The sequence below is a fragment of the Pygocentrus nattereri genome, chromosome 19, assembly GCF_015220715.1.
Source record: "Pygocentrus nattereri isolate fPygNat1 chromosome 19, fPygNat1.pri, whole genome shotgun sequence".
Taxonomy (NCBI): domain Eukaryota; kingdom Metazoa; phylum Chordata; class Actinopteri; order Characiformes; family Serrasalmidae; genus Pygocentrus; species Pygocentrus nattereri.
The window spans coordinates 12,001,609-12,145,787 of NC_051229.1; the positions used below are offsets into that span (position 1 = coordinate 12,001,609).

At 38.6% G+C, this 144,179-nt stretch overlaps 3 protein-coding genes across 4 annotated transcripts in view; all 3 read right to left on the minus strand.

Moving 5' to 3' along the window:
* mcm6l (MCM6 minichromosome maintenance deficient 6, like) overlaps positions 1-2,858 on the minus strand; it is a 13,152-nt gene extending 10,294 nt beyond the window's left edge. The window contains exons 1-2 of the mRNA XM_017707401.2: positions 2,590-2,858; positions 999-1,145 (exon numbers count right to left, since the gene is read on the minus strand). Of these exons, the coding sequence (XP_017562890.2) occupies positions 999-1,145; positions 2,590-2,684 (242 nt within the window). The 5' untranslated portion in view covers positions 2,685-2,858. The remainder of the gene's footprint in view (positions 1-998; positions 1,146-2,589) is intronic.
* Positions 2,859-6,436: 3,578 nt separating this feature from the next.
* Positions 6,437-26,414, minus strand: cul1a (cullin 1a). Of its 2 annotated transcripts, none has more exons than XM_017707398.2 (22): positions 26,176-26,414; positions 21,785-22,141; positions 20,276-20,453; positions 19,336-19,503; positions 19,203-19,253; positions 18,948-19,038; positions 18,222-18,385; positions 17,833-17,995; positions 16,640-16,770; positions 16,379-16,486; positions 15,725-15,831; positions 15,517-15,565; positions 15,254-15,385; positions 14,067-14,184; positions 12,141-12,217; positions 11,618-11,749; positions 10,584-10,676; positions 10,386-10,433; positions 9,880-9,962; positions 9,471-9,576; positions 8,630-8,743; positions 6,437-7,249 (listed from the first exon to the last, which is right to left on the minus strand). In XM_017707398.2, the coding sequence occupies exons 2-22, from the start codon at positions 21,922-21,924 to the stop codon at positions 7,169-7,171; spliced, it is 2,334 nt and encodes a 777-aa protein (XP_017562887.1). In that variant the 5' UTR covers positions 21,925-22,141; positions 26,176-26,414; the 3' UTR covers positions 6,437-7,168. The 2 variants fall into 2 exon arrangements, with proteins under 2 accessions (XP_017562887.1, XP_017562888.1); XM_017707399.2 differs by lacking the exon at positions 26,176-26,414 and adding an exon at positions 22,525-23,804.
* Positions 26,415-29,072: 2,658 nt separating this feature from the next.
* On the minus strand, positions 29,073-118,978 carry cntnap2b (contactin associated protein 2b). The gene is made up of 25 exons (XM_017707397.2): positions 118,571-118,978; positions 70,131-70,241; positions 68,483-68,676; positions 67,722-67,869; positions 65,862-66,065; positions 64,277-64,461; positions 62,010-62,153; positions 59,592-59,850; positions 58,846-58,995; positions 57,924-58,086; positions 55,021-55,127; positions 54,571-54,690; positions 52,199-52,317; positions 51,629-51,713; positions 49,625-49,781; positions 48,588-48,715; positions 47,535-47,705; positions 46,646-46,864; positions 45,552-45,788; positions 44,530-44,754; positions 42,818-42,951; positions 42,257-42,350; positions 37,773-38,003; positions 33,104-33,178; positions 29,073-32,582 (listed from the first exon to the last, which is right to left on the minus strand). Exons 1-25 carry the CDS (start codon positions 118,662-118,664, stop codon positions 32,383-32,385), a joined length of 3,954 nt encoding a protein of 1,317 aa, XP_017562886.1. The 5' UTR covers positions 118,665-118,978; the 3' UTR covers positions 29,073-32,382.
* Between the last annotated feature and the right edge of the window lie 25,201 nt (positions 118,979-144,179).

Genomic DNA, 144,179 nt, shown 5'->3' on the forward strand with positions numbered 1-144,179 from the left:
GAGACCCATTACTTCCAAGCAAACAACCATACTAATGACACCCTAATCACTCAAAGGGCCCATATCCTACATTTTTTGTAGTAGTGGGAGATTTCAGTTCATTCTGTACACTGATTGAAATTCTTTGTAAGGTATGAGTATTGTCATTACCGTCAGTATGCAGATAATGCGATGTGCAAACAGTGAAAAACACTGTTGCTGTCACCTCTCATGTAGCGAGGCTGAAATCAGCTTCTTGTTTGAATATTTCTGCTACATCTTAAATGATACAGCAGTTATATTACATTTTATTATTGCACCATTTAAGGTAGAACGGGAAATTCAGACAAGAAGCCAGTGAATGTCCTTCAGTAAATGTTACCAGCATTAAAAGCATTATTAGGATATTCTGATAGCTTCAATCACCTTATCAGGGGTAAGTAGTAATATTAAGCTTGAGTCTGTGCTAATTTAAAACGCACACGAGATAAAATTACTTTGGGACATAAGACAACATTCGGCACCGTTTTTGTCAGGCTCAAAGAAGCTGCAGTGGGCTTTACACACTCGCCTTTATCGAGTCAAGGTTAAAAAGCAATACTCACACCTGTCTATGTATTGGTCATCTCTGTTTTCACTATTTCACCAATTAACAATATTTTAGATTTACTTCAAGTATTAAATATGGTTCTTATTAAAGGTGAAGCGACATCCAGAATTATATACCCCTGTTAATCTACTTACTTACACACCCAAATGGTTTTATTTGAAAAAGGGATCCATGAATACACCATCTATAGACTATATGGACTAAGAAATAACTGAATTTGACATGTCAAAACGGAGTTTTGAGAAAATAAAAGTCACCATTTAGAGATAAGTCAGCCCAAACATCATGAAACATACACACAACTCAGAAAAACAGCCTATTTTTCTTTCTCTGACTGTGTTTCTTTAGGTCACCAAGTGAGCCTAATGAGATGCTTCACATCTGAAAAAGAGTCTCTCAGCTGGCCTACCTATAATATTCCTCCTGAATAGTGGTGGCGAGTTGCTGGTTGTACTGCTCAATGTTGGTGAAGCTCACAGTCAGCGTGTTTCTCTCGGGTCTGATGAGCTCCTGAGCTTCAGGTAAATACAGCGGATCTCCAACTTTATCCTGAAACCTAATGAAGCCAACAAATGTCACGAATCTGAAATCAGTTTCATGTTCCACCTGGTTGAGGGAGATTTGTTGATAATGTGAAAGATTTTTCAAGAAACAATGCTAATTGCAATCATCTTATACTTTGTTTCACTCTGGGCAGCTCTGACCATGACTATGTGGTGTGTGCCAAGCAGGCCCAATTGTGTCAAAAGCTGGGGCCTGGAGAAGCGCACACGTGCACGCACACCCTGTTTTTACATTATATCAATAAGAAAGTCTTTGAGAGGAGAAACATGTACGCTGAGCGACTCAGCTGTAAACACGTTAATGGTCTCTCTCTCTCTGTATGTGCTTGGGCTGTTCTGGAGTGTTCATACAGTACGTTTCAACCAGGCCTGAGAAACACTGCTCAGTCCCATCTTAAACATAAGTTGTAACTATGATGGGGACACTTAACCAATGTTAAGGAGCCTGAGCCTGCCCACACCTGCACATAGACAGAGACATAGTTTGGGCCATAACTTTATTTTTACTAAAACATTTTAACGCTCTCGACTAGTCACAACTGGGAATAACCTGTTTATTCACAATTACGGGATAATCGATTATAGCTTCTTTTGCACTCTTGATCAATGAAAAAAGGGATGTCATACCATATGGTGTAAGAGCTTAACCAAGTATGTGTAACTAATAGCTTATGTATGATCAAATGTAATAGCTTAAAGGCAGTGATTATGTATATTTATTAAGAGAAATGAACTGAAATGAGTGATGAAGGATGACACGGCACCTTCAGAAGAAGAAAAAAGGCGTTAGTGACAGAAGGCCGAGGCTAACTGAAGAAACAAAGTCAATAAAAAGGTACAACACTGTCACTATTGTAATTAAACTCCGTGAAGTCATGTGTGTGCGACGGTGGTCGTGGTGGGGTGTCACTCCAGACAAGCATAACAAATGTTTTTCCCTTGCAGCCCCGGGCAACTCAGGTTAACGCTTTCATTTTTAAAGCCTTAATCTTTATCATAAGCAGTACGTCTCTCTTGCCATTCTTGGTGTTAACACCTGTTTTGTATTAGGTAACATTGTATTTTTTAATTAGAAGCATGCCATTTCCCCCCCAAGTTTGTTATTTTCCCGTTCCACCTTAAATGGTGCAGCAGTTATTACTATAACACCCCAGGCACCTAAATGTAACTGCCGCTCCATTTAAGGTGGAACCAGAAAATTCGAACAAGAAACTGGCGAACCAGAAGTTCAACTTGAGCCTCGTACAAAACATCTGAGGATCGTTTAGCAATGGCTGAAGCGTTTTCACCAGTGATAAAACAACTAGCTGGACTTACTCCTCCAGAAACTCCAGTGGAGGCATTTTCACCAGAGATAAGACAACTAGCTGGACTTACTCCTCCAGAAACTCCAGTGGAGGCATTTTCACCAGAGATAAGACAACTAGCTGGACTTACTCCTCCAGAAACTCAAGAAAGAGTTTTTGACACTTCTCGGCCAGGTCATCTCGCACCTGCACGCCCGCGTTGTTGGTTTCTGCTACAGGTTCCATGGTTGAAAGGAAAACCAGAAGCTGAGGAGAGAGAAGAGCTGCGGAGGGGAGACGCTTCAGCACATACACCACCACAGCCCAGGCGCGTGCTAATGACGGCTGGCCGGGAGCAGGTGAGCCGTCACGTGCACTGATTAGCCTGGGACTCTTGACCGGCTCTCTTCGGTCAGGAAGGACCACATAGGACAACTTAGAACTTAAGAGCCTAGACCAGTCACGTCACACCACACACACACACACACACACATACATTTTCTAAGCCGCTTCTCCCTCAGGGTCGCGGGGTGGTGGTGCTGGAGCTGGTGCTGGAGCCTATCCCAGCGGTCATTGGGCAGAAGGTAGGATACACCCTGGACTGGTCGCCAGTCCATCGCAGGGCAGACAGATATGGAGTCAAATTAGGGTCTTTAATGGTGACGAGAAAAAAAATATATCGCAAATATAAGATTAGCATTTTGTATTTTACGTTCCTATTTCGTTTCTGCAATACTTTCCCTCTTTTGCGTTTCTTTCTTTTGTTTGCGCGTCACACTGCTTTTCTTTGCGTCTCGCATTTTACGTTCATCATTTTTTTTCGCGCTTCTCTCTTTTCTTTGCTCCGGTTTTACCCTCTGTGTGGGGGCGGGGAACGAGGCGTGGCCAAGAGCGAAAGGCGTGTCGTGAACGTTCCGCGTCAGCAGTTGGAGCCACCGTCACACAGCGCGGCAATTCGGTTTACTGGTATCATGGCAGACGGCCGCCCAGCTGGACCACAGCTATATACACTTTATAGATGGATGAAATAATAAACCTGTGCTAGGCATGGTGGAGGAGGAGGAGGAACAGGAGAAGGAGGAGGGGTTGTCTCGGTTGCTGGACCTGACCTCCCTGTTCACTTAAGCTTTGGGTCAGCAAATGTCAGAGTCTGAGTGGCCGGAGTGACATCAGGATACTCTTTCTGCTAAATATAAAGTGACCGTTAACAGTGTATTATACAGAGTAAGGTTAGCCCAGCTCGCTCCATGACTAACAACCAACTACCTCCACATGCACAGCCTAAATTATGGGTCCTGAATTAAAAGTCTTCATTTAACATTTCTTGAAGACGTAAAAGCAGCTACAACCATCCCAGTCCACTGCTCAAACTAACTGAAGTTAGCTCGTAATTAACTTACTGGAGTTCATTAGCTCACTTTACCGTTTACCAAGATAATACGTTTAAAGAAACACGGGTTGGGATCCAGTGGTGGACGCCGTGGGAACCATTTGGCTATATAGTGGAACTGGTATCCATGTTTTCCATGTTAGCTAGCTGGCCTACTCTTCTCACAGCCCTGATCACACTGCACAATTTAGTCAGTGAAAACAAATCTAGCCACCCAATTAGATAATATGTCTATAAAAGTCGATTATTACCATCAATCTATAAAGTGTATATACCTGCGGTCCAGCTGGGCGACCGTCTGCCATGATACCAGTAAACCGAACGCCTTTCGCTCTTGGCCACGCCTCTTTCCCCGCCCCCACACAGAGGGTAAAACCGGAGCAAAGAAAAGAGAGAAGCGCGAAAAAAATTATGAACGTAAAATGCGAGACGCAAAGAAAAGCAGCGTGACGCGCAAACAAAAGAAAGAAACGCAAAAGAGGGAAAGTATTGCAGAAACAAAATAGGAACGTAAAATGCTAATCTTATATTTGCGATATATTTTTTTTCTCGTCACCATTAAAGACCCTAATTTGACTCCATAGACAGACAGACACCTAGGCGCAATGTAGCATGTCTGTGAGAGAACAGCGAGACCAGTTCTAAAAGTGAATGAATGAGATTGAAACCCAAAGGGGAATTCCACCGATTTTTCAAAATTTCCGCATGATTCAGTGGTTGGGACAAAACCAGTCATTCACAGTGGTTTGTTATGAAACGATTCATTTCCAGAGCTACTTACAAAGATTTCTTTCCAGTGATGGTGATGGCAACCTGGAGTCACAGTGTTTACAGCACAAATATAGCCATTTTATTTACTCCCTGACACCACCAACGAACCTGCAAATTTTCTGAGCTTTTTATTTTAATGTAGGCCATAGGCAGTGTGTTCATAAGCATTTCATGTTATAACTTTCTGTGAGAAGCCTTTAGAGGCATTAAACGCCTCAGACGTCTGGTTCCTATCGCCACCACTGTGAGCAATTCTAAGTTTCTCTAGACTGGAGCATTTCACACCAAACCACTGGCGATGATTTTGTTGACATTTAAAAATGTAATTATGTATAAATTTGGAAAAATTGGTGGAGTTGCCCTTTAAATTAAAAACACATTAAAACATGTCAGATTCCCTGCTCCTGTGCAGAGACCGGTTGTAATTAGTTTCAGTAACATTTACTTCAGGTACAATTTTGATGGCTTTGTACTTTTCTGATCATTTTCAAATGTCACTACTTTTCCTTCTGCACCCAATATTTATAAGAAAAGTGATTTACTTTCACTTTGATCCTCTTTAGCCACTCACATTCAGTTCCTAAGTCTGTTTTTTTAGTTCAGCTTCAGGGATATTGTAGACCACAAGGATACAAAAAGAGAATAATGTAGTCTGGTATGGTGTTGTATGGTGGGGGACCTGTGATGGTACACTCTTGAAAAAGGGTTCTTTTACATGATGAAAGAGTTGGTGACATGATTCCTTAGATGGATAATGTCTTGTGTATGGTTCTATATAGAACTGTTTCACCATGCAAGGAACCCTTTAATTATGCAAGGGGTTCTTTGAGTGTTCATGGTTCTATATAGAACCATTTTCTTTACTGAAGGACCATCTTTTTAAAGAGCGTAGGATGTATGGCAGCAGTGCCTAATCCTATTACAGAAGTGGTCCCACCTCGGAGAGTTTAGCTCTAAACATAATCCAGGCCTTCGAAATAGCAATCATCTGAATATTGGAGCCAGGTATGTTGAATGTGAACTCTCTAGGGTTGGTAGATCTCCAGGACCAGGAATAGGCACCCCTGATGTGTGGCTTTACAAATTCAATTTCATGTTATCACAAAATCCCTGGTACTATGAACATAACATTACACTTTTTTGTTAATAATCGGTAACAACAATAATGAAACCCTATTTGATGCTATACAGATGTTTTTTAAATCAGGTATAAACATGTAGCTTATACAGAATAATAACAGCCGAATAATAATACAAGCTTCAATTCCGAAGGAAGTTGGGAGAGTAAGTATAACCTTGCAATCTCCATAGACAGACACTGACAGTGGAACAGGTTGCACTGATGAGCTCAGTGACTTTAAACATGCCACCTCTGCCACAAGTCAGTGTGTGATATTTCTGTTCTGCTAGATCTGCCCCAGTAAGTGCTATTATGTGAAATGGAAGCATCTAGGAACAACAGCTCAACCACAAAGCACTAGATCACACAAATGTCAGAGTGGGGCCACTGAGTGCTGAATCCTCTGTTGAATCACTAACAAGTTCCAAATGGCCTCTGGAAGCACCATCAGCAATCATCGTCCAGCATCAGTGTATCTTCTGGATGAAATCCCAGACACACTCCAAAAATCTTGTAGAAAGCTTCCCAGAAGAGTGGAAGCTGTTATAGTTGCAAAGTCATTGCATTGCATTTTCTGTTCATAATAACTGGGTACCAATAATTATGAAGGGCACATTTCAGTGCACAAAAGAATCTTCGGATTTGTGTTCGCAGTGAACATCCGTATGTCCTTATGAACACCCAACAATTCCAGTGACTCCACAGCATCAGACGGCATACAGAAACCTTTAATTTTTATTTACCACACATTTAAAAAAGTGAACCACACTATACAAATGGTTTTTCTGATAGCAGGAAACGATGCCGAGTACACATCCGAGGACCTGGTCAAACAACACGTTCTTTTTTCCCGGGATGTGCAGCTAAAAATCACTTCTTTTTTTCCTTTTTCCTCTTTTAAAACACTTCACTGCTACACTATGTGGCAGTATTCTTAATTCCTCTAATAATGCCATACTTTTTCTGTTTGTCGTGATATTCTGGATGATTTTCTTTCATTTAAATAGATGCAGCAGTTTGCATGCAACCCCTAGCATGAAGGGTTTCTGAATGGGTGTTTCAATAATAGTTTGCTTTTCACAAGATTTAAGGTAGTAGGTCTCCGTTCAGGTTTATTTACAATGATGAAGTCTGTCAGTCCTGAGCCAGGTCAGGTAAAGCGAGCCGCTCCGAGACACTCATGGTGCTTTAAAGGGAAGTCCAGCTCATGCCTGCTACAATGTTTTACACACACACACACACACACACACACACACACACACACACACACACGCGCATTCTCGTGCTCTGTCTTCCTTCTTTGACTTTCAAAATCCCTTCTGCGCTCATACATTCCCAACGACATAGGCCGAACGTCAAAAGGAATGATGTTTATTACATAAGAGACAACTTAAAAGAGAGCAAGAGAGACACAGGGAAGATGCGGAGGGGTGAACGAAAAGAAAACGTTTAAGCCAAGTAGCTGTAGGTGTCCTTTTCGCCGTCCACTCTCTCCAGGTATTCCTTCTCTATGAGGATGTCAATGCATTTCTGAAAGTGGAAAGGCAAATCAGTGATTAGAACCATACTAAACCATTTACTCTATATTTAGTCAAGCCATTTCTGTAGGTTATTACTTTATGTTCCACATTCATAGCTAATGATAAACATATGGCAGGTTGTGCTGCCCTAAAAAAGTTTCTTCTTTGAATCTGAAGAGGCCAAGTATGTTGAATAAAAATATCAGCTGCGGTAAATCTTTCTTTTATGACAATAAAGAGCACTAATTTGTACAGACATAACAGTCTATGCCAAAACAGATAAAAGGAGATGGGCCAGTAATGAGTTGGGCCGGTTACTGTGAGCCAACATACAAACACATTAAAAAATAAATAAATAAAAATACACAAGAACCTACAGGGTGCCTTACGACTTGGGCCTGACTATTATATTGGTTGGGCGATAACATTAGTCAGTATGAATGACATGCTTTTTTTGGCATCAGTGAAAAATACCGCAGATAAAACTCAAATTCGTGTTTTTTGGGTACAGCAGTGTTGGGTTTGAATCCCAGCAGGGGAATGCCATTGAGATACTCCTCCAAACAGATCTCCAGCTTAACTTTGCAGCAGCAACACAAGCTGAACTGGGGAATTTGAACACAAAACACCTTATTTTAAATGACATATGATCTAAAAATGCAACTAACCTTAACTCTAAACTAACCTTTAGCTTGACAGTAGCAAGGCACTCACAAAAAAAAAAAAAACTTTCCTATGAAGAAAACTGATGAAAAACAATGGGTAATTATCAGACGCCAGTGTTACTGTACATATTTTATTTAAAGTAATGAGTTTCTGCTGTTAATATAGTTTAATAAAAACGGACTATTGAGAAAAAAGTCATTTCACAATTCACAATAGACAATCACAATCAGTTTAAATAATAATTTCAGGACATATTTAACAAACTATTAGAGTATAAATAAAATCTAAATAGAAAATTATATCAGCCAATATTAATAGCAACAGCAGTGTTTGCTCCTTTTTTCGTATTGGTGAGACCCTATTTATTACCACCACTGCTAGACTAGGCTACTGCATGCTGAGTATCACTGAATAGAAAATATTGCAAGCACTAGGCTAATGAGCGAGTGACCTCATGGGACTGTATTTTGTCCATGTCCGTAGTAGTATGTATGTTTTACAACTGTTTGCAAAGCACAACCACCATCAAAAATCCTCTTGATTATCAGAGGAGCACACTGTAAGCACCACAGCAGTGGTCCAATGAAATGTAGAAATGTTGTGGTTCCTGCTTCTGGTTCAAGTCTTGCTGTGAACATTGCATCCAAATGCACGCTGATATTTGGAGAAAAGATCATAGTAATACAAATTTTAGAGCTGCTAAGAATATTCATTCACTTTTTACCTTGATGACAGGAACTCTGGGCTTGAATCTAGAAGAGAGCTGGTTAAGGACCTCGGCCAATAGCTGCTGGTGCTTCAGCATCTTCCTCATCTTCATGATTCGCACTATGGCTGCCTGCATGATTTGTTTTATTAACAAATATATATTTGATTAACTTACACCAGGTGGCATATGTATGAAGGGCATCTTTATAATCTACATAAATATCATTTTTTGTGAAACTGGATGTGAGATATACTCCTCTGGATTCTCAGAAGGTGAATAACTGACATCTAGTGGAAAAATATGGAATTAACTGGAAATGTGACTTGACTGAATCCAAAAAAGTGCAGAGCATTATACAGTTTAAATGATTTAAATAGTTGTCAATGTTAAATGTACTTTTCCACTGCTGGTGCAAATCATGTGTGTATGAGTTTACTGGGTATTGATAGATTTTTAAAAAATAATAAAATAAATAAAAAAGGACATTCTCAGATATATGAATGTGACTGTTTCTACAAATGATCAATCTGTGTGGTCATTAATGTTTATTGTATCCTACAGAAGATACTGCTTGGCACTATTGGAAGATTTGGACAATCAGTTGTGAAACTGTCTTCATGTATGGTTTTGGTTATTAATGAGATGATTTTTTTTTTACTTTTATGGGTAAATATGTCCATGTACACTCATCCATATGGCCCCAGGAGTGACGGTAAACTACATCAGAGACTGATAGCGAGAAATTTTAATGAGTATATGGGAAACTATGTAGCAACAGCAGCTTGTTTTTGGCAGACAGAATAGGAAGTGTGGAACAAATGGAGAAAGTGTCCCAGATTGCAGAGTGAGTGCTTACCTGTATCAACAGTTTCCTGTCTTCCTCAATGTTTTTGTGAGTGGTTTCCTGTTCTTGCTTCTGCTCGGTCTTCATTGGCACATTGATGTTCACTCGCAGCTTTTTACTGCATACATGAGATGAAGAGGAATTCATAATTGTATATATTACAATTATAATATAATTATTCATATTGTAACACGAAAGACTGGAATAGTGTTGAAAAACATTTACCATTTGCATGTCTTTTGTTTATATGGTATTTTCAGGGACAACACAAATTAAATCAGCATTAGCAAAATAATACCATCCGTGACGATGTGGCCAAGTGCACTTTTCACATGTAGTCCCTTTTATCATATTATTTAGTCTGTAAAGTAGTGTCAAACTGGAGAAGCACAGCATATGTTCAAAATATTCAGTGACCTACTTTTTATAACCCAGGTAGAGCTTTATGAGGGTGTCTGGTTTAAACTCAACCTCGTCCACATTAGCATTCTCATCCTCCAGCACCTGCACATGACATACAACAATCAGTCAGCATGTTGGTATCACAAGGCTGCCATTCAGTGGTCTTGCTTGAAAGAATGTTTGACTGAAAAATATTATTGCTAACTGAGCCCCACCAATGAAAAACCATATATTAACCATTCAAACCTTTTCTAGATTGTAAGTTTTTCTGTTTATTTTTCAACCTTTTACACGAAAAAGCCAAACTATGCCCCATTTGTGTTTTAGTGGCCACTTTATTTTAAAAACAGTCCATCAAACAATGCCATACCATGATTTTTCAAAAATAAATAGTTTTTTTTGTTGTAAGGGCTCAACTCTGAATGAAAGATAATAGGGGCCAGTAAGCATTAAACCAATGAAACTGGTAAAATTTGGTATATTAACTGCTAAATCCTACATTCAGAATTCAAAAATGATACTTACCAGCAATTTAGACTTCAGTAAAATCTGCAGGACCTGCACCAAAATATCCTAAATAAAGAACAATGTAAGTGTTTTAGATAATGACATTTTATGATAAAACCAGACACATTGTTTATGCTATTCGTGAAAGCGCGTGTTTTCACTGAGATTTGGCTAGCTGTACTAACTGCTTTGTACAACGTGATCAAAGTTACTCACTATTTTGATCTGAGTGCTGTCAGTCAGCTGTTGGACCGTGTACACGTCCTCTGTGTTGTACTGTAGCAGGATAGCCATCTGAAAAGTGGAGGCCTGCAGATAAAAGAGAAGCATTTACCAAACTTGATTTCATGACAACTGGAGGCTATCAATGTGCATTACCTAGTGACAGCATGATAGCATTGGCTAACATTCAGAACAGGGCTACACAGTACAGACAAATACATCAACCAGAGCTGTAAATACACTGAAATTATTGCAACACGCCCTGCAAAATATTAAAATATCAATGAATAAACTCACAAGTATTACTTTGAGCATGATTACAAAAAAACACAATGGGCATGGGTTAGAGCCTTGTTAGCATTTCCCAACCTTTTGTGCCTTTAGTATTGCAGACACTGATATTGTAATAATAATTAACAAATGATATGCGGTGCAGCTGTATTTGAGAGCCAAAACAAAGTCAGAACTGTCTTCATTCGCCAAATGTAGTTTAGTATATGAGAAAATTTGTTTCTGTTTAAACTATCCTTGAACGGTAGAAGTGAAAGAATACACAATTTGATCTGATACGATGCAGTAGTGTCTGCTATGTGCCTTGTGTTCTTATGTGAATGTCTGCACCCTGTACCATGTCAGTGATCAAAACTAGGCATCTGGTGCCTAGTCATTTAATTACAGGTGTGTCCATAGAATAATCACAATTTACTTTATTCTGATAGGAGGCACTCTGATGCTTAGTTTGGTCATAGACAGTGGTTTCCAAGAAAAATACACAGAAGAGGCTGAGGGACACAGTGACAGTTTTACATTTTGATACTGTCTCAAATAAAATTTTGATACTGTACTGAAATAATTTCACCCTTCCTAAACAGAATAGCAATTTTAGACTTTTGATTCCACGCCAGTAGACAGAATTCATGGTTCAATCCAACTGCAAACAAGCAGAACTGAAAGTCTAAACCTAGACTTTCTATTTATATAATAGTGACTGTAAGCAGTATTTCTTTTTCTTTTTGCAAGTGTCCTACCTGCAGTGTGTATCTGTTCTTGAAGCAGTTGGTGACCAGCTCCCCTTTGGACAGGTGGTAGAGCCAGGTGAGCTTGCGGCCGCTGTGTCTGCTGGCATAGAAGGCTGTGAACCTTTGGTAGCTTCTCTCCAACTGTGTGTGATTGCGAGTGTGGAGAGAGCAACAGTGCATTCAGTAAACAGCTACAAAACCCTGTCACAAAGTAATGCAATGAAGAAGCTCCTTAGTTAAAGGCATGATTAAAAACAATAAGACCTTATTAGTAAGCAAAACAATTATTACTGAAACATTACTTAACATGTTCATATGTGATTTGGGGTCCTGAGGACAATCAGTGAAGCAGCTAACATCCTTGGCTGAGGTGATAAAGCACACTTGGTTGTGGAAATGGATTTATGAGCAAGATGTTAACCACCATATCTTATGCCAATTATATCAGTCTGCCCGCTCCTCTTTCTTTCGGTTACTACAGGCCTATCAGTATGACTGCAGTATAAATAATATGATGTGCTGTGTGTAGTACCTCAGAAGGCAAAGCAAAAGTGCAGGACTGCTGGAAAGGCCAGGAACCGGAGCTTAGCACCTGGATACTGAAGTCCACTGAAGAAAAGAAACAGTTTATGAGCAATTCGGGAAACTACACAGGAGCAAATTTCAGTTCATTTTAGTGATAGGATAAGGATAAATCTTTTGCAATAGGGGTGTAACAATTCACTGACATAGAATTATGCCAATGTGCATCAGGGAGAAGATTTCAACTGTATTCTATTAATCATTCCATCTAACACAACAAACCAGGGGGAACACACTGATATGCACAAATATGAGTCCAGAATACTAATTCCATGAAATTTTCACATTTTTTTTACCAATCCAGAGACTTCACACACTGAGCACTTTATTAGGAACATCTATACACCTAACCATTCATGCAATTATCTAATCAGCCAATCATGTGGCAACAGTGCAGTGCATACAATCTTGCAGATACAGGTCAGCAGGTTAAGGTTTTAGCTTCACAGCAACCAACAGAATGGGGGGAAGAAAGCTCACGTCGAGTTACACTTATGTCAGCCAAGAACAGAAAACTGAGGCTGCAGTGGACACAGGCTCACCAAAACTGGGCAGGTTAAGACTGACCAAACATAGCCTCGTCTCTCAATTTCAGCTGAGGCACACAAATGGCAGGGTCAGAACTGAGCGCCAACAGCACAAATCCACTGACCCAACCTGTCTTGCATCAACAGTCCAGGCCGGTGGAGGTGGTGTAATGGTATGGGGAATGTTTTCGTGGCACACTTTGGGCCTGTTAATACCAATCAATCATTGCTTCAATGCTACAGCCTATTTGAGTATGAGTTGGTCATCATGTGCTTCATGGCCACAGTTTACCATCTTCAGAGGTCACTAATAGGTGGTCCGAGTCCAGAGCCAGCCACTGTCCTATGTGGACCTGGACCTATAACCAATAAACTATTACTTTATATAAGAATTTATTTATTTCGTTACTTTTCTAGCCTTAACGGCTAGGGCAGCTTTAGCGGCACAGGAAACTCACAGGCCAATCACGTGTTGTAAATATCAAACGTGACACTACTCAGCCAGTCAGATCTGTGCATTACGATGAGCACCAAGACTCGAGTGAGTGATGCACATACGGGAGGGACGAGGCCTGACCAAGCAGTTGGAGAAGAAAGTGAGCCAGATTATCTTACATAATGTGCTCTAAAAATTGAAAACTCACAATAAATGTTGTTAAAATATTACTGAGTTGTACTTTTTGATTTGACATTCAGTTGCTGACTACAGTATACGGCACGGAGTCATAATGCAAGTTAGACATGATGATGATGTTCCGGACCTTTGTTTGAGAAAATTTTCTTTAACGGACCTAATTGAATTTTTATTAAAGACCTCTGTTCTAAAGGCTACCAGCATGATAATGCACCATGTCACAAAGCAAAAGTAGCCTTCATGAATGGTTTCATGAATGTGACAATAACTTCAGTGCTCTTCAGTAGCTTTCCCAGTCACCAGATCTGAATCCAATAGAATACCTTTGGGATGTGACAGAACGACAGTTTCTCATGTAACGACAGTGCACCTGAAAAATCAGCAAGAACTGCGTGATGCAATCACGTCAACATGGGTCAGAATCTCAAAGAAATGTTTCCAACATCTTATATAATCCATGATGGGGTTCTGAGAAAAGCCATGCACAGTATTAGTATGGTGTTCATAATAAAGTGCTCAGTGAGTGTATATCTTGCTCCCAAAGGCTTTGCGAGCGGGTTACTGCTCATAAAAGTGTGTTTCTCATTGGAGTGATAAAATCTGCTGCATTTGTTAAAATTATCCTGAGAATACGGACTCGTGCACTGAATCCAATCATGAGCTGAATGCAGTTACACCCCTATTTAGCAATGCTTCTCAGATCATGCATACATACAATCTAAAGGCTCAGAGTTGGTGAGGTGCTTCTTGAATTGCTCGTTTAGATCTTTACTGACGCCAATGTCCTGGAACATGCGCTGGAGCTTGGACGTGTACTCAAAACCGCACGCTTGCTGCAAGAAGGCAGAGTGTCACATTTGGTTATTTAAAAGAAGCTGATGACTCACTGTCAAATTCCAGTAGGACTGTGCCAAGACTGACCGTAAAAAGCCTTCTGCTTTTGTTAGAACACTTCCTAAATCATTTTCAAGTGAGACATCTGACACCATTTTCTATTTTTATCAACTTACTGGAAAAATTCTGGTGTTAAAGTGAGCCATTCTATATAAAAAGGTACTACATGTTGAAAATGTATCGCAATGTATCCTGTTAATATCTGGGAATTTGCATTTTATTAATGACTTATACATGTGGACAGTATGTATTCTGTATACAGTGGCTCCAAAAATATTTGGACACTTTTAATGGAGTTCTTTGCTACTTCATAAAATGTTCAACAAAATGGTATTTGTTTCAGAGAAAAACACTTTTAGCCAGGGCTATGCAATACAGCAGTACAGTCACAAACTTAGGGAAAGGCCAACGAAACTACACTAAGGATTTCTGTGAAGCACAGAGGTGAAAACATCCAAGTCTGGGGCTGTTTTTCCTACAACAGTGTTGGTGAGTGTTCACCGATAGGATCAAGAACAAAGAAATGTACAAAAGGTGGAAAATAGGACAATACAATAAAACACAACATGAGCAAATGGTACAATGCCCAGTGTACAAGGTAGATTATCTTTTTATCTATTTCATTGTGGCTCACTTATGTCTTATTTAATTTATTGTAAACAATAACTCATTGGACCTCTGGGATGGAAAGGGATTCTTTGTGTGTATGTTTTGTAATGCTACAATAAAATGCTGTTTCAAAATAAATAAATAAATAAAATAGGCATTTTTGGACGCATGCAGATGTCTGCAAAGAAACTCTAAACGATAACGACTTGAAATAGATCAGCTGGCTTTTCTGTTTACAACAGCCTAAATGCCACTTGGTTTTGTTTCCCCAACACAATGAACTTAACAGATATATAATTGTGGTACAAATGCCCAAATGCTTTTTGGGGCCACTGTATATTTTATATTGACAACATATATCGCTGTATTTCATTTTTTTTTTTTTTTAGAGGACCGCACCTTCAGTTTTGAGATCATGCTGGCTTCGGCATCATCACTGGCACTGTTCTGGTGGACCAGTCGCTTGGCCAGCATCTTCGCATAAAACTTCTGAAACACGTCTTTATCTTCGATGTATTTAAAAACCACCATCTATGGTGGGAGGAAAAATGAGAATTCAAATGCGGAGCTGTTACCAAAATAGACAGCTGTAGGCATCTATGCAAAGTAGTAAATTTGACTTTGGTCAGTAAGCTCATATTTCGGTTAGTGCAAAAACTCACCACTTGATTCAGAGTGTCTTCAAGCTCTGCTTCCTCTGGGTTCTTGGAGCTGGGTTCATACAGAAGAAAAAAGTGTAATAGATCCTCTCCAAACTGAGCACAGTAAAACCACCCATACCCAGATCCTCACTTCAAATACCTTAACATGCATTTACATGAGTATCTGAGGGATTAGTAAACATATATGTGGTTCTTGAAATGCACACACCTTTTCTTAAGCAGAGAGTCACAGTATCGGGCCAGGAGTTCGGGAGATTTGCTAGAGGACTGGACCATCTTGGTGACTGCATTATTGTTGATGAAGCGCCCACAGGCCTGGAAAAGCAACATGGTAACTTCCTCAACAGCAGATAAATTATTTTAGAGAGGTTAAACATTACTGCTATCACTAGTTACATTAGTTTTGTTACCAATTATTTTGATGATAAAAATCTGTTTTTAAAAGAGGACAAACAATAAAAAGAAACTTAAACAATTAGAGACTTGACAAAACCACTACCATTAAATCCCACGATTATACAGTCCCAGGTGATTGCTAAGGTGATTGCCTTTCATTTCCTAATGAGATTTTTTTTTTAATGAACGCTGTACCAAATCAATGTATGTGCGATTGGTTCCAAAATCACTGTGCACTATTCTCATATAAGCTCAGAAACTCCAACCCATTAAAATAAATAAATGACAAAAAAATATATATCAGCCCTAAAAGGATGCATTTTACAGAGAGACATAAACATAACCCCAATAGAGTACCCTATCAGGCCTGACAACAATCATTAACACAAATCCTGGTACAAGTGCATCATGATTGAACACAGATTAACTATGGAGTGGGAGTAGATACCCTTCATGATGAGCATACCTTATCCAGTGCAGCAACAAAGCCAGCATCATTGTTAAATGCAGACATCACCAAAGCATTATATTTCTTATGGACATCCAAAATAGTCTGGACGTACATTTTAGGGTCCTGTTTGAAAGATATATAATAAAAAAAATAATAATAATACTTGCAAGTCAACAAACTGAAAAAAATTTGAATTAGCTGAGTCATATGGTCAAAGATTATATGATTTAATTCATTAGACAGATCTTTGAATATGTCTTAACAAACTGTGCTTACATTGAGAGCAGCCTCCCCACACTTCTCGACAGCAGCCAGGCCCTGGTTGTAGATATGTGTTTCCAGAAGCTTTTTGAGCTCTCCCAAACCGTCTGTGATCCTTGATACTAAGTTGTACATGCGACCAAGATCTGAAGTCGAAGAGAAAAGAGTCTGCTGAGCAAGCAAAACTGATTTTTTTAATTAATTTTTTTACCTTGTTAGTTCATGTCTCTGGTCATACTTTTAAGCAAAATTATTTTTTCCCCCCTGTAATCAAATGTCCTCTTCAGCCTCTAAAGCGTCTTCAGATTTTTGATTACATTTTACCTACCCCTCACACCACCCCCACCTAGCTCAAAGACCCATCATATCACTGTGTTTCACTCAGAAATACATCACATTAGGAAAATAGATTTGTTTAAAATGAACATGAATGGGAAACCATAATGTGATAGCAGTGCTGGGCAATATGACAATATATATTGTTGTCTTGATAATGTCACAATACAATATGCTTTTCTGAACATATTGTGGGTATCGCCAGTACTTGTAGATCACTGACCAACTGCCTGTTTCATGATAAGGACAGCAAAAATGGATTTAGTGCAATACAGTAAATAAAATATTGAATAGATGTCACTGTGATCACCGTTTTGATAGTGTTTATGTGGCACTACTGGTTCTTTTTCCTGTTCCAAATGATCATATGTCAGAAAAAGTAAATACTGCGTCACAACTCGTATCGTAAAAATTTCTTGAAGTATCGTGATTAGATTCTTGCCATATCGCCCACCTCTTTATCATTTGTAATGCATACAACAGATTCATCAAATGCAAGGCTTTTCAGTGAACAATAATAATACTGTAACAATACTGTACAAAATATATTGTGCAATACAGCACAATAATAATAATAATAATAATAATAATAATAATAATAATAATATGTAATAATAATAATATTATTACTACTACATACATAGAGTTAACTTTAAGATCATAAACACTGGAAAGCTAAGCATAAAGACATAATTCATAATAAGCATAATTCTTATTTACAGAATGTAAAGCAAATACTATTTTTAGCACATATCAAATACCAGAAGAGAAACACATATTTACCCAAATGCTTATGCATGTAATGGTTTTGTTTAGTATATTATAAAACCGCTTTCAGGGCTTGAGTGTCAGAATCGTTGTAGATCCCATACCTTCATTCTTATCTGCGTCCAGAAGGTTTTGGAACTCGGTGTGGAAGATCTCTAGGTGCTTCTCGATAAGAACCTGCTCACATTTCCTTGCCAGCTCATCCTGTGTGCTCTCGTGGAGGTAGACCTGCACCCTCCTCTGCTCTTCCAGGAGACGAGCTTCAGCCTGCACCATGACCACACAAAGGTTTAGATGCACGGTTTGGCAAACAAGCAAAACAGAGTAGGCAGAACAATATGTAGATGACAAGTTATAATAAATATTTAAAACATTTTAACAAGAACAGATAACGATTAATGCGTTTCCATATTTCTGTTACACAAAGAAAATAATATATTAACAAAACTTGTCCTATGAAAATATTAAAGCACTCCTGTCTTGGCAGCCTCACCTTTTTCATGTACTCAGTGACTGGGTTCTGTTGTAGGAACTCTGTACTTTCTCTTGTGTAGAACCGCTCGGTGTCTGCCAGGAACTGAGTCTCAAAGTACTCCTTATAGACGGACAGAGTCGGCCCTTTAGCAAAGGCGTCATCTTCATTCAGGCCCAGCTCCACTACATAAAGAAATAAAGGCTGAAATCCTCATATTATAGTATTAATCAAAGACAATTATTAATACATTATATTATTAATCAAAGTGCCTCATACACTGTTTATGTAACTAACAGTGTAATAAGCAAACCTGATGGCATACGAAATGAAATAAGCAAACCTGATGACATTTCTGTTCAAAGGTTTGGAGTCAATCCTTTTTTTTGTTATTTTAAATGGAATAATAAATCACAATATGGATTCAAATATTATTTAGATATTAGTAAACAGCCAAAGGCCATTTCTTCCCCATTATTTGTTTACAATACTTCTGTAACATTATCTGCAAGACGTGGAGAAAAAGTGTATTATAACTTCCCGATGACGTACAACTTTCTGTTGTGCTGTGCATCATTCTGAACAAATTTTAAATTATTTATTATTATTATTTTAATTATTTATTTTTATAGCTTACAGTACAGCACTAAGATATTAAAATGTATACATTTATTTGCAACCAATCCCATTTTATATTACTGAAAACACTGATCCCAAACTTTTGAAGGAAAGGTTATGAGGACACACCATAAGACTGAACCACTCCGCTGATGAGTCTAGTGTTGATGGTCTCTCCGTTACGCTCCTTCTCGATAAGCTTCAATACTGCATTTGTAACCTGGGATAATCAACAGAACAACTGTTTGTGGAGGTGAGTGAAAAATAACAAATAACATTCAAAAAAGCAACTGTCTTCAATGTTTTTTGATGCATTTATGATAATTAATCCCAGTCCCCTCTAAATAAATAAAACCTTCCTCAAGCATCATATGAAGCCCTGACCTGCTTATTCAGAGGCCGAAACAGGCATTCCCTCCACGTTACCAAGGCGAGCTGAACAGAGAAAAAGACCAAATATTACATTCTGGAGAGCATGTGACACTTTGGAACCAATCAGGCCTGGGATAAACTTTACCGAGTAAATTTCATATATGCCTTTGCGACCCTCATCACATTCGCGCCGAACCCAGTGACGGTTGAGGTAGGCACAGATACCATTGAGCACTTTACTGGAGAACCGGTAATCTTCCCACTGCTGTGTGTAAAACTTCAGAACACTCTCATCCATCAGGTCTTCTCCATCCTAACAGGACATAGAAATGAATGAATGAATGAACGAGTGAAAGAAAGAAAGAAAAAAATGTTTATTATGAGGGTCGAGCTTATATGAAAACCAATCTGTATCTGCCATTGAATTGTGTGCACATTTAAGTGCAACTATTTAAGCTCTAATAAGAACTTCAAGATGTTGGTAATAGGTAATGACTAGTGTCTATAAACAATTCATCAGTTTTAAATAAAATTACCACGTAAAGCCTGAGTCAGGAATTTTAAAACGGGAACTGATTTAAGTTTAGTAAACCACTTAACAAACCAGCAAAGCACTAAACTTTTCCAGTACAAGTCCTTGCATCTGCTCCAAAGGATGTAACACTGGAGTACAGCACTGAAAAATCTTTTTAATGTAATTTTAAATTCAAAACTAGGAATGAACCAACATGGAAATTGTGTGCTGATGCCAATATGCAATGTTTGCCAATGCATATGTAACATTTATAGAAGGTAGAAATTGGTACCTGAATTAGTATTACAGAGAAATATAACATTTATACTACAGTAAAATGCAGAGTAGTGTAGTAGCCCAGCATCACCTAAAGTTTTTTTTTGCTTAATTGAGTGCCAGCGAAGTTTAGCACCAATCAATGACTAGCCATGTCAACTGTTTGACATTTTAGTTATAAAGAGGCTAAAACAGATAAAGCTTCCCATAAGTAGTGAGCAAAAAGGTGCTTTCAACTGCCAGTTGTGTCTTTTGGTTATCTCTGAAGCAGCTTAACAGGGATCTACTATTATACCTTTAGCAAGTTTGTAAGGTAATTCTTCAGAAACTCCTTCAGTCTCTTGTAGAGCTCAAGGCCCACAAACTGGGCTCCTCCTGGAGTGGGTGCCTTCTTGGAAGGCTTGGACGGTGGGACGCCCGGCCCGCGGGCCTGGTTAGACTGGTGCACACTGGTGCAGTAATTGTACACATGACTGGGAGCAGAAAGTTATGGTTTTAACAACAGATTAAACTACAGATAAGGTACAGGTTATTTACACAAATCAACTAAACTGACAAAGATAAACTGTTAGATCTTGACTCAATAGCAAAGAAAACTGACATACAACCTAAGGTTATTTACTCAGATCAAAAAGGTTCAAAAGGCATACTTCTTCTTTTTCTTCTTCTTTCGGCTGCTCCCTTTAGGGGTCACCACAGTGGATCATCTTGCCCTATCCATAACCTCCTCTACTTTCACACCAACCATCTCCATGTCCACCTTCACTACATCCATAAACCTTCAAAAGGCATATACTGCAATAAGTAATTCATGGATTTGAACTTTTGCTTATCAACTTATAGGTCAAAGACCTGTAATTTTTTCTAACCCCTAAGCTACCAGACACAAAGCCAGACTGATCAAGATGTCTGGATTACTGATATTTGAGTAGAGAACGCTATTGACTTGGCAAAACTGATCATTTCAGTAATTTCACTGTTACTGACAACTACTAAGAAACTGCTTATAAGACATGCCTCAATTTACATACAAACACTGCATATTTTAATAGGTTATGTGCTCTATTAAACAGTTTGTGTCCAAATAGTTGTCAACTGAGTTTCTAGTCAATGAAGATTAAGTTCTGTCATCATTAAGCTGTTGCGCTGACTGATTTTGAAAACTTCAGCTGCCTCCCTCCCACAAGAGTATAACCCGTACATCATAGTGATGCACCAGTGGTGCTGGTGCAAGTCAGACAAACAAATTTACTTGCATGCACAGTTCCGAGCTCGGCAGTGATCAGTTTGCTCTAGGCAGTTGACCTCCCGATGACTGCAACCGGTCCTGATCACCTTATTTGTTCCTGGACCTTGCCCTGACTGCGATTGGTCCTAATCGCTGTGTTTGTTCTGAGACTTTCTCCTGACTGTGGTAGCAATTACCACCCATGCCTTTTTTTCTTCCTTAGACCTCCTGAAGACTGCAACTAGTCCACCTGACACATGGGTGCGTGCACAGAGCAGGCCTCTAGCAGCCTTGAGTGAAAAGGTGGACAATTAAATTACACAGCACGTTCAGCAGTAGTTCAAGTCTGTTTTGTTCTGTTATCATTTGCAGCAAGTTGCCGCCCTTTTTACAGCCAATTTGTTTTTAAGTAAACCACACACAGACGCTCTCTCGCTAATCAATGACCAATCATTGCAGCACTTATCAGTTTTCCAGATTCAAGCCTCACTCTCTTACGTAATTTCCAAAATACATGTGTCTGTCTCTAGCTATCAAACTGACATACACACACAAGTCCGCTACACATAAGGATACGTGTAGAGCTCCATGTAGCGTGACTTGGCCATGCTCTGGCGAGTGTAGACCTGCTGAATGCCCGCACGCAGGTCATCCCAGATCTGGTCCAGCCCAATCTGTTTGAGTCCATGAGGGTTCTGGCTTCTGTTTGACGACATCCTCTCCCCTCCAACTCGCTCCCTCCCTGCCCTGCTGATCTGCGTCAGATGCTCCTCCTGGCGTTCTGCTCTTCGCTTCCCTTTTCAATGAGACGGTGGACAGCTAGTCCTCCATAGGGCACGGCGGACAGAGGAGACGATGTAGAGGAAAGACAAGGGCTCTGACCCCCTGGCAACCGTCACCAAGTCACTTTCAAGTAACAGTCAGGAAAGAGAACTGTGGAAAAACACCAGAGACGGTCTAAGGTTATATAGGGACACAGCCTGTAGCTATTTTTAGAATTATGTCCATGTATGATCTACAGTATAATTACATCGTGTTAGATGTTGCCAAAAACAGAACCTTTTTGACGTAGATGAGATTACCTAACCCAACTATAATGATTGTTATTTTTAAGAAAAACTAATAATTACTGCATCTAAAATCAACACCAAATTGTGGGGTGTGGTGGATGAAATGGTCACACCACCTGCCACTTTGGAGGATCTGTTTTTCATATCAGTTTAGAAAACAGTGATATCAAACCTCTGTACTATATGGCTAAAACGGTGCAACCTAAAATCAAATCTGTGGGCTCCAAGTGTTAAGCTGCCACTTACCAATTAATACCAGTTGAAATAGATTTAAAAATAAAAACAATTGTTGTCTCAACAGCCATATCTGATGTGGACGTAATCAGAACTTGTGCGCCTAATCAATCATTTCACATGTTATATGATGGCATAATGTTCTCCCCATTTCAGATTTCAGAAGCAGCAGGTATCCATAAAAGTTATAGCTGACGGCACTACATGACATCTCAGTACAGTAAAATGTATAAGTAAGAAAGAGTCCTTTTTGACTTTCTCTCACTCCACTGCACAGACAGGGGGGGATTAAAAAAACTCAGCATTAAAGAAAAAGGTGATGTAGTGTGTTACACGTGATGGGCAACAGTATCTTGTCATATTAAGCAGAAAAAAGGTGGATGGGTGTATATGTAAGCCCAGAAGCCCTGTCCTTGGAAGTCCTGGGCTGCTTTCTGACTGCAGTGTCACAATCATGGCCACCTTGACTTGTCTTCCCTGTGGCATGAAACCCAAATCTCTCATGCAACACAGCAAGGCATGTGCGAAGAGGCGGGAAAAGTGACGTCAGTGGATTGCAGATGAAATAAGTCAAGATTAGAAAAAAATAAACATACGAGAAAGAAAGAAAAGAAGCTGCAGCGTCACCCCCTCTTACCCCCCTCCAGGATAATCGCTGTTTGTAAGGAAGCTACACTATTCATTATATTCTGGGGTTCCCTCCTTGTAACCATAGCAACAGCTTCAAGAGCGCGAGCACGGAACTGAAAATAGGCGGTGGAGCGCTTTGAGCCAGAGATGCTGCTGTAAACCAAGCAAGCTTGCAACATCCAAACATCAGACCATGAATTCTCAAACTTGAAGAGACTGCATGGGCAATTAGTCCAATGATGCACTTTAGTCAACAAAGCGTAGCCTAATAGGGAGTCACTTAGAGAAGCAAAGATCAACACTACACAAATAACTTCACTGTTTTCCTTTAGAAAATGAGGCCTATGGTTTGGTTACACAAGCTTTATGCAGCAAGCATCCTAATTTGATGCCTCAGCCTGAGGCAGTTTCATCAATATAACGAGAGATCAGTAGTGCAAGATTCAAAAGCCAGGCGAAAAAAATAAATTCATTTGAAACATAAGCCTCTCTCAACCCTAACCCAATAATTTCTGAAAATCATTTTTTGATTTAAATTAGTTTTTTAATAGCAACCACAAATCAAGGACCTTTGTTTAGGTAACAGGGTGCAACTCAGGAGCAAAGGTCAAAGAAGTTCAATCTCAGGGAAACTAGATGAACCTATCAGTGTTTGTGTTTACTACTACTTCTTCTTCTTCTTCTTCTTCTTCTTCTTATTATTATTATTATTATTATTATTATTATAATACCACATTACTACAAATAAGTAAACCCAAACAGATTCATGTAGCCCTTCTAATCAATTAACTCCATAGTGATCTCCATAGAAACGCACCATCATTAGAATGGGACTCTGGAACGGCCACACATGAGCCTGTCACCATGCCCAATGCTAAGCATGAGCTCCAGGGCAAAAACCCCCCAGCACTGGGCTGTGGAGCAAAGGAACTGCATTCTATGAAGTGATGAAGCACCATCCAACACCTGTCGGGATGAACTGAACTGACCCAACTGACCACTGGGGTTTTTTACTCTTCTTGTTAAAACTCTGTCTTTTCTGGAATTCTGTGAAGCTGCTTTGCGACAACATCCGTTGTAAAAAGCACTATACAAATAAATTTGATTTGATTTTATATTCAACCAACATTAGGACCTGACTTCACTAAAAGTCCAGTGGCTGAATACAATCAAATCAACCTCACAGCAATGTTCAAACATCTGGTGTAATGCCTTCCCAGAAGAGTAGAGGGCTGTTACTGTGGGAAATGGGTGGGGGACAAACTCTCAATTAACACCCTAGATTTCACACTGGACAAGCAGGTGTCTACAGACTTCTGGACATATAGTGTAAACACAACTGCAAAGGGACAACAGTGGCTAACATAAGCTAATGTAACAGAACAGCACTGGCCATAAACTACTTTGCTGTCTCAAGTGTGGCCTGTATGTGAAATTCCAATGGTAGGCTATTCCCTAATAAGGCAAAAGAAGGCTGCCAAAACAGCCCAGTTAGGGTTTATCAATGACCAAACATTCACTGCCCGTCAACTGCCATCAACATGACCATAGAGAAATTGAATACTAACCTTTCGAGCCTAGATGACCTCTGTCAATGGACAGACAAGCTGTCGTAGCACGGCAGCCAGCTATTTCATTAAAAACAGTGGCTGCATTCGCACCATTCACTTAAACTACATTACAACGCCATAGCTGGCTAATGACATTGCTAACCTAGCAGTCGCTTGCGGGCCCTTTTTGGCGCAAGCTAGCAACATTCAGCCGGTTAATAAATACAATTCGGACTAGGCTGGAAGCCGCGGGGTTTGTTCACGGAGTAAAACACAACTGCTGGGTCTTTTTATGAAGCTAGCTACATGTTTAGACACTATTTTAACTCTGCCTAACGTTAGCCAGCTAGCTCGCTGGCTTTATATCTGCGTTAGCCGCTAATGCTAACGAGTTTAACGTGAAACAGTAAGGCCTCGTATGGGGAGCTAAAAGCTAGCTAGCTGATGTGTTTATTCCTTTTGAGATTTTCCTGTATACATTTTCAACGGATAAAAAAAAGTATACAACTCATAACTTCAGCTTTAGGCACATATTATTCCCACTTTCTCCTTAATATCCACTAGATTCTGAAGTAACCACACCATTAAATCTTAATAAGACGTGAAGTATGAGTTGATACTACCACTACTGAATATCAGATCGTCTTAGGTTAAGTTAAGTTTCTCTCCGTAGTTTAATAGTTTCGAACCTGTTTTGTGCTCATATATTGTGGAGCCACACTCTCCCTAAACATGATCCCATCAGAGAGCTGTTTGGGTTGTATTCTGGAGGACAGACGGTTTATTCATTCCATGAAAGAGAGAGAAGGAAAAACTCAAGTGGTTTGGCGGACGAATTCAGTTCATTTCAGTTCAATACTTCATAAGAGCAAATGCTTTAGCTACCTGTAAAAGCTCAAGATTGTTCTTCTAAGTCTTTAATACAAATAGCAGGCAATATTTTGTGTTTGAGTGCTCTCTAAAAAGACCTGTAAGTTAGTAATACTGAATTTCTACAATGCTCTACACAACTTCTAGAATAATAACCTTTTCGCCTCCTATGCTATACAGTACCCGTGGTGTGTTCTGTCATAGTAAGCTATAATACTGTGTCTCTATTTACAGTAAGATTCTAACAGAAATCCTATATAACCTAAATGCCTTTAGCATCACGACTACAGTTCTCTCATAACATGTGTAATCCATGGCACTCTTATGCACACAGATATCAATGTATATAAAAACTAAAAACAGGTAAACAAATAAAGGCTCAGATTAGGATAAAGTAAAAATAGAACAACCAGTCTAGTTCAACTAAATGGCCCTGAGCAGGTATTTAAACTGAATTACTCAGGTTCTTTCATTAATGCCTCCACACGTTTATGTAGCATCTATAACTGCACCTGTATGTGTGAAGGAGGCATTAATTATGATTAACACGGTTAACTGTAATGAATATTACTGTAGCTGAGCAGAGCTAAAGCTGCTAAGTTGGCGCTCTTACCACCACCATCCTCTAACAGCGAGCCGAATCTGCAGCTCCCAAATAAACAAAAACAAACAAAACACGAGCTTAAATCCACAGCTTTCTGATAATACTCCGAAACTGTGGTTCACAATGACGCCCCCGTCTTGAAAACAGACTCAAAGTATTCCCAGTTTTCACGAACAAAGCAGCAGCACTTCACACCGAGAGCAGAAAATAAAAAATAAAACACTTCGTCAGATTTGTGCTCGCAGAAACGCGTCCCTAAGAAACATGGCGCTCAGCGTACGACGTTCCGCTTCTGTGGTCGCTTTCCAGGGAAGCAATGAAAGTGAAGAAAATAAGTGACAGAATAATGTAGAAAATATATGATTTTACCGTAATAAAATTTATCCGAAGATGAAACATTCTAATAAAGCAGAAACAAAAAGACTGCACTTTTAGAGAAGAAAAATAAGTGATGAATAAAGGACAATATTTCACAAGAAAATAAGACCACAATAATCCAAATGAAGGACAAATGAACAATGCACAACAGAAAACACTTAACTCGGGATGCAGAGGTAGGCTTGATGATACTACTACTACTACTACTACTACTACTACTATTACTAATAATAATAATAATAATAATAACAAACTTCCCCAATTACCATTTCACTCAGTCACTTTATCAGCATTATTATTACATCATATCTTTGCTATGGACAATAACACTTTAACACTAAGTCACTTAAAAGAACACTAAGTCACTCTAAAATGTATATTGTCTCTATATTTTGTGTGTATTTAATATATTTTAGTTTATTTTTCTTATATATATTTTTTAACTTATTTACTTTCTGTAAATCATGGGGCAGTTGTGGGCTGGAGGTTAGGGAACTGGTCCTGTGACCGGAAGTTTCGATCCCCAGCACCCACAGTCCATGACTGAGGTGTCCTTGAGCAAGACACCTAACCCCCAATTGCTCCCCGGGCGCCGTGGATAGGGCTGCCCACTGCTCCGGGCAAGTGTGCTCACTGCCCCCTTGTGTGTATGTATTCACTAGTGTGTATGTGGTCTTTCACTTCACGGATGAGTTAAATGCGGAGGTGGAATTTCCCCGTTTGTGGGATTAAAAAAGTATCACTTAACTTAGAGTGATTACCTGAGCCTCACCACAAGCATTTCAATGCATAAATGTCTTGACATGTTGTGCAAATGACAAATAAACTTGAACAACAATAATATTATATGGCACATTATAATATTGCATTAAAATGATGATAAAAAGAAGTACTGCCCTCCTCCTGCCCACTTTAGTCTGAGGGCGATATGATGCACTCAGATGCCTAGTTTCCATCCCAGACCGCTGATGTCCTGATTCATTTTGTTGTCTGCGTGCTGTCCATATTAGGAAATCTGTGCCTAAGCATGTTCCAAACCCATTAAGTCTTATTTACAATATCACTGGATTATATGAATGAGCTGAGGCCAGTTTATTACCTGAAAACAACAGCAGCTTCTTTATTTAGTTTGTTTCTCCTTTTTATCTATTTACTTTTCTCAGTAAAGGCTTCTTGACGGATACCTATCCTTTCACACCCAAAGCGTCAAGTTGTCTTCTAAAGGTGGGAGGATGAACAGAAACACTTGAGGATTTTTCCAGATCTGAAGTAAGAGTGGAGCGTGATTTTCTCCTCCCTCTGACAGATGAAAGCTTTAAGTACTGATTATCTGATGGGGACACATTCTTAAAAAAGATGGTTCTTCATTGGTTCTTTAATAAAGAAAAGGGTTCTGCATAAAAGCATAAACAATAAATGTGCTATAGATGCTTCTATACAGAACCTTTTTGAAAAGGGTTCTATATAGCACCCCAAAGGGTTCTTCTACTATTACAAGGTAAAAATGTAACAATAGAAGAACCATTTTGGTGCTATGTAGAACCATTTCTAAAAAGGTTGTATATAGAACCATCTATAACATCAATCTGAAGAACCCTTCATGAGCCCTGTGGTTCTACAAAGGGTTCTTTGAGTGTATATGATTCTATATAGAACCACTTTTTACTAAAGAGCCCCTGAAGACCCGTCTTTTTAAGAGTGCAGTATTGATGGTCTACCAGGTCTTGCATGGTTGTTAGGAGCTCCATTTCTCTTATTCTTTTAACAGTTTTAAGAATTAGTTTTTTTCCCTCTCATATTTTTCTTTGATTTTCTCTTTCTTTATGCAAAAACAGTTTGATATTACTGATATAAGAGTGAGCCGTTTGACTGGAAACTGAAATTAAAGTGGTGTGAAGTGGTGAGTACTGTATGTGAAGCTGCTAGACTGCTTTACTGTTGTTCACACCTTTGAATTTGGAGCCTAGCTTTTTATTTTACACTGAAAGGATCCCAAAAAGAAAAGAATAGAGTCCAACAATCCTCATTTCCAATGCTGATAGATGCAGAACGTGCTGTTCCACTGCAGTTCTGTAAGGAACCGAGTATTGGAGGGGTGTTTCATTAACATGAATTAACAACACCCGTGGGTTTAGGCTATATTTAGCTATATTCTAAAATAAATTGCAATATATTTAAAATATCCTGGTCACATTTTCTCCACTGAATTCTAAACAATATTTTATAGACAGCAATATATATCTGATAACTATAAAACTATGTACAGTAGAAATTGCTATGCATATTGTGTACATGGCAGCTGCTGAGATGTAATTTATGCCTTAAATGATGGATGTTGGTGAGGTCATATCAGCTTTCAATGTCCTTGTCCACTGTGTTATCAAAGCAGAAACAATCCTATATTTTATTGGTATTTGCAATGCTTTCATTACCGAACTCTCAATATTCTTGCAGTTGTTAACAAGTGACTTTTGTATAATACAGTAAGACATTATTGAATATGAAACAAAAAAGAAACAAACTTTGCATGGAATCAAGACAGTAATTCATTGTCAAAACGACAAAATCTGATTAAGACTTGGAATTAGCCAAGTTTGTTTCCAGAAGACCATGTTCCCTAAAATGAAAAACGTACATTAACAGTAATGCTGCATGGAAGTACCTGAAAGGAGCAAGAATAAAGAATTTTCCATGAAAATATGCTCATTATGCTTTTCAAAAATTAAAATTAGCAAACATAACAGGTGTGAAATGCTATATGGTGACAAGAAATGTCTCAATGAATCCAGAATCTTTGTGAGAAACAGAATGATCTGACAGGAATCTTGTGAAAGGAAGCCTATTGGCCAGTTGACTTATCCATGCCCCGTCCACAAATGTGTTGCTTTTTTTAAGAACGGTTGCTAGGTTGGACAAGCTTTACAGAATGCTAACAGAGATCCTATTCAACTTAATGCTTAATTGTAGCACACAACTCAGCTTTTGTCAGAAGACATCAGTTTGCAGTGTTATTTGTGTGAAATGATATTTATTTTGTATTTATGTGAAACATCACACTGTCAGGATAGATCTGGTGTAGTTTTTGTTGTGTAATCAAGCTAATCTTAGCATGGTGGGAACCGTGTTGAAGCTTCCATGACTTTCTGATTTAGTAGCGCAACATTTTGAAATGGAAACTCACATGCACTCACTAACCCCATCATAATCAGATTTCTGCAGTTATCTAATTATTCAAACGGTCATGTAAACAGCACACTCCGACCTAGAAATCTGATAAAGAGCGCTGGATTTTAGCTCAGTTGAATAGATTTCTAAGTACATGTGAACTGTTACTCTGATTTCTTTCCGATTTCACAAAATAAAAGATTTATCTTATAATATTAACTTATAATGATGTATTTTCACATTTTGAGGTAAAGTGGTGCAATGTTTTTTTAAAAAAAGCTGTGCTATGAAGTTTAAGTTTTACATTATGTTTACATCACATCATCTTCTGTGAGTTTATTGGCTGGTTGAAAAGCAGAAATCTCATATAGACCCAGAGTTATTGAGTGCACGTAAACACATTCATTGTTACTCAGCAAATTAAATGAATTATGTTGAATTTGATTCAATGCTCTGTAAGCTTGTCCCACTTAGCAACAGTTGCTATGAAAGAATGCATTTGTGAGCAATGAAGCAGAAATAAGAAACTGGCAGTGAAAAGACCAAAATGCCTGTCATTGCTCCTCTAATATATACGGATGTTTGAACTGCATGAAAATCCCACATGTGGTCATATACTTCATAATGCACAAGTATTTGTAATGTTTTATCTTGAGTGTTTCCATCTGTTTGACACCTGAGATTACAGTCAGTCAGATGAAGAAACTTCTGTGTTTGTTTAACAGAGACAAGAAAATGTAAACACATGGGAATGAGAACGCATAAAAATGCAACAAAGTTCAGAATTCCAACGTAACAGACATACTTCGGCTTTGAAAAAGGACTTTGCCATGGCAAAAACACACATGGCGAAGGTGATACTTTAATGGGTGGTAAGTACTTTTGTTAAGTAGTTAATGAGCAAATCCCAAACTAGAAGTACATTCAACTGCAAAAGCAAATAAGAAATAAAGCTGTGCTCCTGTCTGTTTGCATTCCAGATTAAAATATCATAAGTGTGACTGTTATATTAAGGGCTGACCAAGAGACATATAACTAAATCATTCAGAATCGGTCAAAGAACCAAATTGCCCTCTTACTTTATGATAACACTTTATAATAACAGTACTCTATAAACAGCAACTAAATAATGATCTAATAGTTTGTTTATGCTAGGTAATAATAATAATAATAATAATAGTAGGTGCTACCAAAAATTACAATTAATTACTAACCATTTACTTAGTGATATACAAACAGTTAAAGCACTCTAAATGCTTTTTATGAATTTATATTTGAGTGTAATCAGTAATATTATTATTTTTTTAAAAATACATTACAAAATCCTTTAGAAATACATTACAAAGTCACAACCTTATAACAGGGGTCCAATTCATATTTATTATTGTTAAAATTTATATAATCACTATCCAAAAAGTATCTCCAAAATGGTTACTTTACAGGAGAGGGTAAAAATATTATTAACTTTTAATAGAAGTTAATGTTGAGAGATTTTATTCCCAGTCATTTTGGAGCATTCTGATTGGTCCATTCATCATGACATGTTCACACAGTGTTCACACAGAGCTGTGCTCAAATGATGTAGAAAAGTTCAAATGGTAAAAATGGAGATGTTCTTTGGACAGCGATAATATATTAACCACGTAATGATCATCGCATTAATGAATAACTACTTAATCACTTGAAACACGATGCAGAAAACTACTGCGTAGTTATTCATGATTATTAAAAGTATATGCTCTAATGAGATATGAGTATCAAATCTCTGTTAAACTACAATAAAAGGAGTAGGTTTCGATCATTGTAAATAATGACTGATTATTTGTATGTCACTAAATAAAGGGTTAATCATTTAAATAGTATTTTGTATTGCATATGTAACTAATATGCAACTAACAGTCATTAACAAGCTATGAGATTTTGAAGTTGCTGTTTATTAGGGTTTGTTATTATAAAATCGAACCTCTTTATTTGCGCTTATTGATTTTAAAATTGTGTTTGAAATGCCACAATGATAATGATCAATTAAGCTTCAAAAAGGGCCACGTTCCATAAAGGAGACAAAATGTGAGCATATGCAAGTATAGTTGGTGATGTATACAGCTACAGATTCCAGATAACTATAAGAACATAAACTACCACGTAAGACAAAAAGTGCTGCTTTAACACTGACGCAACATTGAGGAATGTCATTCTTTTTCCATGCTTCTATATTTGTGTGACTGGTTTTAAGACGTTGGCAATAAAAATGCATTTAAATACAATCAAATGTCATCGTCTGTAACTTAAATAAATATACATTGCGCTATTGGGGTTGCTGATCATTTGTCTGGCAGTCCAACACTGATAATTGACATTTGTAGTACAATCAAACATGATAAAAATGCACCGACTGCTTTAGTATTTTAGTCCATGGAATGCAGAAAATATGCCTCCCTATATGTGCATGGGATGGATTCAGATTTGATAGACGTCCTTGCGTTACACTCACTCGTTCACATACAACGTAATTACATGACAGACTTGCCAGCCACTGTATGTCCCGACAGGCGTTTGAGTCCGTATTTCACACTCGAGTCCATTTTATTCAAAATTCTTTGTGTCAATCTTAAACCTTATGGTTCCACTGGATGGCGCTCTCTGCACATCCCCTGTATTTCCTGGAAGATGCGACTAAATAAACCACTCCTTCTTGCTTTCGTCGATAGTCTCTGTGAAGGCAGGGTCGTTTACAATGATGGCGGCGTCGGCACAGTCTGCCGACTCTGCCCCCTTCGCCTCATTGGTGTGGTAGGAACCCTTGTGACGGAACATGTGGCGCACCAGGAACACCAGTGTGCAGAGGATGGTGAAGATCACCACGGCGATGATGCCTGAATAACCAAAAGAAACCAATCAACAGTGCATTAGCAACAAATGAAAGAATAATTATAATAATTATTAATAATAATACAGGCAACACAAATGAATAGTTTTATTTCACTAATGTTTTCGGATGTAAATCTCTGACCTCAATTGGATTCAATCTCCAAATTCACCATTTCATAGGATATTTTGGCACAATTCAAAAACATTTTTAAAAATATACCAAATACATAAACGTGACTAGAGGAGATATTTACACAGCAAAAATATGGGCAAAAAAAAAAACAAGCAAACACACCAAGTTTGAAAATAATGAAAACATTTTTATAATAATTATAACATTTTAGCATTCTGAAACTGATGCAGTTGAATTGTCATCTATCAGAATGACGTATTAACACTCTTTTACACCTCTATGAATATCCTATTAGTAGGACAAGAATCTTTAAAATGTCATTCTTGATATTTTGTAGAGCTCAGTTTATTTTAGAAATGAACTGCCAATGTGTGAATACTGATCTTTCCTTACCTCCAATTATCGCAGAGTCCCGGTTAACTCCATCCCGATTTACCCGCTCTTCATTAAACGGGAACTGGATTCCGGCTGAATGGAAAATAATGACAAAAGTAAATCAGTTTCAAGTGGCCAGGTTTCCTTTTACCCATATGAAATCAGAGAGGCAATACTGAAAGATTGAAAAACAGTGATTTCTATTCTTATGTTGTTATTTCATTATTAAGATTGTTATTTGTTTAGGTTTAATACAGTTTTACTCTGATAAAGATGAACCCAGATGCCTAGTGTTGATCACTGACAGTGGTTTCCACAAGAGAAATTGTGTTATCTTTATGTTTTAGAGAATGACAATGAATAACATTTATTTATTTGAGGTTAATAACAGCTGTAGAGAATAACAATGAATAACATTTGTTTATTTGAGGTTAATAACAGCTGTAGAGAATGACAATGAGTAACGTTTGTTTATTTGAGGTTAATAACAGCTGTAGAGAATGACAATGAGTAACGTTTGTTTATTTGAGGTTAATAACAGCTTTAGAGAATGACAATGAGTAACGTTTGTTTATTTGAGGTTAATAACAGCTTTAGAGAATGACAATGAGTAACGTTTGTTTATTTGAGGTTAATAACAGCTGTAGAGAATGACAATGAGTAACGTTTGTTTATTTGAGGTTAATAACAGCTTTAGAGAATGACAATGAGTACCGTTTGTTTATTTGAGGTTAATAACAGCTTTAGAGAATGACAATGGGTAATGTTTGTTTATTTGATGTTAATAACAGCTGTAGAGAATAACAATGAGTAATGTTTGTTTATTTGAAGTTAATAACAGCTGTAGAGAATAACAATGAGTAATGTTTGTTTATTTGATGTTAATAACAGCTGTAGAGAATAACAATGAGTAATGTTTGTTTATTTGATGTTAATAACAGCTGTAGAGAATAACAATGAGTAATGTTTGTTTATTTGAAGTTAATAACAGCTGTAGAGAATAACAATGGGTAATGTTTATTTATTTGAGGTGAATAACAGCTTTAGAGAATAACAATGAATAACGTTTGTTTATTTGAAGTTAATAACAGCTGTAGAGAATAACAATGAGTAATGTTTGTTTATTTGAAGTTAATAACAGCTGTAGAGAATAACAATGAATAACGTTTGTTTATTTGATGTTAATAACAGCTGTAGAGAATAACAATGGGTAATGTTTGTTTATTTGAAGTTAATAACAGCTGTAGAGAATAACAATGAATAATGTTTGTTTATTTGAGGTTAATAACAGCTGTAGAGAATAACAATGAATAATGTTTGTTTATTTGAGGTTAATAACAGCTGTAGAGAATAACAATGGGTAATGTTTGTTTATTTGATGTTAATAACAGCTGTAGAGAATAACAATGAACAATGTTTGTTTATTTGAGGTTAATAATGCCTTAAGAGGGCAGCAGTGAGGAATGATTATTTATTTGATATCTTAGAGGGCAACAGTCAGTAATGTTTGTTTATGTGGTCGATCACCCGAGACATGTTTATTGTCCAAATTTTGCTTCTTTAGTTTAGCACTAGAGCTATGAGGCTAACACTAGAAGTCAATAGCCACTGAAATCCTTTCTGTGAGTACAAAAAAACTAACTTAAAATCACTTAATTCACTTAAATTTGCTCTTCATTATGTTTGCACAGAGATATCAGTGTGGCTTGGACTTCTGTATGATGTACTGTAAGCTGTAAAAATGAACTTTCACAGTTTCACAGTGGAACTAAACACTGCAAGCAGCCACTTATTGTGACTTAAACTCACTTAAACTCGCTCTTTATTAAGGTTGCTGAAAAGTCTTTGAGACCTTAGGTCTCTTGACCAAGGAGGCTTGAGTGAGCTGAGAAAAGTTTTGGGGATGCATTCACAGAACAAATTTGGGTGACTATTGACTTCTAGTGTTTGTTAGCTACACTAGCCTCATGGCTCAAGTGCTAAACTAAAGAAGCAAAATTTGGAAACCAAACATGTCTCAGCTAAAAGACTACAACTGTAGCAAGTGGACGACTGCAAGAAATAGATATTTTGCCAAACCATTGCTTTAATAATTGCATACAGTGAACAAAAAGTTTCAGTTAAATTGTTACTCAATTATTTAGATGTCAGTTAATCAGCTAACATTTCTATATAGATGTTAGTGACAGGCCTAGAAATGGTTACATCCTTCTTAATAATGTAGGAATTATATTTTCAATTGTGGCACAGTAGGTAGGTGGAGGTTGAGGTTATATTTATGACTATAGAAAGTGTTTTCTGTCAGCAGGAGTGAAGAGGCCGAGGCTGGCATGACTGCAGATCAGTGATAAAGCGTCTGCTCCTTTCAGCTGCCATCTCAGCACGGCTCACGCCCTGCGTGACTGAAACTCAGGAACACTGAATACACCCACTCACACCCATACACAGTATCACACTCACACAGGATTTTGTCTTTTCGCCAGTGCTACACTAATCCTCTCTACGGGACACTGATCACAGATGCCTTTCACTGAGGGCATCGTAAGAATATCTCTTGGTTTCAAAGGAGCAGGAAGATCTTCAGCAATCTTCTACATCCCATATCTTAGATTGTGAATAAAAATACATGATTCAGGCTATAATATAACAACAAAAACAGAGAAAACAGAGTCAGCATGCCCCAGGACCTCTAGCAGTAAATTTGGCAGTCATGCAACCTGCTGGTTGGGATGAGGAAGTGAATGTTGCCAAAAAAAAAAAAAAAACTCCAAATCAGCACATGAACTGATCATTTTCAGAACTTTGTCTCCTGGATATATTAAAATTGCATTTATGATAGGAAATTACATGTTAATGAATGAATGAATGCCCAGGCTCGTTCTTATTTTTGCCCCTATTCCTTGTTTCTCAGCATCATCTTCTCTTTTGGAACTGAGTTACATGGAGTAGTGGTTGATTATTGCCAACCCCTAATTTGTCTGTGATAACAAGCTGAAGTCAGCTATTCGCCAGCTTCTTGTTTGAATTTCCCATTCCACCTTAAATAGGTTAAACCATTAAACCATTTAAGACACGGGTACAGCAACAGGAGATTTACCTAGCTACCCTGATTTTTATTTGTTATAAAGAAAAGGATGATAGTAAATTGAAATGACATTAAACTAAGCTAATACAACGGTTATCATCATTTTTAACAGAGAAAAATCTTACATTTATGGGTTTCTTCTAAAATGTTTAATGCCACTTTAAGCCACAGAAAGCTTACACAAAAAGGTTATGAATACTCTGACTGATGCTCGAAACACTGTTTTATGACTTACATCCAGGGCGTTCAAGTCAAAAACGTCAGATTTTTCAAGATTTTCCACCATTTTATCATTCAATCAACCATATAAATAAAAACTAAAAAATATATAAAGGTGGTTTCGGACAGTAAATGGAATGGCTATATCTGTGCTGTAGACGTCATGATCTCTGGTTCCTATCACCACAGAAACATCTGTAAAATGGAATATTTTACCTCAAACCATTCTGACTGACTTTGTTTACACCTTAACCACTGAATTGTAAAGAAGTTAAGACAAATTTATGGAATCCCCCTTCATACCCTTATACCCTCTAACAATAGCTAGCATGCTGGTTGTCTTTCTATAACATTGTATTTGGAGGCTGCTCTGCTTTACTGCAGTTCACATACACAGAGACCTAAAGGCACATCATACATTACACAGCAGATCATTCAGGACGTGCTGGAGATTTACACAGTGATTGATTTCCTCACTGTCCCTGCCCTGCTGTCCCAAAAGGCTACATGGACTGTGTTGTGTAGACCAGAGCAATGACAGAAAAAAGCACAGCCTACAGAGCTGTTCTATCAAAACAGAGCAGAAACGGTGAGAATGGAAGGAGGTAGAGGAAGAAGAGGTGAAGCTACAGATCTTTTGTCTCAGAGGAGGACATGGAAGCGCATGGTCAAAGAGCTGGATCAATAAAGCAGCCTTTCTAATGCCCATGCAGCAATATTACCCTCCAGGGGAAACTAATGTAATAAGCCATTGATGGCTCACTGCTGGTAGAGCAAAGAACATTTATGTACCTAATTGCAGGAACGAATTGTCGCTGACATAACAAAACCTTTTATCTCAGAATTTTTAACCTTATAAGAAGAAGACAAAATGTTCACTTGAGAACATGGTACCTTGTATATATGTTAATGTGGTAAGAACTTATTCCATTCATTTTTGAATTATTTCTATCAATATAATCATGATAATTTTTTCAATGTAATAAGCAGATAGTGTTTATAAATATCTCATTAAACATGCAGAAACCTCTGCTTAAATGGCAACATGATGGTTCTAAAGCATCTTATTTTGGCCAAATTTTAGGTCTAAATGTTATTCATCTTTCATTTATAATTCAATTACTCCAATACAAGGTGACAACAAGCTTTCTTAAGACCATATATTTTTTATGACCAATTCCAATATTTTTACAGCTGCTGTCTCTTCTTTTTGGTGAATTTTATTGGTCGTTTCTTTTGAAGCATCAGATATCAAAGAGAGTGACATCGCTTATTTGCCATACATCTGAAGCTAGAACAGTCTGGTTTGGTGGGCACTGGGTAATCACAGACAGATAAGACACAAGCAGACACAGCATTCAAATGCAGCTCAAAGTGCCTCACCTGAGTCCGGCTGCCAGGGGTCAAAGGCTGCGGACATGGGTGGGATGGTGAGTGGTAAGGCGCCGCAGTTGGACTCTACAAGGACCCCCTGAATAGAGGCAGTAGATGGTATAGCCGGTCTTAGTGCAGCTTTCAGTGGGGCAATGCGGTTGAACTGCACCCTGGAGAGGCAGCCCACGAAGCCTGGGGAGTTATACCGCTCTATCAGCACCGGATCTATCTGACCCGTTTCTGAAAGACAAGAGATGATCACTTTATGAGCTAACTTAACAGCAGTTATTGTTGCTAGAGCATAAAAACTCCAAGCCAACACTTTCAAACTACTCTGTAATGAAACTAGCAGTGAGTCAGTGATCAAAAATAAAAATAAGCAGTTCAAGAAAATTGGAAACACTGATAAATGTCCTGTACATTAATTTCAAGCTAAAAACCGTAGTGGAGCATAATTGAGTGTTCTTGCTTAAAAATAAACAATGTACCCCTGCTTTGTTTACTTATAAACAAGGGTTGGTTATTGCACTTGGGTAAAGCTTTAAATATGTGTAAATATATACCTTAAACATTGCAGGTGTTACAGTGATCCTTCTATTAGTGCTTGATTGCATAATTACAAGAGCAGCATTCATTACAGGTGCATTAAATGACCCTTCTGTCTTATATATAACATATAGTGATGTTTATATGGCCACTTATTTCTTTTCATTTTACGTCTTTTCTAAGACTGTAAATACTTTTATATTATACACACTGCAGGTGAGGAACAAGTGATTTGGGCTTAGGTTTATCTTATCTTTAAAGTTGTGTGCAAAAAAATTGACAAAAAAGTTAACATATTCTCAAGAGAACACACTCCTGCACATTTAAAGGCACATTTTTTGCTAATATGCTAAACTCAGCAAATAAATTGAAGTAATACACTAACATTTGCTGAAAATGCCATACATAAGTGTGGTCTCTATAGAGAATGTGTTATTTTCACTTAGAAAATCAACAAAACATTTTTCAAGTCACTTAATGCTTTTTGTATAATCATATCCAAAAGTCCAGATGTGCCTATGTAATATGTATATCTATGCCCTACACATAACCCTAACTTTAAACAACTATGGTACTACGGAGTATTAGATCACTGTCCAACTTGGGCAGTATAATAAATTAAAGCTTAAAAATTATAGCTTAAACACTGAACATCTGATATGACAAGTCATAATGTGAAAACCTTGTTCATCAAAAATAATGGTGGATTCAGGCCTTTGGTAAATGTGCAGGAATCAAAGTGATTTTGAAACATTCAAAGCTAAAGATGCTGCAATATCACAACTCTTTTTCTTTTCTGATAGCAATATTGAAACCTTGAGCACTGGCAGATTCTGATCCCAGTCTCACACAAACGTTTTTCTTCAAAACTAATAAAAAGGCCGTTTTTAACTGATGCACTTCAGTTAAGTTGCGTGTCTAAAAGCAGACTATCATACTAAAACTACTGAATCACTCTATACAGCTAAAATCATACACACCATACGTGTGAGGGAGCACTAAGCACTATTTCAGGGCAGGTTTGTTCCAGCATTGGAGTTTCAGAAGCTAAAGCATAATAGCTTATGTCAGATGTTTTATGACATTCTCATGTCCTTTAACATTATTCATGAAAACTGAAATATCTGGCACTGTGACACAAGCCTAGAACTAGGAGAGAGAAATAGGGCGAGGGAAACGAAAGAGACAGCGAGAGAGGAAAAAGCAATTATTTTCTTCAAAGCACAAGGACAAACAGGTGATGATAAAGAGTGATAGAGAGGAGTGGGGGGCCTTTCAGACAGGAAAGGAGAGATCTTTGCAATCTCTGAAACCAAACGAATAAAGACCCTGTGACATTGACCATACATCTGTATCTTTGTCCTCTGACCATGTCCATTCTTATTTTACTGCAAGCCCAGCTCCTAGCCACTGCAAACAAAGACAAAGTGCCGAGCTACAGACAGCAAGCTGTCTAGAATGCAAATGACATACACAGGATCCGACAGGTGTAACAATACATACATGTCATGATACAGAATGTATTGTTGTTTTGGCACCATACATTTTAATATATCAAAAAACGTCAATAAAACAGGACCTGGCAGTGAAAGCATAGTTATAACAAACAAGTAATATTATCAAACATATCTGAATATACGCAAAATGTAAATGGTGTCAGTTGGAGCACATTATAACAGTGGAAACCATTCAAATTTATGTAAATATTTTTTGCAGCATAAAATCGAACTGTATATGATTGGAATTCTCTCTGTATCCACAGACTTTCAAAAAAGTTTCATCATCAGTCACAGATTTAGATTTGACCTATACTGTATTTCATACTGGTATTTAATGGGATATAGATGTATACAAATGTATACAAAAAACACCTGGTCAAATTACAGGTGACACATCCTTTACAGAGAACACACTATATATATATATATATACATACATACAAAAACATACATACAAAAATGTGCTAGAACTTTTGCACATATGCTTTTGCACCATATTATTTTATAATTTTTTTGTTCAATTCAGCAAATAAACAGTAATTGTCTATTTAAATGTGTGGAGGTGTGTCCTCTGTAGAGGATGTGTGAACTTATTTTCACTTGTAAAATCAACAAAACACACAATTAGACCAGAGGTGCACAAACTTTTGCATAAGCCTCTATTTCCATTACTCCTGAAGAGCAGCACGCTTGAGTAACACTAGGTTACAGTGCTAAATGTTAGCTTTTTTTGAATGCACTGTATCTTATTTCTCTGTAATGCTTATTCAGGATTTTGTCTCAGTTTCTACATTTTCTAAATATTTATGTATCAACATCAGCAGATTTGCACATGTAAAATAACAGATACTAAATGTTAGCATAGGCCCACAATTCCCACATCAGTGCACCCCTAATTTGATCCAGTGCATGTACTGCATCGCAACCCCTATATTAATCAAAATACCTATAAATAAATGCATCTCCACTGCAACTGTGGTCAAGGACCCAATCATAGGTAGAACAATCATAATTAAAACTCCAATTTCTAAACAGACAAGACAGCCCACTTCCTTTCAGTGCTAACAGGTTTATATTCTAGACAATAACAGTAGACTCTGTTACCTGTGTGATGCAGATGTAGTCTCTGAATGCAGTGGTGTTGTCTCCCAGTAACAGAGCCACTCTGAACCTAGCTCCGGTCTTCTGATCTAGCTTTTTCTATCCTTCCACTTTTTTCTGCTTTTCTGTCATTCTGTGATTGCTTGATCCTCCACCTGGCTATTTTAGCTAACATAACAATAGCTAGCACTTCTTTAAAGTTCGCTATCTGACTTCTGATATCTCGGCTGCTGCCTGACGCCTGTACTGTACAGCTCTGAGAGCAGGTCAGGGCGTTTCACACTGTTTCTGCTTTGCCAGCAGCTGTAAAACCTGGAAACCGGAGTCAGATCAGGAGCTCTGCTCTCAGCCTCTGAGGATGATGTCAGTGCTCAGGGAGCTAGTTCATTTACTGAGAGCAGCAGGTGGAAAACTAGGAGAGTGGATTAGAGCTGGGAGTTCTCCAATACTGTAATCATTCATGAACACAGAACCTTCCAGAAAACTTATTTGGGATGTACTTGGCTCTAAAGTAGATATTTTGGAAAACATTATGGCCGCAAAACATGGGTATTTTGACATTTATTCATGTGAATTAACTGACTAATAATCAATTCATTGGTTTTAATGTACCCTGTAAAAGTGAAGAGCTGTAACAATAATGTTTCAACAAGTTCTAACAACCGTAAATAACTGTAAGAGCTAAAAGAGCTTAAATAACCACCATTGGGAAAAAAGTGGTGCTTCGTTTAAGCCTGCACTTAATTTTGAGCAACAGAGAGTAATAAGCAAAATAAGTGACATCATTTTAAAATAATCAAATACAGTGAGGCAATTTACTAACCGTTCTGCTACTTCAGAATAGATAGCAGCACATTTTCATTTCCAGTTGTCAAAGGTAACGTGCTTCTGTGGAAAGCTAGGCCAGAATTGTATATGTTTACTTTATGTACACTACTTTCTCCTTCATTTAAGGTAAAAGCTCACAGATTTTATTTCTTTTTTAACTTTCAGACATAACTGTTCTTTTTCTTTAGCTATCTGCTCAAATAGACACACTACAAGAGAACTGCTGCCCTGGAAAATGTATCTATGTAGGTATATAGATATTATTCTCATACTTAATATGAAGACATACTGTTTATAAATATCTAAAATATATAAAATCTACATATTGCTGGTTTCATAAAAGTACTGATTTGGTACTCAATTGATTTTAATGTTATGTCCATTAAAGACTGCATATTGGAATCATTTGGTGTTGGAATCAGAAGATGCTGGATCAGGTATCAGAAGGGAAAAAAAGGAATGAATTTGATCCAATTCAACTGTTTAAACAACGATTGTCTTCTACTCAAATCTACTCACCAAAGACTTTTCCAAGGAAAATGGTCTTGACCAGATTGAACACAGTGTCAGAGGCATCAGGGAGAGAGTAGCTCACAGTGGGGTAATGATCTAACTGTAGAAACACATGGAGGCATAGAAACAAATGAAGTGAAACACAATTACATACACCGTAACAGTGTCCTCTGCTTTTCTAATCAACACTGATCCTTGCTGATCTCGCAATGATTCAATCCAATCGTGATTCTTTAGGAAGCAAGGAAACACCACTGTATGGTACTGTACGCAAGGTTACATGACACCTACATAAGCATGCGATGACATCCAAGATACGCCTACATCAATGTTTATAAATGCTTATTCCAACATGCGTCATCTGATAAAAGTCTACTTTAGCTAACTTTAATCAAAATTGGCAAATATAACCTTTACAGAAAATGAGTAGGAATAAGCACTGATAAACATTAATGTAGGGTATGTCAGCTGTCATGACAAGCATACATAGGTGTCATGTAGCCTCATGAACAGCACCCTGCAGTAAAGTGTTACTGGAAACAATTCAATGCATCAATGAAGCCCCACCTGCAACTGAATGAGTCTCTCCTGTCTGCTGATGTTAACGCTGTGTGGCTGCCCGTTGGCCATGTTGCGATGGTCCAGGCTGATGGTGAAGGGCTCCTTCAAGCCCCCCAAGCTGTAACGTATCTGCAGTGTACCTGGGAGAGACCACATCACATCTCAGTGACTCATCTTAAGAAGTGTCTACTGGAACAAATTAGCATTTTTGAGACTAAATGTATCTAAAATGCAATATTACAAGCCCACAGGCCTGTATAAAAGTATTGGATGGTCAGATATGAACAAAATCAAAGCATAGTTTAAAAAAAGGTCAAAATCACATCAGGATGACGGGTGCTCGAGCTAACAATCAAGAGATTTATGTATAGCACCTTGTGAAAGAATTCAAAACCCTTGAACCTGTGAACAACATGCTAATTAGAACACAGTCAAGGGGAATGGGAAATCATAATGCATTTTCCTCTTGTACTGTGACATATTCCTGAGTGAAAAACAGTATTGAAGGGTCTCTGAGCTAGCTGAACATTTCCACTCGATGACAAGTAGTTGGAGGTGAAACAAGATATTATTGGTTCATAATACCTTTTATGTCTGCTGGTGCATGATGACGTACTAAAACATTAGAAGATGTTTTAGAGGTGGAGCAAGAGTTATTTTTAATAGAGTATTACAAGAAAAGAATTATATAGTCTTTTTAATGATGACAAAACCAGACGCATGAAGTAAAAAGGTAAAAAAAATGGCCAGTTTTCATTATAGACCTCAGGCCCATATCCTGAAGTGTACTGTTAAGGTGCTCAGGACTAGCATATCATAATCCTCTAAAATAGGATGTATGCCCTGCTTTTTTAGCTTTAGTTCAATGTTCACATTCTCAAAAAAAGAGCTATATGCTTTAGTGTTAACAGTTAGCAAATCAAATTTTTATATTTGTCTATATTTTCTAAATGACGATAGAAAATTACCATAAACACCTGCAAGTTTGTCCAAGCCAGCAATGCAAATGCTAGTTCTGAACTCACCTGCAACACTGAGCAGTAGCCAATGCCAGACTATTCTTAGTTTGAGACAATGTCAGTCAAGAGCATTAAAGTGTCTGTAAAAGGCAGGTTTGTTACGTGGTCCCGTTTCTTTGAGAGCTCTATCAATCCTCATATATGAACTCCAAGCTTCCAGGTAGACATAAATGACATCTGTAAAAGCCTACAGTCCAATAAACATTGAAATAATTTTCAAATGCAAAAAGCACATGATTACTTAACAGACTGTGAAGCCTGGCTTCCTCTAATCAACATTTATCTTTGCTCCACTGAAACAGTCTGTATTTGAATCTGCCATTAACTCTCATTAAAGTCTGGTTTCAACAGGGTTCTATGGGCTGAGCTTCTATTGTCTTCCACACATTCATGCAGAATAAACTGTCTATCAGACACAGCTTGTGACACTGTACTGACATACAGTAGATATTTCACATTTCATTCTAGCTAAAAATACTGAAGTATGAGTTACAAGTAATACAGAGCCGGTGTTTACCATTTCAGCACCACGTTATGGTGTAATTTTAGCAGAAGCTGTGCTTCTTCTAAAGTCTTAAAGCAACGGTCACTGCTGTAAACACAGGACATGTGCGTATGGAGGAATTGTTTTGTTCCACGTATACTTGTATTTGGTTGGGATGACAATAAACTTCTTCCGATCAACATCATTGTGCTCACCATTATGGCGCAGCACCACTGCCAGGTAGTCCTGTGTCTTGGAGCTGATGTATACCAGCACAGAGGGGGCATGAGATGTGCTGAAGCTGAAGCTCAGCTCCTCCTGAGTCAGGTTCCCCTCCACACCCAGAGCTCCAGACACACCCTTTCCCACAGGGGCAGAGGTACTGTCTGACATGAAGTCATACCGGACCATCGTGCCACTCTCAAAATAGCCTCCGACATCTGCAGCACATAGAAATAAAACACAAATAAAACAAAAATGTGACTAATTAGACAGAAGTAAGTGAAATTCTTGACAAAATGCCTACACAGCAAAAATGAATGTACTCTAAATATCTAATATTTTTCATTTTGATATATATATATATATATATATATATATATACACACTCACCAGCCACTTTATCAGGTACACCTTGCTAGTAAAAGGTTGGACCCCCTTTTGCCTTCAGAACTGCCTTAATTCTTCATGGCATGCTTTCAACAAGGTGTTGGAAACATTCCTCAGAGATTTTGGTTGGTTATTTGAGTTACTGTTGCCTTTCTATCATCTGGAACCAGTCTGCCCATTCTCCTCTGACCTCTCACATCAACAAGGCATTTTCGTCCACACAACTGTCGCTAACTGCATATTTTCTCTTTTTTGGACCATTCTCTGTAAACCCTAGAGATGGTTGTGCGTGAAAATCCCAGTAGATAAGCAGTTTCTGAAATACTCAGACCAGCCCGTCTGGCACCAACAACCAAATCACCTTAAATCACCTTTCCTCTCCATTTTGATGCTCGGTTTGCACTTCAGCAAGTTGTCTTGACCACCTCTACGTGCCTAAATGCATTGAGTTGCGGCCATGTGATTGGCTGATTAGCTATTTGTGTTAACATGCAACTGCACAATAACTACCTAATAAAGTGGCCGGTGAATATATATATATATATATATATATATATATATATATATATATATATATATATATATATGTATAGTAACTATATGAAACAGAAATAGCCTAAAAGAGTACCATCTGTGCAGAAAGGCCCATCGAATGCTGTGAGGCTGCAGTCGCAGGAATAGCCATTATATTTCTCCACACATTTGCCACCATTCTGACAGTGCATGCCGTAGCTGGAACAGTGACCTGAGCAACCTGGCTTCACCCCCGGGGTCACCTTCGCCCGTTCCTCCAGGTCAAGGGTCACGCCATTCATCTTCAGGGAGCGGATACATCCCAGAAATCCTCTCTGCCCTCCTGAGGCACCTGCGATGTGAAATCAATATCACTGCTTTAGATTCACAGGCACAAGATCCACTACCACCCCAGCACTACATAAATTTACACAAATATGAAGTCCTTATGCATTGAGAACATTGCAGAGAGTCTTTTATCTTGCAGAAAATCAATACAAAGAAAAAACGGTCTAAAGAGTCCAAGGCTATGTCTGAAACTATGCCCTATTTTCAACACTATTTTGAGAGCACCATTTTGGCTTACAGTCATACAATGTACCACAAAAGTTAGAACAAACTAAAATCTATTCTTTCTTATTAAATATTTTATTTATTTCTTTGTTGTTTTTTTTTGTAAAGCATGCTACCTTTCTGAGATGCTGGATTTCAGGATGTCATAAGCTGTATTGTTTATTATTATTTAATGCTTTTATTTTTATGAGTATTATTATAATTATCATTATTATTATTATTATTATTATTAATACATTACTAATAATATTCATCAGAATATATTTGTTACTTTCAATATTTCTATAACATTATTTGCATTGTGTAAACACAAGTGAGAGCAACAGTGATTATATGTTCCATCCAACTAGTTTATGTATAATATATATCATGTATACAGTCAGTCTCACTCTCGTTCATAGTGCTTGTGGATTCTTGTTGCAGTGAAGGCTTTGGAGTCTTATACTGTAGCCTATCACAGCAACATACAGTACATAAACAGCTGGGCTTCATCCTGGACTATTACAGACAGGCTGAATGGTCAAACTAAGGTAAAGCTTTAACTGAGTCAAAACAAAAAGTAATACATTTTTGATTTAAATTTGACAGCCCTCATTGTTATTGGACCAATTGTGTATTGAGATGTATTTGTCTTACCCACAAACAGCTGACTGTAGAGCTGTAGCTGGGTGTGGCCCTGAGGCGGGGCTGCCCGCACCTCCCTATGCTGCTTATCCAAACGCAGCACTGCCTCTTTCACATTGCGCTCCGCCTCCACCCGGTGCCACTGGTCGTCATTGAGGGGCGTTAGTGAGCGCACAGTCAGCTCCACTGGCCCGTTACCCACATCAAATGAGAAGGACACCATGTAGGCAGCTGCAAGGAGAGCGTCAGTTACTCCTCTGAGTGTCAGGATTTGAAAACACAACATGCACCAGTAAATTTTCTAATAAGAATAACACTTGCATGCATGCACTGGCAACTATTTGGGTCATTAGCAACCCAGACACTTATGCTCCCCATACACTTTATTAGCCTTGCACTTCCAAATTCACCATTTTACAAGCCAAACCCACCTTATAGGTCCATTTTTAAGATGAATGTTTACAGATTGTCGCCCATTTGTTGCCCATCTATTATTCTCCCTCTGACCTTTAATGAAGGGCTAATTAATAAAGTCGACTCACAAACTGATGTACAAGCTGTTACGTAGTTTAGTAAAACAGTCAACACAGTTTACTGACAGCAACAAAGTAATAAAATGATATATGTTTTGCTACACTTTGATATTTTGTTTGTCACTTATCTCAAAATAAGGCTATGGGTTGTTAGCTACCTAAAGTATCCATGTAAGGGTTAAAACAGCCTGGCAAAGTCAAGGTGCAGAAAGCACTTAAGTACTGATGGTCTATATGGTATATTCTTGGTAAGATGACACAGCTCATTACAGGCCATTAGTGTTTTCAAGATACTTATAAGATACATTTCTTGCCCAGTTGAAATCACGTCAAAAGGTGAATAAAGTCTTACTGCATGAATCACTCACATTTCAGCTCCAGGCGAATAAAGTCATTGTTGCCCATGTTCTCCAGAAAGACACCATACGAGGACGAGGTCTTGAAATAGAAGGAAATATCTGCACTGGTCTCCCCTCGAAATGTGGGAAAGTGTAGATATGATGCCGGTGTGTTGAAGGATGCAGCATTCCAGTAATTGCCTAAGCGATAAACAGAAGCACAGATTAGACAGTTCACATAGCTACATAGTACTGTACAAAAGTCAGAGACCAACCACCATTTAGTTAGTACTTTTTCAGGAGATATTTCTGAGGAGATTAGATATTCGATGATCCATTAGTATAAGCAAGGGGAAGGTCAATGCAAAAATAAGGGAAAAACAGAACTTTCTAGATAAAATGGTACTCTCAACAACTGTGCCAGGCCTGGTAGACCACCAAAACTGTCACCATCAGATAAACAGTACTTAAAGCTTTCCTCTTTGAGAGAGAGGAGAAAATCAAGCTACACTCTTGCTTTAGATCTGAAAAAACACAGGTGTTCCTGTCCATCCTTCCACTGTGAGAAGACGATTCAACACTACAAGTCTGAAAAGAAGTGTAACTCTCAAGATGCTTTAACTGAGAAAAAAATAGAGAAAGAAGAAAATTAGCCAATTTTCTTGTTTGCCAATCAAAAAATGCTGTTGGTGTTCTGTGTTTGGGTTTAATTGGATTGTGAGAAGCTGAAAATGCAACCAACTTCGATGACTGAACTATGGAAGTGTAGAAAAATATTTCTTCAGATTTCTTTGACAAAAAAACCCCAAAATAAAACAAACAAACCAATAAAAGATTTTCTATTAAGCTGGGTCTAACACAAAAGTAAATAAGGAAAAAAAAACATCTTGGCTGATTATCTGTATTTGGGGTAAAAGGAAAAACTGTAAAATGAACTTTTTGTTTAACAGATAAACGTTTGGAAGATATCTATCACCAAATGGTCACACTGTAGCATCAGCAAGCAAAATGCACATTTACTTGAGTGAGTAGGTACCCAATGCATTCTAAAAAGCAAATCAAAGATAAGATCGTTCTACGTACGGTCTCCTTGGCAGCGGAGAGGCCCTACAGTAAGCTTGGCCTCAGATCCAGAACGCTGTGTGTCCCCAACAATCACTTGAGTGACGGGTAGATGGTCCTTATACATCAACACACCTGCGTCCTCCCTCCTGTGGAAAAAAACAGACAAACTAGATTCAGATAAAAGCTTCTGACCACCAGAGGGCAACATATCATCATGAAATATGTAGGCCTGCAAGTATCCAGTGTCTCAAAGTAAAACTGCTATACTAGAACACTGTTTTTTGGGGGACACAAAGCACCTAAACAAACACTGAATCAGGATCTACATGCGCAAAAAAATTATAAATAGTCACCAATCGGCAGGATGTTGTGCCTTATTGATCATTTTGCTTTCTAAGCATGTCTAGTCTGGGAGCACCATAGCAGAGCAGGTTTGGGTGCCATCCCCAAAGGCACAACCAGAAGGAACTTGAACCCTCAACATTCTGGATACTGGTTACCCATCACCTCTGGTTTTATGCTTGATTTTAGTTATCCGTAGTACATGTGTACTATTCCACATAGTGAGATAGTGAACACTTTTGAGCATCATACTTTCTTAATGTATGCGTTTAGGGCAATGATTTGGCCCCAAACTACAAAATTTTCCCTTTAGCCCAAATTTAAACGTCTTTAGTCTAGCATAGTAGCTACAAACGAAAGCATATCACCATCCGTTTAGCACTGTGTAAATTGCATGCCTAAATCATTGCACAATCAAATGACCTGGGTTGCTGTATAGGCAGGATTTAAGACGACTGCTACTTCTGTTTAACTATGCAACATACTTTTGTCCATTTTTAGACAATAAGCAAGTATATGGTAAACAGGTGGCTAGAAGGTTCCATCATGTGTTAGCTACATTAGCCTTGTGGCTCCAGTGCAAAACTAAAAAGATAACTTCACACACTACATGTGTCTTGGCTCATTGAGTACACTTGGGCCAAGGTGAAAATTGTGTAAATCTGATTTTTTTGACACTTTTAGGCACTTTTTTGAATGAACATAGGTCTCACCACTGTCTCTGGTCAGCATCGCAGTTACAGTAGTAGTTGGGGTCAGTGCAGTTGCGCTCAATTCCACAAGCACATTTCTGAATTCCTGGTCCCGAGCCGCCCCAGTAGAAGTGCTTCTCATTCCCCCGGCCAACCCACCAGGTGTATGGTGAGCCATCTAACACAAACAAACACAAATGAATTAAATTAATTTAAAAAGAATTATTATTAACAATATCTAATACTGCAACTATTCATAGTTGTGCAAAAATAAATACCTGATATAACGAGGGCTTTGCCTTTCATATGACACAGACAGCTTGTTTTATACTTTTTTAAATGAACAGAATAGGAATCTCAGATGTATTTATTAAGAGAATCCAAATCCAAACTGGATTACTGAGTATCGTGAGATAATTACTGATTCACCTTGAACGTTAAGTTTTTTCTAATGTAGTTAAGCTCAGCCAAAAGAACAAATGTTACAGCTCAGCTAGTAAAATCCACATAATTCCCTAATTCTCAGAGTATTACAGCTTCATCTAGAGTGGGAATAACAAGGTTGAGATAATTAGTAAGCCTCTATAGAGATAGATGGGCTTGCTGACTTTGATAGATGAGCTATTTAAGTAAGGAAATGCAATTACAATCGATGTCCGCCCTGCTGAAAAGACCAGCACAGACAAGCATGAATTCCATGCTAGTGCATGGTGGTTTTTACAGGTCTAGTGCTGGTCTGATGCTGCTGGGTGACCAGCTAAACCATCACTGGTAATGGTGCTGAGCATAACATTTTTCAGTAAGAGCCTAGCCTTGCTTTAGCAAATCCCGTAGAGAGCTGACTCAGTAGGCTAGTGGTGTACTAATCTGTGTTGAGAGTATCTGTGAAGACTCAGACTAAAGGACTCTTCAAACATTAGCTCCTGCTGGGAAGAGCAGATAAACATTCACACGCTGTCTTGTGGACAGAGCAGGCAGAGAAAGCAGTGAGGGTGAAATGAGAATCCCTAAGGATGGGTGGATCTTCTGATCCTTATATTATCTTTTGAGAATCAATCCTTACATAAAAATATTGATGCAATCTCCCTATAGCGGTCATTCTGCTAGCAGAATGGAACTTGACTCATATTTTTAATGAATATAATCAGATGCAATATTTTCCCCTGTAACTCTGTTATCAGATTAACCAGGACACTGTTGGCTCTCCGTGTGTGAAATGTTGAGCTGCTAGTGAGCAATGAGGGGTAAAAGGAGAGGGGTGAGATGTCCCTGCTGTGAAAACAATCCACACTGTTCCAAAAAGATACTTGTGCCAAGATAAAATGAAAAACACTATCTTAATTTTTAAAGATTGAGTACAACTGCCACAATAAAGCATTTAACCCTTTGTTAAGCAAAATAAAATCACAGATTTTCTTGCTCACCTATAAAGGCAAAAATCAAGTTTTTCAAGTAATTTAAGCCATACACATTTCCATCATTCAAAAATATTCCTTCAACATTGTTGAAGAAAAAAATTCTTAGTTTAGTCAAGGGATCAGGGAAAACAGCAGACATTGCATTTTATGGCTACTGTGAAAAACGGTTACACACACACACACATTTTATAAGCCACTTATCCCTCAGGGTCGCGGGGGTGCTGGAGCCTACCAGCCATTTCTAAAAGATTTGTTTTGATAACACTGAACATCTATATGATGCTGAAAAAGTGAAAAAGGTTGAAACCAATAAAACACATGTCTTACCTAAGTATGTGGTGATAGGACTAATATTATTAAAGAGCACAATTTTGCAATAAATCGTAGGTTGATGAATAGATACATCCAGACTCTGGACTGTTTAGTTAAGATTAATGCAAAGAGTCTCAAATATACGTTTACTCAAGGCTGTATGCTTGAGTGCTACTATCCATCTCTAACAGAGATAAACTGAGGGATGCAGTGAGGAATAAGGGAGGGGGAATAGAGATTTTCTGCTTTACACACACACACACACACACACACACACACACGCATGCTTCTTTACCTGGTGAGTTGAGTAGGCGTGACATACGGCAAGCATAGGCCACATACTGCTCACAGTGCTCTGCGCTGCTGGTGATAGCGTTTACCTAAACAACACAATAACACAAACACTGCTGAAAAGGTGAAAAGGTCAGATAATATAATAATCTGAATAAAAGCATGCTGTGATTTTGTATGAATTACTTAATTGCAGCTCATTGAAACAAGCTAAGACATTCTAATAGTTCTACTGACTCCCTATTTGTGAACATAATAGAGCAGGTATTTTATTACAGTTTAAATTTCGAGTACAATTAGATTTTGTCATGTTTGTTATGACATCTAAACAAATAGGACTTTAGATGTAGATTCAAGCCTGCTGATACAGAATGCTGGATGTAAATATTATTATTTGCATAGTTGTGCCATTCATTATGTAATTATGCAATTACATATAAATATTCATGGAACATATATCAAATATGTAGCAAAATGACAATACTACATCGAGGCCTTTAAGGGGTAACAATGTGCTTTGTCCTTCACAGTACAGCAGCAGTATTTCAGCATAGACCTAGATTGAGAAAAGCACCTGGTCAGTAGTCATGCTGTAGTTGAGCCTCAGTACAGTTCCCTGTGCCGGATCAGAGCCTGAGCTTACTGCGCTCTGAGGAGGCAGATCATTTACCAGCGTCGTCCACACTTTGTCTTCTGAAACACAACCACACATGTATACAACATCAAAAAGCAACCTATTTGTAGTACTGAGTATTATTAGAATGGAATTAGTCTGACATGGGGAGATAACACTAACTAAGAAAGTAATTTGCCACAAGACATTTGTAATGTTTATGGCATATTTGCATGGGATAAAAAACCTAAAGCCCTGTTGTGATTAGAATAACTCATCAGTGGGATGTCTGTAAAAAAACTCATACATCAGGATAAGTAACAATAATCCTACAGGAGACATGAGTTAAGGGCTGTAATTTCTATGAACCTGGATGTTTGCGTCACATGTGGTCATATGATCATGCTCAATGTACATGAAAAGCTGATACACCACGAATAGAAAGTTATGCTTTCATGATGTAGCTGTGTGTGAATATAAACTGCTTTATTTATGTAGCTGCCATTATAATCACCCCTTTAATCAGCCTGTGGGATCTTATCTCTCTGATAAGATTTTATTTTCTTTCTCCTCCTGCTAATGCTCTCCCAGTGTAGAGTGGATGGAAACATCTTCCAGACAACCTTCCAGACCAAGTAAGTGGTCGAAAGACTTCCGAAGCATACGATGTGTGACTTTGAAAACGTTTAATATGGATATGCTTGCTAAAAGACTAAACATGGTGAGTAGCAGGGATCAAAAAACTCCTTTCCAGTGCAAAAAAAGGCTTTCCCAACATGGCTGACTTGGACAACAATAAAATCAGAGAGGAGCACCTGTAAAAGAGGAAATTACCTTCGGACCCCCAGTTCAATCCCATAAGAATAGGGCTTTAGCATAAATTATGGAAATGGGAATGGCTACTCAATTTACACACTGCTGTCCATACGCAATATGTTCAGCTGCTCACAATTAGAAAACACGTTCAAACTAGGGCTGTCACTACTGATTACATGAGCAGTCAGGTAAACTAGTAATTATTTTGACAATTAATTGAATGATAGATTTTTATTAAGGCCTAGCAATAAAAATTGGACAGTAATTAGCAACGGTGTCCAGTTCTCTTACAGCAGGAGTCATGCTCCAGGCTTTGTGAGCCAAAACACTGCAGACTTCAGCACATTGCCTCATTAAACACACCTGATTCAGCTCATCAGCTGACTAGCGAGGCCTTCATCAACTGAATTCAGAGAGATAGATTTTTTAACTTTGGCCTGAAAGGTCCTCATTGACATTCAGCATTTGAAACTAGTGCTAGACATTCATGTGTCAAATTCTTTACTTTGTTTATTATCTCTAGATATTACTGGAATAATGTCTCAGCCTGTTAGCTGTCTGCTGAGCTGTTTAGTCTAGATATGTTAAAACAAACCCTTCATTCTAAATACGTTCAATTAATAACTACAAACTAAAAATCTATTGAAATTTTAATCGAGTAATAGGTTTTAATTAAGTAATTGTGACAGCACTAGTCCAAACATTACATTTACTAGTAGTATTGTTTACCCTAACATTGCACCTAGCTGTCTAAGGTGAATGTAATGTGTCATTAACAGTGCCACTAAGGTGGGAATTTAAAACCCTAAAGTCAACATCGCTGTAAAACATCAACTGTCATTTTATATTGTTTAATGTTCGGAGTCACACATTTGAGGTTGAACAATACACATGAGCCACAGAGAAGAAAAATGCTTCTTTGGGAGCCTCCATACTTAAGAAAAAATGTAAAAAAGAGAGAGAATATAATGAAATGTTTAAGAAATGGCAATTCACATGTTTTTTTCTGCAGTTTTCAGTAATGAAAAATACTGAGAAATATTGTATAATACTGAGAGGTATTAATCTCTGTTTTCAGTGATTCAATTTGCTAACAAATCTTCGTGATATGATTCAATGAATCAATGAAATCTTCAGTTTTTGCCAGGATTAATTTAGTATGAAGCATTTTTAAAAGATGTACTGAATAAATGAATGTGACTGGAGCAGTATATATTCACAGTAGTGAAATAACAATACGCTAATCTTTTAGGGATGTTTGAAATGTTTGAAAATGGTCCCGGATTTTTATTTTAGACGAAAAGAGTGCAAACTTTGTTTAATATTATTAGAATTGATTATAATGTTATAATGCATCACATCATTGCAAATGCAGCTGACGCTTTCATCTAAAGGTGGTGATTCAGCTGTGCTGATTTTGGAATGTTGTAATCAATAAAACTATTTTTACGTGCATTCATACACATCTAGCTCTGAGAACACAACAGTCTTGTGCAAACAGGGATTTTGTCTCTCACCCATCATGTTGCAGCTGACTTTAAATGGCTCCAGGGGTCCACTCCCATCCGGATCAATCCAGTATGAGTCGGAGGTTCGGCCCAGGTGCTTATACTCCTCGCAGGACTGCTCATAGACAGCTGCAGGAGAACAGCCGTAAGCATATTAGCAAATGCTAACACACACACTCTCCTGTAATAACTGCTACAGCACTTTTTTTTTGTACACACTCAGCTAAATTCAGAGCAAAGAGAGAGAAAGAGAGAACACACATCTATACCTAAAGAACATTTCACACATGGACTGTGATACTTTTTTCTAGATATGTTTCCTATGTGTTACTAAGAGCATTAGCAAAGGCAACTTGCTAATCCCACCTGGATGAATGGAAAACATTAGAATTAAACAAGGAAATAAACAGGACACATCCCATGCACACAGTATACTGATGATCTAATTAAGATGCATACATGTGTGGCAAGTAGCTCCAGTGTATCCAGTGCCATCACAGGAGCATTTAAACGTGTCACCAGTCTGAGAACACCTGCCTCCATGCTCACAGTGGTTAGGGACACACCTGCAAGGGTACAGGACCAATTATTAGAATGTTCATACATGTTCACACATATGAAAGCTTCATATTTAACCGAAACTGACACAGAAGACTCAGCAACTAAATATAATACACAGTTTTCAGTATTAACAGTATCCATACTTTGCCTTTAGAACAGCTGCCATTCTTTTTGGGAAGGTTGTGTTTAGCTTTTCAAAGAAGGGATTTTTTCCCACATCTTCAGTTCAGTCTTAGAAATTGGTTGAATTTTCTGCTTCACACAGTCCAAATAATTCCAAAAGCAGGGGTGTTGCAGTCTGGACTCTGGGGTGGTCAGTCCAGTTTTTTTTCTGAGAACGACAGCTGCTTCTTTGTTTGATTTGCAAATGTTCTTTTTAGTATGTTTCCTTTTCTCTGCAAGGGCTCCTTAACTCCTTACACATCCTTTCAGACTCATAGCGCGGAGCTGTCTTCTCACAGCGCAAGGATGGACAGAAACATCAGATCTGAAGCAAGAGTGGAGCTTGATTTTCTCCTCTCTCTCAAAGATGAAAGATTCAAGAGCTGTTAATCTGATAGGAACACTGCTGGTGATATACCAGGCTTTCCAGATATTAGGAGTCCCATTTTCTCTGTATTTTAAGAATTTCTTTGAAAATTTCAGTTTTGAAAACTTTTCTTTGTCATTTCTTTTCCTTATGCAAGTGGATTATTTTATGTCTAACCTCATCTGAAAAGTGAATAATTTACACTTAAAGGATGTTTTTGCTGAAAATTAAATAAATGAAGGGTGGTCTCTGACATCTGCACAGTGCTGTAATAGTGTGATTCACAGCTATCTAAAGCACTCACACTGTCCTGCACTTAAAAAGCTCTTAGTTAAGCAACGTACTGACAAAAATAGAGCATTAAATCCATGTGAATAAAAACAAACAATTTTGTCCTTTACTTTACATAATTTTGACAGTAATTGTCTTGATGCAGTATATTTTCTTCATGTGGGAATTACGCATTATTTTTCTCAGTGCATTATGATAAATGAGTATGTGCATGTGTTTGTGTGAGAGTTACGTATGGCCCATATTTTGTTCATTATGGCTGGTGTCTTGCTGTGATGGTTCTATGGGAATTGTAACATCTGCAATACTGTAGGTGTGGTACTCAGTAGAGACAGTTCTGTGTAGTGTTAGATCAGTGGGTTGTTCTCTCTTGTTCCTGAGTATAGAAGCTGTCAGCGTGATCAAACAGCACCGGGCATGTGAAGGTGGGCTTTGAAGATGAAATCCTGCTGTGTTAAATCAATGACATCAGAACCAGAGATAGTTCTGCTCCACTGCTATAAAACTGCTTATGTAAATGAAGTATTAACAAGCTGTCACTGAGCTCCTATCCTCACCACTTATGGCTGCACTGTCACCTAACAATAGATAAAGGTAAACAAAAGACAAGGATGCAGTGCTTCTGACTGAAACCAGTTGTCTGTGTATAGTGTAGGCATATCATTTGAGATCTGATTAAAGATACAATGGGCCTCATTCACCAATATCTTCCTAGGTTTTTGCTTAAATGTGTTCTTGAGAACAGTCATAAGAAAAAATCTACATCAGATTTATAATGTGTTCTTAAAACGGAAGAATTGTTTGCAGGTTTGTGTTCTTGAGTGTGTGTAGATTCTGTTCTTAACTAAGAACAAGTCCCACATAAGAAACCACTGGTGAATGTAGGAATCTTCGTGAAAACTGCATAAGTGGGTTTTCGGAAGGAATTTCTTCTTATGAATGGTTGGTGAATGAGGCCCAACGAATGGAGTCTTATATCAAAAATGGACTGGTTTAGATTTTGTCGTGATCGTTCTCATGATATTATCATATCCCTTAAGACAGAAGGTCCTAGCTTATGTTCTTTTATTCAATATGGCAGTAAATGCTATAAAGACACATGCATGTTCATGTGTTTGCAGGTTATCTGCTTTGCACTGTAAAAAACAACTACACATTTACATTTCAATATCTATTAACCTCAATATTTTCAAAGTTTAAAAAGGCTTAAAAAGGCAACATATTGTTCGTCATTTTTTTGTACTCATTATTCTATGGTCAAAATTTGCAGCGCTGCTCCTTCTACAGCTTTTGTGATGGAAATGTGAAATTTTGTAGGATACCTGAACATGTCGCTTGTGCCTTTTTAACCAATGTATTTGATTTATGGTGTTCATACATCATTTGTTCAAATACAGTTTTCTCTCATTGGAATTGAGACCAATGGCCAAGCAACACCATAGCAAGCACCTGGAATACCATAGCAGTGGCCTGACAACACCTTAGCAACCCCTTGGGATGCCGCAGAAATGGCCCAGCAACATCTTAGTAACCACCTGGAATTCTGCAGCAGTGGCCTAACAACACATCAGCAACCACCGAACAACAACCAAATAAAGCCCTAAGAAGAAGCTCTTTAGAGCAACCTCTTTAGAAAAACAGCTAAAACAGTTAGCATTCCCTAATCATCACACAAAGTATTTTAGCTAGGTGAGCTGTGCGGGTGCTTTGTAAGTGGCAGATCAGCAGACTCACTAGCTTGGGGATTTGTGTTGGAGATCGGAGGTTTGTACCCAGCTCAAGGGGCACACCACTACACTAATATTAAACATGGATACAGCCCCACCTGTGTGCATGTAATATAGCTTGTTTCTACTTATTTGATTACTATTTGTATCTTTCGGTCATGTAATCATCAGTTTGACCTAGCAAAGTTCTTTGTCTAGTGCGCTTGGCTAATGATGTGATTTTGATCTGAATTTGCATGCATATGTATACACACCTGTCTATAATGGCACACATGTCTAAGCTGACATTCTCAAAACTTCCCAGCATGCCCTTCTCCACAGCGTGCAAGTCCACCAGTTCTCCGTCCACATGGATAAGCTGCATGCAGCCCTGGAAGGAGCGCTGAGATGGAGAGAGGTCCGTCCGTGGGAAGTAGCCTGCAAGTCAGAAACAAAACTGAATGAAAACTGGACTCTCCACTACTGAAAGATTTCATTCTGATTTAATAAGTTTGCAAATAGGCAACTTGATCAGTACAATCAAAATGACATGTCAACAGTCATATTCAACATGTTCTTATCTTCTTCTTCTTCTTTCGGCTGCTCCCTTTAGGGGTCGCCACAGCGGATCATCTGCCTCCATCTTGCTCTATCCATAGCCTCCTCTACTTTCACACCAGCCATTACATTACATTACATTACATTAGCATTTGGCTGACGCTCTTATCCAGAGCGACTTACAATTTGATCATTTTACACAATTGACCTGACTGCATGTCTTTTGGACTCCATCTCCATGTCCACCTTCACTACATCCATAAACCTTCTCTGAGGTCTACCTCTTCTCCTTCTACCTGGCAGCTCCATCTCCAACATTCTTTGCCCAATATATCCACTATTCCTCCTCAACACATGTCCAAACCATCTCAACCTGGCCTCTCTGGCTTTATCTCCAAACTGCTCCACCTTCACTGTCCCTCTGATCTGCTCATTTCTAATCCTGTCCATCCTTGTCACTCCCAACGAAAATCTCAGCATCTTCATCTCAGCCATCTCCAGCTCAGCCTCCTGTCTTTTAGACAGAGCCACAGTCTCCAAACTATACATCATAGCAGGATGCACTACTGTCTTGTAAACCTTCCCTTTCACTCTTGCTGCTATCATTCAACATGTTCTTATGAGTATGAAAAAAATCACCTCCAAAGTAGTAATCTCCTATTGTCCGGATCTGAATGGGCAGAGAGGCTCTTACAGAAGATGTCTCATCACCGTTGATGGTCAGCATTGCGAAGCTCTCCAGAGCCAGGAAATGAACACTGTGCCACTGTCCATCATTAAGGCCAGAACCTGGGCAGAAAAACATTTCAGTCAAGTTAATCCTGAATGAACATTCATTAACCATTTACAAATGTTCAACTCTGTAACCCTTATAAGCTTAGCATTAAAGCAGTAACTTGTAAAATTTTCTCTCACATAATTGTATAATTGGAACTTTATTTCAAGTCTACAAGCAACACACACAAAAATGTACTTGTCAATAAATGGTCAATTGTAAAATTTCAATTGCTAATGGACAGTCAATACATGGCCATGCCAATCAGGTTTCATGATGATCTGCCAGTGCCAAACCTGTCAAATGCCTACTGAAATCTGATTGGCTGATGGCAGCTATTTTTTCTGATTACTTTCAGTCATAAATAAAATATCTCTTACTTGTGAGCATATTATTGTGGTAGTGATTAAAACTTTAGAATCTACACCTCCAACTGGATTTCTCTGGTTGTTTTAACGAAGGAAGAGTGATAAATAATATCTAATTGCAAATTCCTTTTCTTTATTGCTGGTGATAACAGCAACAGGGTTTTAAGTAGAGACCCTCAATGAATATTGTAATTCAGCATGCAAAATGTGCCTTGTAAAGTGTCATGTGACTGTGCTGTTACCTGAGGAGATGTCCACACGTGCATTCTTGCCCTGTGATATGTAGATGTGCACCACCACTTTACCCTCCACTAGACTGAGCTCCACACCTCCAGGCATGAGCGGGGTGAAGAGCAGCAGACCGCTGGGGCTCCATGTGCGGAACTGCAGGCTGACCGACACTGTGTCTGCTTCACTCTGGCCTGGAAGCTGCAGTGTGCTAGTGGAGTTAAAGAAGGCTGGAAACGTCTGTGAGACTGGGCAGGTGTAGGTCAGGTTACGCTGGGACATGAGAAACACGACACAGTGAACTGAATGTAGGATTGTAATAATTACTCAACTCAATCCAATTACAATTTTAAAAAACCATACATTAAAATTCACTTTCTTAATGAAGTGAAAATGACTAGTTGGCAATTTGCATGATGGTAATGCATTTTTTAAATTGTCAGCTGGCCTCTCACAGTAAGAAACAGAGCTTGATGGACATTCCTACTTATATACATTTTTGGCCATTGTTTGGCTCATAACCTGCTTTCTTATTGTATTTTATTTGTATCCCACTTATGCTACTTCTGCCAGTTTTTATACCGAAAAATTATGTCAATTTTCTATCCTTTTGCTTCTGGGCCTTTAAGACTTATATATGTAAATAAGCTCTGTTTTTATTGGCTGCCCTTTATTATGGCTTTTTGGAAAAGCAGTCCAGACTGAAACACTACTTATAATTTCAATGTGAATAGGCATAGCTGCTGAATAGACAGATATAGACAGATATATGTAATAATAGACTGAATAGACAGATATCCGTCAATGTGTTGGTTTTCCTGACATCACAAATTCCAAATGCGCTGCTTTGAGGCTTAGGTTCTGTGTGTGGACTGTAGAATCAGGAGAATAATAATGTGTAGTTTAAACAACTGAGGACATTCATCCTGACACAAAACACTGGGGTTATACTGGGTACATTGTGCTATTTGGGGTATCAAATAACTCATTGGGTTACAACACCATGGGATATGTATGAATTTAGGAGAAGGGATTTACTTGTATACTAATTACGTTACAGTTAAAGGGGGGGTCACTGATTACATTAATGGGTTATTTACATGAAATAGGTTTGTGATTGCACAGGAGTGGATTCACTCACACTACACAACATTTCTCAGCTGGGCCTCTATCTGAGAACATAACACAACACACGCACACACAGACAAACACTGCAAAAAAGAACATCTTATGAAGTGAAATGATCTTAAATCTAGTTGATCTAATATTTCCCACTTTGAGATGGCTGTGCACTTATTATAAAATTATCTAGCTTATTTCTAGACACTTTTCACTTGTTTTATGCAATTTTATTATGTTTTGCTTTTATCAAGCAAAATGATGTGCCAATATAGTACAAAAATGTCTAGAAATAAAGTAAAGAATCTTAAATTAAGCTTACAAGAATCTCAACAGGAGAAGTATTAGATTTATTGACTATTTATAAGATCATTCCACTTGACAAGATACCATATTTTGCAGTGTAGACACACATACAGTACCGTTCAAAAAGTCAGAAACCACCTTTTATTATTATTTTTTGTTTCTAATCAAAAAGACCATTAAGCACAAGCTATTCATTTATAGGAGATATTTCTGAGGAAGTTAAATATAAGATCATCCACATTTGCAAAAAGGTGAGGAAAATCGAAGGAAAATAAATGAAAAAATAGGAATTTCCAAAAAGTTAAAAAAGGAGTAAAAGCTACAGAGAAAATAGGACTCCTAACAACTGTGCAAGACCTGGTAGACCACCATAACTGACACCATCAGATACACAGAACTGAAAGCTCCAGACTTGAACATCAATGAATGTGTTTGGGTTTACTTGGGTTGTGAGAAGCAGAAGAGAATTGTTGAGAATTCCATGTAACTTTCTGTTAAATACATGTCTTCTCCTTACTATTACTTACTACTCCTGAGAAAAATGAATAACTAGTACTTAATGGCTGTTTTGACTGGAAATTAAATGAAGGGTGGTCTCTGACATTTGCACAGTACTGAAGTACATTTTAGGGGAAGCTCAATCACAGGGCAGAAGAAACCAGGTAGAAAAGTGAATAGAACTGAAAAAAAAAAAGACTTACACTGTCAAAAACAAACGTTCCAAAGCTTAGTGCACTGCAAATATCATACACAGTATATTAAAACAGTTTAAAAGCTTTGTAAAGACTCTGAACATGTCCTGAAGGATCAATAAATAAACAACAAACTAAAAGGAACAATGAACATACACTGTGCTGTAAATCAGAAATAAGCTCGGTCTATAAATGTCCAGAGCTTGGACAATCTGCCAGTGCCAACGCTGAAGCATATATGCAGTATAAACCCCTTAGCAACCTATACGCTCTGCAGCACTCAGTTAAAAATAGAGATGCAAATTAGACCCTTACAAAACTGGATGTGTCCACTCTCTTCCTGCGGGCCAGGTTGGTGATGTTGTCTCCGTTGTAGTGGATGCCCTCCATGCAGCCGACGAAATTCTGTGGGCCGCCAGAGCTAGGCTTAGCTGACACAGGCATTCCTCCAAAACTGATCTGTGATCGGATGTACAGACAGAAATATGAGCAAATGCAGAACATTTACAGTAGTGTTCAGGAATTGGCTAGTAATGTAGCAGGGAGCTGTCACAATGCTAACTGGTCTTTAGTGTCACTAGCTGTTATTGTATTATTATTATTATATTATGCTGTTACTAGTGTTAATTGACAATTAGCCAGAGAGCCTTTCAGACCATTGGCCAATCTCTCTGTTTTATTTCTCAACTTGAATTGTTGAACAAATGTTAATATCTGTGATTTTAATACAGTGGTATGCAGGAAAGGGCTAGTAATCTGGAAAGTTAGCCAATGATATCATGATGCTATCTGGTCCTCCGAGCTTCAGCAACAGCATTTATGGGCATCATTCTGTCTTAGGTTGCTAATTTCTCTCTCAGAAGCTGAATTATTGAACTAATGCTGATATCTGATATTTTTCATATACATATCTGTCAGTGTCAATACAAATGCGGATGCATAAACATTTATAAAATTCAGAAATTGGGACTAGCATTACAAGACAATGTAACATTTATTTTTCTGTAGGGTTACAAATACAGTAAAATGAATAAAATCTGACACTGTAGCCCAGCTCAGCAGCCCAGTGCCACCCAACCTCTGTAATACAGTGAACATGTCATCAAATATTGGTTTGAAATTTTGATCAAACCTAAACATGATGCCAATAACATTACCTAAAGCAATTTTCTGCCAATTTAATCATCCATCCCTAACCTACAGTATTGCAGCATTTGGCTAACAATCTGTTGTGCAGCATGGTGTCATGACACTAACTTGTCCCTGCTAGCTTTTCCTTATCTTTAGCAACACCAGCTTTTTTGGGCATTACTTTACCCTTTAGTTTAAATCTGATTCTCTCTTATTTCTCAAAGTGTATAACTAATCAAACTGACGCTGTCTATAGAAAAACATATATTTCCGAAATAGTTACTTAGGAGGGAAAAACATTGTGAACTTTTAACGTAAGTTAATGTAAAGAGGGTTCATTCCAATCGATTTTGGAGTATTTCTATTTGTCCATTCGTCATGACATTTTCACAGATGTAAGGGAAATCACAAATAAATCCACAAAAAAGGAGATACATGTTGTTGGAGTCCTATGTTCCCAGGGCTCCTTATTTGCTTATTGAAATATCTAGGAAACAGTCCAATTGTGTAGCTAGCAAATTGGCTCAATGAGTGAATCCACTTTTTAAAAAATGCTTGTCCCTTGTATGACCTATGGTCACCTCAACCATGGGTCTCCTTAATGTGTCATGTTGAGGTTTTTTGTTTTATTTAAGGACCAAAGTGAACATAAAGTAGCCTTCGGAACATCAGTACACTCCCATTCTTACTAGCTTTTGTGCATCATTAGCAACACCTGCTTTTTTTGGGCATTACATTAATCTTTAGCTTAGCTGATTCTTTCCTATTTCTCAAACTGCACCACTAAAGAAATGCAGAACATGCTAACAATCTACTGAGCAACTACATAGTGCAAAGATGCTAATTGGTGCTGGCTAGATTTTATTCATCATTAGCAGGATCAGCCTTTTTGGGCATTGCTTCAGTCTTCAGCTACTGGCTCTCAATCATTTCTTTAGCTTCACTTAAGCTTGTAAACCCCCCTCCACACAGTGAACACTCCAAATAACAGATATGTTTACTTATTTCAACTGTCTTACATTTTTTGATGATATGGAAGGGGGATATGATTAAACAGAAAGCATCAGCAACAAGCCATAGGAAGTGAAATGAGAGAGAAATGTGCCACAACAGAGAAAGCAAGAGAGAGAGTATAGGCTGCATTATTATATTTCAGCAATAACTCATACTTGTATTCATGTATTCGTGCCCTGGCCCGTGCAGGAGCTGACTCATGGGACAGGCAGTGGGGCTGCAGAGAGAAAGCTGGAGGCTAATTTAAAAATCTCCCCATAGATTCCTTTCCACTCTTATAAATGAATAATAATCCCAGATGCACCCTCAAAAGTTACCAATAACGATGAAAAATCACCTCAGAAATGCAAAACATAGTGCCACTGGAAAGCCGGTAATAGCTTGCATATTGAACTTCACTAGCATGCACCAAAGCTGGAAGTGTGAAATGTCCAGACCTCATAGTCCAGGTCGAGATGGTCAAACTCGCCATTGGTGCGGAAGCTCTGCGTGTGTTGGTCCAGGGTGAAGTTTACACTGCGTCTGTATCTCTCGATCAGCACAGAGTGCCAGTGGTCATCGTCCAGAAGGCTGCCACTGGAGACCGAGGTGTGACCCTGGATGGAGCCATACTGGTTGCTACCTGGAGTGGAAAGATGTCAGCGAACGAGGCATCAGAGAGAACATTAAGCATCTCATCTTTAAATCTAATGAGACTGTGTTCTTTGTAATTAGAGAGATTAAGACCTTCCATGGAAAAAGAAGACAAGCAAAGACTCTGAAGCTATATGACAAAGTGCATTTTGAAGCCAGCAGAGGTTCCAATGAGTATAAGAGGCTACCCCCTAACAGTGTCACTTAACTGAGCTGTAATATTATCTGGATGTAAATATTTCCACATATATAGCAAATTTATGAATTACTCATCAAATTGGCTTCACAACTACAAAAAAGTTTTTTTGACCGTAGATTTTTTAAAATAAAGGAATAAAGGCAGTTATGTCCGATTAAAATCTAAAATATATACCCATGCGCTGTAACTATTTTGTGGCTTAATAATTTTTGAATAAGATGTATTTATTAAAGCCCTGCAATGGACTGACGACCTATCCAGGGTGTATCCTGCCTTTTGCCCATAGACGGCTGGGATAGGCTCCAGCACCCCTCGCGACCCAGAAGGAGAAGTGGCTTAGAAGATGTGTGTGTGGTAAAACTATAGAGAAATGATTTTCAAATTAACCTTTAATTATCCTATTTTGAGAGGTCATGTGTCCTTGTGTTTCTTCTTGTAAGGCGATCCTTTATACAAAATGTGACTGCCTTTTTTTTTTTTTAGCATGAAAGACGTTGATTAAAAGTAAACTATTATAATTATTGTTATGTATGCACCTACTGCCCAGTTAATATTTCAACAGTTGAAATTAGTTATTTTGCAAGCAGTTAATCTTCAAATTTAAGATTTAATTTTGATAATAATAGGGCAAACTTTCAAAATTCATGACTTACAACCGAAGCAAAAAAACATCGGAGTTTCTTTAAATTAAATTGAAGGTTTTTGCTTGACTCATTTCATAGAAATCCATAATGTGACTGAACAGGCTCTAGGAAAATTGGCATAGCATGACCCTAATGCATTTTAAATATATTCCAAGATGTATCGTAAACACAATATAAGCTATACAATCACGCTGGTATATGATGCATGTCATATAACCCTAATCCTATTGGTTAATGTTTATATTATTAGTTAATTTACTGGGATATTGATTTAAAGTTTGGTCTGGCTCATTATGGACATCTGAGGGATTCTCAAGAATTACAAAGAACGTTCACTGGTAATAAATGACAGCAGTAGCAAAAAAGACATGACTGCTGAAAGTGCTGTATAGTGAATTATGTATTATTAAGTTTTTTATAGAAATTTCAAAGACATGTTGACCTTTCTGGTAATGAATGAAAGTAAAAACTACCCGTTAATCCATTATGTTGAATTCGTAGTCAGCTTAGCATTTCATGCTGCCCTTAAGAGCTAAATATTGTTACCTAGGTTGATTTGTAGCACAAGCTTGGCTCTGCGTAGCTCCAGAGTGAGGTAATCTCCCTGCTGTCCTTCCCCATGAAGCAGAACCCCGTCTCCTTTACTGGTCTTAAATCTCAGGGAGATAACATCCTTCAGGATCTTCATCTTCTTTTGTCGAAAGCGGTAGGAGATCACTCCCTGGCCATCAAAATTGATCACGTCCGCCCCTTAAACCAAATTGAGATGAAAGAAACATAGACCAGCGGGTTCCTAATAGCTTTTATTCAGTGCTAGCCATAATTAGTCTATTTAACAAGAGAATGCTGCTCAGAAAACTGAAGAAGACCACTGGGAGTACTGAGGCAAGTCAAATGTCTCTAGATCCCCACTCATGCAAATCAACAATGATCTGACTAAAGTCATCAAGCAAGACAATGAGTTCATTCTAAGAAGAAGATGAATCCAAATATACCTGACAAAATAAAGGCATTAAAATGATTAATCTTCACAAACTCATTGACAGCTCCATTGCTCAACCTTATAGCTTAATAATAACTCACCATGCAAAAGCCAAAGACCATCCTTTCATTTACTTCATTTCCAATGTACCATAAAGTAGAAGTTATTACTTGTAAAACATCAGAAAAAGTAAAGTAGAAACTGTATCACCGCTGTCCAAAGAAAAACATGTATCTCCATTTTTTTGTGATTTTTACACTTCTACAGCATTTAAGCATGGCCTTTACATTGTGTGAAAATTTCATGAAGATTTGACCAATAGAAATGTTCCAAAGGTGCTTAGAAGAAACTAACATTTTTATGCTCTCCTGTAAAGTTACTATTTTGAAGATACTTGTTTTCCTTTGGACAGACAATACATTTAACAATATATTTAATAGAAAAATAACACAGAAACCATAATAACTGAATAAAATATCAGAATTTGTCAGTATTTAATGTGTCCAGTGCGTTCAGTCTTAGAAGCTGCATTTTCTGATTCTCACGTTCCCAGTAATCCGAAACGCATTCACTGATGTTGAGGTTATGAACTCTGAGGTGGTCTCATTGTTCTGAGAACATTAGCAGCTTCTTTGTTTAATTTTCTCTATAACTTTTAATATATCATATATTATATTATTATATAATATATAATAACACATATATATACATACATACATATACATACATATATATATATATATATATATATATATATATATATATATATATATATATATATATATATAATATTATATTATACTTAATCTTCTCACAAACATCTTATGCATAACTTGCATTAAATGAAGTATGGTTTCTGACTTCGGCCCAGCACCATATATGAATTTTCCCTTGTACAATAAACTAAAAACTCTTTCACTTAAAACCCTCTTGAGCACCCACACTAGCTTCTGTTATAAGCATGTTTTGCAGCAATGGCTTTCCGCTTTGCTTTTTTATTAAGTATAGAGAAACTTAGCTTTCTTATACTTAGACATATATATTGCTGCTGTCACAAGAAAACCTCAGGTCTCTATTTTTGTAGTTTTTCAGTTTTCTGACAATTTGAAAATGCCTGTTGCCCTTTACACTGTGTATAAATTGCATGAAGAATGGGCCAAAAGAAACAACACAAAACAACTTGGAAAAAAGTCTGGTTCCATTGACATACATTAAAAGTGAAGTGTTTTTTTTTTTTCCTTTTTGGTTCCCATTTTGGAGATACAAAGTTTTCTTCTGACAACAACGATATGTATATAGGACAAATACGATATGATATATATCATATAGATGTGGCAAGCAAAGATTAACTTGAAAAATAGGAGACTACTTCTGTAAAAGCCAACAATGTGTGATTCCACCTGGTGATTTCAGCAGACACTCACAGTAAGCGCAGCCATAGGCCTCCACTCTCAAACCAATCCTGCCTTCCTCACTCCACTCAAGGGGAATAAAGCGCAGATACCGGCCCACTATGGTGTACTGCAATTCATGGCGCACGGCTCTCTCTGAGTTCCAGTTACCTGAAAATGTCTGAAGAGAGGAGAGAGCAGACCCATAAAAGTAATAATGGAAGCCCCTTGCAGAACTAAACTGTCAATTATTGCCTCCAAAGTCTGCACACATCTATCACAGAATGCCTCAGTGCAGCCTGCTTCAGGGAGGCTAAATCTCCATTCTAATTTACTCTGGTTCATTAGCTTTGTGTGAATTTTTGTCTTTTTTTCAGAAAATATTCATTATCTCGTAATTGTACAACAAGTGAATGATGAGTGCAATAATATTCTACTCCACTCCAAGACCCTCAAGTGCTGAGGGGAATCAATTCAGTTCCTTGCTGTCATTAGCAATACAAAAAAGAAATGCAAAAAGGGAGAATGATTGGCATTCAGTGATTAGAATAACATTGATTTATATTTCAAAAGGCATGAATTTTTTCTGTGACAAGAATGCTGAAAATGTATGTTTGTAATTGGATAGATAATTCCAAAAACATAAAAAAAAATACTGCAGAGAACAACCCAAATATGACACATTTTGGCAAATTCTAATGTACAGCTATTGATTTGTTAAATGACACACGTTGGGAAAAAAAGACTATGGCATGAAGTAAACTGATTAAAAAATCATTCAAAACTCTATTTACCCATATGTTGCCATCCTGCCGATAAGGCCTCCAGTTACTTCCTGTGTCACTGTACAGGAGCCTGTACTGTTTGGTCCAGTCAGAACTGCTGTATCTGCCCTGGGTGGCTATGGCTGTGATCTGTTTCCTGCCTCTGAGGTCCACCTGTAGCCACCGATACCTGTCTGAGTCCAGTGGCGACCAGCCTCCATTACCTTAGAGGAGAGGAGAACAAAGAATCACCATGTGCTAACATTTCCCCATTGTAAGGAAAGTACTGTCTATTTTATCATGCCATCATTTTATAATGATATTATGAGAATTAGAATTCCCCTCCACGATATGCTAGCTTTTTCACACATTGCTAGGATTTTTGCAGGCATTCCTTACACTATAATTCACTAGGCTGAGGTGCATGTAATGTAAAAATGAACTGAGTTCAATGGCAAAAACCGACATCTCCATTATAATGCATTATCATAAATAATGTTTTTATCATGCATTTCAGGTAATATCAATCAAACTGCAGTTGTGTTGTTGTGATTAAGAAAAATAACTGCAAAATACAGGTAATTTATTATTTTTTTTATTTAAATTTAGTTTTTTGGCTAAAGCAGAGAACTCCAATGCTCATTTCATATTTCATGTTAAAGTCATTTAATGGATACAGTTTTGTTTTAAGTCTAATATTTAACATTGTTTAACATAAAACAAGCAGGTAAAGTACTGAAAATTGCAGCAAAAACAGCCCATTAATCAACAGTATTAACCATCTATGAGATCATCATCTCAAATGGCTCATGCTCCCTTTACAGCGCACTTTGTGAGTTATGAAATTTTGGCATTTACACTGAAATACTGCACAGTTTGTCCGGTGCTAGATTGTGCACACATAGCTGAATCTAAAGTGGTTCTTTGTTAGATGTACTGTCCACTGTTTAGATGCATTAGCCATTATTTAAAAACCTATGTTCTACACTACGTGGGGTGAAGGGAACCATATGAGATTCTGCCAGTTAAGAGCAGTGTTGCTCCACCTGACCTGAATACTGTGCGCTGATTTGCTGAATGAATTTATTGCGTTCTGGTCAAGAACAGCGCTGGCATTTGACTGCTTTTGCTGGTAAATGTGAACATTAAAAACCTTGACAGTGGACAATAACAGTTTAAGGCTCAGAATGTGCTAGGTCTTAAGGATAACTCATGACAGCCAGCTCATTTTTAAAGGATGGCATTTAGCGTTTTTTGTAAACAAACTCTTCAAATAGTTGCGTTATCATGCTATCACTTCATAATATTTGCCAGAGACTCCATAGACCATCTGCCACTGTGTTTCTGCCCCTGTCTAGTTTGTTTCCAAAACAGTGTAAGCTTATACAGCACCCAGGCTATCCAATGTCATGAGTGGAAAAAGGATGAAAAGCTGAACCTGTGAAAGAGAAACTACGGATAAACAGAAAAAATGGGTTTTGTGAAAACTATTTATACTCTTTTTCTAAATGTCATCCAGTGAAGATGCCAGCACAGTGGCTATCCTTTCATTCTCATCTAAGCTCTTCTTTTTAGCATCTTAACCTTCAAAGATCAGGAATACTGGTCTCATATCAATGTGAACAGGTGTTTTCTACTAAAGCCTATGTGAAAGTCACAGGGAGAAGGGCTTCCTTACCCACTCTGCGGTTCAGTTTGGCATAGCCAGCACCAAAATCAGCACCTAGAATGGAGGAGCTGCTGAAAGCACTGTAGGGCAGAGGAGTGGCCAGCACCTCGTCGCACCGCTCTGTAGAGAAAAGCAAAAACAGCTAATGTTAGCCTGTATCATCATTAGCTATGTAACAACTAAAGACTAATCAGTACCTAATCTCTGGTGAGAGTTAATTTATAAATAGTAATTATTTACCAAATTTATATGAATAATTATACACTGTAAAAGTTAGTAGTTTAAATTACTACAGTTTTCAGAAAAATACAATACAACCAAATTGCAAAACCAAATATTATCAAATGTCTTTTACATACTACTTAGACATATTATCTTTCAATTCTGTTATGTACTATTTTACTTTAGAATGAACTGTTTTATCAGTTTGTAAGTTTAACTTAAATTGCTCATGAATTTCATGTTAAATCAGGCAATTAGTTTCTCAATGTTTTTAAGCAAACTGATCATTTACAGTGTACTTATTAAAATAGTTATATAATTATAGTTATTATTCATTGTATTTACAGCTTGAATTCCAGTATCCAACTAGGACTACAAATCCTAACAGATAAAATTCCCAAACTACTGTTTCAGAGTCTCCATAGTCCTTTATTGTCTTAAGTGTATACTAACACTACTGAAGTGCATTTACAGTATATGCAATATAATAATTGCCCTCATAATGCATTGCTTTCCCAGTATATTTGCATCATGTTCTCATACACTGCCTGTGCAACCAAGGGCAGCTGATGTAAATTCTCTACCTCCGCATTTTATTACTGTGACATTTCAAGGTGTGAAATTCATTAGAATGATTCATGCTTCCAGCCAAACACAGATGAACATTCAAATCACTACTGGTCAAAGTACACAAACAAACAATGATAATCTGTGTGAATCATGATTTCAGGCACCAAGAGTTTCAATATGAAGAAGGAGAGTTTAGATGTAGAGGGTGGCTTCTGTCTTCAGTCATATCAAAAACTTGGACTAGTCAGCTCACTATAGTGTATCTCAGTCCAGCACAGTCTAGAACTCTGGAAATCTAACTCCAAAAACTGGCTCTCAAGCACAGTGAAGCACCATACAGCCACAGAATCTTCACATCACTGTAGTTGTGTAGTTGAACCAACCAGTCACAGGCTTTGCCACCTGGCATGTTCATCATTAGGTATTCTTTAACTTTACATTTGTGATATGAGGTGTTGGTTAGACTGCTCCATAGTATGAATGGTTTTATTTGAGGCAAGTTTCTGTATTGTTAGTAGCCCATTTGCACTGCTTTGGACAAGGACAAGCTATTTTTCTGACCCAAAACTGAACATTGACCTTAACATGTGTATCGTTACGTCCATAGTACGTATTCCTCAGCATGTGTTTACCACACCTATTACTCATAAAAATGGTTCTTTAAGGGTTCAATAGTACATAAAAAGGTTCTATATATCACCAAAAAGTATTCTTTTTGTAAGCCTGAAATCATAACAGTAGCTTAACCCTTTTTGGTGCTATATAGACTCCTATAAAGATCCACAACACATTCTCCATCAATCTAAAGAACGCTTTCAAGATGCCAAGAACCCTTCAATTATGCAAAGGGTTCTTGAAGTGTTCATGGTTCTATATAGAACCATTTTCTTTACTAAAGAACCCTTTGAAGAACCATCTTTTTAAAGAGCATACAGAAAACATGCCTCTGCTTAAAGTAAACATGCTTTGGCAGGATGCAATAAAAAGGTACAGCGCACTTACATTTTGACTTCAGATCCTTTCTGCTTTAAAACCGGGCCCTGATCTTTACTGCATTAACCTGGAAACCTAACAGAATCTAATTTGAAAATGAGGTGCTGTGCTGGTGTAGCCTAAGTGAATGATAATCCATTCAGACTTGCTGGCATTACAGCCTATTTCTAAGAAAAACCTCCTCAAAGTACACGTCTGAATCCCATACCAATTAACGGTGCAATTATCTGAGTAATTCAAGTAATTCTTCTTGAACTGCAGTGCTTTTACAGATGAATCATTTCTGTCAGACTTATTATGCATGTGAAAAGATCTGACATGTTCCTGGAAGCTAGCTCTAACACTTCCTGAGACAGGCCAGGCCATAAATAATTGTTCATTTCCTTGTGATTCCACAGTTGGTTGAAAGGTTCATCTAGGCAATTCAGGAACTGCAATAAGAACAAACGGTGATTGGTTTCTTTTCAGGCCATCTCGATCACCCAAATGGAAAATGTTTCAATAATTGACACTGAACGAAGGCCTGATAATGACTGCAATGCTCCATTAGCATTTTAATTATAGCAGAATTAGTCTGCATTTCCAAAAGTTCACAAATAGTCTGCACTGTAATGAGCCTGTTTGATGGAATGCAAAAGCATTGTCCTTCACTTCTAAAGAGCCTGAACAAATAATGTGGCCATGACAGCAGATATAGAGCATGAGGACGAAATAAATAAATATAAAGATGTCATTTTCTTATACAGATTACATGTTTAACTATATATATATATATATATATATATATATATATACAATCTATAACTGAATCCAAAGGATTACTATGTTAGCAATATAAGTATAAAAATGAAACAGGACACAAATGTGCAAAAATGGTTTGAATGTAATCCTCAAAATAATCACTCTATTTTTCTAATATTTTTCTAGTATCTGTAATTCGATTCCTGCCTTTTTTCTATAACTGTAATGGACTATTGAGCCCTCAATTAGACATTTTGGTTTTGAGTATTTCAATATACTTACAGTCCATATATCTACCTCAACTTTACATACATAACATTGTTTGCCTTTGTATATATAATTATGACCAAAACATATGTTTGCCTAAGCATAAACAAAGATACATTTGAATAACAAAATTGATAGGGAAAAAATATGACACTATATTAAAATATACATGTATGTACCTGGTGTCATTATAAAAGATGTTGCCATCGGTTAGGAATTTTTCCTGTAACAAGTAGCAATCATGGTCAATGTATTAAACAACATTAGAAATGAAGTATCTACAGACGTAAAGGCCTTGGCCATCCCAGCCAGTTCAAACAGTTCAATGATATGCCACTGGAAAGTTCATGGACCTGGACAGAGCATCATGATATGCTTATCTGAAGCTGCTTATCTGCAAACAGCATTTAGAAATGATGCGGTCTCAGAGGAAGCCTGTGCTAACCTTTGCTATCCTTGCGCTGGTGGTATCATGTGACTGGGGGAGTTCTAACTAGTGGGTGGAATTGTATGTTACTGAATTGCGGAGAAAACTGGGGAAACAGACAAAGACCCCAAACTTACAGCCAAAATAACTCAAGACTGGTTTCTAAAATGGTAATGATGTTTCTTGACCTAGCCAGTCTCCTAATATGAATCCAATATTAGAAACTTTATGGAGAATTTTGGACCTGTGAGTCCAACAGAAGGGTTCATAACTTTGGGGAATTGAAGACAGTTTGCACCACAATTGAACCACAATGCTGCAAAAAGCCAATTACTTTACTGAAGATGTTTTGAAGCTGAAATTGCTAATGACGGTTTTGCAACAGGGCTAATGTTATTATTTCTGATGTCTGAATACTTTTTCTTACGATTTTTTGTGCTCTTAAATATATTTTTATTCATACATGCAAGTACAAAAACATTGTGTGTGAATTTGAAGGTCGAATAACAAAAAAGTCTGCCTTTTTGAAAGCAGTGAAAGCGCCCAGATTGCATTGGAAAGGCTCGAGAAGGCAGTCCGTTCTTTTGGAATGCGCTTTGCTCCCGCTAAGTGTAAGGTTCTCCTTCAAGATTGGTCAGCAAACCCACTGTCCTTATTTTTAGCTGGACATCAGTTAGCCATCGTAGATAGCTTCACATACCTAGGAAGTAATATATCTCACATCGGGTCGATCGAAGATGAAATTAGCTCACGGATTATTAAGGCTAGAGTGGCATATGCGGGTCTAAGGCACTTGTGGAATCTGAAGGACGTGTTGCTCCAAGTTAAGGGGCGTGTCTACAATGCCGCCGTACGTCTAGTCCTTCTTTATGGGCGTGAGACATGGCTGATGCGTGTCGAAGAATCGTGACGCCTAGCAGTATTTGATCACAATAGTCTTCGTCAGTTAGCTGAAGTAAGACTAAGTGATAAGGTGAGTAATGCAGAAGTGAGGCTCTGCGTCCTGGGGAAAGATCTAGGACAATATTCGATAGTTGAAAGAATCCAACTAGCTATACTGCGTTGGCTCGGGCACACCCTGCGAATGGAAGAAACTCGACTACCAAAGCGGGTATTGTTCTCTACTGCAGGAAAGGACTGGAAAAAGCCTTGTGGTGGTCAAACCATGACCTGGTCCAGAGGCATGAAGAATAGCACTAAAAATCTAGGTAAAGTGGGAGCTTCCCGTCTCCCTGGATGGGCCCCGAAAGACCATATTCATGCATGGCTTCATACACTTGAAGATTTGGCTAAGAATAGGAATCAGTGGTGGTCGTGTTGTCAATTTTTATCAAGCCAGACTGTTTGACAAGAACGATGCGTTGATGATTCTTATGATGGCCAAGACGGCATTTCTTCCCATTTTCCTTTTGCTTTACCCATCCCTCCCTATTTTACTTATACAAACCGTGTTTCTTTCCAGCCGTTGATGCGTGGCAGTCAGCAGTGGTATTCTATACCTCTGTTACACTGTATTTGATGATGATGATGATAAAAAAGTGTCTGAATACTCATTTCCCTCACCGAACGTAAGAAAATTATATGCACACACTGACACATTTCATGTTTACGGTTTAGTCTGCTGCTCTTTACATTTTGTGTACATTTTGTGTACATTTAAACCAAAAGAAAGTTAAAAATTTTAACTTAAATATGTTGTTTAAACTGAAAAGTACTAACATTACCATTTTGGCAGTACAAGGTTTTGCTCCAACAGAGATTATATATTCTTATATGCAAAATATTTCAACGTACACTATGCCTTCATCATCAAAATTCCAAATAGGAACCAAGTTTCACAAAATTCCATCGTAGTGTATTATAATAGTTGGACTGAGGAGTTACCATTGGATTTTTAAGCATGTCCCAGCATGTATCAGTTAATCTTATCGTACAGTCAAGGAGAACTGCTCAGCTTTGTTTAAATAGGTACTCCAGTTTGTCAGAGAACGATGGCATTAAATGTACAGAAACACCCACACCGTTCTGAGATAAACTGATTAAACAACAGGTGCCGGTCGAAGTGCACTAGGCTGGGTTTGGAGGAATTAGAGACAGTAACGTTGAGAAATGTAATTGTGGAAGCTGATATGTATCTCCTGTAGTCTCTCAGGCTCTCAGGTACAAGCTCAAAGTGCAGTGATATCGATTGGACTGCATTAGTCCTCAGGCTCAGGATAAACCAAACACGTCAAACAGCACAGGTGCCCTCACCGTGATTTAATTTTTGAGTTCTGCACAGTTTAGCACATCTTTCCAGAGGACATTATACTTTACATTACATTAGCTCCTAAAAAAAAGAGTTTACAATAGTGACAAAAAGGGGTTCTTTGAATTGTACCAACAGCAGAATCCTTTAAGATGTGGTATAGGACCATCTGTAGACAGTTAAATAATATATACACAGTATATTCTCCACCATCGTAATTATATGTGGTATAGTTGTATATATAATTATTGTCTTTATTAAGGAACACCTAAAGAACCCCTTTTAAAGTAGCATATATCAGGCAGTATATAAGAGAATGTATAACATTTGCATCCTGTTTGTCTATTTTTAATTCATCCAATTTACTTACCTTTAGCTTTTTGGATATATCTCTCCATCTATCCATCCATCTTAACCCCTTAAATCTAAAGCTTTGTGTGTGGGCCTACACCTCTTGAATAACTGCATTTGTGGCATATGGTAGACACTCTAATTGCAATTTACAGATTTATGATGTTACTGAAGTAGGCGAATGAAGCATTAGGAGTCTAGTTCAAGGACTCTGAATGATATAACATGATGTTTTTGCTAGAGCAGGGTATCACACCCTGGAATAGTAATTACTGAATAATTTGTAGCAGTTAGTAAGGCTGTCAAAAATATCTGTCATTGAAATATTGGTTGAATCAAAGGGGAAAAAATTCACATTCAAATGTAGAAAACATTTATTCAGTATAAAGCCTCTACTGCAGCTCTTTGCATGATCCAGGACAGTTACTATTAACTGTATTCCCAACTATGACTATCAGATAGAGGGGAGAACATGAGTTTTCTGTATAATCAAACAAAACCACTATTTATTGTGGATTTAATTACAATTGTAGGCCTTTTTACATTGTATGAGGATATCTGCAGATGTCAGACAGGTTTTTAGCAGCTCAATCATTCTGAAGAAAGTGACACGTTCACTTTATAAACCGAATAACAGCTTGGAGATTACATGTATTAGTCATTCTCCAAGGTATGTCAGTATAGGCCAGGGGTCAGCAACCCAAATGTTAAGAAGGGTCATTTTATCCTTTCAATGAAAATCAAATCACCTTGAGAGCCACAACATTTTTTGTCCCTTTTATCATCTTGGCTGTAAATATGTCTCAGTATGTGCTAATGTACTGAACAGAAAAATATATGCACATATTGGCACTATAAAATCTATTTTCTTTCAGGTTTATGGTTTAATCTGCTAATCTTTACATTTAGTGAACATTTAATAAAGAATGAACCAAAAGAAAGTCCAAAAAGTAAAGGCTAAAAAATACGAACAAAAACACAGACTGACTTTGCTCTGCATTAAGTTTTAGGTCGGCTATAGCTGCTTTTCTCACATCTCCAGCAGAAAACATTACCTCAAAAGTAAAATATTTTTTTACAAAACGTCTCTCGATGTTCGACTTTTTATGAGGTTGCAGTCAGCTTCTCATTCGCCAGCTTCTTGTTAGAATTTTTCTGTTCCAAATGATGCCTGAAGCACCAGCACCATTTAAGGTGGAACGGAAAAATTCAAACAAAAAGCTGACTTCAGCTTTGTGACTTTTTTGCATTTGACAGTTTCGCATTGCACATTAAATGTATCAGGAAACCAGCTTGAGTGAATATAAATAAGTCCATTCCTCATCAAATTATCAATGTTACTCTTAATCTTTCTCTTCGCCTTTTCATTAGCTAGTAGCTAGGCGAGATTGTTATCTGTGTTGCTATAGTGACCACCAATCGTCTGCACACCAACCTTCAATGTAAGAATGCATGTTGAGTTTGCAATGCAATTTGCCACTTGTATTTGTGTACTTGAGTTGAGTATGTGTCTGACCTAAGAATCACTTGTTAAATGCTGTTATATGATCATTTGTGCTCAGCGCCCCCTTATGGATTGAGGAGGAATAACATTTACCTAAAAATCTAGTGTTTACAGTTATATAACTTTTTACTAATTTTCTTTGTAACGTAATATCTTTTTTTGGATGATGCATTGCGAATTCAGATGGACTCAAATATTTGAAACAAACAAGGGGTAAATTTGAATTTGATTTCTGTTAACATTTGACAGTCCTACTAGTTACAGAATAAGAAACCCTAGCATTCAATAGGGTTATACTTGCAGTGTTGTATTATTCACTGCTATGTTCACTATGATCCCAAAATATCTATAAAAAAATGTACGTGTGCAGGATTTCATTGCCTGATTTAAGCGAACAGATATGATAAGTGGTTTCTCAGTGATAAAAAGGTTTCCAGAGATTACAGAACATCACTGAGTGCAATACAGTAAGAGGAAGAGAGGTTACATAGGGTTAAAAAGGACTGGCCTTCATGAATCCACAGAAGAGCAGCACCAGCATAAAAATCAATAGAGGGGCACTAACAAGAAAACTGTCTTTTTCCACTCTTCACTCTGAAAGCCAAAGGTCTTCATACCAAAGGGTGACGGCTGATCATTTTCTATAATCATTTATCAAGTGATTCTACCACAGCTCAGAGAAACGTGCAGGTAAACGCTGTTGTCTCACCTGCTGAAGTCAAGCTCAGGCTGTTGAGGGTTTCTTTTGCCATTCGCTTTGAACAGAGACTGCTGGAAAGCTATTCTCCCTAGCTCCCTGTTTCAAGCTGCGCTAATGTTTCATTCATCATGAAGTTTCTCTGCTGAGGCAGAGTTCACTCTCACAGAATAACAGCATCTCTTTGGTAGAAAGGACAGCAGAGTAATGCTGTAATGCAGAGTAATCTCTATATAATTTTGAAGTAGGACTTTTATGAAAAATGTTTTCTCTGTAACTCATTTAAATTATGCACAGGGGTTGCTTAACCATTTTAGGTCTTATCTCCTACATTTTCCCTTTCCTTTATTTTTTATTTTTTATAAGAAATTGTTAGTTTATGTACTAAAACAGTCATAATTCATTTTCACTCAACCAGCCCAACATAACTGAGTGGAGAAAAGCTGTAGGTTGTAGAGGTATGTATGGACCACTTGATTGAATTAGCTTAAACTGCAGTCCCACTGTAAAAAACAAAAACAAAAACAATGAAGTATTTTAAACCTAATATTTAATTCTATTTAACAAAACTAATATTTACATTCTAAATTTCAAATTGTGAAAATAATGCTTACATGTTCATTGTGGGGGTAGGCAGTCTTGATTTCTTTAGAAGTGAAAAACATTTTACGTATATCATCAATTTAATTTGTAAATAAAAAAAATATTCCAAAAATGCTCATGTCACTACTGAAACACAAAGAGTTTTAGCCTGTAGACGGAGCCATATTTCAACCACACCCCTGCATTTACAGCAGGAAGTGAGACTGCATCCCTGTTATGAAGTAAATGAGTCCCAGTGTCTGAAAGTATGTGTGTTACACAACACTATCACTCATGGAAAGACAGCACTGGTAAGGTAACTGGATGACCCAGTGTATCAGAGGCTCCATGCACAGGTAAAGATGACTAGAGGCCGGGGTAACCACAAGTGAACCTCTTTTATTAATGATCGCACACACTATTTACATTGCATGCAAAAAAAAACGAAAACAAAAGGATTAAAAGAACTCGACAGGTTAGAACAAGTTCATCGATACATATACAGTATCTAGCCACCACGAACACTAGGTATCCAAGGGCAACAGTTCTGCCTCCTCTCTCTCTGTGTATGACTCTGCCAGTACTATGAATCACCTGGTCAGGAAGACACCACATAAGCAAAAAAGAGGTAACACAGATTTATAATACAGAGCATTGATTCCAACATATGTGTGTGTGTGTGTGTGTGTATATATATATATATATATATATATATATATATATATATATATATACGGGTTCCTTTATAATCAAATGTAACCAAAGTTCTCCCCTTCCCATGGACCATGGTGGATCCTCCCAGGACATTAGGAAACTATGTTCACCTGGACTCCTCACTACAGATAAGTATACATGGCCACCTCCTTGTTTCTACTCTCATTGTCCAATTTATCAGTTCTACGTACTATATAGGTGCACTTTGTAGTCCATCTGTTTCTCTGCATACTTTGTACTGCACAGCAGCACTGCTGTGTCTGATCCACTTGTACCAGCACAACACACACTAGTATACCACCACGTGGTGTCAGTGTTACTGCAGTGCTGAGAATGATCCACCACCCAAATAGTACCTGCTCTGTGAGGGTCCATGGGGGTCATGACCACTGAAGAATAGGGTAAAAGGGGGCTAACAAAGTATGCAGAGAAACAGATGGAACAGAGTCTGTAACTGTAGAACTACAAAGTGCACCTATATAGTAAATGAAATGATAAAATGGACAATGAGCGTAGAAACAAGAAGGTGGTCATAATGTTACGCCTGATTGGTGTATACATATTCTTACAGGTTTTTGACTATTTACATAGTCAGGTGTATTAAAAGCACTTAGTGATGTGTCAGCTCCAGCTGACATCCTCACAGTAACATTAAGAATGGTCACTAACAAAATACATACATACAATTAAGTAAACCTTTAATGGTTATAATGGTATAGGGTCCCTCAAAGCAAAATAATTTTGTAATGTATTGTACAGCACTATTGTATTTTATGGTATTGCAATGTTCTGTGTTCAACCTTTTTCTCTGGGTATCAAGAGTGACTCTTTGTTTCTAGCAGTATCTGAGCTCAGGACTGGCTTTCTCTCTACCCTATTGGTAATTAGCAAAGATACTTTCTCTAGATAGACAAAGCACTTTCTGTAAGCCGCTCTGGATAAGAGCGTTTACTAAATGCTGTAAATGTAAATGTAAATAGTTTAAAGTCCAAAATAGGTTTGGAGTTCTGACATTGAACCAACTCAGTAGAATGATACATGTATGTAAATGGTGTTTGTTTACCCATATCTGATCTCAAACGAATGATTAACTCATTCTGGACACTTGGACAGTCACAATTACAGTCATATAAGTGAGTCATATAAACAAAGCAAAAGTGGAATCAGAGTCATAGCAGCTATCCCGGTGTGATTAGCTAGCTCCTCTGAGCGCTAACTACATTTCTGTCTGATTTGTGACCCATTTCTCTGTCATTAGCTGACTGTGGTTGGGAAAAGCGAGACAACAGCAGGGAGGCTGAGCTGGAGTCTGATTAGTCACAGTAGAGAGGTCAGTCCATCTGTCCAAATCTACATTAACGCATACATATATATGCACACAGTGATCTTTATTTCCAGTGATGTTCAAATAAAAGACTCATAGTTGCCGGTTATGGCGACTTAGTGAGAGGCTGCACTACGTGAGGCACGCTGCTAAATCTCTTTAAAAAATCCTTAAATTTGACCAACAAACGCGTTTTTTTTTACTTGTTTTGAACTTACGAGTGTTTACCGAACATAATGCCACCAAAAAGTGCCAAATCTGACAACCGGGCAAAATAACAACCAGGCAAAATAACTCAGCAAGACGGTGGGGCTAACATGTCTGTGGCTAATGTTAGCAAGATAGCACTGGATACTCCGACCAATGCACAAGAAGCGGAGAATACACCGACAAATAGTGACATTCTCAGGGAAATTCGCTCGCTTAAGGATTCAATGAACAAACAATCGACTGACATGCTGAAAGCAATTAATGACATAAAAGGGGAAATTCAGTCACACTCGCAAAGAATCGGCGAGACAGAGGATAGAATTTCACAAACTGAAGACGACGTGAGGTCTCTTCAAAGCAAAGTGAACCTACTGGAGAAAACTGTGGAAACGCTCAGTGACAAAATTACTGAACAAGAGGACAGGAGCAGACGTTCTAATTTAAGACTGGTTGGGCTGCCTGAAAAAACCGATGGTTCCGATTTTTGTATGTTTCTGGAGAAATGGCTGAAAGCGACACTCTGAAAGTTTCACCTCATCCCCCGTTATAGAGCGAGCACACAGGATCGGGCCGGTTAACCCGAAATACACAACGCCACGGGTGGTAACAATAAAGTTTGTGAATTGGCGAGACCGGGAGACCGTACTGAAAGCCGCCAGGGAAACTACAGATCTACGCTACGAGAACCACAGAGTTTCGTTCTTTCCTGACCTGTCAGCGGAGACCCGCAAACTCCAGCGCAACTTCGATGACGTGAAGGCCCGGTTCCGCGCGCTGGGTGTGCGGTATGGCATGCTATATCCAGCCCATCTGATCATCACACACAACGACAAACGCCGGATCTTCAAATCGGTCACAGAGGCCGAAAAATACATCCAAGGAATATGTTCGCATGCTGGTGGCCACACCGGGAACTAACGTTTCACATTTACTGTCTCAGTGTCTCTTTCAACATGGAACTAATACGGAGCAAAATCAGGAAAAAAAGACTGAATCCAGCAGTGTAGTAAGTTACATCTGCACAGGCAGAATATCTACTGTTGTATTTTAAACATAACAGAGCAATTAGAAAAAAAATGGCTGATGGCTCAGTTATAAATGTGTCTAGCTGGAATGTAAGGGGTCTGAACAAAATTGTCAAGCTTAAACAAGTACTGAGCAGAATCAAGCAGATGAAAACAACAGTGTGTTTCCTACAAGAGACACACTTGCTAGATAAGGATGTGAATAGAATAAGATCTAGAGGGCATGGTCAGGTATTTTCCTCCAGCTTTACTTCTCATGCCAGGGGGGGTCATAATATTGATACATAAATCAATTCCCTTTGAATTGAAAAATAAATATTCGGATCCATCTGGAAGATTTATTATACTTAATGGTACCATAATCTCTACATTGGTCAATCGGGTATGTATATATGCTCCCAACGGGGATGACCCTGCCTTTTACAAACATCTCTTTTTAACAATGTCAGTGTATAGTGGCCAGTTTATAATTGGTGGAGATTTTAATTGTGTAATTAATCCTACAATAGATCGTTCAAATAGCTCTGATAATTCCCACCAACAAGCCAGGAAAGCCATTGTAAAGTTGATGAAAGATCTAAATTTAGTAGAGATTTGGAGACAACTTTATCCTAGTAAGACTGAGTTTTCATGCTATTCTAGTACATATAAAACATACTCACGAATAGATTACTTTCTGATTTCATCTGGTCTGATATCTATGGTCCAGAAGTGTGGATATGAAGCTATACTACTATCTGACCATGCCCCAATTATCTATCAATTAAAATTCCCAATTTTTATTCATCTCCACCTCCATTTAGATTCCAGGCAAAATGGCTGAACTTGACTAAATTTGAAGAATTTCTTGAAGAAAAAATATCGGATTACTTTACCTTTAATACAAATCAGACAAGTGCGTCAATAAAATGGGAAGCATTTAAGGCCTATACAAGAGGGGAAATAATGAGTTACACTAGGCACGAATCTGAATTACATCTAAACAAATTGAAAGATATTGAAAAGCAAACCAAAGAGCTGCAAGACCAACTATATCATGGTGATGATACCGAAAAACATAAGAGACTTCTGTTATTAAAATCAGAATATAATGAACTCACTACTAACAAAATAGCTACAAGCCTACTGTGGCTAAAACAGTCTTACTATGATCAAGGTGAAAAGGCTGGAAAACTTCTAGCTTGGAGACTAAAAAAAATACAGACAAACAGAGCCATTAATTCAATTATACTTGACAATGGAGTTAATTTAATGGATCCAAAATAAACAATGCTTTTGCAGAATATTATAGAAAGTTATATAAATCCCAGTACCCAGACAACACAAATGAGCAGGATCAGTTTCTGGACCAACTCCAGTTCCTAACCATGTCAGAGGGAACTGCGGCTAATCTGGACGAAAAACTGACCATTGAAGAACTCGGAGAAGCACTCAACCTCATGAATCCTGGTAAAGCCCCCGGCCTTGATGGCTTACCAATTGAACTTTATAAGAAATTTCCCAATAAGTTGCTACCTCATCTATTAGAGATGTATAATGAGTCCTATGAGAGAGGCATCCTACCACCATCTTTGAGAATGGCAGCAATTTCTCTCCTATTAAAACCGGGTAAGGCTCCAACAGAAATGGGCTCGTACCGTCCCATATCTTTGATGTCATGTGACACCAAAATCCTTTGCAAAGCTTTGGCACGGAGGATTGAATCACATGTGCCCAACCTAATTTTAAATGATCAAAACGGATTTGTCAATGGTCGTCAAGCCTTTCACAATACTCGACGATTACTAAATATATTATATGAAAAACGATCTGCTATGGACCATGCGATTTTGTCGTTAGATGCTGAAAAGGCATTTGATAGAATAGAATGGGGTTATCTTTTTGAGACCCTTAAAAGATTTGGCCTGGGTGAAAAATATTTGAAATGGATTCAATTACTATATACAGAACCCATAGCCAGAGTTGTAACAAACAGCCAGTTATCAAAACCTATAAATCTCTATAGATCAACTAGGCAGGGGTGCCCATTATCCCCATTCTCTTCCCATTTGCGATTGAGCCACTTGCAATGGCAATACGTTAATCCCCTGAAATTACAGGTATACATGCTGGAGGGGTAGAACACCGCCTGTCTTTATTTGCAGATGATGTTGTCTTGTTTTTAACTAATTTAGAGAAGTCTGTCCACGAAGTGGATCAAATTCTGAAGACATTTGATAAATTTTCATGGTACAAAGTTAACCAAAAGAAAAGCTCAATGTTATTACTGAATAAAAATGACCCTGTAATACAGACAAAATTTACATGTACCTATGAAGGCTTTACTTATTTAGGAATAAAAATAAATCCAGATGTAGAGAAGATAGTTTCCATTAATTATGATCCTTTAGTGGATAAGGTAGTGGAATCCTTAGAAAGATGGGGTGGGATGCCAATTTCAATGATAGGTCGCATTAATACTATTAAAATGTCCATTCTTCCAAAGTTCTTATATCTTTTCCAATCCATCCCATTAAACATGCCAGCTTCCTTCTTTTCTTTCCTAAACAAAATTTTTACCAAATTTATATGGAATAATAAGCGCCCCAGGTTGCGTCTCTCTCTTCTCTATCTGCCCTATGACACAGGAGGGCTTATATTGCCTAATCTCAAGCTGTACTACTGGGCAGCTCAACTTTGGGCTGCTACATGCTACTTTTCCACTACTGATACACCTGCTTGGATACACATTGAAAACAAAACAAAGCTACCCATAATATCTTATCTCTATTCAGATGAAACTAAACAACTATTAAAAGACACAAAAAAACCCTTTTCTCAAAAATACTTTATCAGTTTGGCATCAATCACATATAGCACTGAGTGAAGCACCTACGATCTCATATCTCTCACCTATTTGGGGAAATAATAGATTTAAACCTGGAAGAGCAGACATGGGGTTTAAGATTTGGTTTAATAAAGGCTTGAAGAAAATTGGGGACTTGTATAATGAAGGAGTGTTGATGTCTTTTGAACAATTGGTTAATAAATATGGCTTACCCAAAAAACACTTTTTTAAGTACTTACAAATTAGAAGTTTCATCACCACCCTATTAAAATCCACAGCTGAACCCGCACTTTCCACTATAGAGAATATAGCCATTGGACATCGGTCATCGGAGGAGAGGCTTGCTTTCTAAATTTTATAACACTTTACTTCTAGCTTCAAAAGAAAATAGTTTTTCATATCTCGAATCATGGAGGAATGATCTGCAAACAGAAATCTCTGTCGAAGAGTGGAACAGCTCATGCTTGTTGGCACAAACACAGACTATTAACACCAGGTTCAGATTGTTGCAATACAAATGGTTATTTAGAACCTATATTACCCCTGTAAAGCTTCACCATTTCAATTCAAACATTCCTGATAATTGTGTAAAGTGTGGTGCAGATAAAGGCACTCTACTTCATTGTATGTGGAAATGCAGAGAAATTCAGATTTACTGGAAAGAGGTTATTACATATATTTCTCATCTGATTGAATGTGATGTACCAATGGATGGTAAACTTTGTTTGCTGCATATTTTTCCTAATGATTCAGGAGGGATTACAAAACGGAGGAAACTTTTTGCCTGTTACAGGCTAAACACGTGATCGCACTGAACTGGAAGGAAACTGAGAGACCCAAGATAAATCAATGGATTAAACAAATGTCCAGCACCTTGGCAATGGAGAAACTGACCTATATATCAAAAGGAAAACTCAATGACTTTAAAGACATGTGGTTACCCTTCTTACAACTTGTAAAAAACTGTAACATACGAACATAAATATGTATCAATAGAGTGATTATTGGGTTTTAGGGTGGAGGGAGGATTTATTGTTGTTTGTTTATATATAAAGAAAATCAATAAAGATATTTGTGAAAAAAAAAAAGACTCATAGTTTTTCCATTTCCTGTCAATTTGGGGATGTAGGGACATTAAGTCCTCAAAAAAAGAGTGAAAGAAAGTCATTACCACTAAAAGCTGTGGGGGTAGTGCAGCCAATAGTTCATACGAGACACGATGCAAATTTGCTAATATAAGTGAAAATAATTCTCCGTCCATTTGTCAGGAAGCATTTAATGGCCTCACAGACCACCACAGTCTTCCGTCTCTTTTGTAGTCGATGCATTATCTCAGGTGGTTTATAAGGAGTCTGGCTTCTTCTTATTTCCCCCATTATATCAAAAACAGGACTGCAAAATGGCAAAAGACACCCGCAAGTGAGTCCTCAATAAATGTAGGTGAATGGAGTTAAATGGCCAAAAACTAAAAGTTAAAATAATTTCTAATCACTTGCCCAGAACTTATAATTGTAGAAAGTAGAAGGATGTATTTCACTAAAAAGGCAAAGAAAGCACAACTGTATGTTTCCTTTCCCTACAGCAAATAGGTTTTGGGCAACATTACACTAGCATTACTGCTTCGGAGGGTAGATTGGTTGGTGAACGGAGTAGCTCATTGGGTGTTCACTCTCACAGGTTAGTTCATGTTTGAACCCCATGTTTGTCGCTGAAACTTTGAAACGTTTTACTTTGGACTGCCCTCTAGTCGATGTACTGCTTAACATGCATCTCAACGAAAAGAGTGAAAGGAAGTATGTGGGCAGGGATAAACGAGCCTTAACATGCATTAAAATGGGTTTCGTATTTGGATGTTTCTGTATACGCGTTTAAAAGACAAGTGTAAGTACTTCTCTGATCAGACTCAGATCCAGCTGTCCTGATCCTGAGGTAGCCGAGCATGTATCAGGACTAGATCTGTATGCATATCAATGTTACAGAAGACCATGGAAGAATTAAGAGCAACTGATTAGAGGATCTCAAAACTCTAGAGATAAAAAGGGGACAGAGGAGGGCAAAATTATAGCTTGGTGCTATCTCATTTCAAAGAGATTTCAAAACAAACAGTAAGACCTTACTCATTCTGACTGGTAGCTTTTGGAGGAGGGGCAGGAAAGGAGAAATACTATTCCTGTTTTCTGGTAACAGTCAGAAGGATAGCAGCTGCATTTTGGACCAGCTGCAAGTGAGACAGTGTTGACTGACAAAGACCTAAATAAAGGGATTTAAAATAATTAATATGTGAAGAAATAAAAGCATGAATCAAAGTTTCCAGATCACCAAATGATGATGCGTTTTAGTTTGGCAGTAAGTCTCAGCTGGATAAAAGTTACCTCTCATAACTCTTTCTGACCATCAATCTTGGCTGGATACTTTTGGGGAGTGGTCTTCCAGTGGTCCCCTTCCATTTACATTTTATAATCTAATGGCCTGTGCAAAACTTATAGCACATAATGCATTGTATGTTTTATTTTTCCCAATCTGTTAAAATCAACAAAATAAACAGAAAATGTGCAATAAAATTTGCAGGAAAATGTTTTCTATGGAGAATATCATACTTTATTTTCAATTAGAAAATTGACAAAACATATAATTTGACCAGGGGTATTCAAACTTTTGCATGTGACTGTATTTGTCCACAGAAGAAAAAATCCAGTCTTTTCATAAGGTAAAATAAATACATAAATAAATAAATAAATATTAGTGGCTATTCTTAATGGGCATCTCACAGCCTTGCACTGTCAGGAAATGGACAACTTTGGTGGACCTTTCATGTTGAGTTTGGGTTTATTTTATTTGTTCTCAGAGCAGAAATTTGTTGGCTGGTTAATTCAAAGTGATTGAATCCCTGAAGAAAAGAGACACATCAGTTCTGAACTTGACACAGTGATACTTTGATACTTTGTTGGGTCTGCATCCAGGCCACAGTTGATGACCCAGTTGACAGTGGTGGACAGTAACTAAGTAAATGTAATTCAGTACTGTACTTAAGTAGTTTTTTATGTATCTGTACTTTACTGAAGTATTTCTATTCCATGACATTTACTTTCACTCCACTACATTTTGCAAAATCTGTTGTTCCTTTTTGCTTATGTGTGTATTAAAATGTAACATGTCAAAATGAAAACAGAGCATACTTTGTTTTAAGCTTGTTTTGACATGTTGGTCATACCGACCCAGTGCAAGCATACGGTTCAACGTCACTGCATCAGCATAAAATTTTGGGAGTGTCTATCCAACATGAATGATGGAACTAACCTAACTTTGTGTAAATAGAACACAATGTAGAAATATGTACGCATATGCAGATGTGACTTATACAAACAGAATCAGACTGCTTCTACAAGCATGTGTGAAAGAATGGGTCACTCTTAGCAGCTCAGTGAATTCCAGCGTGGTACCGTGATAGGATGCCACCTATGCAACAAGTCCAGTTGTGAAATTTCCTTGCTACTAAATAGTCCACAGTCAACTGTCAGTAGTATTATAAAAAAGTGGAAGCGATTTGGAACAACAGCAACTCAGCCACGAATTGGCCACGAAAAATGACAGAGTGGGGTCAGCGGATGCTGGGGCGCATAATGCGCAGAGGTCACCAACTTTCTGCAGAGTCAATCGCTACAGATCTCCAAACTTCATGCGGCCTTTAGATTAGCTCAAGAACAGCGTGTAGAGAGCATCATGGGGTGGGTTTCCATGGCCGAGCAGCTGCATCCAAGCCTTACATCACCATATGGAATGCAAAGTGTTGAATGCAGTGGTGTAAAGTGTCGCCACTGGAGTGTTCTCTGGAGTGACTAATCATTCAAGTCACTAAAAGTGACTAATCAAGTAAATAATCAATTCTCCATCTGGCAATCCAATGGACAAGTCTGGGTTTGGCGACTGCCAGAAGAATGGTACTTGTCTGACTGCATTGTGCCAAGTGGAAAGTTTGGTAGAGGGGGAATTATGATGGGTTGTTTTTCAGGAGTTGGGCTTGGCCCCTTAATTCCAGTGAAAAGAACTCTTAATGCTTCAGCAGACCAAGATATACACTTTCATGCTCCCAACTTTGTAGGAACAGTTTGGGGATAGCCTTTTCCTGTTCCAACATGACTGAGCACCAGTGCGTAAAGCAAGGTCCATAAAGCCATGGATGAGTGAGTCCTGACCTCAACCTAATAAAACACCTTTGGGATGAATTAGAGCAGAGACTGTGAGCCAGGCCTTCTCATCCAACATCAGTGTCTGACCTCACAAATGCACTTCGGGAAGAATGGTCAAAAATTCCCATAAACACACTCCTACACCTGGTGGAAAGCCTTTCCAGAGGAGTTGAAGCTGTTATAACTGCAAAGGGTGAACATCATATTACACCCTATGGATTAAGAATGGGATGTCAATCAAGTTCATATGTGTATGAAGGCAAATGAGCAAATACTTTTGGCAATATAATATATTATAATTTCTCTACCATTGTCAGACTAATCATTTAATATCAGACTTATCACAATATATCATTCAATGTCTGTACACTCTGAAAGAACTGCTAGACTTTTAAGACTTGTTTAAACAGGCAGTGCAAACCTTCAGAGAATTAAATCTACTCAAAATATCAACAAACACACATCCACACACTCTCCCTAATATTGCCTCATTAGTGTTGCTCAATAGTCTGTGTAAAAGCCTATCTATATCTATGAGAAGTGTCCTTATTCAAAGCCTTGCCTCATTACACAGAGGGAGCACCCTCACCTCAAAATGAATGCATTTCGCCCGACTGCTGAGTCCAGGTTATTTTAAAAATAATCCCTGTGTTCTCTAAAGGGAGTAAATGTTCCATTAGGGTCCTATTCTAGGCATCTGTTCACAATTAACACAAAAGTATGTGGGTTTGAACAAGCCAACTTCAGCAGTCTACCTCTGAACCTCAGAGGTTTGGAAAGGGTGGAGCACACAAGGCCCTGTTCACACTTGGTATTAACCTCTATCTTGGGTGATCTGATGTCGACTAGGACCCCAGAGACTCCAGATATTGCCTCAGATTTGCACACCAGGGATTCATACTCGACTCGGCTTTGCAGCCTGGAGACTTGAATCAGAATCACATCACAAAGACTCGAGACCCAACTCAGACTCGCATCTTATAGACTCAAGACTCATCTAGCACTCCCACCCCATAGATTTCAGAATCAACTTGGATTTGCACCGTGGAGACTTCAGACTCAATTTTAACTTGCACCCCAGAGACTCCAGACTCAACTTGGACTAGCACCTCAAAGACTCTAGACTTGACTCTGACTAACATCTCACCGGCTTGAGACTCGACTAATGAACTGTTCTGTGGATATCTCTGCACGGCATGAGATCTGCCAGAGCTCTCCACAGAAACAAATAGAATGCAGCAAGGTGAAGTTGAAAGCGGACGCAAACTGTGTGTATGGTGAGGTATTGTCTGTCACTGTTGGTGTTTGTAGGTCTGTCTGGACCTCAGGCTCAGACATTCTGACTCCATTTACACCTGCCGGGATCTCCCACTGGCTCCAGCAGAGAAAAAGGTCCATTAGTCTGCCAGACACACACACACAGCACACACTGCACCTCCATCAGCATTCTGTGAGCAAGGAGTATAAAGCCAATGTTCTCCTGGCCATTGGCTTGTTTGCTACACAGCTGAATTATACAAGAGTGTAGCAAATTGATGAAGTGTCATGCAGACATCAAAGCCAGCGGAGAAACTCTTAAAGAAACTCCGTGCAACTTTTACACAGTATTGATTCATATCTGTGAAGGTAAAAGTAAGCCTGTAAAATGGCTCTTTTCAACTAGCCTTGAGAAGAAAACATCCAACAAGCTTTAGAGGCTGTTTATGCAAACACTTTTCACTTTAATAACTGCTTCTGGCTCAAGGGAGATTTCCAGCTATCAATTCAGTGCCTGTCAAATATGTTCAACAGGCTGGATCTCAGTGAGAGTGAGCAGAACAAACACACAGGCCTTCTGAGAGTTGAGAGTAAACTCGAAATGTCCAAAAATTAATAGGAAGTTTGCTGCAGTGACATCTACTCTTCTGAGAAGGCTCTGCACTAGAAGTTGGAACATTGTTCTGAGGATTTGATTGTATTTAGTTACAAGAGAATTAAGGCCATGCTGCATTGCGCAGTATCCAAACATTTGAAGCCATTGTTTTTAATGAAGAGTACACAAACCAGCACCAACATTGCCAGCACTCAACAACTCCCAGCATTGTTCAGTTTCTCATTGCAGCACAGCAAAGCACTCTGCATTTTGCTATTGCTACATTAAATTAAAGTCATATTGAGCCCACAAGAAGCCATAGTAGAACACCATGGCAAAAGAGAAGCTTTCCATTCACTTCCAATCATTTCGGGCTGGTATCAGTCCAAAGATAAAGACACATGAGCTGTTTGAGATCGCCTCATAGCATTTATTACATTTTGTATTTATTATCACTTTTTCCGCTCCCGGCGCTGCTAGAGGTGGCTGTTTCAGTAGCTTTGTGTCTGTGTCTTTTGTAAATAGTATCTTTTTACCCATTTTTCTTTCTTTTGTGGTTATCGAGGCTTGACATAATATATATTGTCATTATACAACTTTTTAGAACTTCTTCATGAATCATTCAACAGAGCTTTTAGACTACGACTGCACTGCATGCCCTTGCTTTGTCTGCACCAGAGTACTGATTGAGTTGAGGAAGCCTGCGGCTTTGTTTACATTGCAGAGGCCAATGATTCCAACGGAAGTGAGACATCCTGACCAGGCCTGGGAGAGAAACAGTGGGTGATAGACAGAAGTGGAGATAGAAACCAAATCATCATCATCATTATCATCATCGTTAACCGCTTAATCCAGATAGGGTCGCGGTAGCAGTTGGGAGAGCAGAGAATCCCAGATGACCCTGTCCCCTGCAACTTCCTCCAGCTCATTCCCAGGGCCTTATCCCAGTTGGCCGTGCCTGGTATATCCCCACCGGGAGGCGTCCAGGGGGCATCCAAATCAGATGCCCGAACCACCTCAGCTGGCTCCTCTCAATGCGGAGGAGTAGCGGCTCTACTCCGAGCTTCTCCCGGATGGCTGAGCTCCTCACCCTATCAAATAGAGTGTAGCCTGCCACCCTGCAAAAAAAAGCTCATTTCCGCCACTTGTATTCGCAATCTCATTCTTTCGGTCATTTCCCACAGCTCATGACCACAGGGATTGCCTTATGACTCAGCTTCCTCTTCACTACTACAGTCCCCACTATACAGTACAGTGACCACTATACTACTGCCGCCTGTCCCAGCCTGTGACCAATCTCATGATCCCTCTTCCCATCACTCATGAACAAGATCCCGAGATTCTTAAACTCCTCCACCTGGGGCAAGTCCTTTCCCCTTACCTGGAGACCATGGACTCAGATTTGGAGATGCTGATCTGCATACCAACCGCTTCACACTAAGGTGCAAGCTGGTCCAGTGAGCGCTGGAGGCATACATGTGATTCAGCCAAAAGAACAATATCATCTGCAAATAGCAGAGATGCCACCCTCCAGTCTCCACACATAATGCCCTCCTGACCTTGGCTACACCTTGACACCCTGTCCATGAATATCATGAACAGGAGTGGAGACAGGGCAACAACCCTGCCGGAGCCCAACGCTAATACTGAAATGGTCCAACTTAACGCTGAGTATTCAAACACAGCTCTCACTCTGGGTGTACAGAGATCAAATGGCCTGGAGTAGTAGCCCCGGTATCCCATACTCCCGGAGGAAATCCCACAAGATATCTAGGGGAACCCAGTCGTAAGCCTTCTCCAAATCCACAAAACACATGTAGATTGGATTGGCAAACTCCCATGCCCCCTCAACAATCCGCGAGAGGGTGAAAAGCTGGTCCACTGTTCCACGGCCGTGATGGAATCCACACTGTTCCTCCTCAATCTGAGGTTCAACTATCGGTCAGTCTCCTTTCTAGCACGTTGGCATAGACTTTCCCAGGGAGGCTGAGCAGTGTGATACCCCGATAGTTGGTGCACACCCTCTGGTCCTTTTTTAAAAATGGGGACCACCACCCTGGTCTGCCAGTCCAAGGGTACTGTTCCTGAGGTCCATGCAATATTGCAGAGGCGTGTCAGCCAAGACAGTCCCACAATATCCAGAGCCTTAAGCATCTCCAGACGAATCTCATCCACCCCTGGTGCCTTGCCACTGAAGAGCTTGCCGACTACCTCAGTGATCTCCACCAGGGAAATGGAGCTTGTGACGCCAGAGGCCTCCAGCCCTGTGAGGGAGTCTCCTGGATTAAGGAGTTCTTCAAAGTGCTCCTTCCACCGACCGACAATATCCTCATTTGAAGTCAGAGTTTCTCCACCCTTGCTGAACACAGCTTGGGCACAGCCACCCTGACCACTCCTGAGTTGCCAGACAGTTGTCCAGAACCTCCTTGAAGCCGACCGACTTTTTCCATGGCTTCACCACATTCCTGCCACGCCCTGGATACTGCTTCTGCACCTCTCTTTACCCGAGTGTCCAGAACATATGGTCCCACGTCGTCCCAACAAAGTCGATCATTAACCTCTGACCCAAGGAGCTCTGGTACAATGTACACTTATGAACTTTGTATTCGAACTTGGTGTTTGTTATGGACAATCCTTACAAAATAATAACAATTCACCATTTGGGTTTAGATCGGGCAGGCCGTTCTTCCCAATCATGCCTCTCCAGGTCTCCCAGTCGTTGCCAACATGAGCATTCAAGTCCCCCAGTAAGACTATGGAGTGTGTAGGCAGGACCCTTTCAAGAACCCCATCCACTTGCTCCAAGAAGGCCGAATACTCTGACCTGTTGTTTGGTGCATAAGTGATTTTAATTCTGATTGAGGTGACCCTCTAATCCACCATGACAAACTCCAACTGCACGGACAACAGCCGGGGACTCATGAGTATCCCCACTCCCGCCCGGTGCCTCTCACCCTGTGCAACCCCTGAGTAGGAGAGGGACCAACCCCTATCAAGGAGTTTGGTTCCAGAACCAACACTGTGGGTGTAGGTTAGCCCAACTATATCTATTTGGTACCTCTCAACCTCCCGCACAAGCACCGGCTCCTTCCCCCCCAGTGAGGTTACATTCCACATGCCAAGAGCCAGTTTCTACCACAAGGGCCTAGGCCACCAAGGGCCCCCCTGCAATCTCCCACTGCCTGTGCAGCACTGCACCGCTCCCCCATGCTGGACCTTGCAGGTGGTGGGCCCACATGGTCCCCCCATGTTGCCTCTTCGGGCTGAGCCTGGCCAGGTTACGTGGGCTGCCCGGCCACCAGGCGCTCGCCGGGGGACACTACCCCCAGGCCTGGTTCCAGGGGTAGGTCTCGGTGACCCTATCCAGGGTACACGGTATTCTGTGCCCATTTTTCATGGTGGGTTTTTGGATTGTGTTAGTCTGTTGTCACAAAGCTGCTTTGTAACAACATCTGTTGTAAAAAGCACTATATAAATAAATTTTACCTTGCTTTGCTTTGCTGGGTCTTCACTCCAGACCTGTTTGCCCTGGGAGACCTTACCAGGAGCATATTGCTCTCGACAACATAGCTCTGAAGATCCCTAGACCACACAAGCCCTTCCGCCACGACAAGGCCCTGATCCAGGAAGGGTAGAAACCAAATGTTCTTGCAATAATGATGGGGAGCTTACAATTACTGGCAAATAAAATGGATAAACTGTCTGCTCTAATATGTGCTAATACACAGACAAATTGAGAATACTGGGAATGCAGCATTATGTGCTTAATGGAGAGCCGCAAGAGTGCAAAATCAGAAACCTAGAACATCCATCACAGTGTCTACAGACTACCACATTTCCCTCTCATAATTTCTGCCCACGTTCAGTCAGTTTCTGGACTGCAAGATGAGTGCAAAATAGACACTGGACATGTTTTATGCCAGTGTTAAAGAGGCATATATATCTACAGTTCTCCACCCTACCAGGCCATTCAGATCATAACTTGGTTCGCCACCATTCATGGTACAAGCCCCTGGTTCAGAGTCTAGCAGGTACCACAAGGGTAGCGAGGAAGTGGTCAATTGAGGCTGTTGATATACTGAGAGGGTGCATGTACTACACAATGTGATGTCCTGTGTGAACCCTGTGCAATACCATCATGCCACACACAGTCACAGACTACATCAACTTCTGTGTGGACTCACCAAGACAGTCCAACGCTTTCCCAACAACAAACCTTGGGTCTCCAGCAACTTAAAGTCTCTGCTGAACCTGAAGAATACAGTATTTGGACAAGGGAAAAAACAAATTGGAGCTGAATATCTCTGGATGTGTGGAGATGCTTGAAAGACATTACTGGCTTCAACCAATGCATCCCTAGTCCAGCAGAGGGTTAGCATGAACAGGCGAATGAGTTACACCAATTCGGTCAATTTTTACGGGCTCCCTTCCAGCTCAACTGTCTCTGTCTCCTACACAGATCAACACACCTGCACAACAATGCCAATAGCCATTCAAAGCCTCCCTTTCCTGCACCACAAGCATTCACAAATGTGATCACCAACAACAACTGTCTGTAACATATGCCTCTCACTTACCCCTCATAAGTGGAATGTCCAGTGATATATTCACTGCTGTTCAGGTGAATAAGGAATTTTAAAAAATTAAGCAGAGCAAAGCAGTGGGACCTAACAGCATTGAACCTAGCATGCTGACACTGTGTGCAGAACAACCGTGTGGAATTCTTCAGCACATCTTTTAATCTGAACTGCAGCCTCAAAAGAGACCCAGTTGTGAAAAACATATTGTGTCATTCAGCACTGAATAGCACTGAATGACTATCGACCTGTTGCATTGACTCCCCACTTGTGAAAGACACTTGAAAGGCTGATGCTAGCTTATCTGGGAGCTCTGGTCAGAACAGCTATTGACCCTCTGCAGTTTGGATATCAGGATGGCTGATGATGAGGTTATCTACCTGCTTGACAGAACATACTCTCACCTGGATACATCAGGCAGCACTGTGAGGATCATGTTCTTCCTCCAGTGCCTTCAACACAATACGGCCTCTGCTGCTAGGGGAGAGGCTTTGGCTGATTCAGGTGGATGAATCTGTCATGTCATGGACAATGGACTGACAGGATGAACTCAGTATGTGTTGTGTCTCAGACAAGGGGGTGTGCAGTACTGGGGCACCCAAGGGGACTGTGTTAGCTCCATTCCTGTTTAACCCATACACTTCTGACGTCAGGTACAAAACAATCATATCATCTGCAGAAATTCTCGTATGACACAGCAACTGTGGCGTGCATAAGGAATGGACAGGAGGAAGAATATAGGAAGCTGGTGAAACCAGTTGACTAGTGGAAGCTGAACCAGCTGCAGCTAAACATCAGTAGACTAAGGAGATAGTGCTAGACTTTAAGAGGTCCAAACCTGCCTTGTCAACAGTCACCATTGATGGAGTAGATGTAGAGGTACAGGGATGTACAAGTACCTGGGTGTGCACTTGGACACCAAACTGGATTCGAACTGTACAAGAAAGGCCAAAGCTGCTTGACCTTCCTGAGGGGGCTGAAGTCTTTTGGTGTGTGCATGAAGCTTTGGACAGTCTACCAGTCTCCTGCAGCAAGTGCTTTATTCTATGCTGTTGTGTGTTGGGGCAACAGCATTAAGAAAAGTGCTCTGAACAAATTGACCAAACTTATTAGGAAGGCTCGCTCTGCAGTATGAGTCAAATTAGAGTCTCTAGATGTTGTGGCAGAATAAAGGACTCTCAGCAACCTGTTAGCCATCTTAGACAACACCTGACACCTCCTGCATGCTACACTGGAAAAAAAAGGAAAGCACATTCAGTGACCGACTGTTACAGCTGCGCTGTGCTAAAGAGCGCCATGTGAGATCTTTCTTACCCACTCCTCTACAATGAGTCTCCTTACTGCAGAGACTGCTGTCTAAACTGTGCTGAATCACATCACTATATTACCTCTCTCTCTTGTTAATACACAGCATGCAATCCATCATAATCTGCTACTATAATGACACTTTCACTTCCCTCTTTAGACTGTAAATACAGCTGCTGAGTCATTCTATGAAATGCCATTTCCACTCTGCAACTTTCAAGATTTTCATCTAGAACAAAGTTTTTTTAACCCATAACATGAAAGATATGCTTATCCTTCAAAAAACCTTTTCCCAACTCAGGCATAATATATATTTTTTTCTGACCTGGGAGCCATTCTTGTACAACCCCATCACAGACTATGCATTTGAGTAGCATTATATGGAATACATTTTAAAAATGTAATATTTCCCTAATAATAAAATGTCCTTCTTTGGAAATCATCATTAGAAAGTATGCAATTGAATCGTTTAGTTCATTTTTAGATTCTTGATCTTGAAATGAACTTCGACACATCAATGGCCTCATTGTACAAAAAATTCTAATCGAAGTTTATACATTTATTTGGATAATCTACAAATCAAGAATGTTGTTCAATATTATTTTATGAAGCATTTCATTCCCTTTCCATCCTGTGATGGGGTGTTAACCGATGTGACGATGTGGTGCACTGTGACGGGGTGGTATGGACGAACCGTCTCTATATGATCTGTTGGTTTTGGCATTCATCTAAAATTAGAAGCTTTTGTTAATGCTGGATATAAATGTAGCATGTCTTAAGGATACAAGATCCAAAACACATATCAACATTAGGTCTTATTAATACAACAGCATGCTAGTGTGAATATAAATGCTTGTATTAAACTAAACAAATACTGGCCATTCAAAAAGTGAACAAAAGCATCAGTAATTCAAATGTGCAACATTTAAAAATTTGATTAAAAGAGCATTTCATTCTCATTAAGGTTTTTTTAATGACCAATATTGAAAAATGAACAATGGTTCAAATAATTAATATATGCATATAGATATAGTGAGTGAGTGAGCGAGTGAATGAGTGAGTGAATGACTGAATGAGTGAGTGAGTAAAAGAGATAGTGAGGAAGTGAAAAAGATATAGAGAGCGAGCGAGTGAGTGAGTGAGTGAAAGATATAGTGAGGAAGTAAAAGATAGAAAGCCAGTGAGTGAATGAGTGCGTGACTGAGTGAGTGAGTGAGTGAGTGAAAGAGATTGTGAGGAAGTGAGAGATAGAAAGCAAGTGAATGAATGAGTGCGTGAGTGAGTGAGTGACTGAGTGAGTGAGTGAGTGAAAGATATAGTGAGGAAGTAAAAGATAGAAAGCCAGTGAGTGAATGAGTGTGTGACTGAGTGAGTGAGTGAGTGAGTGAGTGAGTGAAAGAGATTGTGAGGAAGTGAAAGAGATAGAAAGCAAGTGAATGAATGAGTGCGTGAGTGAGTGAGTGAGTGAGTGAGTGAAAGAGATTGTGAGGAAGTAAAAGAAAGCGAGGGAGTAAATAAGTGTGTGACTGGGTGAGTAAAAGAGATTGTGAGTTAACTATGTTAACTGTGGTGGTGTTAACATGATGGTGTTAATGCAAGTTATCATCCAAACATCATTAGCATATGCTAAATTGCTAAATTACAGACCTGTGGTTGGTGGCTATGATGGGTGATAAAGCATTGAAGTAGTGTGAGCATCTGTCTGCTAAGTCAGACTAACAAACAAACTATACAGAAAGCTTGCCAGGATTGCAGGGATCGACGGTCACAGGCATTTACAAAATTACAAATCACAGATTTACAAATCACTGATTTTATTTGCATTTTACCTACTGTATTAACTAGCTGGTATTTTAGGGTAGGGTTTTGGTAAGAGCCTCTGAAAAATAACTGCTCCAAATCTGAAGCTTTTTCACCAACATATTCTTTTAACAATGCATATACATAAAGTTCATAGCTATGTCAGCTTTGATACCACACTTTGTTAAAGACATGCACTTGCAGCAGCTGGTTCTTCACGTGAAGATCTTGGTCCTTTGAGGGGCAGATCATGCCCGACTTGCATCTAACTCCATACCCACATGTGTATATAATACTCAAATCCAATCTAAAAAAAGTATTCCCTTTCTGGCTCCAATGCTACATATTCACCAAGCTAATGTAGCTTAAAATAACATTCATTTTACATGTAGGCTAATGGACCTCATAGTACAGGACAAGGCATAACCTCAGCTCACTCTGGAGCCATGCTGTGTGGATAAATCTTGCATACAGCAGACGAGCTGAGAAGACCCTGAAACTTTAGCAATGAAAATGCTCCAGGGACAAAAGAGAGGAAGAGTAATTCAGGAGCCAAAAGAAGTCAAACTGAACTCACAGTGAACTCCTGATCAGAACTAATTCTTTGAAGTAATATATTAGAGACCATGTTTTATTCATTATGACAGTAATGAGGTTAACTGGAAATATTTCACATACTGTTGGTCATGGAAAGTGCAAAATGTAACACATAAACTCTTCATATTGTCAGGTCTGGTAAGGGCCCATTTCCTATATTTTTCTTGTATTTCTTGTTCCCCTGATGTACAAGTACAGGGTAGCAAATCAGAGCAGAGGTCTGCCTTGAAGACTGATATATGTAAATGATCTCTGCTCTGACTGGCTACCCTGGACTCTTTATAAAGGTGTAAGTCTATTCCTGCCTTTAAGACCAATATACTGTATGTAAATTACGTTTGTTGGAAATGGCAACCCTGCTTTTTGAACAGTACAGCTTGCTGTAGTATCCCAAGTAGTTGCTAAGGTGTGGCAAAGCCATTCATATGGTATCACAGATGGTTGCTAAGGTGTGTTGTTAGGTGGTTGCTGCGGTATCCCAGGTGGTTGCTAGGGTGTCACTATGGCATCCCTGATAGTTGGTTGGTGGTTGCTGGTGGTTTGTATCATTGTGATCTGCAAACTTTTACACCTTATTCATTCCTATGGGGAAAAAATTGTATTTATCCATAACTGTACGAAAACCGTGCATCCAATCAAAAGTAACTGCATGGAAGAACACCATTCCCATTCAGACTGAACATTCTTTGGAACGGTGTTGATGTCTTGAAAACTGCAGGGCGGCAGTACGGGCAGAAATCTGACAGAAAAACAATAAATGGGAAGAAAAAGAATATAAATTGAGTAACAATGGTGTCACTAAAAATAATAGCAACACTTTTAGTTCTGGGAATTTTGAGATGCTGACGCTGATGTCTGCAACCCCCTTCCTTCTCCAAGTGTGTTCAGTGCAGCCGAGTAGTTGTGTTTTTCGAACAACCTCATGTATGTTGGTTACAATAAATGTGGTATTCATGCGGGATATCACATCACCCAACATGTTTAAAAGTTCAGCTATGTTTACTTGTGGGGATACTAATGTGTGGTATAGTTTGCATGAAATCAATCAATAAATAAATGGAAAAAAATGAGTTTTTACCATCAGTAGTAAAGTGCTTGTTTAAATGCAGACTTAGCTAAACTGGTTTTGAAGGAGAGGTCAGCTGATTTTGAATCTTTGTTTTCTTAATCCTGACCAGGCTGCCACTGTCAGCCAAAGTCATCCATTGTCTCACTGTAATTGCCCATGGAGAATCTCCAGAGGACAGATTGTTTCCGTAACTGTCATGCACCCTAAAAGGGAGGCTTTTGGTTTAAGGAGAGAAAATTAGACCCAAATCACTTGGAGCTATTTCAGCAATGCTAGTGGGAGACAAAGAGAGAGGATGGAACAGCATGGCTTAATGAACGCTGACATTTCTATTTAGTGTTTGCCCCTCAGGCATTTCACAGCTAAGATGAAGAAAAAAAAAAGAAAAAAAAAGTGTTTTTACCCTTGAGATCACAATTTAGCATTCAATGGCAAACCCTCGGCAGCTGCAGGGATTCTGAAGGGTGAACATATGGGAATAGAGTTGAAAGCGATAGCAAGAGTGTTGACTGTATGCTGGACGTTTTTTTCAGCCTCAATTTTTTTCCTTTACCACATCGTACAGATCTGACAGCATTTAGATTGCCAAAGACAAGAGGCATGTTGTTTATAAAGGAGCTCTTTCTCTTTAAGTTCTCTGACATATGGAACATAACAGTGTTGATTTTGTCTATTCACCTGGTGAAGGTTTGCATGCTATAGCTGTGAGAGTGCGCTGTAAAATTCTACATACAGAGCAAAAATGTTGAGAACGTGGATTCAAAGTAATACTGTCTGTCTTTTTCTCTAAGCTATTGGTAACTAGCAAAGATACTTTCTCTAGATTGACAAAGCACTTCTTGTAAGTCGCTCTGGATAAGAGCATCTGCTAAATGCTGTAAATGTAAATGTAAATGTAATACATTGGAAAAAATACATTTGCACAACTTGCCCCTTATCCTATGGAGTCAACAGCCAATTTAATGTCTGAAGTTTGCTTTTTTAGTTTTACATTGGATCTACTAGACTAATGTAGCTAGTAATGGAAGATAATAGCCATAATGTTAGCTTCGTGCAAACTCCATGTCTAATGCTGTGGTCACACTGGACTGTCGCCTTCCAATTTTCTTTGCTGAGCTGGAGCGAAAATCTGACAAGTATGGCCAGTCCTGATGAGATGTGGTTTTGGAGTGAACATATAGCTCGTAGTGATGCATGAATCCAGTTTTTCTTGAATTTGACTGCGACTCTTGACTCCTGCTCCTGGAATCAATGTCAGCACCAGAGACAGTGATAAAGGGATGCAGCAGAGATTTAATTATCCTAAACATTAACCCCATTTCCAGTACTGTGGTCTGTTTTCGCACATGCATAGACTGAGAATTCTGAAAGAAAGAGCATAACTGCACAGAGACATCTGAGCTCATACCCAGCTCTTTTATCAGATCTGAGTTTTCTAATGACCTAATTTACCCAAGTACATCTAAACGTATTGAACAAATTATTGAAAAAAAAAAATCATCTGATCCTGATCATGAAGAAAATGAAGAGTTGTAGTGCAGATTTAAGCTCATGCTTCTCAAACTCAGACTGTATTCCATGTTCCTTGAGCCAACTGCGATGAAAAAACAAACAAGAGTCATCTCTCTGCATTTTGACTCTCAGAGTCATTGGTCAAGAGTTGTCCTTGACTCCCAGACATCGAAGAATCAATTCTTTTGGAATCAACTCCCCATCACTAAAAGTTTGATAAATAGCTAACATTAGTTAGTTAACTAGTTTTGCTACAAGCAAAAAGCAACATTACGTTGCATGTGGAGCCACTGGGTTTTTTTTTCAGACAAAGATACCACGTCCCATTCTTTTATTCTATTGACTCACACTTCAGTGTTTTACAAATTCGATGGAAGTTTTCCTAGAATGTAGCAAAAGCTAAATGAACCAGTCGCAGAAGAATTCCTTTTTCACAATCCCATAAAATGGCTTCACTAGGGTCATTCTACTCTCTTTCTGTGTGATGCTAACTTCAAATCATCACAGACTTTCCTTAAGCCATATTGAAATGTTAAGTAACCTCATATAGACACGGCTTGCTCTCATTAAAATTATGTAAATTGACAAAAGTCTGGGCAAAATTTGAAAGGCTGCTAACTGAATGCATGTGCTCTAAAGGGAAAATTATGTAAATGTAATTTTTCACTGAACTACTCCAAAGCAATTAGGCTCCAGGGTAAAAACAGAAGACTTCAGGTTGGTGATATCTGGGAAAATAGATGATCTGAGGGCAGAGAACACTTTGTGCCGAAATGCTAACACTTCTAGTGATGAATGAGTGTTTGCAGGCTATGGAAATGAACTGCTCACTGGTCTCTAGTTTTAATTTACGCTTGGTCAGCCTAGCTGTTTGCTAGCCTCTGTGAGCTTTCATCCATGGTTGGTCATTTCAGCAAGTTTGGGAGATGAGGGAGATAAAGTTATATCATACACCAGTGGTTCTGGGACAAATTCTGGTGTTTGTGCTCTGTTTAAGGTCAGAAATATTTTTTTCCTCTTGAGATACACTAAGGAAGAGTATATTCCTCCCGTGAAAAATTGACTGAATTATATTTAGTGAAAAATGACGGTGATCTTTTTTAAGATTTATAGCTATCCATTTCACTGACTGAACATTGACTCTGCCTATAAGGCAGGAAGATACATTACCATCCTGAGACTCATTCATCATTTTTCAATTAGTGTTTTTGCCAAATGACCACCCATGAATATCATCATATGAATTAATATATTATTAACTGTCCTCAATTGTTCAGTAGCTGAAAGTGAACCCCAATAAGGTCACCAACAAAATGTCTCTGAAAACAACACATACGCTTTCAACGGGTTACTTTCAGATCAGTTGATTGCTGGCAGCCATCTAGAATTGTTTTAGCTAACACACTCATAATTCAGACATTCTGGAACTATTTCTGTGATCTTGCATTGGCCTATCCATGCTTCCTTGCGCAAATGTGGTCTTTTGTAGTATAGACTGGACAAGCTTTACGGAACTTTGGCAAAAATCACTTCCAATTTTATAAGAAATTGTATCACACTCAGTTTTTGTCAAATTATCTGCATTTAGAGTGGGGCATTAATTATAAATTACACTTATTTTGCATATGTTGGAAAGATGCTGGGATCGTTTTTTTGTGTTGTAGTCAAGCTTTACCCACTTCTGCCATGCTTTGGGGGCAGTCGTGTCCTGAAGGTTAGGGAACCAGCCTCACAACCAGAAGGTCGCCGGTTCAATCCTATGAGCCAACAGTACATGACTGAAGTGCCCTTAAGCAAGGCGCCTAACCCCCAACTGCTCCCCGGCCACTGTGGATAGGGCTGCACGCCTCTCCCTTGTGTGTGTCTTCACTAGTGTGTATGTGGTGTTTCACTGCACGGATGGGTTAGACTGCGGAGGTGAAATTTCCCCATTGTGAGGCTAATAAGGGTCACTTAATAATAACAAGCTAATGTCAGCAAGGTGCCCCTTTTGTTGTTGCAATTTTTTGTTGTAATTTAACCCGCCTTGTTTTGATTAGCGGCAACATCTCCCATTTGGCGTCGCATTTTAATTTGTAAACTAAGATTTTGTAGTGACTCTATGCAAAGTGTGCTTTAGTTTTGCATTAGTTTGAATGGAATTTTTACCAGTGTTGAAAACATTTATTTGTGGATGTCTCAAAAATAAATAAAAAAAAAACAAGTATCTCCAAAATGGTAACTTTACTGAAGATGGCAAAAATAGTCTTTGCTGTTATAGTAAGTTAATATAAAGAGATTTTATTCCAAGTAATTGTGGAGCATTTCTGTTAGTTCATTCATTCACACAATTTAAAGCCAGCATCTGTGCTCAAATGTAATAGAAAAATAAATATTGAGAAAAAAATGGAGATACTTGTTTTTGTTTGTTTTATTATTTATTCTTTTTTTTTTACACAGTGACAATGAACCTGTGAAATGCCTGGCTTTGGTCTTGGTCTCAACATTGTCTGGACTAACATGCTGTCATTCTTAAAACTGACCATTTCTTTTCCCAAACTTCAGTGCACTTTCTGAATACACATTTCTTTCTGTTGAAGCTCCACTTTTTGAATATTTTATCTACGACCCTAAAGGATGCAGTAAGATCTTATGAATGAGCTTCGGAGATACTTGTCTATGCTGGAGTGGTTCAGAGTGAAGCTCAAGCAGTTTTGAGAGCTGGTGCAACCTCTCTTTGTCTGTAGATCCGTGTCAGGCTCACTGCTCCTGGGACCTGACCGTGTCCTAAACTGATGTAGGCCACTCTTTTTGCCACTGTGCTTAATCTGCCACATTACAAGGAATCAGATGATGAAACTAAGCACTTAAGGCCACGGAAAGCGACTGATACAATTCTGAGATTACTCTTCAATAACACTATTACAGGTTCATTCCAGGGGAAATTAAATGAAACCATGGCTTTATCTGTTGTGAACATGCTTATCTTCTATAGTGGTACCTCAATAGTCTCAAGAGCAAAATTTTCCAGTTTGAAAACTAGGAAAATGCCCATGTATCTTGAAGGTGGGAGGAACTACTGAAAAACTATAAGGGCTATGAGGGTATTGAGAGTGAACTTTTTTAAATGTAAATTGTTTTCCTGATAGCTGGCTAATACAGAAGAAAAGTTTCTGCTAGGAAGCCAAATATCACATCTATATAACTCAACCTAGCAGTCAGAAATATTGTTTTTAGCACAGATAGGGTTTCCAATAGTTGTATGGGTATTGCGTAATGCATGCTGGGTATTGTAGTGATAGAACACTGATAGATGAGAAACAAAAAAGACACCACGCCAGCCGGCAATTTTGCTAAAATTAGCTAGTTAGATAATGAGTAAGTTAGCACTATGTGTGATTGATATTAATGATAGCTAAACAGAATAATATTGGTTTTGTTAAGTAGGTTCTAGCCTAATGAACTGGCCAACTAAATTGTCTGTCTGCTTAGCTAATCCTAATGTTGGCTGTCATAAGTTTAGCTACTTGCTGTGAAATAAAGAGAGGACAGACAAATGGCATTTTATTATTGAGTGAACAAGAATTTACATGCAATGTGACATCTACGTTGATTACAACAGTGGACTAACATTGCAATCTTGTGGCTAAATTATTGAAGCAGTTTTGCCCCTTTACTGTTTGTGTACCCAGTAATGTTTGGAAACAGAAAACCCATCTATAGGGCCTTTATATTATATCGAGGTTCTCCAAACTTTAGAATCATTCCTCACACTCATGCAGTTCATGTGTCACTCATAAAAATAAACAAGTGACAAAGAGCCGAGATCAAGGGTCAAATTATATTGGAGAACAAAGGCAATAATGTGAGAAACATTTGTATGCAGTACCAAAATTGTGTCCACTCCATATAATGAAGCAAATTTAGGGTCTTAGAATCTTTGCATGAAGGAGTTAATAGGCTACATTACCTAAATGTGCTAACATGGCTAACTGAATGAATGCTAAAAGGCCCTGGTTAGCTAACTGTTTCCTACTAGCTTGCATTCACCATCCTGAACATCTTTAGCATTTATGGGTGAAGTTCTGCTTTAAAAGCAGCCAAAGGTTATAAGTCAAACGAAGGTGGATGTGGATATTATGCTAACCCAACTGGTAAAGTGGACTTCATCCAGCCACTTCATCCTCATCCTTTCCAGGAATCCAGTTCTGGTACTGTGAAAGAAACATTCTCCAGACATTTTTTCATTAATCAATATGAAATTTCATTTTCTGGCAGCCTTACATTATCCAGCAGATAGCAAAGCACTGAGAATCCTATTTTTCTTCTTATTACAGCGCTAGCTGACTTCAAGATCTACTGCTTCTCTGGAGAAGCTCTGAGGCACGATGGGCTGCCATGAAATCAATGTTCAACTCTCGAGACTTTCTGTGCCTGAATAAAAGCTCATCTCTCAGCAGAACCTCTCCTTCAGCAATGTAAGTGAAAAACGCATCGACCATAAAGACATGCAGGCGAGGTTTAAGAGGCTTCAAGAGTGATACTGACAGTTTCACGCCTAACGTTGAAACACTCTAACCACTAGCACTTGAAGAGGCTGCAGTTAAAGAGGAATTTCATGCTAAAAGTGTTGCACTTATTCAGCACTGCTCCTACTTTCAATGCACAAATAGAAGTGCCAAAGGTATCTGAAAAGTCATATCATTTCCAGCTAGTGGCAACCTTGTCACACCTTCAACCAAAAATGTACAACAGTTTGTGACAGTGGTAAGTATAAAAGCTTACTTTCACACAGAAATCTATGAAAGTGATTTACCCCAAATGTAGTCAATCAGCCGAGTTTAGTCTGCTTCTTTACTTCTGCATTGGATCCATGTGTCAAACAAAAGGCCTGTGGGCCATGTCAGGCCTGCAGCACAATCCTATCTAGCCCGCAAATTTATTTATATTTTCTGTTAATATTAGCCCATTTCACAATGTGCTGCAGTACATTTACCTACATGCACTGCAACATGAAGTGTGCCCCGACCCCCACCTCTCCCAGTAGCAATCTCTGGGACAGTGGTTACACCTCAATCCTACCACACTAGTCAATATACAAGCTGTGTTTCAGCAGCAGTCCAACCAATATAAACACTTAGCTAGCCAAAAACTAAAAACTTTAGGTTAACTTAAACTGAATGCTGGGGATTTCAAGACAGCTGAGAGCTTGAAAACCTTTTTACTTTTAGTACCTGTCTCTTTTGCAGAGATGGTGTGGCCATAGTGAAAGAATAGCACATCAAGTACCATTATGAAACAAACAAACAGGAGAGTTGGACAGACAGCAGAAGCAACAGAAAAGTGGCAGAGATGAAGAAGGGGAATACTCTAGCCCAGGGGTTCTCAACCTTTTCCACCCCCAAGGCCCACCTGTGTACAACTACAAAGCATAGTGGTCCAGACTCACACATCTTCTAAGCCGCTTATCCTTCCAGGTCACAGGGGGAGCATTATCCCAGCAGTCATTGTGTGCAAGGCAGGATACACCCTGGACACCAGTCCATTGCAGGGCAGACAGACAGACACACTCACACCCACACCTAGGGGCAATTTAGCATGTCCAATTGGCCTGACTGCATGTCTTTGGACTGTGGGAGGAAACCCAGAGGAAACACAATGAAAACCTGCTGACACTGAAAACCTGAAAATTAGGTCCTGAAAAAGATCAGATTGGCCATTCTGGTTCTCAGTGGGTTTCCAAATTTGCAGGTATGTTAAAAAACATGAAACATATAAAAACACATGATGTTAACTGTAGTGATGTTAAAAAGGAGGAAACAAGAAAAAAAAAAGGATAGAAATGTATATGGTAGACGTGATCTGGAGCTGCAGTCCGTTGCATTGTCACTGGAAATGCTCCACTGGCGGCTGCATTGTCTCAGACTGATGATGTTTAATTAGCCCACTAGTACGACATTTTTATTTGTGGATCTCTTTTAATATCTATATTAGTCATACTGTGAAAATGTTTACTTCTTACATTTCCCACTTAGTTCTTATGAGTCACAGCGATGGTACGGACCCAAATTACTGCCTTCCTCTGAGTACAGGCCTGTGGACTGAGGTTGAGATACCCTGCTCTAGTCCATGGATTTCTTCAGATTTTTTATGGCCCTTTTAGCAGTTGAGTTTGACACTCCTAGCATATGAGCTACAAAGCTAATGCTTAAGTCATCACACACTTGCCAATAAAAAAGCAGGACAGGAAAAATATTAATGAGCTTGTATATTGATGGTGTTCAACTTTTGAGAGCACCATGGAAGACAAACAAAACAAGCAAATATGGATTCTTAACTAAACCAGGCCTCACTTCTCTCTGAAAGCCCAGATAACCAAATGGAAGCCCTTATATTTTGGACATATTATGAAAAAAATCAATTAATGGGAAAGGACAGTTATGCTTGGAATAGCTGAAGGTAAAAGAGGAAGAGGACAGCCAGCAAGAAGATTGTAATACCAGGAATGAGCCATTAAAAAGCCATAAAGACCCAAACAGAAGACAAGACGTTCTGCTTTAGATGCCATTTCTATGCACAGCATTTGCAGTGCTGGTTTATTCATGTTACAAGGGTACACACTTAAAAATGATGGTTCTTCGAGGGTTCTTTAGGAAAGAAAATAGTTTTATATTAACCATGAACACTTAAGGAACCCTCTGCATGTTTAAAGGGTTCTTTGCATCATGAAAGTGTTCTTCAGATTGGTGGAGAATGTGCTGTAGATGATTCTGTATAGACCCTTTTTAAAAAGGGTTCTATATATCACCAAAAAGGGTTCATCTATTGTAACAAGCCTGACACTGTAACAATAGAAGAACACTTTTTGGTGCTATATAGATTCAATTACTTAGTAACAAAGCAAAGCACTGTACAACGTGTTTGCAATAATTCATCTTTATTCATGTGTGCAAGCAGGTTCAGTTTGGGTATTAAATTTAGGTAGTTCCAATCGGCCCTGCTTGGGTCAGGTCTCAAATTTAGCCAGTACCAGTCGGCCCTGCTTGGGTCATGTCTCAAATTTGAAAAGTATCAGTCAGGCCTGCTTGGGTCAGGTCTCGAATTTGGCCAGTACCAGTCGGGCCTGTTTGGGTCAGGTCTCGAATTTAGCCAGTACCAATTGGGCTTGTTTGGGTTAGGTCTTGAATTTAGCCAGTGCCTGTCTGGCTTGTTTGGGTCAGGTCTAGAATTTAGCTAGTACCAGTCAGGCTTGTTTGGGTCAGGTTTCAAATTTAGTTCAGGCTTTAATTTCATGCTCCTGCAGACCTCTAACAACACCAAGCAGATTTTGGCTTATTGGCCACATTTGGGATAGGAGAACGAAGTATGTTACCTTTGTTTAATTTATATTGTCTGTTTTCGTCTAATCCTCTCTGTCCACCCAGCAACTTCAGTCCTTGATTCATGCTTGAGCTAGCAGCTGGTCTGAGTCAACATGGATGATTACGTTTGGAGTCTAAGCTGACGCTTACAGGCCTAGAATGAAGAGCCCCATCTTGTATTAATGAGCTGACAGAGCTTGTGAATGGACTCCTCTCTGAGACCCCTTTGTTCTTCCCCATCGCTCTCCACACCGTGTCTGCCTGCACCATTTTAGGAGATGAACTGAGATCTGAATGGAGACACATACATTAAAGACTGGACAAAAGACAGAAAGAGTGGGGGTCTATTCTAGACAGAGAGAAAGAGCATGAGGGCTTTGTTCACCCCCCTACATCCTAGATCCCTCTTTCTCTCTCTCTCTCTCTCTGTCTCTCTCTCTCTCTCTCTCTCTCCTACTGAGAGCTGGTGATCAAGCAGGACAGGTAGCTGAAAGCTTAGTGTCTACTGTCTTAGTCAGCTTTTAGAGAGCAGCAATAAGACACTGTGATGTAAAGGATGTTTACTTATTCATTTATCTGTTTACTGGTTAATTCAGGATTTGTCTATAAACAGATTCCATAATTCACATACTGTACAGACATACATACATAAATATGTATGTACTGCACATCAAATTGCAGTCATAGAGATGTGTATTAGTGGATAAATGCACACACACACACAGACACACACACATACATACACACACACACACACACACACACACACACACACACACACATATATATATATATATATATATATATATATATATATATATATATATATATACAAAAACATGCACGTACACATTCATTGTTATGTTTTACAAACTTAAATCATCTAGTCAAAAACCTGTCCAATCAGGACTGCCCAAGCTAGTCTCCTGTTAGTTAGGCCTTTCAGAGCAGAAGGCCTACATTCTCAAATTCCTAACATCAATGAAAACTGACAGAGGAATAAATCAATCACATTTTGATTTACAATTTTGTTAAAAAAAAACATTAGCAGAAATCAGCACAGTCATTTAAATATATGTATATGAATATATATCTCACACACATTATGTTATATATGAAAAAAGCCTTTCAGTCCAAAAAGCTGTATACACATTTGTAACAATACAATATATAATATAGACATTACATACATACACACCCATACATATAACTTCAGATTAGAAAGGGAAAATCTTTCTATTCATGTCACAAGATTTTATTCTTTGTCATTTTGCACCTTTTCTGCTGGTCTGTTTATCATTTCTGCTGGTCTGTTTATCATTTCCGCTGGTTTGTTTATCATTTCTGCGGCCTGTTTGTCATGCGTTTTTGGCCCAGAGTAAGTGTCAGCTGGTATTTTCAAATTATGTGAAAAAAGTAAAAGAGCAACAAAAATGGAGGTGCAAGATTTTGTTCAGACAGTGACAAGATATGTATAAATTTGTGTGCATTTCTGCTCACACATCTGTATTTGTGCATCAATCTATTAATATTTTTTATTAATGCTGCATGTCTTATATGCCATGTCTATAGCTCTCTTTATGATTGAATGATTGAGCGCAGTCTAGTGTGCAGTGTTCACGGTTCTAAATGTCACACTGTGTTTCACAGTGAGCTCCTAGCCATGCAAAATGAAATAAACAATAAACTCCTCCTCTGGCTCTGTGAGAGGAGGTATGTCTGAGACAGTAGATGAAAATATATTGCTTAAGTGTTGTTTTTTTAAGGCTTATTGCTCAGAGCGATCTGAGGCCTTTGTACAGCCGTGTCCATCTCCGAGGGGACAAAGAGAGATGCTTGATGATGGGGGAGGGTCAGATGGCAGAGGTTTGGCACATGGTGTTTGACCAATGGTGGCGGCAGGTGCTGAATGAGCGTCCTCATTAGCATCACAAAACACAGAAGCCCTAATCTCCATGTAGAGTCACAGCAAACGGGAAGCACTGCTGTTAATATAGTACCCCATTCTGCACAGTAGTCAGTGCTTCATTCTGCTGTATTGTTTTGTTCTGTATTGTAAAGCATTGTTTGTGTTCAAGTACAGCTATAAGAATATATATATATATATATATATATATATATATATATATATATATATATAACATACAATAACACACTATACAGTTGTGAGCAAAAGTTTGGGCGTCTCTGTTCAATTGATGGTTTGTTGATTTTCTAAGTGAGAGTAAGTTAACACGCCCCCTGCAGAGAACACATTTCTGCACATTTTAATACACAATTACTATTTATGTGCTGAACTGTACATATTGAAAAAGTAAAGCATGACGTATGGCTGTGCAAAGGTATGGCACATTTTTCTAAATAATTTTTAAATTAAAACATTTTTGAATGTCTTATTTTTACAGAGTGTGAAACTCACTCAAATAAAATAACTGCAATAAATCTATCTATCTATCTATCTATCTATCTATCTATCTATCTATCTATCTATCTATCTATCTATCTATCTATCTATCTATCTATCTCCCTCTGAATATATATCTGAATAAAATATGTAAATATAGAAAACCTTGTATCTCAAGAATGGTATATATATATATATATATATATATATATATATATATATATATGTGTGTGTGTGTGTGTGTGTGTGTGTGTGTGTGTGTGTGTGTGTGTGTGTGTGTGTGTATACATATATATAGGAAATAAACACATTTCCACATTAGGTCACCCTTTTTTTTCCGTCATGAGCTCACATTCACAGTGCCAGTTTTGAGTGACCACATAATCTGTTCATTCATTCTGGCCTTTCACTGATGAGTTTGACTCTGGCCTCTGTTGTTTGAGGCTATTCCCCAGGTGCCTGTAATGTAGGTCTTCAAGCTATTTATTGTCTATTTATTCCCCAAACCCAAAGCTTTTTTAGCTTAGCTGATAATATTCTTTCGGCTCTGTATAGGCTTTCAAAACAGCCAGATCAATCGCATTAATGAGATCATTATTTGCCAGCCTTAATTGCTGTCGGGGAGGAGGAAAAAAGAAGGCAGATATGAAACCGCTTTATTGTAGAAATTTCATTTGGTTTCAGTGAATCCTTAATTGGAAAGTGCGTAACAGCTGTGACACTGTGAATCCATTTCACAGCTATGGTGTGTCCTACAAAGACAGGCTGTGGCAGCGAATACGTGTGTGTGTATGTAAATGATACAGCACTTAAATATGACTGGTTTTGGTTTTCTGACAAGAGTGATGATCTAGAACAGGACACAGACACATTTGAACACTTGTAAAATATATTTTAAAACACACAGTTGTATGCAAAAGTTTGTACACCCCTGGTCAAAAGACTGATTTTCTAACACATCCTGTACAAATCCTGTACAGAGAACACACTTCTGCAGATTTTAACGCACAATTACTGGTTATTTGCTGAATTTAACATACTGGACAAAAAGAAACATGAGGCCTGTGCAAGCGTAGCAAGTAAATAGAAATTGTGCAGTATAATATGCTGAAAAAATGTCAAATATAACAAAAACAATTAATGTTTGTTGCCTGCAGAGCTCATTTTCACATAGAAAATTGACAAAATATGTTGAACAAATATATGATCGAGGCATTTTAAGTTTGCAAATGACTATAATAATAAATAAAATCAGTGCCTTCTCATACTTATACACTGGTATATTTTTAAAGAAAAGTTTTTCTTTTTCTTTTTGTTATTTTCTCTCTCTGTCTAGATTTCTATCTATTTTTCCTTATATATATTTGTTACAGTTTATTGTATTTTTATTATTGCACTTATAAATATTCAGGACAATATATAGATGGATAAATACACACACAAACACACACAAACACACACACACACACACACACACACACACACACACACACATATATATATATATATATATATTAATTAGAATTAATAAAAGTTGAATATATATATATATATATATATACATTAATGTTAATGTACATTTGTTAAAGGAAATGTTGGTCATATTTGAATTAAGTAAATTAAATACATTTCCACATTGGCTCACCCTTTTTCCGTCATGAGCTCACATTCACAGTGCCAGTTTTGAGTGACCACATAATCTGTCGATTCATTCTGGCCTTTCACTGGTGAGTCTGACTCTGGCCTCTGTTGTTTGAGGCTATTCCCCTATGGGCTGGTAATGTAGGTCTCAAGCTATTTATTATCTATTTATTCCCCAAACCCAAAGCTTTTTTAGCCTAGCTGATTTTATGTATATATATATATATATATATATATATATATATATATATATATATATATGTACTCCTTGTAAAGTTGAATATCTTTCATATCTGTAATAATTTAACATTTTAATTTATATGATTTTACCCGGTTTCTTACATGTGCTTGATTGGCCAAGGCATATGTTGTATTAACATCTTTAGTTTTGCACTGAAACTGCAAAGCTAATATAGCTAACAAGTAACAGAAATCTTTAAGGTGACACAGACTTCTGTTATGTTAGTCTCATAGCTCCAGTGCAAAAATAAATAAGCAATCTTTGGACATTAAACATATCTTGGCCAATTAACTACGTTTGGCGTTAGGGGACACTAGAATACATTTGATTTTTGTGTTGTTATGTAAATAATACTTAGGAATTCTTATGAACCTCCAACCACTCCAGTACACACTAATTCTGAAACGTCATCTGCTCACAAATCAGAAGGACAGATCCGGTGCTTATGTAAGACTTTGAACTACATTAGACTAAAATAGGTATCACTGGAAGTGCAGGCCAATGCCACAGCATGTAATCTACGAACAGAGCACTTTTCCATTAGTCCATTCAGGACCTTTAGAAGTGTTTCAGTGCGATTAGAGTCGGAATGAGAATCAGCTTTGTTTTACCAAGCATGTTACATGTACAAGGAACATAAACAAGCACATATGCATGACAAAAACACTCTAAAAAAGAAAAGAACCCTGGTACAGTTGCTCTGTTAATGTGCTTTGTTAAAGCAAGAGAGAACGCTGCCATCCAAACTCTGGTGCCAAGACCCCCTGAGCAGGTCAGTGTTGGTTCACTCCAGAACTACCTCCGGTGCATTTCATTTAAAGCATGAACGTCATTCAGACTAAACAGACCAAAAACCAAATGAACCATTATCTCTCTGCGTAACTTCTTTAATAGATGGAAAATACAAGTTAATGACCCTGTTGTGACATGTGTATTTGTTTTATCATCTCCTTCACAAGCTCTGCTTCATAAGCAGTAATTAAAGAACGGGTAGTTTTGGTTTTAAAAGGAGGCTGAGACACATTTGAAGTGATTACGCAATACTCCATATACACATTTAATTGCACCCATAAACTGTACTATGTATTAAGGTGTCAGGGTTTCTCAGTTTTTGTAAAAGCAGTGAGCCACTCGAGGCTAACAAAGTAATACATAAAGACAAAGACAAACAAACACAAACAAAGTAATACATAAATAAAACCACTGAGCCAGAAAATGAGGACAGAAAATGAGTCGGAAAGTTTGGTGGACATTATCAAATTACTGTGCACCATAAAATCTGTCCAATCAGTTGTGACCCTTTACTCGCAAGACTTTTGTTTACATCTTTTGGCTCAATGTGAAAAATTGCTGCTGTCAGAACGAAACCTCATATCTCAAAAAATAATACAGGAGAAGGAAAATCATACTTTGCTTTTAATGTAAGACAAAAGAACCAGATTTTTTTCCAAGTCTTGTTGGGCCGTTTTTTTTGGTCCTAATAGCTCATTCAGAATAGAATATGTCCATATATATACACCTCAGTCAGAATAGTCTAGTCCAATTGAATCCATTCAGAATACAATTTCTATCAGACTGAATAAGACGGGTCATCCTGTAAATTTCCTGTTAAATAGAAGAAGAATAAATGACCGTTTCTGATTACATTCCCAGTCAGAAAGTTTAAACATGTGCGTCGCATCATAGCTAAAGTTCATAACCTTCATCATGGCGGGTGCAGTAACAGGTCTGCAGAGGAGGCAGAGTTTATGATTTGAACTTTAATGGTGGTGGGACGGACGTCCAGCTTATGTGACGTCTTCCTCTCACCCTTCTTTAATAAGTACATGTGAAGTAGATTTTCCTGAGTTTGACATTATTTTAAAGTAATTAAAAACACAAGTACTGCTCACTGCTGCTCATCTCACTCTGACTGGACTCATGTGACGCTCGTTGTCATGGTAACGTCTATGCTAAGTGGTGCTCTACATGTGTGTAATTTTGGATCGGATTACTTGTACTGTGCATGTAAACAGAGATTTTCCATCAGACTGTTGAGTAGAGTGAATATAAACACCTCAGTCTTAATCTATAATCAGAATGTATTCAGTCTGATTGGCAAAACTCTTGCATGGAAACCCAGCCAGTATAAAAGGCAACAAGTACGGTAAGGTTTTTAGTACAAGGTATGTCAGTGTGAACGTTGTCAGTGTGCCAACCAGAACTAAAATGCAACAATTTATCATTTTCTGCTTTGGTCTGGACCCTAAAGGCTCGTTACAAAAGGGTTCTTCGTATGACACCATGGCTCTCTAAAGAACCATTTAGTGGATGTTTTTTGGACAACAATTTTTGGGATGTGTGAATGTGTAGAACATTTTATGAAAGTTTGTAGAACCTCTTCATAATGTAAAGGTTCTAGGAACAGCCCTTGAAATAGTATAGGTCCTTTGTATCATGTGGAGGTTCTCTAAACCTTTAAAAGGTTCTTCACACTCACAAATCATTTACCAACCATCATTATTTAGGAAAAGGTTACTTAACCTAAAAGTTCCTTAAAAGAGGTGCTACAGAGGTTTCTTTTCACAATATTATAGAAGAACCACTTTTGGATCTCTAAAGCACCTCTCGATGGATTGCTCTTTGGAGAACCCCTTTTGTAAATTTTATAAAGAACAACTCTTAATTTGGTATCGCGCCTTTATAATTATGTGGAGATTCTTTGAACCTTTAAAATATTCTTCACACTCACAAATCTCTTTTCCAATTTTTTTTTTATTCTTTAGGGAAAAAGTTCATTAACTTAAAGTTTCCTAAATGGTTCCTAAAATAGTTCTTCCAAGAACCAAAAGTGGTTCTTCTATGGCATTGCTCAAAGAATCCTTATTCTCTAAAGTATACTGATATGTATGAGAGCTGAGAATATACATAATCTAGAGTTATTCACAACAGACTGCAGAGTGATGGTGGCATTGTGGACAAAGAGAAATTGGCATTCAAGTTGCAGCTGCCCATTCAAAAACAATAGGAAATTTTCAATGGCATTGATCTGCTTTGTTCTGTTCTATTTGGTCCCCTGAATTTTAAAGAGGGACTCCAGCTAGTTAGCCAGTAGCTTCCCACCAAATTACAGTCATTGTCATGATTTCGGTGACAAGCCTTGAAGTGACTAGAAAACCATGAGTACCCGCTTCCCTTTCGTGTGCGTCTACACGTCCCTCATGACCATGATTTATTAATGCCTCCTCAAGCGTGGCTGGAGCCGGCATGAGGCTCCAGTGGCTGCATGTTACATCATTATTTATGACCCACTACTTCGGCCCATATATTGACCTATGTGCTCCTTTCTTTACGAGGTGTAGCCATCGACAGAGGTGCTAATGAAGGTGCCTCAAGACCTGAAGACTTGACTAGACAAACATGGCCTTCACTTACAACCGGAAGTGGACACTTTTAAAAATAGAGGTGCTAAAAAGGATTCTCTGGAGCAATGCCATAAAAGAAAGACTTCTGGCTCCTTAAAGAACCTTGCAGGGGATGATTCCTAATGTTTCTCAGATTTTTCTCTTGACATTTCCATTTAAAGGTTTTATAGGTGGCCAAAAATGGAACCAACACCAACATAAAAATGGAACCCAACACAAAAAATGGGAACCAACACCAAAACCTGGATCCAACACCAACATAAAAATTGGGAACCAAAACAAAAATGGGAACTAACACCAAAAATGGGATCCAACACAAAAATGGGAACCATGGTGGCATTGTGGACAAAGAGACCATGGTCACCTTTATTTTTAACAATGTACTGTAATGCATTATTAAAAGAAGGCTTAGTCAAACATAAATGTTCCTAAATGGTTCTAGACTTGGATGTACGGCTGTTGGACAAACCTTTGTGTGCATTCTTTACATTATCTGGAGCTTCTTTAAACTTGATTGGTCACACTTGCATTTCATTACCAAAATGGTTCGGGAACCACACATTGAAAAGTGGTTCTTCTATGGTATATCATGCCAATCAACTTTTTGGCACCATCATTTTAAAACATAGTGTAAAACACTCTTAAAATTAAGGTTCCCTGTCTTGGATGGAGAGTTTTGAAGAGAAATCTTTTACTGGTCTTGGTACTTGCATAATGTGGAAGTTCTTTAAACTAAAAGGTTCTTCACACCTGCATTCCATTAACAAAAATGGCTCATGAATGAGTTGCACCAAAGAACCCTCTTTTGCGCCTTCAGATTTAACTGTACTCTAATACATTCTAAAAAATTAGGGTTCCTAAATGGTTCTTGACTTTACATTTGAGATCCTACATTTACATTAACAGCAGTGCATGTTCTTCAAACTTTGAGAAGGTTCTTCGCACCAGCATCTCATTAACAAAAATGCTTCAGGCTTTAAAAGGTTCTTTAGGTTCTTTGAAGCAGTTGCACCAAAGAACCCTATTTAGGGCCTTCATTTAAGGTCCCTACATGGTTCTTGACTTTCCATTTAACATGCTACATTTACATGAATTGTAGTGCAGGTTCTTCTAACTTTAAAAAGGTTCTTTGCACATGCATTTCATTAGCAAAAAACGTTCAGGCTTTAAAAGGTTCTTTAGGTTCTTTGTAGCAATTGCACCAAAGAACGCTTTTTAGCACCTGCATTTAAGGTTCCTAAATGTTCCACTTATATGAAGTGCAGGGAAGGTTCTTAAAACTTTAAAAAGGTTCTATGTTCTCTCATTATGAAGATTCTTTTTTAAAAAAAGAACAATGTGTCAAAAGGTTCCTTTAAGGAGCCAAACACGCTTCTTCTACAGCACCTTTATTCCTAGGAGTGTCTAATTTCTGCAGTACTGAAGCTTCAGGAACTTCAAGGTCCACATGGCTGTTATCAGCCTCATATCAGCACAAAGACACCAGAGCTTTGTTACACAACCAACTATGAGATCCTCCTCAAACCTGGAGACCAAACATGGCACAAAGGAGGTCCTCTCAAAACAATAAACTTCATTCAGTTATGCCAGGCATTTCCATTCAATCCAGTAGAGTCAGCATACAGACTTCGATAGTATTGCAACATGCAAAGCAATAGCAGTAAATATGGACGTAATTCGAGTCACGAAACCTCCTCGGTTCGTGTCTTTGAGGTGTATTATCCTCAGAATAGCATCCTGCAATGCCCCCACCCCCCTTACTGCACAAGCTAAGGGGTCTAGTCTTGCTGTAATGCATTGTAACACACTGCTACTCACGGGATGCTGCTCGAGCTGCTGTGCTGGTCGTGCAGACGTTGAGCATCCAGAGCACTAGCATCCAAATCACCTCCAGTCCTGGAAAGCGTCCCATCTTCACTTTTATTCCAATGTAAACAAAGGAAAGCGCGCTTGTTTTGCCCCCCTGTTCACCGCGAGGGTGTGTAATCCCTCCCTCCTGGCGACTGTACGGAGCCCTGCTACGCTCTTTTTGCTGTTAGCTGATTCAGGCTATGGCGCTTTGTTCTTCACCTCAGCCGGCTACGCTGAGCTGCACAGCGCGAGACGAAGCGCATCCTTTCTCAAAGCGTCTCTGGCGCGAGCGTCGTTTGTCCGCGCGCTCCGTTCGCATTGTCAGTCGCGCGATGGTCGCTGTCTAGGTGCTGAAGTTAATGAGCTGCTGATTTCTCTCCTCATACCCCCCCCCGCTGTACGGAGCATTGGTACATCCCACCCAGCACACATGGGGGACACGAGGCAGAGGAGGAGGAGGGGTGAGCAGACTCAGACAGAGAGAGAGAGAGAGAGAGAGAGAGAGAGAGGAAGAAGAAGAAGAAGAAGAACAAGAAGAAGGAGATAGAAAAGACAGAGAGAGAGAAAGGTAGGGAGGAGGTAAAAAAAGAACAGACAGATAAAGAGAGTGAGAGAGAGAGAGAGAGAAAAGACAGAAAGAGAAAGAGAGAGTGAATTGAGTGAGTGATTTAGTAAGTGAGTGATTGGGTGAGTGAGTGATTTAGTAAGTGAGTGATTGGGTGAGTGAGTGATTTAGTAAGTGAGTGATTGGGTGAGTGAGTGATTTAGTGAGTGAGTGATTTAGTGAGTGAGTGATTTAGTAAGTGATTGATTGGGTGAGTGAGTGATTTAGTGAGTGAGTGATTGGGTGAGTGAGTGATTTAGTGAGTGAGTGATTTAGTAAGTGAGTGATTGGATGAGTGAGTGATTTAGTGAGTGAGTGATTGGATGAGTGAGTGATTTAGTGAGTGAGTGATTGGATGAGTGAGTGATTTAGTGAGTGAGTGATTGGGTGAGTGAGTGATTTAGTGAGTGAGTGATTTAGTAAGTGAGTGATTGGATGAGTGAGTGATTTAGTGAGTGAGTGATTTAGTAAGTGAGTGATTGGATGAGTGAGTGATTTAGTGAGTGAGTGATTGGATGAGTGAGTGATTTAGTGAGTGAGTGATTGGATGAGTGAGTGAATGGGTGAGTGAGTGATTTAGTAAGTGAGTGATTGGGTGAGTGAGTGATTTAGTGAGTGAGTGATTGGGTGAGTGAGTGATTTAGTGAGTGAGTGATTTAGTAAGTGAGTGATTGGATGAGTGAGTGATTTAGTGAGTGAGTGAGTGAGTGATAAATTAATTTAGTGAGTGTTTGAGTGATTGGGTGAGTGAGTGAGTGATTAAGGGTGTGAGTGATTGAGTGATTTAGTGAGTGAGTGAGTGATTTAGTGAGTGAGTGATTGGGTGAGTGAGTGATTTAGTAAGTGAGTGATTTAGTAAGTGAGTGATTGGGTGAGTGAGTAAGTGATAGGGTGAGTGAGTAGTAAGTGAGTGATTGAGTGAGTGATTTAGTAAGTGAGTGATAGGGTAAGTGATTGAGTGAGTGATTTAGTAAGTGAGTGATAGGGTAAGTGATTGAGTGAGTGATTTAGTAAGTGAGTGATTGGGTGAGTGAGTGATTTAGTAAGTGAGTGATTGGGTGAGTGAGTGATTTAGTAAGTGAGTGATTGGGTGAGTGAGTGATTTAGTGAGTGAGTGATTTAGTAAGTGAGTGATTGGGTGAGTGAGTGATTTAGTAAGTGAGTGATTGGGTGAGTGAGTGATTTAGTGAGTGAGTGATTGGGTGAGTGAGTGATTTAGTGAGTGAGTGATTTAGTAAGTGAGTGATTGGATGAGTGAGTGATTTAGTGAGTGAGTGATTGGATGAGTGAGTGATTTAGTGAGTGAGTGATTTAGTAAGTGAGTGATTGGGTGAGTGAGTGATTTAGTAAGTGAGTGATTGGGTGAGTGAGTGATTTAGTGAGTGAGTGATTGGGTGAGTGAGTGATTTAGTGAGTGAGTGATTTAGTAAGTGAGTGATTGGATGAGTGAGTGATTTAGTGAGTGAGTGATTGGATGAGTGAGTGATTTAGTGAGTGAGTGATTGGATGAGTGAGTGAATGGGTGAGTGAGTGATTTAGTAAGTGAGTGATTGGGTGAGTGAGTGATTTAGTGAGTGAGTGATTGGGTGAGTGAGTGATTTAGTGAGTGAGTGATTTAGTAAGTGAGTGATTGGATGAGTGAGTGATTTAGTAAGTGAGTGATTGGATGAGTGAGTGATTTAGTGAGTGAGTGAGTGAGTGATAGATTGATTTAGTGAGTGTTTGAGTGATTGGGTGAGAGAGTGAGTGATTAAGGGTGTGAGTGATTGAGTGATTTAGTGAGTGAGTGAGTGATTTAGTGAGTGAGTGATTGGGTGAGTGAGTGATTTAGTAAGTGAGTGATTGGGTGAGTGAGTAAGTGATAGGGTGAGTGAGTAGTAAGTGAGTGATTGAGTGAGTGATTTAGTAAGTGAGTGATAGGGTAAGTGATTGAGTGAGTGATTTAGTAAGTGAGTGATAGGGTAAGTGATTGAGTGAGTGATTTAGTAAGTGAGTGATTGGGTGAGTGAGTGATTTAGTGAGTAAGTGATGGGGTGAGTAATTGAATGATTGAGTGGGTTAGTGAGTGATTTAGTAAATGAGTGATTGAGTGAGTGATTTAGTAAGTGAGTGAGTGAGTGAGTCAATGTGTGATAGGGTGATTGATTTAGTAATTGAATGATTGAGTGAGTGAGTGAGTGAGTGATTGGGTGAGTGATTGAGTGAGTAAGTGAGTGAGTGATAGATTGATTTAGTGAGTGTTTGAGTGATTGGGTGAGTGAGTGAGTGATTAAGGGTGTGAGTGATTGAGTGATTTAGTGAGTGAGTGAGTGATTTAGTGAATGACTGCCTGACTGAGTGATTGGGTGAGTGATTGATTTAGTGAGTATTTGAGTGATTGAATGAGTTAGTGAGCGATTGATGGATTTAGTGAGAGAGTGAGTGAGTGAGTGAGTGATTTAGTGAGTGAGTAATTGATTGATTTAGTGAGTGAATGGGTGATTGGGTGATTGAATGAGTGAGTGATTGGATGGGTTGAGTGAATGAATGATTTAGTGAGTGAGTGAGTGAGTGATTGGGTGAGTGATTAAGTGATTGAGTGAATAATTTAGTAAGTGAGCGATTGGGTGAGTGAGTGATTTAGTGAGTGAGTGATTGGGTGAGTGAGTGATTTAGTAAGTGAGTGATTGAGTGAGTGAGTAAGTGATGGAGTGAGTAAGTGAGTGAGTGATTGATTTAGTGAGTGATTGGGTGAGTGAATGAGTGATTTAGTGAATGAGTGCGTGACTGAGTGATTGAGTGAGTGATTGATTTAGTGAGTGATTGAGTGATTGGGTGAGTGAGTGCGTCATTAGACGAGTGAGCGAGTGATTGAGTGACTGAATGAGTAAGCGAGTGATTTAGTAAGTGAGTGATTGAGTGAGTGAGTAAGTGATTAAAGATGTGAGTGATTGAGTGATTTAGTGAGTGAGTGAGTGAATGAGTGATTTAGTGAATGAGTGCCTGACTGAGTGATTGGATGAGTGAGTGATTTAGTGAATGATTTAGTGAGTGAGTGAGTGAGTGAGTAATTGGCTGAGTGAGTGATTGAGTGAGTGATTTAGTGAATGATTTAGCAAGTAAGTGATTTAGTAAGTGAGTGGGTGAGTGAGTGAGTGAGTGAGTGATTGGGTGAGTGAGTGAGTGATTGAATGAGTGATTTAGTGAATGAGTGCCTGACTGAGTGATTGGGTGAGTGAGTGATTTAGTGAATGATTTAGTAAGTGAGTGAGTGAGTGAGTGAGTAATTGGGTGAGTGAGTGAGTGATTGAGTGAGTGATTGGGTGAGTGAGTGAGTGATTGAATGAGTGATTTAGTGAATGAGTGCCTGACTGAGTGATTGGGTGAGTGAGTGATTTAGTGAATGATTTAGTAAGTGAGTGAGTGAGTAATTGGGTGAGTGAGTGATTGAGTGAGTGATTTAGTGAATGATTTAGCAAGTAAGTGATTTAGTAAGTGAGTGGGTGAGTGAGTGAGTGAGTGAGTGAGTGAGTGAGTGAGTGTGTAACTGAGTAAGGGAGTGAGTGACTGATTTAGTGAGTGATTGGGTGAGTGAATAAGTAAGTGATAGGGTGGGTGAGTGAGTGAGTGAATGATTGAGTGAGTTAGTGAATGCTTGGGAAAGTACTCAGTCTAAACTTGGTGAAGGGCATGTCTTCTGAAGATCTACTATTTTCATCATATCTTCATCAGTATAATATTGTTTTTGCACTTGAGACCAAAACATCGAGCGGACTATGGGCAGTCATGGGCTGGAGGTTAGGGAACCAGCCTCGTGACCGGAAGATTACCGGTTCGATCCCCAGAGCCGACAGCACATGACTGAGGTGTCCTTGAGCAAGACACCTAACCCCCAACTGCTCCCCGGGCGCTGCGGATTGGGCTGCCCACCGCTCCGGGCAAGTCTGCTCACTGCCCACTAGTGTGTGTGTTCACTAGTGTGTATGTGGTGTTTCACTTCTCGGATGGGTTTAATGCGGAGGTGAAATTTTCCCATTGTGGGACTAATAAGGGTCTCTTAATCACTATCTTTTTGAGCCTGTGCATGTGATGTTAATACATAAAGACATGTAACATGGTCAGAATAACTCCCGTGAAATGTAACCCAACACATCTGATTTTTCAGTTCCTTTCAGTTTTCACAACTTGCATACTGCAGCTTTGGGCCTTTAATCATTGCTTTTTTGTTGAATCTTTTACACATTCTTGTCTGTTAAAAATGATTTTTAAAAGAGTTATGAGGCCAGTAGTTTTCAGGGATTTCTTGTTACTGTGCAGACAGTGAGGTCTGCGGAAGGTTTTCAGTGCTGCTTTGATGTGGTCTTTACATCATGAGTGACCATTAGAGGGTGATCAGACTGATCAAGGTCTTTTAAGTTATTTAATGAGTTTCCAGCAGAGGGCGCTGTTTAATAGCACTACATTGCTTCTCACAGATCATTGGCTATTTTCCCCTCTCAAGAGCTGCTAAAATGACCAGTCCTGTTTCAGCCAGACAGATCCAGTTTGTCAACTATGATAACATAAATAGTCTCATGATAACCATCTGCATGTTTATTCTTGAGTTAACTCTTTGATATCCAACACCTAAATGTTTTATCATGAGAAAAAAAAATCACAGAACTTGTTCTGATTGGTCTAAAGTATTCAAATTTGGTATGATTATACCTTGGATGAACATCTAGCAATAAACACTTTAAGTTTCCGATTGTGTTTAAGTTTTATGCTTTTATTCACAATCAACTTTATATTTTCTAAATACATGTAAAAAAGATGGTTCTTCAGGGGTTCTTTAGTGAAGAAAATCATTCTATATAGAACCATGAACACTCAAAGAACCCTCTGCATGATTAAACATTTTTTATATGGTGAAATGGTTCTTCAGACTGGAGAATGTGCTGTAGATGGTTCTATACAGCACCTTTTCGAAAAAGCGCTCTACATAGCAACAAACATGGGTCTTCTATTGTCGTGATGTAAGGCTTGTTACAATAGAAGAACCCTTTTTGATGCTATATTGAAGACTTCTCAAAAAAGGTTTTTTGTAGGACCATCCACAGAACATGCTCCATTAATCTGAAGAACCCTTTCACAATTCGAAGAGCTCTTTAATCATGCAAAAGGATCCTTGAGTTTTAATGGCGTATAAGAACCATTTTCTTCTCTAAAGAACCCTTGAAGTACTATCGTTTTTAAGTGTGTATAGAAAATGTAAAATTGATTGTAAATAAAATCATAAAAAGTATATATAATAAAAGAAACAATGAAGAACCATCGTTTTTAAGTGTGCTTTTTTGTTAAAATCAGTATCAAACCATAATAAAACTCATGTTTTAACCATATGGCTGGATCATTGTGCTCAGGCAAGTTCAGAGAACATATGGGCCAAAGAACATTTCACATATGGACATTATGTCGTGTTTGGTATGTAGACAGTCTTAAATGGTGAGGTCTAATTACAAAGGTGAGAGTTTGTTGTGTACCTTTGATCCAAAATAGTACAGGTGATATAAGCCTCATAGGTAGGCCTGCCCCTGCTGTGAGAGAGAGGAGGATAGACAGCAAGAGAGAGAAGGTAAAACAAAGCTCTCACGTCCTCTTACACTACACTTGTTATGGGACACTTGTAATGGAGATATTGCTCCACCTTTTTTTTTTCAGAATTTAGTTATGATGTAAACAAAGACATTCAGAGTGGATTGGTGTGAAATGCTCTGTTCTAGACAAACTTAAGAGTCGGAATTGTTCACAGTGATGGTGATAGGAACCAGAAGGCTGAATAGTTTAATATCTCTGAAAGCTCTCTTACAGAAAGCTATTAAACAAAGGTTACAAACACAAGATGTCTGAGATGTTGATTTATAATCATTTTAGATAAGATTTTGGCCTAAAAGATATACTTTAAAATCAATGTGTGGTGGAGAGGTACATGCAGGGTTTCAAAGTCCCCAAAGAAAACATATTTTTCAGAATTATGACTGTTTTATTATTACCCATATTTCATATATAAATTCAGAAGACGTATGTTTGAAGATGTGGTTTTGGATAATAAGCAAAATGGATATATCTGTGTTGTGGACAATCTCTGGTTCCTATCACCACTTTGAAGAAATCTGAGTTGGTAAGTTGGCAAGTTTCTCTACAATTAAGTATTTCAAACCACTCTGATTGACTTTGTTCATATGTCAGTGATTTCCAGAAATTTGGCAAATTAGTAGGATTCCCCTTCAACACAGAGTGTGAGTGGAATATCTGTAATAATATTTCCATTCAAACGTAGTTTTAAATGTGCACAGTTCAAAATGTAGCTCTTTTTTTCTTACTCAAAGACATGGAGAGTGCGAGATAGAGACAGAGAGAGAGTTGATGTCCCTCTATTGACCTGTACAGTAAAGCCATCTCTCTAAGCTGTACATTCCGCTGTCTTCTGCCCTGTTAACTCCATTCTGTCCAGCAGTGGAGGTCAGCATTTCTCACCAGTCCCAGCCACTGTAGCCGGCCGGCAGCTACACAGCCCTAAAATGATCCAGCTGAGTCTTCCCAAGGCCATCGCTCTGAGAGGAAGAGGCCTTACAGTCCGATTTGACATGAAGATCATTAGAAAGTAACAAGAAGAGAGAAACAGATATGAGTTATTAAAGCTCAGTATCCATCATGCATTTGGTAGGACTGATTGCAATTCATTGACCACATAAACATCCTTTATGTTAAGCAGACAGCCTCGTTGCAGACCATGTCAATAACTAATAAGCAGCGGTGAACTATGACTATAAGATATAATCCTTCAGTTTGGGCCATAAATGTTAAACCCGGTCTAAAATGAAGTAAAAAAAACACTTTGCAATAATGCTAATTTCTGTAAGCACAATTCACATGAACTTTTTTTGGTCATTCTAGATCAAAGGTAGACATTTCAATCACGTAAAAGACTTTTCTTGTTTTATTGAAGCTTGTAAAAGACACACTTTACCTTATAGTAGATATAGAACAGCTGCTGTTTTCCATTTCGAACAACAAACTGAAACACATTGGTCTGGGTTCCATATGTATTCTCAGTCGTTAATGTGTGTAGGACTTCCAGAAGGCGAAGAGTGATGTTTTGTTTTTTAAAAATTGTTCCCACCCACTGTAAATGTAAACGTGGTTGATTCCACTTCAGTTATTACTCGTGTTAGTGGGTACTCTGCTCTTCTTTTCCTGGAGTTCTAACTAATGGGAGAGCTTGCTGTATTTACCTAGATTTCACCATGAAAAGTATACTGGGTTTCACTGTTTTGGTTGTATTACAAAAGAGGTCAAGCATTGTGAAACGTTGAGGTGGGGGCTTTGCTTTTCATTTTGGCATATATTCCACATGGCAGTTTGGAAAATTAATATCATGTGTGCGTTGCACTTCATTTTCACTGAAGAGGAAGTTTTTCACTTCACAGATCTTCATGCATTTTTTTAGTAAGGAGGTCAAGTTACATGAAAACAAGTAATGGAGGGTTTGTTCTTGATGTTGGAACATATTCTGCTTGTCACTATGGAAAAGTGATGTCATGGGTGCATCGCATTTCATGCTTTCCTACTGTGTCGTCTGCTTTTCAGTTTTCATGAATTCCTCTTCATACATTCCAAGAATTTTGCTCTTTTGATTCCAACCAAAAGTTAACAAGGACAGAGTACTGCCACAATACCTTTAGAACAGGGAGGAAATGGCTGATGGTGGGGATTGCAAACACAGGAATAGAAGGTGAGGATGTGATTTTATAAGGCGTTAGATCAGAAGAAACACTGGTTTCAGGCATATTTCTCCCCCCAAACTTCATAGAAGTCATTAGGCCATGAATGTTCCTCACTGTTAATGTCATCAAACTTGGCAGAACATCTGCTTTACCATTTTAAGCGACAGTTTGGCAGAAGATCAAAGTTACACAATTTCATCCTCAGCCCAAATATTTTCCATTTAAGCAAGATGTTCTGTGCTCAAAGCCCCCTTCTTTGCTTTTGCACTGGTTCTATGAGGCTAATGTAGCTGTAATGGTAGCTTATACTGCAACAATGAGCTTCATGCACACTAAAATCATCAGAGACTTACCTCAACCTGTGTGGAGTTGGTGAATAGTCTCAAATAGACTATTTATAAAATATTTATAAAAATAGACAAAAGTGTGGGCAAAATTCAGTCTTAAGGACAGCAGCTACTCCTGTTTTTAGGCATTTTAAAGGGAACAAACTTCAGATTCCACACATGTCTTGGCTGTTTGTCTAATGGCTACTTTTAGGCTAATAGGAAAATTGTGTCAATCTGATTTTTTGCTAAACTTTCATTTTAAGCACAGGGGAGGTTTTGTTCACATGGCCCATTTTAAGCATACCACACATTCCATATTGTCATAGTGGACCACTGAATGGATGTTGTTCTTTCTGTGAGATGTAATAATGGCATATCCTTACTTTTACTGTGCTCTCAACCACCAGAGCTTGGTTTACATGCGAACAAAGTCATTCAGTGTGGTTTGTTAGGAGCTTAACGCCTATAAAAGCTCTCTCATGGAAAGTTATTACAAGAAATGCTTATGAATATGCTGCCTGATGCCCAATATATTGTTTTACAATCATTTTCAAATCAGATTTTGGCCTAAATCATACTTTTTCCTAAATCCATTCATGGTAGAGTGGTATTTCCCCTTTACAGTAAAACTCAATTAGTTTGCATTGTAGTCATTAAATAATAAGCTTTATCATGTAATAAGTTTGGAATTTTAAGGCACTGAATGTGAACATTTTCCAATTATTTATTTTGGTTAGAACAGGAGAACAAGGCAAACAAATACAGTAATAGATTTAGAGAAGTTGGTCACTTTTTGTAGTCTCATGATCAATTACATCAAGTAAAATCTTAGATGTGCAGTTGAACAATAACTCTATGAGCGCTATGAGTGCCTTAGTCATAAGCTGTAGGAATGGTATCACATGAACTTCCCCAAGGCCTAAAACCACACACACACGCACACACACACACACACACACACACACACACACACACACACACACACACACACACACACACACACACACACACACACACACACACACACACACACACACCTCACATCCAGGCTGGCAGTGATGATGATAGAAACAAACATAACATAGATCATTCAGAAGAAGAAGCAGGGGTGAGAAGAGGGAGATAATGTGATTGTGTGGAAGGGCTATAAAATGAAGAAAGAAATGAAGCAAAGCCTCCATAAATATAATACTGTTACAACGAAAGCCTTATTTTGTTTTTGTTGCTGCACCATTTGAAAATTGTATAGCACAATGCATTTTACATTGTGGGAACAGTTAAAGAAAAGCTCCAAAATTACTTGAAATAAAACCTTAGTATATTAATTAACATTAAAGTCAAGAATTTTGTGTAACGTGGGAGAGCGATGATGAGGCGGATGCATTTGCGAAGAGAAGTGCAATTTATTAGGGGCTAATCCATAATCAGTGTTTAGACAGTCCAGGATCAAAGAGCCAACATGGATAGATCGATGGGCAGACAATGCAACGGAGGCCAGCAGAACAAATGCCAAACAACACAATACAAAGACCAAACAAAGACCAGCCAAGTAACAGGGGAAAACAATCAGGGGCAGGGTCTGGAAACAAGGGGGCAGGACCGGGAAGGAAAAAAACAAGGAATCACATGGACAAGACTAAAACAAAACAAAAGCACATGTAGGACTAGTCGGGGCCAATCGTGACATTTTGTTCCTTTCACTTAGTTGAGTCTAAATTTGTATTATATATATATATATATATATATATAATGACACATTTTATATAACTTATACATGTATACATAATAAATTGTATATAACTTTTTATGTATATGAAATGAATGAAAGGTTTGTCTTGACTTTTGCACAATACTGTATTATTTGTTTGTTTGTTTGTTTGTTTGCCAATAAAGGCTCAAAGTGCAGACTCTTATAATTTGAGGATATTTGCATGCAAATCGAGAGAACAGTGTAGGAATCAAAAGCACCCTAATACTCCTTAATGACTGTCTGAAGTCAATGACTGTCTGAAGTGTGGAACACCTGGAACCCACACGACATCATCTATTAATCCCTGGTGATGCTCTGTTTGGCCTTTATAGCGGCTATCTTCAGTTCCTGCTTGTTCTTTCCATATTTCCCTCAGTAAGTAAAATGCAAGCTTGATTGGATTTGAAGTCCATTGATTAATCCATCTGATTTGGATGTAAATACCCTCAAATTAAAGCTGAACGTTTAGCTGTGTTAGACAGCGTAACAATAACGTTGTTATCATACAAATGAACCTTACTATATTTGTGAAGACTACTCATTAAAACAGAGAGAGAAACTCTGTATATAGCATGAGCAGTAAATCCAGACTGTTTATGAACATTCAGAAAACCAGAAAACCAGATTCAATCCAGATTCTGAATGCTGCTATACCAAAGCCCACTACACCATGAAGACAACTGGATAAAGCATCTCTGAGCTTGAGATGTTTTGGCCAGAAAAGCCACACCCCTAAAATCTGATTTGGCCTGTGTTGTTTTGAAAGCTCAGCGTTTCCATGCTAATTATTTCGTTTCGGATTGCAGAGATTCCACTGAATCTAATTTTATAAAGAGTGGTTTAAAGGCCTAGGCTGAAAACAGCTAGAAGCCTGGCAAACTTAACCTAAAGCTAACGCACCTTCACTTATGGTCTGAGATCTATTACAACACAGATGTGACTCTGCTTTGATTAGAAAAGCACAACTTTTTATTGATATATGACTTTTAAAGGGATCATATACTACAGTTTTCTATATATTTCTAATTTGTAGTTTAATTCGTGACAGCATGTGCAAATCACATTTCCAATCACAAATCACAAAGGACCAGTATGGACACTTTGTATAAAGAAAATTTTCAAATTCAAAATATGCATAATTAATATTGCTCTCATCACAACTTATTTAAGCATAGTTTGTTACAGGAAAAAATGACCACATTACTGTAATTTGCTCCTTTCTACCACAATATTCTCAACACTGAATTTAGAAAACAACAGAAAACCTGTTAACTCAAATGCCTTTATAGTAGAAGCCAGCATTGTGGCCTATCCGTGATAGTCAGCTTTATGGTGCAAATGCAGGGAAAAAAATAATGAGCGTTCCTGTATTTAGAGGATACAAATATTAATATGAGAACCAGCATGTGCATGATTGGACCCCTAGTAATATGTTATTTAATGGTATTAAAAAGAATCAGAAATATAATCATTACAGGAGTTATTTTAAAATGTGCCACTGTGTAGATGTTCTTTTGTGCCTAGAGCTTATCTGTGCCATGCTCAAGGCTGTTGGGCTCAAGGGGAAGATATCAGGACACACAGACATACACACACTCACACACATACACATACACCCACATACACACATATAAGACGCACAAAACCTATGCACTAATACACTAGAGGGGCAACTATCACTTCTACTGATGACATTTCAATTGACGACACTTCAACGCTTATTGACAATGAGGGCTTGTCTGGTGGGAGTAATAAAATTAATGAGAGAGAGGGAGGAGGGGTGTGGCTTTGGAGAAGACACAGGACTCAGTTCTTTCTGGGAGGAAAAGGCCATGGAAAGGATGGACAGCTTGATTGCTCTATCGATTCTGGGGTGATACCCTTAAGGCTCTCAAGCCTATTTTTTAAATTTTAGTTCACTTTTGTTAAACTTTTCATATTTAGCATGATTTGTCTGTCTTGATTTCAATTTTTCAGATTTCCTTCATTATCATAAAAATTGTTCTGTCCTGTCATAGAATAATGACTGGGCTGCAAGGCTGTGCAAGTGGCTAGAAATAATATCACAATGGAAGCAAACATGAGCAATAAAATGAACAAAGCAATCAGACAGATCTGAACAGACTATGGCTTTCCTAATATTTCCTGGGCATACACATATGGCACTTTTTATAGACTGTCCAATCCTGCTTAGGCCTCTGAAATCCTGGACTCTTTTCATCACTTTCTGTGGTCAACATGGAGACCTCAACAGTGGCCTCCGCCTCACGTTGTGTTTTCCCAAGTGGATTCAAGGGCCGGAGGGAAGTCTGCCAACTCCCCTCGCACGTCAAACTGCTGATCAGGCCACAAGAGCGCTTTACTGCTTCACTAAGCTGGGGGAACCCCCCCACCTCCCCCACCAAACACCCAAATACTAACTAATCAGGACAATTCTGGAGGTTGAGTGAATCAGAGCAAATAGCACTGATTAGAGTTGCAATGTTGTTCTCGACAAAGTAGGCCTACTTTTGAATGTAGTCAACCAGCACCAATCAGCATGCTTTCAAGACCATAAATGGTCCTTGGCTGTTATTAAAGTGATGAAAAACCCTAACAAGCAATGAAAGCTTATAACCACTAGGTGAGAAATAAGGCTGGCTTTACGTGCTGAACTTTTCATGCAACTAGTTGCATGTAGTGAAGTGTATTTAATTCGTATGGTGTTATTTACTTATTTGCAGTATTTTCATAGTGTTTGTATATTGTTATTTTTTTCTATCCATCTATCTATCTATCTATCTATCTATCTATCTATCTATCTATCTATCTATCTATCTATCTATCTATCTATCTATCTATCTAACAAAGGACCATAAAGAAGTAAATGTAATTCATTACTGTACTTAAGCATTTTTTTCATGTATTTGTCCTTTACTGAACTATTTGCACTTTAGGTGACTTTTTACTTTCACTCCACTACATTTCAAAGATAAATATACTTTTTACTCCACTACATTTTGTGAAATCTGTCATTCCTTTTGGTTTGTGTTTGTATGAAAACATAATATTAGCTTGTTTTGACCTGTTGGTCATACAGACCCAGTGCAAGCACACGGTTCAACATCAGTGCAAATTCAAATTTTGGGAGAGTCTATTCAACATAAATAATGGAACTAACCTAACTTTGTATAAATAGATCACAATATATAAATTATAAATATATATATATATATATATATATATATATATATATATATATATATATATATATATATATATAAATTTATACAAACCCTATTTCATTTTATAATAAATGTAATATAAAATTTGTTTTATATTTATGAACAGGTCATTTAAACAGACATTAGTGTCAGACTAATTAATGACCTTCTATTAAGATTAGTCTACCAACAGTAACACTGAAGTATTTTCACCTAAAATGAATGAATGAAGTCTTGTTACAAAAATGATAACAGGACATTCAAGTCATAATGAATCTTTTAGTACTTTTACTTCTGATACTTAAGTACATTTGAAGGCAAATACTTTTGTACTTTTACTCAAGTGAAGGTCTAAAGGGAGGACCTCCATGTTTACTGGAGTAATATTTTACCCTGCGTATCTCTACTTTAACTGAAGTACATGATTTGATACTTCGTCCACCACTGTGTGTCACTCATCATGATCTTGAAGCACTACAACTTTATCTCAGCAAGAGAAACATTAGTTATATTGACTAGACTTAAAATGATTTCACTTGCCAAAATGTTGTCTGCAGTGTAGGAAGAAAATTGCATGGGAAGCTTCTTTACTTGTGCTTAGTTAGTACAATCTCTTCATGCATTATTAAGAACTTCAGTAGGTTAGCATACTTGGTGAGGTATAACTTTAGTCCACATCTAAACAGTGGGTTCCACCTTTCCTTAAGATATACTTTATATTATTCACAAATGTAGATGTTCATTTGATGGATTTAATGCAATAGAGATGAACTGAGCACTGGAGCTCTGTGAGCATGAGTGGTGGCCAAAGATAGCTTCCATGGTGTAAATGTAATTTAATGTCCCATTAAATCCACTTTAGGTCAACTCTTGGTATGCAAGGACTGCATACTGATTCAGCCAGTTTGAGCTCCCTTCACAGAGGCACTTTGTGCACATAAATGTAGTAATGTTTGTTGGTCTTGCGATTCCTCTGAGCATAAGACTTTGGAAGTTCCTGTACTCCAACAAAAACATAAACACATAAACACACTAAAAATACCTGAAAAATGCAATGAGATGCAGGGGTGTGGCTAAAATAAGGATCCGCCTACAGACTAAAACTGTTTCAGTAGTGACATGAAAATGTGGGGCAGAATTTTTTTTAATAAAGCTTTATAACAAACTAAATTCATGATAAATCTTTTTTAAGTTCACTTTAAAAGAAATCAAAAAGAAATGTAAGTGTTATTTTCACAAGATGAATTTTTGAGAGTTAGAGTTTGGGACACTGCCAATTAGAAAGTACCCTATAAATGATGATTTTGTGAATATTTAGCTAATTACTATCTCAATTAATGCACTGTGTTTAAATAGGTTAAAACAGTCACTGTGAATATGTAAAGTCTGAATCTATTATTGGTTTTTAATTAGGGTTTTTCTTTTACAGTAGGATGGCAGTTTGATCTAATTTGGCAAGGACATTAAGCATTTCTTATGGGAAAGGAACTGGTGTTTATTTCTGGCAGCAGGCAGACCGTGACGACCCTCTGAGTAGAGTTCCCACCTCAGGACAAGTTTTGATCTAACTGCCATGGCAACGGGGTGTGCTGGCAGTTTATCCAGAATCATGAGAGGTTAAATAACAAAAGATCTTTTAAAAGAGCAGGTCAACAAGCAACAAACACAGCTAAAACCAATAAAGTGGATAACAGTCTGTGTATCTATCAATATTTGTAACATAATCCACACCATTTTAAAATATTGGTGATATATATATATATATATATATATACACACACACAAACACACACACACTCTATACTGCCAAAAGCATTTGCTCTTCTGCTTTCACACGCATATGAAATTGAGTGAGATCCCATTCTTAATCCATAGGGTTTAATATGATGTCGGCCCACCCTTTGCAGCTATAACAGCTTCAACTCTTATGGGACAGCTTTCCACAAGGTGTAGGAGTGTGCTTATGGGAATTTTTGACCATTCTTCCAGAAGAGCATTTGTGAGGACAGTCACTAATGTTGGACGAGAAGGCCTGGCTCGCAGTCTCCACTCTAATTCATCCCAAAGGCGTTCTATCAGGTTGAGGTCAGGACTCTGTGCAGGCCAGTCAAGTTCTTCCACACCAAACTCGCTCATCCATGTCTTTATGGACCTCGCCTTGTTCAATGGTGCTCAGTCATGCTGGAACAGGAAGTGGCATCCCCCAAACTGTTCCCACAAAGTTGGGAGCATGAAATTGTCCAAAATCTCTTGGTCTGCTGAAGCATTAAGAGTTCCTTTCACTGGAACTAAGGGGCCGAGCCCAACTCCTGAAAAACAACCCCACACCATAATCCCCCCTCCACCAAACCTTACACTTGGCACAATGCAGTCAGACAAGTACCGTAGTACCAGAAGGAGAAGTGTGATTGGTCACTCCAGAGAACACGTCTCCACTACTCTAGAGTCCAGCGGCGGCCCTTTACACCACTGCATTCAACGCAGTGCATTGTGCTTGGTGATGTTAGGCTTGAATACAGCTGCTCGGACATGTAAACCGCTCTCTATGCAGTTCTTGAGCTAATCTGAAGGCCACATGAAGTTTGGAGGTCTGTAGCGATTAACTCTACAGAGAGTTGGTGACCTCTGTGCACTGTGCGCCTCAGCATCCGCGCTGACCCTGCTCTGTCACGTGTTTCACGACTGGACTTGTTGCACAGGTGGCATCCTATTACATCGTATTGTAAGAGAGAATAATAGGCCTGTAGTTTAACTTAAATTTCTTATGCACAAAAACATTACATGCTTAGTATGGTTGTATACAAACATTTGAACATGCCCCCTCAATACATTTTGTTGATTTCCTAAATGAAAATAAGTTAACACACCCTCTATAAAGAAGAGTTGTAAATATGGCATTCAACTTTTATTTATTTGATGACTTTAATATATTGGATAAAAAAAATTAAATATAAAATGTGCCATAACTTTTGCACAGTATGTTAAGTTCAGCAAAAAATGCATTAAATTGTGCAGAAGTGTGTTCTCTGTAGAGGACGTGTTCATTTATTTACATGGAATTTGACCAAAATTTTGGGGCATCCAAACTTTTACATATTACTATAAATTGGGCTTTAGCTTCTTGCATTCTTTGCAGATCTCCAAAGTAAAAACAGTCCCAGTCTATAGAAGAAAGTGTGCAGACAGCAGGTCCCGTGCCTTAACAGGCAATATTAGATTAACTGTCTCTGAATCAAGGCACCAGAATGGCTTCAAATGACCCTCAGTTGATTTGGATGATGTGGTTAGGATGGGGTTTTGTATGCTGAGGAATGAGCTCTTTGTTATTTTGGCCCAGCACAACATCGACTTTTGTTAGAAATATGAAGAAAACATTTGTAACATAAACAGATTCATGTGGAGTTGCTGTTTGGAAGTATCACCCATGTTCAATGGGGAGCTACTAATGTCAGTGAATGTAGCATTAGGAGTCTTGCCCAAGGAGTCTTATTGTAACAATAGGGATGGCTTTGAATAAGCACTATGCTACACTTTCATTCATACTAGCATTGTGGGCCATGCCCTCCTATCTCTGTGCTGTAGAATAGAATAGAATAGAATTCACAACCATTTGTCACTGTGTTTGCACACTGTGAAATTAGACCTCTGCATTTAACCCATCCGTGTAGTGAAACACCCACATACATGCACACTAGTGAACACACACACACTAGGGGGCAGTGAGCACACTTGCCCGGAGCAGATGGTTGTGTGTGAAAATCCCAGTAGATCAGCAGTTTCTGAAATATTCAGACCAGCCCGTCTGGCACCAACAACCACGCCACGTTCAAAGTCACTTAAATCACCTTTCTTCCCCATTCTGATGCTCGGTTTGCACTTCAGCAAGTTGTCTTGACCACCTCTACATGTCCAATTGCATTGAGTTGCAGCCATGTGATTGGCTGATTAGCTATTTGGTTTAACAAGCAATTGAACAGGTGTACCTAATAAGGTGGCCGGTGAGTGTACAACAACAAGAGTATGTATTACTGAACTACTGCTCTTTGGACCTAAGTCCCTGGTTCTGTGCCACCTAGACTTTGAGATTTTGCTTGATAGGGTTTCTGTTTCCTCGTCTTTTGTTCGTAACCTTGTTGTACTTTTTGATTCAATCCTTTCTTTAAACCACACTGTTCTAAATAGTGCTAAAAGTGCTTTTGTAATATCCACTCTATTGCCCAAATTCACCTGTATTGAGCATGATAGATGGCGAAAGAGACTGATCCACACTTTCATAACATCACACCGACATTTTTGTAACTCCTTTTTTTTATCTTCCCAGCAAAAACTTTGCAACATCTTCAATACTTTCAAAACTCTGCTTGCTTACTTGTTTCTTCCTTCTACTTCTGGTTCTCTATTAGTTGCACTGGTTACTCATTTCCTTATGCTTCCAGTTTAAGGTCCTTCTCTTGATGTTCAAGGCTCTGAATGGTCTAACACCCCCATATTTAACCAACCTCCTACTTCCTTGTACTCCTGCTTGTACTCTGAAGTCCTCTGATGCAGGCCTCTTGGTGGCCCCTGTGTTTTTCAAACGCTCCACTTTTAAAGACAGATCTTTTAGTGTTATGGCCTATAAACTGCGGAACTCTCTTACTTTACTTCTTAAGACTGATTCTTTATCAGCAGGCTACTGTGGGCTCTCAGTGAAGGTATGCAAATGAATTATGTATTTGTCTGCAAATCTTGTGGGAGGTGAAAAAGATTTATGAACTATTAGTCATAATGTATATAATTTGCATGAAAATGCCAAACAACATTACCAGGGAGTCCACTCTGAAACAAGCACACATGGATCTTTAATATGCTTGAATTTTTAGAAAGTTCAGAGGTTTTTTTATTAATATTTTTAGCAGTTGCAGTCTTGAAATCTGAAAAGTGCTTATCTTGTCAGCCTAGAAGATACCGAGCAGTCCCTGGACTGTGTAATGTGGAGCGATGAGGAGGCAGACGCATGTGCGGAGAAAAGCAAGATTTATTGAGGGCAAATCCATTATCAGGGTCGAGACAGTCCAGGTTCAGGGACCCAACACGGATAGAGTGGGGAACAGATATGACAAAAAAATGAACACAGGAAAAAACTGACTATGGAGGCTGGAAGAAAAACCAAACAAAACAATTCACACAGTATCAAACATACATCCATACAAAGACCAGCCTAGACCAGGGCAAACACGGGGCTTATATATCACAGGGATGATGAGGGACAGGTGGAAAACAGGTGGAAAAAATCAGGGGTAGAGTCACAAAAAAGGGGGCAGGACAGGGAAGTAAACACAGCACAAGCACATGGACAGGACTGGGAAGTAAACAAGGGCACATGCATGACTGGGAGGGGCCAATCGTGACAGACTGTACTAACAGTGTGTGGAGGCTACTGCTATGGGGCTTTTATCTGATATGTTGGGTGAGTGTTTGCACTTTTAAGTTGTTTTAGTAGGATAGTTGTTTTACTAATGGCTGGACAACTCTCCCCTCAACCCAACCTCAACTCAATGCTCAAACATGCTCATTGTGTGTAGATCTTTTCTGTAATGTTTTTCCTTTAAATGGACAATGAATTGACAATTGGTGACTGGCAACTGTCCAACCTCTCTCAACCCCACCCAACAACCCCAACATGACGTGCTTTTATGTGGAGAGAGAATCTGCTATCAGCGATCGGTACTAACAACTGTCAAGGCAGCATAGGGTGGTTGTCTGTAGAATGAGATTAGAAACAAAGAAGAGGAAGAGAGTGAAAACAGAGCCAAAGATTAGATGGTGGAAGCTGAAGGAGGAGGATGGTTGCAGGCAGTTCAGGGAAAAATTGCAACAGGCCCTTGGGGGCAATGAGGGGCTACCTGAAGACTGGGAAAATACAGCTAAGGTGGTGAGAGAAACTGGCAAGAATGTGTCGGGTGTTTCGTCTGGTTAGAGGAAAGAAGACAAGGAAAGTTGGTGGTGGAATGAGGAAGTCCAGGAGAGTATTCAGAAGAAGAAGGCAGCTAAGAAAAAGTGGGATAACCAGAGAGATGAAGGAAGTAGGCAGGAGTACTGGGAGGCTAGTCGCATAGCAAAAAGAATGGTGGCAAAGGCAAAGGCTCAGGCCTATGATGAGCTGTATGAGAGGCTGGACAGTAAGGAAGGAGTAAAGGACTTGTATCGTTTGGCTAAACAGAAAGATAGAGCTGGAAAGGATGTACAGCAGGTTAGGCTGATAAAGGATAGAGAGAGAAATGTACTAGTGAGTGAACAGAGAGTGTTGAGTAGATGGAAGGAGTACATTGAAGAACTAATGAATGAGGAAGACGAGAGAGAGAGGAGGACAACGGGGGCAGAGATAGTGGATCAGGAAGTGCAGAGAATTAGTAAGGTGGAAGTGAGGGCAGCTTTAAAAAGGATGAAGAATGGAAAGGCAGTTGGTCCAGATGACATACCTGTGGAGGTATGGAGATGTTTAGGAGAGAAGGCAGTGGACTTTTTAACCAGGTTGTTTAACAAAATCCTGGAGAGTGAGAGGATGCCTGATGAGTGGAGAAGCAGTGTATTGGTCCCCATTTTTAAGAACAAGGGTGATGTGCAGAGCTGCAGTAACTACAGAGGTATAAAGTTGATGAGCCTGACCATGAAGGTATGGGAAAGAGTTGTTGAAGCAAGGCTAAGGCGAGAGGTCCAGATCAGTGAGCAGCAGTTTGGTTTCATGCCCAGAAAGAGTACCACAGATGCAATTTTTGCGTTGAGAGTGTTGGTAGAGTACAGAGAAGGTCAGAAGGAACTACATTGTGTCTTTGTAGATCTAGAGAAGGCATATGATAGGGTGCCAAGAGAGGAACTGTGGTACTGTATGAGGAAGTCAGGTGTAGCTGAAAAGTATGTTAGGGTGGTGCAGGACATGTATGAGGATAGTGAGACAGTGGTGAGGTGTGCAGTTGGAGTGACAAATGGTTTCAAGGTGAAGGTAGGGTTACATCAGGGATTAGCTTTGAGCACCTTCTTGTTTGCAATGGTGATGGACAGGTTGACAGATGAGGTCAGGCAGGAGGCTCCATGGACCATGATGTTTGCAGATGACATTGTAATCTGTGGTGAGAGTAGAGAGCTGGAAGAGAATCTGGAGAGGTGGAGGTTTGCACTGGAGAGGAGAGGAATGAAGGTCAGTTGAGATAAGACGGAATACATGTTTGTGAATGAGAGGGAGGCAGGTGGATGGCTTCAAATATCTTGGATCAACCATCCAGAGCAATGGACAGTGCAAAAAAGAGGTGAGGAAGAGGGTGCAGGCAGGATGGAGTGGGTGGAGATGGATGTCAGGGCTGATGTGTGACAGAAGGATAGCAGCAAGAGTGAAAGGGAAGGTTTACAAGACAGTAGTGCGTCCTGCTATGATGTATGGTTTGGAGACTGTGGCTCTGTCTAAAAGACAGGAGGCTGAGCTGGAGGTGGCGGAGATGAAGATGCTAAGATTTTCGTTGGGAGTGACAAGGCTGGACAAGATTAGAAATGAGCAGCTCAGAGGGACAGTGAAGGTGGAGCAGTTTGGAGATAAAGCCAGAGAGGCCAGGTTGAGATGGTTTGGACATGTGTTGAGGAGTAATAGTGGATATATTGGGCAAAGAATGTTGGAGATGGAGCTGCTGAGCTGCCGATGGAGCTGAGGAGAAGAGGTAGACCTCAGAGAAGGTTTATGGATGTAGTGAAGGTGGACATGTTGGTGTGAAAGTAGAGGAGGCAATGGACGGGGCAAGATGGAGGCAGATGATCCACTGTGACGACCCCTAAAGGGAGCAGCCGAAAGAAGAAGAAGAAGAAGAAGAAGAAGATCATAAACGCTATGAGAGCAAAGCAAAAATTCTTTAAAAAAAAAACTGGGGCAGTCATAGGCTGGAGGTTAGGGAACCAGCAGAAGGTGACCAGAAAGTACCCTTGCGTAAGGCATCTAACCCCCAATTGCTCCCCGGGCGCCGTGGATAGGGCTGCCCACTGCTTCGGGCAAGTGTGCTCACTGCCCCCTAGTGTGTGTGTTCACTAGTGTGCATGTATGTGGGTGTTTCACTGCATGGATGGGTTAAATGCACAGGTCTAATTTCACAGTGTGCAAACACAAATGGTTCTCAATTCAATTCAATTACACTGCGAGCGGCAATCATAGGGGTCCAAGCACTATGCGCCCTGCACAGCCAATAAAAAAGGCCTTTCAGCAGAAACAGCATTTTAGGATGACTTCTATTCTTGAAGAGGTGTCCTAAAAAGGAGACATCTGTCAAATGTGTGTGCTGTACACCTTCTACACATTGTGTACACAAATATGTCAAAACACCTGAAACGCAATTTACACACATAACAACTTTTTAGGATTGCTTTCTGAATTGGAAGGCATTTATTTAGCTGCTGAACAAAAACTGTGGCCCTATTACAACCTCATCTGGAAAGAAAATCTCTGTGCATGTACAGCCGTGGTTCTCAGTCCTGGTTAAGAAGTCTCCTCTAGTGTTTTCCAATCTTCCTGTCACAACAGAAGGCACTGAACTAGAGCTGAAATGATGAGTGAGAGTGTTCTGCAGCACTAAGCACTAGGTCAATAGCCATACTGCCAGGATGTTAGAGCTGACCTATTTCTAAGAAGCTATTAGATCATAACCAGACATTCTACAGACATGATAGCTGACACAAGCTGTTTACCTCTGTCACAGTATTGATTTTCTGTCTTCAACTTCTGTTGGCTAACAAATTGAGCTACTGTAGATGAAGCAGGAGTAAGGTCACGGTCAAGGGGAGACACTAAAATTGACTCAACAAACTGGAAAAAAACAAAGCTTTCTCAAAAAGCAATGTAGCACAATAGTTTTATAAAGGAACAAGTAAAGAAGCCCCAAACATTGTTTCTACATTCTACATTTTAGTACCATAGAAAAGCTAAATAAAACTTGTATTGCAACAGTGTCCAATATTATCCATAAAGGCCCAGCATGGCTGCAGGTTTCCATTCCACACAAGCTGGAGCTCTGCTGATTCCAAGCATGATAATCAGTTGGTCTGATCATGTATCCATTTGCTAAGTTGGAATAAAAACCTGCAGTCAAACTGGAACTTTGTGGATATGATTGGACACCACTGCAGTATTAAAACAACTGTTCTAAAAAGCTAGCAAAGGAACCCTTATGGCACTTCTATTTTAAGAGTATTCTTCAAAACAACAGTAGTAATTATGTTATGTTTCAGGAGATATTGGAGTATTTTCAGGAGATATTGGAACTTCCTCTCAGCCAATCACATTGCGAGGTTGGACATTTTGTGGTATAATTATGCAATAGAGGGAGAGAGCAAATACCATGCAAAAGCTGGTAAATACTTACAACAACAGACTCTAACCTGTTATTGCAGCAAAAGGTGATTCAAGTACTAGTCTTAAGGGGTTGAATACTTATGCAAGTAGCATTTTTCATCTTTTTTAAAGATCTGCTGATAAAATAATGGATCTGATGACTTTTAAGGGGGTTGAGTACTTTTGCAAGGCACTGTAGGTAATGCCCTTGAATGACCTTGTGTTGTTAAAAGCACCTTTATGTCTACTTTAGTGTATTTACAATGCTATTGTAAATTTTATTTTTATATGCAAATACAAAAATGATTCAAATGAAAAGTGATTGAAAAACTTTTAAACTGTATTGTATTCACTCAAACTGACTTATTTCAAACCGAAATATTGTCTTTCGCAATAACAATACATCTTTTGTTTCTTTCTGCAACACGCTTAAAGCAACCTCAGCTCCATCTAGTCAGTGTGATCTGCTGAACTTGTGTGAGGCTTTAATTAGACTGTCAGGGTCTCATCAGCACAGAAAGAGGGGGAACTGCAGAGTGTCAGCTTCTCCACCTCCTCATTGAGAGTTTCCAGACATCAGCATTGTGGAATACAGCCTCACTCATAGCCCAGTGTCCTCCACAGACCAAATGGTAAGAAATGTTTAGCACATTTGAGACACAAATACTTAAACAATGATTTCAACTTTTTATTTAGTTATTGCTGTAATCTATTACATATAATTACATAGTAATTACATAAGTAATTACAACATATTTAATAATTATATAGTTCATTTCACATCATTCAGTGTCCTTTGCATTCAAACTGCACTTGCAGAACTTTGCCAATATGAAAGAAAATATGGCAAAAACTTGTTTTAACTCTTTTGTTTCCTAACATGTGTTACATACAGTACAATGTTACTGTTAATGTTACGTAACATTATGATTGCTGTAAATATTAATTACAGTAACTATCTGGTGATTCTGCTGTGAATTAGTTACTGTAAATGTATAGGGTCAATTTGTACAGAACCTTGCATGTAAAGACCCTCCAAATATATATCAACATCATTTAGGAGCCTTTATTTTTGAAGAATATGGCTGGATATTAATATTAAATACTTTTTCTGTTGCCAAATTAATAACTTCAAAATTCTGTTATTCAATAATTACTTTCAATACCTAAAAAAGACCATTTAATATGCTTGTTCCAAAATCTAGATGTATGATTATCTGTCTTAATTACATTCCATCTCAAACCCATTTCTGGTTTAAACCACACCAGGAAAACAGAAGCGGTCAGGAATCAGTGTTGAAGTTAATGGAATTGATATGGATATTAAAACATTTTGAACACCACTCAGCCTTAGTGGAGAGACATATTCATACTGAGAGTTAATCATGCTGTCATAATTTTTCTAGAGTAAGCCAGTAGGGGGCATGTGCCAGTAAAATCTCAGCACAGCTGAAAGCCTCTTAATGGAAATCTTGCTCAGTGTTAAATGCATTGATCCAGCACTGACGCTCAGATGCCTCCAGCAAAGATCATGCAGGCAGCATTGCGTGTTAACCCTGCCAGTCTGACTGTCTAAAACCCTGTGCATGAGGAAGTACCATTTTTGTCACTGTCATTTCAAAACCTTTTTTTTTTCCACTGTTAACTTTTTACATCAGGAAAAAACAGACTTTGCATTTGAAGATGACTGGAACAATAGAAAAGATCCAAAGATAAAACCAGACTATATCTATATACATTCAGGTTTTTTATATTAATATACAAAACAGTAATAATATATTATTTTGACTACTGAGTGAATTTCTGTTTTCCTGGTGAGTTCTGATCCCCTTGCTAGTTCAAGTAAGGTATCAGCAGGACTGCCATGATAGGACACATTCGACTTTTATGGATTAAATGACCTTCCCTCTATGCACCACTTACAATGTTTGGGTTGGACTCTTTGTTGAAATGCCTTATTGACCATTTCAGTATTAAAAACTGCAGTACAAAAAGTCATTTTGGCTGCCACCCCATTGCTAAATGGGATGTGAATGATGAGATAGCTGACCTCAGAAAGCTCCCACCAAAAAGGCATGTTCTTTAGTGTCATCTCTCCACGTGAGATGCACACATTGTGCTCGCAATTGTCAGCATTAGTGGGGTCCTGGATTGTTCTGTGAGGACAGTTTTTCTGAGCAATTTAGACTGACCACTTGAGAAAAACTAATTCTACTCTATATTAAATTAACATTGTAAGAAATAATTCAACACTATAAAAGTTAATTCTACACTACAAAAGTGAATTAAGTCAGTACTGTAAGTTCACTGCAAATTAATACAACACTAAGACTTAACAATGTAAGTTAACTGAAAGTTAGTTCAACACTATAAGAGTTAACTCTACACTCTAAGTTTACTGTAAGAGTTAATTCAGCACTGTAAGAGTTTATTTTACACTGTAAGAGTTAACACTAAGTTCACTGTAAGTTACTTTAACACTGTAAGTTCACTGTAAAAGTTTATTCAGCACTGTAAGAGTTAACTCAACGCTCTAAATTCACTGTAAGTTAATTCAGCACTGAAAAGATTTAACTCAACACTAAGTTAATTCAGAACT

Bases quoted from the DNA above. Each gene is read 5' to 3' on its own strand.
- cul1a (XM_017707398.2), bottom strand. From the start codon at position 21,924: ATGTCGTCAAACAGAAGCCAGAACCCTCATGGACTCAAACAGATTGGG. The intron at 12,218-14,066 runs GTATGTATGCAT...TCTTTTCTTCAG, and splicing joins CAACTCTGAGCCTTTAGATT to TGGACTTCAGTATCCAGGTG. The intron at 10,677-11,617 runs GTAGGACACTTG...TTTTATCTGCAG, and splicing joins AGAACAGATACACACTGCAG to GCCTCCACTTTTCAGATGGC.
- cntnap2b (XM_017707397.2), bottom strand. From the start codon at position 118,664: ATGGGACGCTTTCCAGGACTGGAGGTGATTTGGATGCTAGTGCTCTGG. The intron at 68,677-70,130 runs GTAAGGAAGCCC...CTCTCCTCTAAG, and splicing joins CAAACTGAACCGCAGAGTGG to GTAATGGAGGCTGGTCGCCA. The intron at 49,782-51,628 runs GTAAAGAAGCAT...TGTTTGTGTTAG, and splicing joins ACGCCTACTCAACTCACCAG to ATGGCTCACCATACACCTGG.